The sequence below is a fragment of the Pristiophorus japonicus genome, chromosome 18, assembly GCF_044704955.1.
Source record: "Pristiophorus japonicus isolate sPriJap1 chromosome 18, sPriJap1.hap1, whole genome shotgun sequence".
NCBI lineage: Eukaryota > Metazoa > Chordata > Chondrichthyes > Pristiophoridae > Pristiophorus > Pristiophorus japonicus.
The window spans coordinates 24,492,892-24,614,787 of NC_091994.1; the positions used below are offsets into that span (position 1 = coordinate 24,492,892).

At 45.2% G+C, this 121,896-nt stretch overlaps 2 protein-coding genes, 1 long non-coding RNA gene and 1 pseudogene across 5 annotated transcripts; 1 reads left to right on the forward strand and 3 right to left on the reverse strand.

The window, feature by feature from the left end:
* Nucleotides 1–38,525: 38,525 nt before the first annotated feature.
* LOC139229519 (U2 spliceosomal RNA) lies at nucleotides 38,526–38,660 on the reverse strand (annotated as a pseudogene).
* Nucleotides 38,661–52,113: 13,453 nt separating this feature from the next.
* On the reverse strand, nucleotides 52,114–87,274 carry cactin. Its single transcript, XM_070859789.1, has 11 exons — nucleotides 86,602–87,274; nucleotides 73,077–73,172; nucleotides 69,899–70,044; nucleotides 68,743–68,905; nucleotides 65,648–65,762; nucleotides 61,868–62,060; nucleotides 61,169–61,291; nucleotides 60,506–60,565; nucleotides 59,646–59,768; nucleotides 58,553–58,830; nucleotides 52,114–54,359 (listed from the first exon to the last, which is right to left on the reverse strand). The coding sequence occupies exons 1-11, from the start codon at nucleotides 87,241–87,243 to the stop codon at nucleotides 53,869–53,871; spliced, it is 2,430 nt and encodes an 809-aa protein (XP_070715890.1). The 5' UTR covers nucleotides 87,244–87,274; the 3' UTR covers nucleotides 52,114–53,868.
* Nucleotides 87,275–88,732: 1,458 nt separating this feature from the next.
* LOC139228613 (uncharacterized) lies at nucleotides 88,733–98,816 on the forward strand. Of its 3 annotated transcripts, XR_011587591.1 has the most exons (4): nucleotides 88,733–89,246; nucleotides 90,908–91,045; nucleotides 96,435–96,663; nucleotides 98,171–98,816. It is a non-coding gene; the product is annotated as an uncharacterized lncRNA (long non-coding RNA). The 3 variants fall into 3 exon arrangements; XR_011587590.1 differs by having other exon boundaries at nucleotides 88,747–89,246; nucleotides 96,435–98,816; XR_011587592.1 differs by lacking the exon at nucleotides 96,435–96,663 and having other exon boundaries at nucleotides 88,747–89,246.
* On the reverse strand, nucleotides 95,049–112,158 carry LOC139228612 (uncharacterized). Its single transcript, XM_070859791.1, has 4 exons — nucleotides 111,849–112,158; nucleotides 100,798–100,999; nucleotides 98,703–98,769; nucleotides 95,049–96,635 (listed from the first exon to the last, which is right to left on the reverse strand). The coding sequence occupies exons 1-4, from the start codon at nucleotides 112,079–112,081 to the stop codon at nucleotides 96,265–96,267; spliced, it is 873 nt and encodes a 290-aa protein (XP_070715892.1). The 5' UTR covers nucleotides 112,082–112,158; the 3' UTR covers nucleotides 95,049–96,264.
* Nucleotides 112,159–121,896: the final 9,738 nt, after the last annotated feature.

Consider the following 121,896-nt stretch of genomic DNA (forward strand, 5'->3'; position numbering starts at 1 on the left):
TACCACCCAGAGTGGTAACATGTGCACTGCTCCATCGTAGGAGACCTTTACGGTAGCACTGCCGATTACAGGAATCAGTTCTTTCGCTTAAGTTCTTAGTTTTGTGCGAATTGGAGTTAAGACTGACCTTGAGGCCTTGTTACACATAACTTTTCGAAAGTCTTTTTGCCCATGATGAACTGGCTCGCGCCCGTGTCCAGCTCCATTGACACTGGGAGTCCATTTAGTTCAACCTTCAGCATTATCGGGGTACAATTCGTGGTGAATGTGTGCACCCCATGTGCCTCTACCTCTTCTATCACAGGTTCTGTTTCGTCGTGATCCTCCGTGGATCTGTCCTCCTCTGCAACGTGGTGGTTTGCAGGTTTAGCAGGCCTAGCAGCTCGCCTGCACACTCGTTGGAGATGTCCCATTGTTCCACAGCCCTTGCAAATGTATCCTTTGAGTCGGCATGAATGGAAACGATGATCACCCCCACAGCACCAACAAGGTGTTAATGGCCTTGCATTCATCACCCTTGATGGTGGACTCTGAGACATCTGTGGACGTGTAGCTGCAGGTATGTGTGAGCTGCCCTGTCCGTCACGATTTGAAAACAACATCACTTTGTTCACAGTACTTGTAGCAGCACTTGTGTGCTGAGAGATTTGCTTAGTACTGTCACTGGTGGCAATGAACGCCTGGGCTATTGCTATGGCCTTACTCAAGGTTGGGGTCTCTACAATCAAAAGTTTGCGAAGTATGGTTTTATGGCCAATGCCAAGTATGAAAAAGTCTCTGAGCATGTGCTCCAAATGTCCTTCAAATTCGCAATGTCCAGTAAGGCCTCTTACCTCGGCGACATAACTCGCCACTTCCTGGCCTTCAGATCTTTTGTAGGTGTAGAACTGGTACCTCGCCATCAGAACGCTTTCCTTCGGGTTCAAATGCTCTCGGACCAGTGTGCACAAATCGTCGTACGATTTCTCCGTGGGTTTCGCTGGAGTGAGCAGATTCTTCATGAGGCCATATGTTGGTGCCCCACAGATGGTGAGGAGGATCACTCTATGTTTGGCAGTGCTCTCTTTCCCATTTAGCTCGTTGACCACGAATTATTGGCCGAGTCACTGCACAAAAGTTTCCCAATCATCTCCCTCCGAGAATTTCTCCAGGATGCCCACTGCTCTCTGCATCTTTAGGTTCGCTATCTGTCTCTCATCGCCAGTTGTAATGTATGGAGAAAGAGTCAGATTGAACACTGTGAGCTCAAAGTAATGTGTGACCTTAGTCTTTTATTGTAGGTCTCCAGAGTGCCTCTCCAACCTGTGAAGCACTCTTAAATACCTGTGCTCCCAAAGGATTATGAGATCCCTTGGGACTCCGGGAAATGAGCCCTCTGGTGGCTGTACAGAGTATATGCAAGTCCAGATACATAACATTAAATATCTCAGTACATTAGGCAGGAGTTAACAAATCCTTAATGTGAAAGTACAGATTCTTAAATTTGTTACACAACACCAAGATAGCTCTTGACAAAGAAAATGTAGTTGTGTTTAGCTTAATGAATACAATGCTTCGTGTAGATAATGCAATTTATTAAAAATATGTTTTCATATCTTTCTAAGTCATGTAAAAATGTTTTTAATAATGTATATAATCCATGACTGCTAATGGGGAAACTCCTTTACCGGGAATAAAATAGATCAAGTTCTGTAACATATCAAGATCATTAGGGTGTAAAATTAAACTTGATCGCGTAACCACAGTTGCAGTATTACTGTTCCTAGGTTTTTTTTAGAACATAAGAACATAAGAAATAGGAGCAGGAGAAGGACATTTGGCTTCTCGCTCCTGCTCCGCCATTCAATAAGATCATGGCTGATCTGATCATGGACTCAGCTCCACTTCCTTGCCCGCTCCTCATAACCCTTTATTCCCTTATCGCTCAAAAATCTGTCTATCTCCGCCTTAAATATATTCAATGACCCAGCCTCCACAGCTCTCTGGGGCAGAGAATTCCACAGATTTACAACTCTCTGAGAGAAGAAATTTCTTCTCATCTCAGTGTTAAATGGGTGGCCCCTTATTCTAAGACTATGTCCCCTAGTTTTAGTTTCCCCTATGAAATATCCTCTCTGCATTCACCTTGTCGAGCCCCCTCATTATCTTTTCAGTTTCAATAAGATCACCTCTCATTCTTCTGAACTCCAATGTGTATAGGCCCAACCTACTCAACCTATCCTCATAAGTCAACCCCCTCATCTCTGGAATCGTTCTTCAGTCAATTTCTACAGCACATGGAAAGTTGAGAAGAATTTAAACATCGGACTTCAGGGCCTCTTCTGTCCATGCTTCTGCCTCCTACCAGGTTTCACTGGCCGGTTTGGTGTAGTGCGGTCGTCCCAATTTCTGAAGTTAAAATCGCGGTGTGACGCCAATGACATTATCAATTTTTTGCGTGTTAAGTAGGGCCCTGCCTTTCTGGTGCAGACTACCCTCTCGGGCAAATGTTCTCCCAAGTTAAAATGGCGTCGGGCGAGAACGCTTCAGCAATGCAACTCAAACCCCCTCCCTCCCAAGCCACCATTTTAACGACTTGCCCACCCCATTCGCGCCAGACGGGCTGGGTTAAAATCGTGATTTGAGTATCGTGTTGTGTTACTAGCCATACCTGTTAATGGGCAGTGGGATGAGACAGATACACATCGTCATGTTTATTTTAGATGCTCCTTTTGATTGCTGAGCCCAAAAATATACAAATTTTGAGCAACTGAGACAGACAGATTTGAATGACATTACTGCGGGTTGTCCAGCGTCATTATGCTCTGAAAATGGCTGAAATGTTTAAAACTGTGTCAGTTGTGGCCTCAGTGAGTAGCACACTCGCCTCTGAGTCAGAAGGTTGTGGGTTCAAGTCACACTCCAGCAACTTGCCACAGTACTGAAACGGGCTCTCATCAAAGTCACAAATTACATCCTTTGTGAGTGTGACAAAGATAAACTATCCCTCCTCATCCTTCTGGACCTGTCTGCAGGCTTTGACACAGTTGACCACTCCATCCTCCTCCAACGCCTCTCCACCATCGTCCAGCTGGGTGGGCCTGCACTCGCCTGGTTCCATTCTTATCTAATCGTAGCCAAAAAATCTCCTGCAATGGCTTCTCTTCCCACTCCCGCATAGTTATCTCTGGTGTCCCCCAAGGATCTGTCCTTGTCCCTCCTCTTATTTCTCATCTATATGCTGCTCCTTGGTGATATCATCCAAAAACACGGAGTCAGTTTCCACATGTACGCTGACGACACTCAGCTCTACCTCTCCACCACTTCTCTCAACCCCTGCTTGCTATTTCAATTGTCAGATTGCTTGTCCAACATCCAGTTCTGAATGAGCAGAAATTTTCTCCAATTAAATATTGGGAAGACCAAAGCCATTATCTTTGGTCCCCGCCACAACCACTGACTTCACCCCTCACCCTAGCATCAATCTGAGGGTGAACAAGACTGTTCGCAATCTAGGTGTCATATTTGACCCTGAAATGAGTTTCCAGCCACATAGTCGCGGCATAACTAAAACCGCCTTTTTCCACCTCCGTAACATTGCCCGCCTCCACCCCTGCCTCAGCTCTTCTGCTGCTGAAACCCTCATTCATGCCTTTGTTACCTCTCGACTTGACTACTCCAACTCACTCCTGGCCGGCCTCCCACATTCTACACTACGTAAACTTGAGGTCATCCAAAACTCAGCAGTCCATGTACTAACTCGCACCAAGTCACGATCACCCATCACCCCTGTGCTTTCTGATCTACATTGGCTCCCGGTTAAACAATGCCTCAATTTCAAAATTCTCATCCTTGTTTACAAATCACTCCATGGCCTTGCCCCTCCCTATCTCTGTAATCTTTTTCAGCCTCACAACCCACAAGATGTCTGCGCTCATCAAATTCTGGCCTCTTGAACATCCCTCATTATAACTGCTCAACCATCAGTGGCAGTGCCTTCAGTTTGTTGTTTAGGCCCTGAGCTCTGGAACTCCCTCCCTAAACCTCTCTGCCTCTCTACCTCTTTTTCCTTCTATAAGACGTTCCTTAAAACCTACCTCTTTAAACAAGCTTTTGGTCATCTGCCTTAATTTCTTCTTTTGTGGCTCGGTGTCAAATTTATCTGATTTGTCTTGTAACACTGTTGTGAAGCGCCTTGGTACATTTTACTACATTAAAGGCACTATATAAATACAAGTTATTATTATTATCAAGCTAGGCTGATATTCCAGTGCAGTGCTGAGGGAGTGCTGCACTGTTGGAGGTTCTGTTTTTCGGATGAGATGTTAAACCGAGGCCCCGTCTGCTCTCTCAGGTGACGTAAAAGATCCCATGGCACTATTTCAAAGAAGAGCAGTGGAGTTATCGTCAGTGTCCTGGTTAATATTTATCCCTCAATCAACATAACAAAAACAAATTATCTGGTCATTATCACATTGCTGTTTGTGGGAGCTTGCTGTGCACAAATTGGCTGCTGCGTTTTCAACATTACAATAGTAACTACACTCCACATGTACTTCATTGGCTGAAAGCACTTTGAGATGTCCGGTGGTTGTTCTTTAAGTCAATAAAAATTATCTACATTTTAATGCTGAATGGATAACCGTGTAAGCAATGTATAATCATAGCAACATTCATTTTCTGTCAGCATATTGTAAATACATACAAAATGCATTTTGAATATGTCTAGGTTATATTTTATACCATGAGGAAAATATTATTTTATTGTACAATCGGTCAGTTGGGTTCAGTCACGTGGAGCATATCATCTCTCGCTGACTAAGTGTCTGCTGCAGGAAGATGATTAGCAGCAGGGACTTACTGTACTGTGCCTTTGTAGTTTGTAAATATAATGATTGACAGCAGCACTGAGATAGAGAGGGTGAAGCTTTGTCACAAGAGCATCCCATTTCCCAAAAGTTTTGATAACTTCAGTGTTACAAAAGGTCATTCCACAGGCACTTGATCCTCAAATAGACATAGTTCACATTTAAATGCTAATGAGTTTAAGAAAATGTCACAATATGTTTTGTTAAACTATAACCTTAAAAGCCCGGTGGGTTGGGGGCGTGTGGGTAGTTAAATCTGAATCCCAACCTGAACGCGCCTCCAAGCCACCCACTTCCGGTTGTAACGGAGGCGGGACGAGGGGGGACGGAGGGCGGGCAGCCAATCCGCTGCCAGGAGGTGGGTTGTACATTTAAATATTATAATGAGTCTGGAAGCCTCTGCTTTAACCTTCATTTTGTATTTAACTTTAGCTGGCCGGGTTTTGTAGCCTCATGAAAACCGCTAGCTAATCCAAGGCGAGGACTGCTGGATCCAATAATAATAATAACTTTTATTTATGAAAAGTGCCTTTTCACTTACCTCCTGGATCGGCGGCCCCCACCACAAGGCCTCTGACTCCCACCTCCTGGCCTCCGATCTCCCCACAAGGCTTCCCCCCCGCCAGGTCTCCGATCACCTTCCCCCCCTTCCCCCAACCCATGCCTCCAAAATGGAGGGAGTTAAACATGAATGCCTTGGGTACGCTCATTTGCATACTCATTAGAGTAGGCATTGGTGGGGCCCACCGCCATCTTTCCCAGGACAGTCCCGAGAAGAGGTGGTAACGAGGGAGGAAAGAAGGAAAATCTACTGGGGACCGAGGCCCCGCCTCTCCCATTGCCATTTGCATGTGGCGGGCGGGGAAGGAGCAGGCGGTGACAATCCCAGTGAGGACTGGGAAATGGAAATGCTGGTTGAGGAGGTGAGGCTCTGGTAGCCTCGTCCCCCAATTTTCCTGCCGTTTTCACCACAATCCTTACTAATTTTGAGCAGGATTGTGGAGAAAAATCCCCCATCCACCCAGGCCCTAAAGAGTTAATGTAAGGATTAGTGATGTGTTGCTCAGTCTGTACCAAACTATGTAACACTGTGATGTAACGTTCTGACTCATTACACAGTATTTGGAAGCAAGCCCAAAATATTTCCAGCAAGTGTGGAAAGAATCTTGGTGAAATAAAAATGTCCACACAGGAATTGGCACAGAAGAACGTCACAGGAACCAGGTCAGAGAAATGTTCCAGAGTCAGGAAAGAGGGATGATTCCTTTTGATTACTGTTCTGAGCAACAGTCGATAACTATGAAAAATAATCAAGTACTGATGACTACTGATTACTTTGCAAACGTGATCGGGGCCCAGGAGAGGCGAGGGCCCAGGGGCAGCACGGGCCCAGCCCACACTGCGATATGTGTGCGCTCTAGGTCCGTGCAGCAGAGCTGGTCTCCAGTCGTCTTGGTTAATCCTCGCCACTGGACCAAGACCTAGCTCTGTCAAGCCCGTGTGGTAGCTGGTGTGCAACGGCCACCACACGTTAAAAAAATCCATGCACAGGCATCTTCCACCCTTCAACGTGTAGTTCTGAATCTGGAATATTGGGTCCTTCATTGAAATACCTGTGAACTCATTACTTTTTGGCGTGGAAGCAAGTCATCCTCGATACGAGGGACCACCTATGATGATGATGACTTTATAAAGCGAATCTATTTTTTTTAACTTACCCCCATTTGAACATGTCTCAGACAACCTTGGGAAAAGGCTTCATCTGCAGCTGTTTCGTTGGCCATGTATGCATGAATTTTAATGATCGGCTTCATTGTCTACCTAATATAGATGTGTGAACTGTGGGAACTCGGGAAAATAGATCAAATCAAAGGCTCATTAGGCCGATCTGATATTCCTCTTTCTTCCATTTTAATAGAGGCATTAATCCGTTTCAAATAAATGAGTCAGTGCCTTTGTTAAAATATCATACCAACATATTGGGCTCAAATTTCCCCAAAGCCGTTTTTTGGCGTACTTGAAGAGTTACGCTCGTTTTTTTGGGGCCCAACTACACGAAAAAAAAATCATCCAGGTTTCCCCGTTTGAGTTGTTGATCTTGGCGCCGCCTAGCCTGTCCTTTAGCTTTGGGGGTGGAGCCTAAGATCTGCACCAAAAATATTGTGTTGCCAGGGTAACAAGGGACACACTGCAGGCTGAGGCTGGAAAGTGAAACATACAACACATTCTGACCAACTCACAGCAACCTGCACAAGCACCTTACACATTGCAGCAACGTACCAGCATTAAATTATTAAAGAGCTTATGCCAAAAGTCTATCTCCCTCTCCACCCCCACTCCCCTCTCCCGATGCGGGTGCCGGTACCAGCTACTAGCCCTGGCCAAAGGACCTCCCGGTACCCGCTCCTAAAACTGCCCGAAAGGCTTCCCTCCCCTCTCAGTGCCGGGTTGCTGCTCCTAACCCTGGCCGAGTGGTCTCCCCCCACCCTCTCCTATTCTCTCTCACCTCTCTGCTGCTGCTGTCTGGGCTGTGGAACTGCATCTGCTGTGCTGATTTCCTTACCTGTGCCGATTTTCTTATCTGCCCAGAAGGTTTTTCCACAGTGGTCACATACACCGTCCTAAGAAAAATTGGAGTAAATCGGAGCTGGCCAAACTTCCTCAAATGGCCAGCATTGGTGTGGGTGGCAGGTTACACCCCCAATGAGGTAAAAAAAACCTAACCTAAAATATCGTAACTAACTGAGTTACACTGGCGCACAATCTTTGGAAAACGTGGATATTTTAATTTAGGTAACAAAAGCGACGCGCGCCAAAAAAACGCCGCAACTAACTGGGGAAAATTGACCCATTAAGCCTTCATTGAATGATATCGCGACAGTAATTTATAGAGTTTTAAAAAAGTATTATGAGGGAAACATCTTCAAATGAACTATAGCAACTGGAGCCAATGCGAGATCGGGACATAAATTCAAATTAACCCAATCTTTAAATTTTTTTTTGATTCGTTCCTGGGATATGGGGGTCACTGGCAAGGCCAGCTTTTATTGCCCATCCCTAATTGCCCTTGAGAAGATGGTAGCGGACCACCTTCTTGAACCGATGCAGTCCGTGTGGTGAAGGTATCCTATGGTGCTGTTGGGGGGCGGGGGGGGGGGTGGTGGAGTGCCCAGATTTTGACCCAGCAACGATGAAAGAACGGCTGTTTATTTCCAAATCAGGATGGTGTGTAACTTGGAGGAGAATGTGGAGGTGATGGTGTTCCCATGCACCTGCTGCCCTTGTCTGTCTAGGTGGTACAGGTAGCAGGTTTGGGAGGTGCTGCCGATAAAGCCTTGGCGAGTTGCTGCAGTGCATCTTGTAGATGGTGCACACTGCAGCCACGGTGCGCCAGTGGTGGAGGGAGTGAATGTTTAAGATGTTGGATGGGGTGTCAATCAAGTGGCTGCTTTGTCCTGGATGGTGTTGAGCTTCTTGAGTGTCGCTGGAAACATAGAAACATAGAAAACAGGTGCAGGAGTAGGCCATTTGGCCCTTCGAGCCTGCACCGCCATTCAATAAGATCATGGCTGATCATTCCTTCAGTACCCTGTTCCTGCTTTCTCTCTATACCCCTTGATCCCTTTAGCCGTAAGGGCCATATCTAACTCCCTCTTGAATATATCCAATGAGCTGGCATCAACAACTCTCTGTGGCAGGGAATTCCATAGGTTAACAATTCTCTGAGTGAAGAAGTTTCTTCTTATCGTAGTCCTAAATGGCCTACCCCTTATCCTAAGACTATGTCCCCTGGTTCTGGACTTCCCCAACATCGGGAACATTCTTCCTGCATCTAATCTGTCCAGTCCCATCTCATCCTTCTAAACTCCAGTGAATAAAGGCCTAGTTTATCCAGTCTCTCCTCATATGACAGTCCAGCCATCCCTGGAATCAGTCTGGTGAACCTTCGCTGCACTCCCTCAATAGGAGACCAAAACTGTACACAAAATCCCAGGTGAGGCCTCACTAAGGCCCTGTACGACTGCAGTAAGACCTCCCTGCTCCTATACTCAAATCCCCTCGCTATGAAGGCCAACATACCATTTTCCTTCTTCACCGCCTGCTGTACCTGCATGCCCACTTTCAGTGACTGATGAACCATGACACCCAGGTCTCGTTGCACCTCCTCTTTTCCTAATCCAGATAATATTCTGCCTTCGTGTTTTTGCCCCCAAAGTGGATAACTTCACATTTATCCACATTATACTGCATCTGCCATGCATTTGCCCACTCACCTAACCTGTCCAAGTCACCCTGCAGCCTCTTAGCATCCTCGTCACAGCTCACACCGCCACCCAGTTTAGTGTCATCTGCAAACTTGGAGATATTACACTCAATTTATTCACCTAAATTGTTAATGTATATTGTAAAGAGCTGGGGTCCCAGCACTGAACCCTGCAACACTCCACTAGTCACTGCGTGCCATTCTGAAAAGGATCCATTTATCCCGACTCTCTGCTTCCTGTCTGCCAACCAGTTCTCTATCCACGTCAGTACATTACCCCCAATACCATGCACTTTGATTTTGCACACCAATCTCTTGTACGGGACCTTGTCAAAAGCCTTTTGAAAGTCCAAATACACCACAACCACTGGTTCTCCCTTGTCCACTCTGCTAGTTACATCCTCAAAAAATTCCAGAAGATTTGTCAAGCATGATTTCCCTTTCATAAATCCATGGAGCTACTCTCATCCAGGCAAGTGGAGAGTATTCCATCACACTTCTTAACTTGTGCCTTGTAGATGGTGGAAAAGCTTTGGGGAGTCAGGAGATGAGACACTCGCCACGGAATACCCAGCCTCTGAGCTGCTCTTGTAGCCACAGTATTTATGTGGCTGGTCCAGTTAATTTTCTAGTCAATGGTGACCCCCAGGATGTTGACGGTGGGGGATTCGGCGATGGTAGTGCTGTTGAATGTCAAGGGTCGGTGGTTAGACTCTCGCTTGTTGGAGATAGTCATTGCCTGGCATTTGTGTGGCATGAATGTGACTTGCCACTTATCAGCCTAAGCCTGAATGTTGTCAAGATCTTGCTGCATGCGGGCATGGACTGCTCCATTATCTGAGGAGTTGTGAATGGAACTGAACACTGTGCAATCATCAGCGAACATCCCCACTTCTGACCTCATGATGGAGGGAAGGTCATTGATGAAGCAGCTGAAGATAGTTGGGCCTAGGACACTGCCCTGAGGAACTCCTGCAGCATTGTCCTGGGGCTGAGATGATTGGCCTCCAAAAACCAAAACCGTCTTAAATTAGTGAACAGAGAACTTTCACCTGAACATGTTAACCAATTTGATAAAAACACTGCAGCATCATTTCTATCCCATCATGGTTTACGTATATCAAACTATCTTTAAACATTTATTTGACTGAAATTAATTAACATATCGGGGTAGATTTTCCTCTGCAACATCAGAGCTTGGCAGGGTGGAAGCACTTACTGTAAATACAGGCACAGGTTATCCATTCTTAAAGCCCAGCTGCTGAAGAGAAAAATAAGCAGGCAAACTCTTAAGCCCGGTATTGGAATATAACATGCATGTATGACTTCTTCAATATTGCTCTCAAACTGCCTGATCTCTATCCGGGTTGCTTCTTGCTCTGATTTCCCATTCCTTGCTCAGATAAAGTGATCAGCTAATAATCTGTCCGAGCTTGAGAAACCTTGTTGGAAAATTTTGAACGTTAAGCTTTGTCCAACAGTAAGTGCTATTACTTCAATTCACTGTATCACTAGGTAATCCTAACCTTCAAAGTGGGATTGTAAGCTGTAGGCGGTATAGTGACTAAATATGGAATGATGTGGTACTGAGCAACAGGAACTGAATTCAATCTTTGGTCCGTGCTGAGATCATTTGAGGTGCAATGAATTCTACAATTGGCCTCAGTACCCATGGGCTATGAAGGGTAAAATTAGTCATGATCCTCATACCTGATCGTTATCCAGTGATTCTTCCTAGAAATCTGATTGCGCAGTGACCGTTTCTCTGAAGGTTTCAATACCACATGCGGTGAATGTGCACTCAATCTGGAAATGTGCCACACCCCATATTGGTTTGAGACTCCACCTGAAACAAGTGTTTGGTCTATTGCCTATGCAAATGCTGGGTCTAACGCCTGTTTAAGGATCCTATACCAAATTAGGACTCGCTTACATGAAGCAGGTGGGAAAGCAGTTGGCATTGCAGGCCACCACATTGGTGGCAAAGGAAAATCACAAACGGGTTTTGGATTGGTGTGAAATGTACGTTAGGCCTCTCTGCCCCTCCACTGTTAACACAGAATCTACCACAAAATGGGAAGCAAACTGAAGGGAATTTTAGGCCAGTGTGTCCTCCAGCCAGATCAATATTGTGTTTCACTCTTCAAGCACTTCAGAACAGCCCTTGTCTGTAAACATCACACACATCCGTCCCCACATCAGCCCATCTGTTGCTGAAACCCTTTGTCACCTCCAAACTCTATTAACCCAATGATCTCCTGACCTCCATCTGTCATAAACTTCAATCACTGCCTCATCTGATTTTGTATTTCCAGGACAGTCCAAGAGGCGGGAGTTCGTGGTTGGTGAGGCCTATAAAAGGCCCAGCGGCAGCGAGAGGCGGCGGCAGTCCGCGAGGCGGGAGTTCGTGGTTGGTGAGGCCTATAAAAGGCCCAGCAGCAACGAGAGGCGGCGGCAGTCCGCGAGGCGGGAGTTCGTGGTTGGTGAGGCCTATAAAAGGCCCAGCGGCAGCGAGAGGCGGCGGCAGTCCGCGAGGCGGGAGTTCGTGGTTGGTGAGGGCTATAAAGGCCCAGGTGCGTGAGAAGGCGGCAGCAGTCCGAGAGGCGGGAGTTCATGGTTGGTGAGGCCTATAAAAGGCCCAGCGGCAGCGAGAGGCGGCGGCAGTCCGCGAGGCGGGAGTTCGTGGTTGGTGAGGCCTATAAAAGGCCCAGCGGCAGCGAGAGGCGGCGGCAGTCCGCGAGGCGGGAGTTCGTGGTTGGTGAGGCCTATAAAAGGCCCAGCGGCAGCGAGAGGCGGTGGCAGTCCGCGAGGCGGGAGTTCGTGGTTGATGAGGGCTATAAAGGCCCAGCGGCAGCGAAAGGCGGCGGCAGTCCGCGAGGCGGGAGTTCGTGGTTGGTGAGGCCTATAAAAGGCCCAGCGGCAGCGAGAGGCGGCGGCAGTCCGAGAGGCGGGAGTTCATGGTTGGTGAGGCCTATAAAAGGCCCAGCGGCAGCGAGAGGCAGCGGCAGTCCGAGAGGCGGGAGTTCGTGGTTGGTGAGGCCTATAAAGGCCCAGGTGCGTGGAGAGGCGTGGCTTGTACCACTGCAGCGGCGAGAGAAGGCAAAAAAGAAGTAGAAAGAAATAGAAAGGTGACATCACAGCCAAGGGGGTAAGTGATTGGCTGGTGATTGGTGAGTAGCTTTTCTTTTTTCTTTTTTATATCAGTAAGTAACCTGTTAACATTGTTGTTGTCAATTTAAGGGTATCTAAGGGTTAAGTCATGGCAGGAGAGCTCGGTCACGTGATATGCTCCTCCTGTACCATGTGGGAACTCGTGTGCGGGAAGTGTATCCGCCTCCAGCTCCTGACGGACCGTGTTGCGGAATTGGAGCTGAGGGTGGAATCACTCTGGAGCATCGACGATGCTGAGAATGACGTGAGTAGCACATGTAGTGAGTTGGTCTTTCCGCAGGTGAAGGGTCCACAGCCAGCTAGGGAATGGAAGACCAGCAGGAAGAGCAGTGCAAGGAAGGTAGTGCAGGGGTCCCCTGCGGTCATCCCCCTGCAAAACAGATACACTGCTTTGAGTACTGTTGAGGGGGATGACTCATCAGGGGAGGGCAGCAGCAGCCAAGTTCATGGCACCGTGGCTGGCTCTGTTGCACAGGAGGGCAGGAAAAAGAGTGGGAGAGCGATAGTGATAGGGGATTCAATTGTAAGGGGTATAGATAGGCGTTTCTGCGGCCGCAACCAAGACTCCAGGATGGTATGTTGCCTCCCTGGTGCAAGGGTCAAGGATGTCTCGGAGCGGGTGCAGGACATTCTAAAAAGGGAGGGAGAACAGCCAGTTGTCGTGGTGCACATTGGTACCAACGACATAGGTAAAAAAAAGGGATGAGGTCCTACGAGACAAATTTAAGGAGCTAGGAGCTTAATTAAAAAGTAGGACCTCAAAAGTAGTAATCTCGGGATTGCTACCAGTGCCACGTGCTAGTCAGAGTAGGAATCGCAGGATAGCGCAGATGAATACATGGCTTGAGCAGTGGTGCAGCAGGGAGGGATTCAAATTCCTGGGGCATTGGAACAGGTTCTGGGGGAGGTGGGACGAGTACAAACCGGACAGTCTGCACCTGGGCAGGACCGGAACCAATGTCCTAGGGGGAGTGTTTGCTAGTGCTGTTGGTGAGGAGTTAAACTAATATGGCAGGGGGATGGGAACCAATGCAGGGAGACAGAGGGAAACAAAAAGGAGACAAAAGCAAAAGACAGAAAGGAGATGAGTAAAAGTGGAGGGCAGAGAAACCCAAGGCAAAAAACAAAAAGGGCCACTGAATATAAAGGGGCTGCAGGAGGGGTCAAAACTAAAAATCATGGTTTAAAAACTAGGATTAAAACACTCTACCTAAATGCACGCAGCATTCGAAATAAAGTAAATGAGTTGACGGCACAAATCATTACAAATGGGTATGATTTGGTGGCCATTACAGAAACATGGTTGCAGGGTGGCCAAAACTGGGAATTAAACATACAAGGGTATCTGACAATTCGGAAAGATAGACAAGAAGGGAAAGGATGTGGAGTAGCTCTGTTAATAAAGGATGATATCAGGGTAGTTGTGAGAGACGATATTAGCTCTAATGAACAAAATGTTAAATCATTGTGGGTGGAGATTAGAGATAGTAAGGGAAAAAAGTCACTGGTGGGCGTAGTTTATAGGCCCCCAAATAATAACTTCACGGTGGGGCGGGCAATAATCAAGGGAATTATGGAGGCATGTGAAAAAGTAACGGCAGTAGTCATGGGTGATTTTAACCTACATATCGATTGGTCAACTCAAATAGCACGGGGTAGCCTGGAGGAGGAATTCATAGAATGCATACGGGATTGTTTCTTAGAACAGTATGTTACAGAACCTACAAGGGAGCAAGCTATCTTAGATCTGGTCCTGTGTAATGAGACAGGAAAAATAAACGGAAAAATAAACGACCTCCTAGTAAAAGATCCTCTCGGAATGAGTGATCACAGTATGGTTGAATTTGTAATACAGATTGAGGGTGAGGAAGTTGTGTCAAAAACGAGCGTACTATGCTTAAACAAAGGGGACTACAGTGGGATGAGGGCAGAGTTGGCTAAAGTAGACTGGAAATACAGACTAAATGGTGGCACAATTGAGGAACAGTGGAGGACTTTTAAGGAGCTCTTTCATAGTGCGCAACAAAAATATATTCCAGTGAAAAAGAAGGGCGGTAAGAGAAGGGATAACCAGCCGTGGATAACCAAGGAAATAAAGGAGAGTATCAAATCAAAGACCAATGTGTATAAGGTGGCCAAGGTTAGTGGGAAACTAGAGGATTGGGAAAATTTTAAACAACAGCAAAGAATGACTAAAAAAGCAATGAAGAAAGAAAAGATAGATTTCGAAGGTAAACTTGCGCAAAACATAAAAACAGATAGTAAAAGCTTTTACTGATATATAAAACGGAAAAGAGTGACTAAAGTAAATGTTGGTCCCTTAGAAGATGAGAAGGGGGATTTAATAATGGGAAATGTGGAAATGGCTGAGACCTTAAACAATTATTTTGCTTCGGTCTTCACAGTGGGAGACACAAAAACCATGCCAAAAATTGCTGGTCACGGGAATGTGGGAAGGGAGGACCTTGAGACTATCACTAGGGGGGTAGTGCTGGACAGGCTAATGGGACTCAAGGTAGACAAGTCCCCTGGTCCTGATGAAATGCATCCCAGGGTATTAAAAGAGATGGCGGAAGTTATAGCAGATGCATTCGTTATAATCTACCAAAGTTCTCTACCAACCAGCCGATTGGAAAGCAGCTAATGTAAAGCCTCTGTTTAAAAAAGGGGGCAGACAAAAGGCAGGTAACTATAGGCCGGTTAGTTTAACATCTGTAGTGGGGAAAATGCTTGAAACTATCATTAAGGAAGAAATAGCGGGACATCTAGATAGGAATAGTGCAATCAAGCAGACGCAGCATGAAGGGGAAATCATGTTTAACTAATTTACTAGAATTCTTTGAGGATATAACGAGCATGGTGGATAGAGGTGTACCGATGGATGTGGTGTATTTAGATTTCCAAAAGGCATTCGATAAGGTGCCACACAAAAGGTTACTGCAGAAGATAGAGGTACGCGGAGTCAGAGGAAATGTATTAGCATGGATAGAGAATTGGCTGGCGAACAGAAAGTAGAGAGTCAGGATAAATGGGTCCTTTTCGGGTTGGAAATCGGTGGTTAGTGGTGTGCCACAGGGATCGGTGTTGGGCCCACAACTGTTTACAATATACATAGATGACCTGGAAGAGGGGACAGAGTGTAGTGTAACAAAATTTGCAGATGACACAAAAATTAGTGGGAAAGCAGGTTGTGTAGAGGACACAGAGAGGCTGCAAAGAGATTTGGATAGGTTAAGCGAATGGGCAAAGGTTTGGCAGATGGAATACAATGTCGGAAAGTGTGAGGTCATCCACCTTGGAAAAAAAAACAGTAAAAGGGAATATTATTTGAATGGGGAGAAATTACAACATGCTGAGATGCAGAGGGACCTGGGGGTCCTTGTGCATGAATCCCAAAAAGTTAGTTTGCAGGTGCAGCAGGTAATCAGGAAGGTGAATGGAATGTTGGGCTTCATTGCGAGAGGGATGGAGTACAAAAGCAGCGAGGACCTGTTGCAACTCTATAGGGTATTGGTAAGGCAGCATCTGGAGTACTGCATGCAGTTTTGGTCACCTTACTGCAGGAAGGATACACTGGCTTTGGAGGGGGTACAGAGACGATTCGCTAGGCTGATTCCGGAGATGAGGGGGTTACCTTATGATGATAGATTGAGTAGACTGGGTCTTTACTCGTTGGAGTTCAGAAGGATGAGGGGTGATCTTATAGAAACATTTAAAATCATAAAAGGGATAGACAAGATAGAGGCAGAGAGGTTGTTTCCACTGGTCGGGGAGACTAGAAGTAGGGGGCACAGCCTCAAAATACGGGGGAGCCAATTTAAAACCGAGTTGAGAAGGAATTTCCTCTCCCAGAGGGTTGTGAATCTGTGGAATTCTCTGCCCAAGGAAGCAGTTGAGGCTAGCTCATTGAATGTATTCAAGTCACAGATAGATAGATTTTTAACCAATAAGGGAATTAAGGGTTACAGGGAGAGGGCGGGTAAGTGGAGCTGAGTCCACGGCCAGATCAGACATGATCTTATTGAATGGCGGAGCAGGCCCGAGGGGCTAGATGGCCTACTCCTGTTCCTAATTCTTATGTTCTTATGTTCTTATGATACAAACCAAGCTCTCTGAGCACACTTTCGATGTGCCTGTAGCCTATCAAATTACAGGGAGGGAGTCCCATTGCAACATCTGCTATTGTCTGTCCCCTGAGTTTAGAACTGAGATGAGGAGAAATTTCTTCACTCAAAGGGTTGTGAATCTTTGGAATTCTCTACACTAGAGGGCTGTGGATGCTCAGTCGTTGAGTATATTCAAGGCAGAGATCAATAGATTTTTGGAGATGAAGGGAATCAAGGGATATGGGGATAGTACAGGTAAGTGGAATTGAGGTAGATGATCAGCCATGATCTTATTGAATGGTGGAGCAGGCTCGAGGAGCCGCATGGCCTTCTCCTGCCCCTATTTCTTTTTCTTGTGAGTTGCCACCTTTGTGTATCCAAGTCATTAGTCCAAATCCAGCTCAATCCCATCTTTGCCATTCTCACAAAATCAGGGTTAACTCTCTACTGTAGTCCAGAAAGTTGGTTTAACTCAGTTGCTTCTTGTTACTAAGTAAGAAGATTATGGATTCAAGACTAATTCAGAATTTGAAGCATTAGATCTAGTAATAGGGAGTGTTGTATTGATAGAGATGCTGTCCTCCAGATGATACACGAAACCAAGGATCTGTCTGCCAGTTTAGGTAGATGTTAAGAATCCCATGGCACTTTTTTAAGATGAGCTGGACATTCTCCCAGCGTCCTGGCTAAGATTTTTACCTCAACCAACACTACTGCTGTTTGTGTGCCCCTACTGTGTACAAAATGGCTGCTAAAATTGTTGCATAACAATAGTAATTTCTTATTGGGAACATTTGTGAGAGATGCTGTAAGGTGCTGGATAAATGCAAATTTGTTCCTTCTTTCAAGAAACAGAGGCTGGCCAGGGTTTGACCTCCCAGAAGGGTCAGCTGCAATCATACATACACATAACTTAATACGTGAATTTAAGGCTTTAGTCATCTTGATTGATAATTCCTCTGAAAATACTTCTACATGTTTTGAATGCTCCCTTGAAATGATTACAAATGAGTGAATTATTGAGCTACATTATTCAGCCTCCGTCTCACACCATATTCAATGCGACTGATTGAATAAATATTTTTGGAATATAATCTGGCACATTTTTTAAATATAAATAGTTACATGTTTCAAAACACCAACTACTGTACTTAAGTAGATTAGTCAAAAACATATTTCGATTGTTAGCAAATTGGACCCAGGTATGAGTATTCTTCTATTCACTTCTTAGGCATTACATTTCTGCTTTCCATCTACATGATGTAGGGTGTTTGTTTATCACTGCAATTTGATTCTTAGACCGCGGAACTTATAGGGGAAAGGACAACACGTGGCACAAAATTTAGGCTTAACCCAGTGTCAGTTTTATGACGCAAAAAAAACCCGACTAAATCTACAGGTCTAGACTTCTGAGAGAAATCAATTGAAAACATACAATCACCCTTCCTGGCTGTAGCTATTCATGGTCATTGGTTCCATGATCAGTTGGTTCTTCTTCTAGCTGATCTCTGCAGTGCTATTCCTTTCATGTACATTCCGTACTATATGTCCTTCCGTCCGTTCGTCTGTTCATTCTTTTGACCTGTGTCCATCTGTATACGTGTCGTTCTACTTCTTCTGTGTGCTTCTTTTTCCGTCTGTTCCTGTCCTTCTGCTGAGCTGCTTCTAGCTCGCATATTTACATCCAAGTTTTGACTGATCTCCCGCCACTGCGGTTTTGATAATGTGTTTGCATCGATACATTGTTCTGTGGGCCCCTTGGTTGATTGACTGCAGTAATGAGCTTGTCTGTTTTCCCATTTGCACACTGAGTCTGCAAAGCTCAAGTTGATTTCTCATCTTAACACCTCGTCCCAAAAAATGTGCACCTGGTGTGGTTCTTTTGTTGTCCGGTCTTTTTACAGACTTGGTGTCTCCAGTGCTTGTTTTTACCCACCCTGGTCAATCAAGTTCAAGGCCTCATGTAACAACTCCATTGTTGTTATGCATGAAGTCAGTTTTGGTTCCTGACCACAGAATGTCCTTAATTGTCCAGCTTAATTCCAAAAGCTTCTATTTAATTCCAAAAGCTTGGATTAATCAATTTTTAGTTCATAGTCTTCTTCTGTGCTTTTCTGAAGATTAGTAACCTTTCAATGAGTCATTTTTGCAATCATTCTTGCACCGTGTCTTTCAACTTAATAGTCTGGACTTTTTTCCCCTCAGTACCAGCCAAAGTTTATATAACAGCAAGCTCCAGAATATGCAATTATACAATAACATACAATTAAAAGTTAAAACTATTTTGCACAAACATTTAGGTCCAGAATTTTTCGAATGAAGTGCCTGTCATAGATTTAATAAAGCTTTCTGTCACTGTGAACATTTATCGTTCAGTGTTTGCATTCTGTTGTCTTTATAATGCAAATGTTACGTGGTCATAGCTTTGTCATTGAACCACGATAGCTAGATATTTATGAGGCTCTTGCCTGATTCTGGTAAGTTCACGCCTACTGCAGTCCCGTTACTGCTCCATTTTTAAGTTCATGGGGCGGAAGGGACATGACAATCACCTTAAGTGTTTGGCACTACAACTTCTCTCCACATTGCCTCGAATTCTTGGTGTAGAAGTTTCCTCCTCCCAAACAGCCAGTCCCTCCTCACTTTTCTAGCAAAATGTAGACTTCAGACCCCATGAAGTTTGCTTTCTCTGCCATGGCTGCTGCTTCCAGTTGTGTTCCTTCCTCCAGCATTATCAAGTAAACAGAAACAGGTTTTATAACTTGTTGCTCATTGGGTCTCCACCACTGCCATACTGATTGTCTGTCCCCCTTCCCCATTCAGGGTGCATTAATAACTTAGCCAGTGGCTCAGTGGGTAGCACCCTTACCTCTGATTGAGAAGTTCATGGGTTCAAGACCCACTCCAGAGATTTGGGCACAAACATCTTGGCTGACACTCCAGTGCAGTGCTGAGGGAGTTCTGCTCTATTGGAGGTGCCATCTTTCAGATGAGATGTTAAACCTAGGCCCTGTCTGCCCTCTCAGGTGGCCATAAAATATCCCATGGCCCTATTTTGAAGAAGAGCAGGGGTGTTACCCCGGTGTCCTGGCTAATATTTATTCCTCAATCAACATCATTAAAAACAGATTATCTGGTTATTATTACATTGCTGTTTATGGGAGCTTGTTGAGTGCAATTTAGCTGCCACATTTCCTACATTACAACAGTGACTACACTCCAAATTTACTTCATTGGCTGTAAAGCACTTTGGGACGTCTGGTGTTCATGAAAGGTGCTATATAAATGCAAATCTTTCTTTAACTCCATCTCCCCATGTGTTTTTCGCCCTCTACCCCCAGTGTAACTCTAGCGTTGCAAGCTGAATTTACACAGGTTCACGCCATCAAATATTCTAATGAACTGACCATAATTTCCAACAGATTGAGCACCGCAGCAATTTAATGGGAAGAAGTCCAATCCCACTGTATTTCTGGCAGCACTATAGCAACCCTGGAATTTCTTGATTATGTATTTTTGACTGTAATACTGATTGTTTCCTTGGAAGTATTAAGTCCTAGCATATCATACATTCAATGGCACTGCATGAAAGAAAGCAAGCTAGGATGATCCTTGGAACCATTGCCTGCTTGAATGCATCTGTTAAGGCGCCACGAATAAATATCTGTAAATCTTGGCACCAACCTGACAATAACCATGTGGGGCTGTCTTCACAAGAATTGGACAACATAGAGTTAGATGTAGAACTGTGTCATTTAGAACAAGGATACCTGTAACCAACATGCACCATAGAGCTGGCACAATGCTATACAGTGACAGCGTTGGCCAGCTGATCCTCAAACCTGTCTCCACTTCCTTCCAGGCATGGTGCAATGCTGACCTATGGGAATGGTGCCTTGGTGTGACAAACAGGACCACTCTCTTGAAACTGGCTCAAGCAGGACAAACTCTACTTCAGCAGCGATCAAACAAGGGTTAGTCCTTGGTTGCTCCATCATTCTCAATGCAAGAACCACCTCTGTTTCACAGGTCAGGTGGATGTAAAGGCCACTTTGGGCGCATCCCTGGTACCTGCCTTCTCATGCCTGCTGGAAACTCCAGTGCCCCTCCATGCTGGGTTGGGCGGGGGTGAGTGTTGCCTAGGCATACCTCCCCTTGACCCCGGCCGTGGACCTATCGACCCCCTGAGCAAGAGGCCAATCTGTGAAAAAGTGTTTTCAAAACTTTACTTGTTTGGGTGCACAGAGCACCAGCATCATCCAATCATTTCTTAAATGATTCTAGGATTTTTGCCTCCAGTGCTCTATCCTGGTATCCCCTACCTAACAGCACGGTGGGAGTATTTTCACCACATGGGCTGCAGCAGTTCAAGAAAGTGGCTCACTCAAGGGCAATTAGGGATGGGCAATAAATGCTGGCCTTTCCAGCAAAGCCCACGTCCTGTGCATGAGTTTAAAAAAAGCCCATTTCATGTGTTAATCACCCTTTGTGAATTTTCAGGATGTAGGGTGTTTGTTATTTTCACTCCATTCTGATTCTTAGACCTTGGAACTTATAATGGGAAGGGACAACACGTGACACAAAATTTTAAGTTCAGTTTTATTATGCAACAAAAATCCGACTATAAACTACAGGGTTAGATTGCTGAGAGAAATTTGACTTTAGACATACAATCACCAGCCCTGGCTTGTAGCTCTTCTTCTGCCTGTTCTCTACAGTGCCTGTCCCTTTCGTGTCCTTCTGTCTCTTCCTCCTGCATCTGTTTAGCTGTGTTCTCTCCTCCTTGTTTTCTTTGCTTGTATATATCCAGGGTTTGAATAAGTTTTCCCATTGTGACGAGATTCGATTTAACGATCTATTGAACTGTTTGGTGATGAGGTTGAATTTGTATACAAAAGATACTGCCATATGCTGAAATGCTGTTCGCCCCAAAATTTGCACCTTGTGAGGGGGTCCTTTGTTGTTACAGACTCGACGTCTTCAAAGGCTCCTTCCCCACCCTGGTGTAGGGGGTGGTGGGTCTGTCAGTTTGCCTTCCTGACCAGAGCGGTTGTGAGTCACTCCCACTCCCTGGTTCTCGAGCTTGGATTTATTAATCAGGGTGTGATAAAGTGCAGCAGACAATTGTTTTGTACAAAGAAGTTATGGGTTTTATTCAAGAAAGCAAATAACACAAATACACTCCAATAAAACTGTTAAATCTTACAAAAAGGTTCTAAACAATGGAGAATACTTTATGACAGATAATAAACACAACAGAAATACTTCCCACCTCCCACTTACTCTCTAATTAGGTCAAACTCTAAGGCTCCAGGGATTCATGCTCACCAGATTCTTTCCTTTGACAGCTAGAGCTGTTTCGCGGTTTCGGGGTTCTTTGGTTATAGCCGGTTTGCCTTGCCGTACCCCAGACTTGGTAGAAGACCTCTGCTGCGTATTGAAGCCAGTTGGGGCGAGTTCTTTTTTCCGATGTCACAATGTTTCTTCCTACGTTTTCTCGCTGTGTGCTCTCGATCTTGATCTTGTTGTTCCGAAGTAATGGTCAGAAAAAGTTTTCCTGTGATGGTCAGAAACAGTTCTTCCTGTGATGGTCAGAATAGAGGCAGTTCTCTTGGTACGATAGGCCCTCAATTACACTCTAAGAGGCTGCTTAATCTTCGTGCCAAATCTAACATTTCTTTTGTTTGAGTTTTGCTGCCCAATTGATTTTAAGTGGTCTTCTTTGTATAAGTTTTGGCGGGCTAGCTAACTGAAACTTGATTAAATGTTTTAATCTGGCGTTGATAGACCTTGGGATTGCATGACCCCTTATTTATGAGCTGATGAACTCTTGTCCATTGTGGTAGCACTGCTTTGGCTTTGGGAAGTCTGGGCTGAGCCAGATATTTCTATGCATGTTGAAAAAAGTGTTGGAATATGTATGTGATATTTGGGTCCTGTGGGTGGTGTGGATAATGTTTCTTCCATGGTCGATTGTTTAAATGCTAATGTTTTCTGGGAGTCTGACTATGGTTAAACAGCTCCCCCAGACAAACTGATCAACTACAATATCCAAATTCTAAAGGTAAAGGTTGATCCCGCCCCTCTGTCTCTGCAGCTATTCCCACAGGCCCAAACATGCCTTTTAAAATCCCAAAACTCGTTAAAACTCGTAGATTTCTTCCATATGCATTTTAGCATCCCAAACTTTCTGTTTAATAGGCCCAAATCGAATTTCCTTTTCAGTGAGGGGGTTTCCACGAATTTTGGAATCTTACAGTCCCCCATTTGACACTCTCCACCACAGAGTGTCATCCTAAGTGAACAAAATTCTTGGAACCCGAGAGCTAAAACCTTCCCCTGACATTTACCTAGCTAAACCCAAACGTATATTCCCCTTTGAAATGTATTGCTATTTACAGGTAAATTCAGTCATTCCAATTACATTACAGCATAGAGGGGGTCCAACGCCCCTCCATTACTCCAGTTTCACAATACACAGTAAAACACACACAGTACAAACTTTTTACAACACTTGACCTCTGCGCTATTACAGCAGGTGGAATCTAAACCGGACATCACCAGGTGACTGTGATTTTTCTGCAGTGTTCTATCATATTTTGTGTTTCCCTCCCTGATACAACCCTTAAGTTCAGCTAGGGCTCGTCCAGCACCCTCTGGTGCCGGGATCGACGACTTCTGCCCCTCATCTTAAATAAAAAATAATCACGAGCTGGCAGATAACGAGAACGTGGGAAGCTATTCTGATCCAGGGAGGGACCTCTATATTTCTGACAATATCCCACCAGGGTGGAACGGTGATATCCGAAATTTCGCCCCCTATCTCAACTGTTTCTTGTTCTAGAGTATAGAAATGTTTCTGTGATACTTCTACAGCTTTCAGTAGGATGGTAAGATGTTCGGGTAGAGGAGGGATTTCATATCCAAAATGTGCAACGTAATCTTGTAAATTTGTGAAATTGTTATTTACAGTAAGGTGAATAGTGGAGGGTTCAGGAATGGGAACAATCCATTCCTGGGCCAATTGAACTTCCGCCTCGGGTTTAAAACAAAAACTGTTTTCACTCACCGGACACCAAATGTGTTGCCCATGTTGGTAGTGGGGCGCACTTGTGCTGACACAATATGTCTCACCTCCTATATATGCTACCTGTGCCATTACCTCCATGGTACAGTTGATAGGCTACGTGCCAGCAGCTTTAAACCCGCATTGTGGTCTGGAGTAGGCATTCAAGTGCTGCGGGCACAGTATTACGTGTGCGCCCCGGCTCCGGAACCCGGAGAGGTCCCGGAGCGTGCTCCCACTTTATGACATAGCGTGGGACCGCTGTGAAATGAACATGTGCACCTCCTTGAATGATCCCAGTATTCTCCACCCTGTACAGCGGCGCGGGTCGGGCTGTCCCACCCATAACTGGCATCCTTACAACTATCCCCATGATGGTCTGGCTGGACCGCCCACAATCTACTGGGACAGGGTAAGCTTCATAAACTAGATGGAGCTGACACGGGCTTAGCGAATTACTAAACGGGTGGAGGGCTGCGAGGTGCGTGTTGCTGATCTAGGAGGGGACTAAACGTTGCTTTAAATCCTCCAGGTTGCTGCGGCTCTCGCCCATACAGCACACACACCTCATTCCTCGCAGCCTGATCCGAGGCATTCCTATCCTCCCGTATATGTGCATTTACTATTTTTGCGTGTCTTTCCAGCTCAGCAATTGTATATGTAGGCACCTTTAGTAATGACTCCACGAGGCAGGGTATGGTACTTAAACTGTGCAGACCTGCAGTCCTTTATTAGCAGCTCCTGAGTGCCAACAACAAGCTGTGAGTTCCCTTTTCTACTGAGTTACCTGCCGTGTGCAGGCAACCCCTGGGTCTCCAGCAACAGCACCCTCTGGTGTACCGGTAAGGTGTGTACAGTACAAGGGTACATTCAATGTGGCATAACAGTGTTACAGACATCACACAATGAACAGGCATGCCTAAACAGCAATAATCTCCTTTAAATGGACCGTCATAGCCTGGTCCTCATGTAGCTCTGAGCCTACCACTGTGTTCTCTTCCCTTAGGATCTTCCATAGTTGTGTTTTTAGACCATTTATTTGCATTTGCATTTCCATATCATCCATGCTATTTATCACAGAGGATCGATCCTGTATTATATGCAGTGAAAATGTCGTTCCAGGTTCCCCTCCTTTGTCTCCCTGTGCCCATAGTGTTCCCAGCGTATAGTGTGTATAAATCTGCTTTATCAACGTTGTCAAAATCTAATTCGTAAAATTTCCTGAACATTTCTGAGTAGGGTCTGGTATAACTGCTCTGTCTCCTTCGGGCACCATGCAGGTAAATGTACTTCTGTAACGTTTAAGATGTTAAGTTACTGCATAATACCCTGGTATAATACCTTTTCGGTCGGTACTAACACTAACCCATTCCCTGGTCCCTTGGTGGTGGTAGGACACCTCTCTATCACTGTCCGTACTGTCGGGGTCATGGGCAGGGGCTTTCTGGTGTGTGCTGCAAGTTCGGTGGCGTTGACTGGGATTGGGGGATGTGGTATCACACATGCTTCCAAGCTCTGATCCCAGCCCATCCCCTCCCCATCATCCTGCCACTGCCTGGCAAACACAATGGATATGCCTGTGGGACAGACCCTCTCTGACCCCCACATGTATATATAGATCCCCTGTTCAGACTCCCACCACTTATCCCAGCACTCAATCCTCCCTGGGGCCCCGTGATGGTCCGGTAAGAATCGTTACTGAGTCGTTTCCAGTCAGCTACCTGGTTCCCCGTGTCCCTGCTCAGCTTCCTGAGCCACCACCACCTATCCAGGGGAATCTGCCAAGCCCACTCGTTTCCCCTTAGTGACACTGACCCGTGCTGCAACAACCTACACCCTGGGGCATGGGATGGAGGCCTCCCCGGAGGTAAACCCGGCCTGGCTGGAGTACCGGGTAGAATTGGACCCCAGCCATCCTGGCCAACTCCCCTCATGGAAGTAGGTGGCGACCTCCTCCACGCCTGGTGTACCACCTCCAGCAGTAACGGTAGGTGCTCTTCCTCCTGAGCACCCAAAGATACGAGATTCATCGATGTCACCTCTGTGACCCGTACTCGCCCCCATTAGGGCGAGCAGGAGCAAGGCCCCTCTCATCATGCGGTTCCTTCCCTGTAGGGACACAAAATAGATAGCCTTGCCCTTGAGAAAAACAGTTCTCTGGCTTGGCAAAGGTGATCCAGTTCTACAATCCAACTTAAACTTTAAAATTTAAAAAAAAATTCCAACTAAAACACTAAAACTTAAACAAAAAAAGAATCCTGAAAAGCTATGTACACCGCCACCCGTCCCCGGATGGCCAAGCTAGATCCTGCTTGCCCCATGCTTTTTCCGGTCTTTAGGCCGCTTGTACATTTGAGTGTACGGTGGCTTGTGCCTTAGAACTCGGAGATAGCTGGGGCCTTTCCCGAGTCCCAGATAATGGGCGGGATAGCTCCTCCTGTACTACAGTTCACCACCCCTTGCAGTAGCTACTGAGTCTATGTCCTGCCCTGTGGGTTCCCCGCAGCCTGAGGCCGCAGGCTGGGGACCCTTGTTGTTCTCTTGGGCCAGCGCTACCTCTCCTGTGACTCCCTCACCGTTGAAGGCTGCAGGCTGGAGATCTCTATCCCTAGAATGATCCTTGGCATTCTTTTACGGGCTGCAACCCTCCCGGGGGTGAACCACTGAAACTGGGGTGCTGGTGACCATGGTCTCTTTGGCCGTGGTGTACGGGGAGTCCTTCTTAGGGCTCCGGCTACTGGGGGTGCGTCTGAGTCCCAAACAATTGGGGGGATAGCCACTCCAGTAATACAATTCACCGCCCCCATCTGTATGGTCTGTGAGTCTGAAATGTTCCCTGTGGGCCTTCCACAGTCGGAAGTTGCTGGCTGAGGATCCCTGTCCTGAGGATGGTTCACTGCCCCCAATGGTAGCGGGATGGAGAACGACCCAGCCTGTTCATTCCCTGTGAAACCCATTGGATTGTACGGGACCCCGTTAGATAGAGGTGAGGTGGCTGGGTTATCTGCGTATACAATGGTGCTTGAAGCTCCAGTATCTAGCAGGTAGGTCCCTGTCACCTTCTCCACCTCCATCTTAACGCACGGTCTCTTGTGTGCATCATATTCTAGGGGACACAGGCGGCGCCGGTTCTAGTCATGGGTCGGGATTTGGCGGGGCGGATGGGGTTTCCCTCCCAATGGCCGTAGCTACCTTCTCTGGGCCGCCCAACAAGGACTGAAGCGCGGCCACGAACTCCTCGAAGGAAGCGGGAGAGTTCTGCGTTCCGGGTCCAGGTCCGGCCTTTTGGGCAGGTGCTGGGGGTTCCTTAGCTACGTTATCCTTCCAAGGTTTCCTACAATCCTTTCTCCAATGCCCACTTTTCCCGCACCCAAAGCAGTCACGCTTGGTGTCGGAAGAGATACCCCCTTCCTGGTGTCATTCCCTCTTTGCTTGGTGGGGCCTTAACTCATGTACCCTCCCCTTGGGTGGGTTCTCCTCTGTCCCTTGGCCACTCTTAAAAGCCAGGGTCAGTTGCCTGATCACTGACTCCTCGGTGGCGTTGGGATCCCTAGGATCGAACCACAGCTCGGCTTTGGCCGTCACCCATGGCAAACTGTTTGCCACCAGGCTCCGGAACCAGTGGGCCCTCTCATCCCGGGTCAAGTGATCCCGGTTGAGGGTCCCACTGCAGGCACTCTCATAGACGGGCCACAGCCTGTCTGTGAATGCCTGCGGGGTCTCTCCTGCAAGCTAGTGTCCTCTCCACTCGGGAAAACGGGCTTCCATCGTTGAGACCCATAGCCTCCAGGATTTCTTCCTGGATGGCCACAGATGTACTTTGCCCCCTCTTGGTGTTTGTGGAGAGAGACTGGTACAATCTGCTGTCGATGGAAAACAGAAGCATTTTGGTCATTTCGACGTCATCGCAACCGTTTATCCCCCTTGCCTGTTCCACCTCCATGAAGTGGACCGAGGGGTCCCCTTTGTGAGTGAGCTTACCCAGGTGGTTTACCGTAGCCCTAAGCTGTTGGGTGCCGTGGGGAACCACGAAGTGACTTTCAAGGGGCCCCTGGCTCCCACCACCGTTGGGCGGGCCAAACTTTTGCTGCTGGATCGGGCACATCGGACCTGGTCCCGGCCCTTCTTGCATTGGCTCGCCCACCTCTCCCTGCTGTCAAACCGAGCTAAAAACCGGCACCACAGGTGGTGGTGGTCCGCAATCCCTTCCCGCCTCACAAATCGTTCGCCCCTCCTGCTGCCGAACCGGGTCCAACCCCGGGGCCACAGCTGGTGGTCGAAAGCCCCTCCCCGCTCGCCCCTCCTGCTGCCGAACCGAGTCCAACCCTGGCACCACAGGTAGTGGTCGAAAGTCTCTCCCCGCTCGCCCCTCCTGCTGGCCAACCGGGTCGTTCCCCGGGACCACAGGTGGCGACCGAACGGTTTCCCCCTGCTCTTCCAGGTCCACCCGGGCCGCACCCGGGCTTATGAGGCATACCATGCCTTTAGCCTTGAACAGAGCAAGGTTCAGACTATTTATTTGTTGCTGGACGGGCCTTGGCTCCCGACTCAAACCCCCTAGTGCTTGCTACTTTGTAAGCTGCCTGGACGTCTCTCAAGCTGTCCTCCTGCTCTTTAATTATGCTGGTGAGGCGGACGTTTTCTTCCCGCAACACCAGTTCTTGACCCTTCGCTTCGGTGACCTGGCACTGAAGGTAACCCTGGCGGTTTCTATGTGTTTCCACTAACCGTAGTTTCCCTTGCTTTAGCTTGCCTAACTCCTCAAATAATCTCTCCCCCATGATAGCTCTGGCACTCGAGTGTTCCTCGGACTCCCTGAGGTCTGCCTCCAGTGACTCGATTTTCTTGTCCAATTGCTGGACCTGTCGCTGTAGGCAGACTAACCATATTGCTTTCTCCACAGAGCGCTTATGGTCCTTACTCTCATTGGCTGATCGTCCACAGGACGCTCAGCGCGCAATAGGTTCTGTACCCATTTCTTTGTTATATTGACCTTCTTAAATATGTAAGAGGAAATCCTCGCTTCCATTTTGCTTCTTTCCTCAAAAACAGTGTCGACTGCATCACATCCTTTTGACCAAGTTCCTACCTGGCTCGCCATTCTGTAGGGGGTGGTGGGTCTTTCAGCTTGCCTTCCTGACCAGAGCGGTTGTGAGTCACTCCCACTCCCTGGTTCTCGAGCTTGGACAAAATTACATTACATGTGTCACTATACAGTACACGGAATGGGTGACGGTACATTTACATTTTTTTCTTTTCAACGTGCATTACAAAACAGATCTTACATTGTACATGGCACTACATAGGTGTTTGCAGATCATGGTGCTCCATGTACACGAAAAAGAAGTTGCACGTACAGCCCGAGGGGAGTTTTGTACTGATTCCTGCCCCCGGGTTTACCGTGGCAGAAGGGCTTTAAACTGTGGCCCTTCCCCACCGTGCCTTTGCGACGACTGCACCAATTTTAAGTGCGTCCCTCAGCATGTAATCCTGGATCTTGGATTGCGCCAGTCTGCAACACGCAGACGTGGACATCTCCTTGCTCTGGAAGACCAGCAAATTTCGGCAAGACCAAAGAGCGTCTTTGACCGAGTTGATGGCCCTCCAGCAGCAGGTGATGTTTGTCTCGGTGTGTGTCCCTGGGAACAGCCCGTAGAGCACAGAGTCCTGTGTTACGGAGCTGCTTGGGATGAACCTCGACAGCAACCACTGCATCTCTTTCCAAACCTGCCTTGCGAAGGCGCAATCCTGAAGGAGGTGGGTGACAGTCTCATTCGCCCCGCAGCCAACTCGGGGGCACCGTGCCGTGTTGCTGAGACGTCGGCTGTGCATGAAGGCTCTGACAAGTAAGGCCCTCCTCACCGCCAACCAAGCTACATCTTGGTGCTTGTGTGAAAGCTCTGGCGATGAGACATTCTGCCAAACGAGTTCGACAGTCCGCTCAGGGAACCACCCGACAGGGTCCACCCTCTCCTTCTTTTGTAGGCATCCAGGACATTACGTGCTGACCACTGTTTTATGGCCTTGTGGTTAAAGGGGTTTTTTGTGAAAAACTTTTCCACGAAGGACAGGTGGACAGGCATGGTCCAGCTGGTGGGGGCGTTTCGCGGCAGCATGGCCAGGCCCATCCTTCGCAACGCCGGGGACAGGTAGAACCTCAGCACGTAGTGACATTTGGTGTTTGTGTACCGAGGGTCTGTGCACAGCTTGATGCAGCCGCACACAAAGGTGGCCATCAGGTTGAGGGCCACGTTCGGAACATCCTTTCCACCACTGTCCAGAAATTTGTGCATTGTGTCTCTGCGGACACGGTCCATTTTGGACCTCCAGACAAAGTGGAAGACGGCCCGGGTGACTGCCACGGCACAGGAGCGAGGGATGGGCCAGACCTGTGCCATGTGCACCAACCCCGAGAGCACCTGATGACCAGATTCTTTCCTGCCATGGAGAGATTTTTCTTCACTTTGGCGATACGCTCTCCCAGTTTTTGGCGCACGCCCCGTCCGCTCCGAACCATATTCCCAACACCGTCAGGTAATCTGGCTTCACGGTGAAGGGAATAAAGGATCGGTCGGCCCAGTTGCCGAAGAACATGGCCTCGCTTTTGCTGCGATTGACCTTCGCTCCCGAGGCCAGTTCAAACTGGTCGCAGATTGTGAGCAAGCTGCGGACCGACAGCGGATCCGAGCAAAAGATGGCCATGTCGTCCACGTATAGGGAGGTCTTGACCTGAGCGCCTCTGCTGCTGGGATTGTCACCCCTCTAATGCTCGCATCCTTCCTGATGGACTCGGCAAAGGGCTCAATACAACACACAAACAAGAGAGACAAGAGAGGACAGCCTTGCCTGACTTCAAATCTGATCGGAAAGCTTTCGGTTTCCCACCCGTTGATTAGAACTGCGCTGCTGATGTCTGTGTAGAGCAGTTGGATCCAATTGCGGATACCCTCCCCAAACCCCATTTTGGAGAGCACGTCTATCAGGTACGTGTGCGATATCCTGTCAAAGGCCTTCTCCTGGTCGAAGCTGATTAAACAGGTGTCCACACCCCTGTCCCGCACGTAGGCGATCGTATCCCTGAGTAGCGCGAGGCTATCAGAGATCTTCCTGCCGGGGACATAGAAACATAGAAACATAGAAAATAGGTGCAGGAGCAGGCCATTCAGCCCTTCTAGCCTGCACCGCCATTCAATGAGTTCATGGCTGAACATGAAACCTCAGTACCCCCTTCCTGCTTTCTCGCCATACCCCTTGATCCCCCGAGTAGTAAGGACTTCATCTAACTCCCTTTTGAATATATTTAGTGAATTGGCCCCAACCACTTTCTGTGGCAGAGAATTCCACAGGTTCACCACTCTCTCCTCATCTCGGTCCTAAATGGCTTACCCCTTATCCTTAGACTGTGACCCCTGGTTCTGGACTTCCCCAACATTGGGAACATTCTTCCTCCATCTAACCTGTCTAAACCCGTCAGGATTTTAAACATTTCTATGAGGTCCCCTCTCATTCTTCTGAACTCCAGTGAATACAAGCCCAGTTGATCCAGTCTTTCTTGATAAGTCAGTCCCACCATCCCGGGAATCAGTCTGGTGAATCTTTGCTGCACTCCCTCAATAGCAAGAATGTCCTTCCTCAAGTTAGGAGACCAAAATTGTACACAATACTCCAGGTGTGGCCTCACCAAGGCCCTGTACAACTGTAGCAACACCTCCCTGCCCCTGTACTCAAATCCCCTCGCTATGAAGGCCAACATGCCATTTGCTTTCTTAACCGCCTGCTGTACCTGCATGCCAACCTTCAATGACTGATGTACTATGACACCCAGGTCTCGTTGCACCTTCCCTTTTCCTAATCTGTCACCTTTCAGATAATAGTCTGTCTCTCTGTTTTTACCACCAAAGTGGAAAACCTCACATTTATCCACATTATACTTCATCTGCCATGCATTTGCCCACTCACCTAACCTATCCAAGTCACTCTGCAGCCTCATAGCATCCTCCTCGCAGCTCACACTGCCACCCAACTTAGTGTCATTCGCAAATTTGGAGATACTACATTTAATCCCCTCGTCTAAATCATTAATGTACAATGTAAACAGCTGGGGCCCCAGCACAGAATCTTACGGTACCCCACTAGTCACTGCCTGCCATTCTGAAAAGTACCCATTTACTCCTACTCTTTGCTTCCTGTCTGACAACCAGTTCTCAATCCACGTCAGCACACTACCCCCAATCCCATGTGCTTTAACTTTGCACATTAATCTCTTGTGTGGGACTTTGTCGAAAGCCTTCTGAAAGTCCAAATATACCACATCAACTGGTTCTCCTTTGTCCACTTTACTGGAAACATCCTCAAAAAATTCCAGAAGATTTGTCAAACATGATTTCCCCTTCACAAATCCATGCTGACTTGGACCTATCATGTCACTATTTTCCAAATGCGCTGCTATGACATCCTTAATAATTGATTCCATCACTTTACCCACTACTGAGGTCAGGCTGACTGGTCTATAATTCCCTGTTTTCTCTCTCCCTCCTTTTTTAAAAAGTGGGGTTACATTGGCTACCCTCCACTCGATAGGAACTGATCCAGAGTCAATGGAATGTTGGAAAATGACTGTCAATGCATCCGCTATTTCCAAGGCCACCTCCTTAAGTACTCTGGGATGCAGTCCATCAGGCCCTGGGGATTTATCGGCCTTCAATCCCATCAATTTCCCCAACACAATTTCCCGACTAATAAAGATTTCCCTCAGTTCCTCCTTCCTACTAGACCCTCTGACCCCTTTTATATCCAGAAGGTTGTTTGTGTCCTCCTTAGTGAATACTGAACCAAAGTACTTGTTCAATTGGTCTGCCATTTCTTTGTTTCCCGTTATGACTTCCCCTGATTCTGACTGCAGGGGACCTACGTTTGTCTTTACTAACCTTTTTCTCTTTACATACCTATAGAAACTTTTGCAATCCGCCTTAATGTTCCCTGCAAGCTTCTTCTCGTACTCCATTTTCCCTGCCCTAATCAAACCCTTTGTCCTCCTCTGCTGAGTTCTAAATTTCTCCCAGTCCCCAGGTTCGCTGCTATTTCTGGCCAATTTGTATGCCACTTCCTTGGCTTTAATACTATCCCTGATTTCCTTAGATAGCCACGGTTGAGCCACCTTCCCTTTTTTATTTTTACGCCAGACAGGGATGTACAATTGTTGTAATTCATCCATGCGGTCTCTAAATGTCTGCCATTGCCCATCCACAGTCAACCCCTTAAGTATCATTCACCAATCTATCCTAGCCAATTCACGCCTCATACCTTCAAAGTTACCCTTCTTTAAGTTGTGGACCATGGTCTCTGAATTAACTGTATCATTCTCCATCCTAATGCAGAATTCCACCATATTATGGTCACTCTTCCCCAAGGGGCCTCGCACAATGAGATTGCTAATTAGTCCTCTCTCATTACACAACACCCAGTCTAAGATGGCCTCCCCCCTAGTTGGTTCCTCGACATATTGGTCGAGAAAACCATCCCTTATGCACTCCAGGAAATCCTCCTCCACCGTATTGCTTCCAGTTTGGCTAGCCCAATCTATGTGCATATTAAAGTCACCCATTATAACTGCTGCACCTTTATTGCATGCACCCCTAATTTCCTGTTTGATGCCCTCCCCAACATCACTACTACTGTTTGGAGGTCTGTACACAACTCCCACTAACGTTTTTTGCCCTTTGGTGTTCTGCAGCTCTACCCATATAGATTCCACATCATCCAAGCTAATGTCTTTCCTAACTATTGCATTAATCTCCTCTTTAACCAGCAAAGCTACCCCACCTCCTTTTCCTTTTATTCTATCCTTCCTGAATGTTGAATACCCCTGGATGTTGAGTTCCCAGCCCTGATCATCCTGGAGCCACGTCTCCGTAATCCCAATCACATCATATTTGTTAACATCTATTTGCACAGTTAATTCATCCACCTTATTGCGGATACTCCTTGCATTAAGACACAAAGCCTTCAGGCTTGTTTTTTTAACACACTTTGTCCTTTTAGAATTCTGCCGCACAGTGGCCCTTCCTGTTCCCCGCCCCGGGCCTCTCCGCCCCCCACCATCCCCCCATCTCCCCTCCGTCTCCTGCCTCTGCCTCCCTTTTGTCTCCCTCTGTCTCCCTGCATTGGTTCCCATCCCCCTGCCATATTAGTTTAACTCCTCACCAACAGCACTAGCAAACACTCCCCCTAGGACATTGGTTCCGGTCCCGCCCAGGTGCAGACTGTCCGGTTTGTACTGGTCCCACCTCCCCCAGAACCGGTTCCAATGCCCCAGGAATTTGAATCCCTCCCTGCTGCACCACTGCTCAAGCCACGTATTCATCTGCGCTATCCTGCGATTCCTACTCTGACTAGCACGTGGCACTGGTAGCAATCCCGAGATTACTACTTTTGAGGTCCTACTTTTTAATTTAGCTCCTAGCTCCTTAAATTCGTTTCGTAGGACCTCATCCCTTTTTTTTACCTATGTTGTTGGTACCAATGTGCACCACTACAACTGGCTGTTCTCCCTCCCATTTCAGAATGTCCTGCACCCGCTCCGAGACATCCTTGACCCTTGCACCAGGGAGGCAACATACCATCCTGGAGTCTCGGTTGCGGCCGCAGAAACGCCTATCTATTCCCATCACAATTGAATCCCCTATCACTATCGCGCTCCCACTCTTTTTCCTGCCCTCCTGTGCAGCAGCGCCAGCCATGGTGCCATGAACTTGTCTGCTGCTGCCCTCCCCTGATGAGTCATCCCCCCCAACAGTACTCAAAACGGTGTATCTGTTTTGCAGGGGGATGACCACAGGGGACCCCTGCACTACCTTCCTTGCACTGCTCTTCCTGCTGGTCTTCCATTCCCTATCTGGCTGTGGACCCTTCTCCTGCGGTAAGACCAACTCGCTACACGTGATACTCACGTCATTCTCAGCATCGTGGATGCTCCAGAGTGAATCCACCCTCAGCTCCAATTCCGTAACGCGTACCGTCAGGAGCTCGAGGCGGACACACTTCTCACACACGTAGTCGTCAGGGACACCGGAAGTGTCCCTGAGTTCCCACATGGCACAGGAGGAGCATATCACGTGACCGATCTCTCCTGCCATGCCTTAACCCTTAGATACCCTTAAATTGGTAATAACAATGTTACAGTTCACTTACTGATATAAAAAACAAAAAGAAAAGCTACTCACCAATCACCAGCCAATCACTTACCCCATTGGCTGTGACGTCACCTTTTGATTCCTTTCTACTTCTATGTTGCTTTCTCTCCCGCTGTAGCTGCACCGGTATGCCTTTTATAGGCCGCTCCGACACTGCTCCCACCTCTCGCCAACTGCCGCTGACTCTCAAGCTCCCGCTGGGCCTTTATAGGCCGCTCCGACACTGCTCCCGCCTCTCGCCAACTGCCGCTGACTCTCGAGCTCCCGCTGGGCCTTTATAGGCCGCTCCGACGCTGCTCCCACCTCTCGCCAACTGCCGCTGACCCTCGAGCTCCCGCTGGGCCTTTATAGGCCGCTCCGACGCTGCTCCCACCTCTCGCCAACTGCCGCTGACCCTCGAGCTCCCGCTGGGCCTTTATAGGCAGATAGCGCAGGTCTGGTCCGGGTGGATCATGAGCTCAAGAGCAGACTTGACCCTGTTGGCGATGACCTTTGACAGGATCTTGTAGTCCACATTGAGCAGCGAAATGGGCCGCCAGTTTTTGATTTCCTCCCTCTCCCCCTTCTGCTTGTAGATGAGGGTGATGATGCCTTTCCTCATTGATTCTGACATACTGCCAGCCAGAAGCATACCTCCGTACACTTCCAGCAGGTCTGGGCCCATCCAGTCCCACAGAGCCGAATACAACTCAACCGGTAAGCCGTCGCTTCTGGGAGTTTTACTCGTCGCAAGGGACCGGATGGCCTTTGTCATCTCATCCAGAGTTAATGGGTGGTCCAGACTCTCCCGCTCACTGTCGTTTAGGACCTCCGTGATAGACGACAGCAAAGCCTGGGAGGCCGCGCGGTCTGTGGGCTTGATGTCATACAGCCCGGCATAGAAGGATTTGCTGATCCTCAACATGTCAGGCTGCGAAAACGTCACAGAACCGTCTTCTTCCTTTAGGCTGGTGATCACAGAGCTCCCCCTGTGTACCTTTTGGAAGAAGAAGCGCGAACACGTCTCATCCTGCTCGACGGAGCAGACTCTGGAACGGAAAATGATTTTGGAGGACTCTGAGGCAAAGAGCGAGGCTTGCTGGCCCTTCACCTCTTCGAGTTCCTCCGCGACATCGACCCCCATCGACTGCAACAGGAGCAGGTTTTGCATGCTCTTCTGGAGTTGGAACAATTCCCTCTGTCTCCCTCTCGCCTCCTGAACACCTTTGAGGATGAAGAACCTCTTGATGTTTGTCTTGATTGTTTCCCACCAGTGCATGGGGGAATCGCAGAGGGGTTTTACGGTTCTCCAACCTTTGTAATCCCTCTTGAGTTCCTCCACGTTTTCCGGAGTCAACAGTTTCACGTTCAGCTTCCATATCCCTCTGCCAACTTTCTGGTTTTCCTGTGGGCGACAGTCGGCCAGTAGGAGGCAGTGGTCAGAGAAGAACACCGGCGTGACGTCGGTGGATCTGACCTTGAGCATGTGGGACACAAACAGGAAGTCTATTCTGGAACGGACGGACCCGTCTGGTCTCGACCAGGTGTATCTGCGCGGTGCTCCGTCTGCAGGGTTGCTGAAGACGTCGCACAGCTTGGCGTCCTTTACCGCGTCCATCAGCAGTTTGGACGTGGCGCCCAGTTTGCTGTCGGCTCTGCTGGATTGTCCAGCCGCATCGATGGTGCAGTTGAAGTCACCGCCCAGAATGACCGGTCTGGGCGTTGCCAGCAGCAGTGGGAGCTGCTGGAAGAGGGCCAGCCGCTCACTTCTGAGAGGCGAGGCATATACGTTGATTAGCCTTAGAGGGGAATTTTTGTACATTACATCTGCTACGAGGAGGCGGCCGCCCACCACCTCCTTAACTTCGGTGATGGTGAAGTGGCCTCCCCGCAGCAGAATGCCCAGGCCGGAAGACCGGCTGTCGTTGCCTCCTGACCATATGGATGGTCCATGGTCCCACCATCGTGACCACTGCCGGTAACTGCTGGAGTGCGGCAGACCGCACTCCTGCAAGAACAGCAGGTCCGCTTTGACCTTGGCGAGGTACCCCAAGGTGGAAACACATCGCGTAGTGGATTTTATGCTACGCACGTTAATAGTAGCAATTTTTAAATCCATTTTAACGTTACTGTTTACAGTTACAAACATTACACTTCAAGTAAATCGTCCTTTAAGTCTGAGGCCTGCCCAGTGGCCGGTTCCGGAATACATAGGTGATTACAATAAACGTCTACTGCACCTGGGCTGGCGGGCTTGTCATCCTCTGCTGTGGGAGTGTTTCGACCAAGGGACTGCTCTAGTGCTGCGATAAAGTCCGATATGTCCTCTCCACTGTCCTCGCCTGGTGTTGGTGGTTCCATCTTTTCATAAGTCACAGCGTTCTCGAGCTGGTGTGCTTCGATCGTTGTGTCGCTCCCAGTATTCCGGAGGTGGGGTGTGCTGGGCACTTCGCTGCTCCCGTTATCCCGGAGCTGGTCTGCGTTGGTCGCTGGTTCGCTCTCGGTGTTCCGGAGCTCGTGTGTGCTGGGTGCTTCGCTGCTCGCGGGTTCCTGGAGCAGGGCTGTGTTGGTCGCTTCACTGCTCCCGGTCGCCTGTGGCTGTGGGTTGGCGTGTTGCCTCTTGCTTTGGTGTTGGTGGTGAGAGGCTTTATCTTGCCTTTCCTCATCAGACGAGCTGCCGCCGCTGCTGTCTGTCGAGGTTTGTAGCCGCCTCTTCCCTGTCGTTTCCGCAGGGGCCCTTGCTCGCCTGTTGTCCTTATGCTTGCGGGCCTTTTTCTTGACGGTCTCCCATCCCGCTTCATCGTCTGTTGTCTCCTTGTTGCTGGACTCGGTGCGCTGGGGGAGAGCTTCGCTGCTGGCTGCTGGTGTCTCGCAGCTCGCCGTGGCAGGCTTCTCTTCCTCGCCGACTTGTTCCGAGTTCACGGGGGCGTTGGTTGGGTGGAGGGTGTGGCTCTCCTCTGGAGCATTGTGTTCCTCAGCTTCCTCCTCCTCTGGTGCAATGTTCTTTGCTGACTGCGCATAGCTGAAGTTGCGTTTGGGGCAGTTTTTGTAAAGATGCCCAGCCAGACCACAGAGGTTGCAGCACTTGGTCTCCTTGCAGTCCTTTGTCTGGTGGCCTTTGTTCTTGCAGTTTCGGCAGATGAGAGTTTTGCAGCTTGCCGCCACATGGCCTGCCTTCCCGCAGGTGCGGCACACGTTGGGTTGGCCAGCGTACACCATGTAGCCCCGACTTCCTCCGATGGCAAAGCTGGAGGGGGGGTGCAGGATGGTTCCGCTGGCGTCCACCTTCACGGTGACCTGGATCTGGCGCTTGCTGGTCCAAATCCCGTGCAAGTCTTTCACATCGCTGCTGTTTCCTGCCCCATCGACATACCTGGCAAGGAAAGTCAGCACATCGATGACCGGGATGTGGGGGTTGTACATCTGCACTGTGATAGTGCGTCTTCTCTGCGACGGGAGGGTGAAGAGTGGTTTCCAAGTTAGCACTGAGCGCAGCGGTTCACTCGCCTCCTTCAAACCCTTGAGGAACTTCAGGCAGAGGGCGACGGTTCTGAAGGTCCCATCGAAGTAACCTCTCTTTTGGAGGTCCTGCAAGGCGAAGATGTCAGTGACTTTCATGCCACATGTTCCCAGCAGGATTTTCTTCACGAACAGGTCCCGGTTGATGGTTGTCTGTCCATCCACTTTCTTTACCGTCACTCGGATGGTGTTTCGGACACCCTGGTTCGCCGCTCGGTTGGCCGCCATCCGGGTTGCAGATTCCTCCTTTCGATGTGTATTTTGGCCAAAGCCCTCAATCTGTCGTTGCGCCAGTCCGGCGCTTGAGGGGCCCGCCTCCTGACAGGCCTGCGGGCCCGCCGAATGGTCGGTCGACATGCAGATTTTCCTCTTCTCTCCAATTGGCGCTTGGCTCAAGCCAAAGGCCAGAGCCAGCAAAACTGGAAAAAACTAATTTCTGCAAATCAGTCAATTTGCATATGAATGCCCAATCAACAAATACTACACTCGATCTTAGCCAAAAGGCCAAGATGCGAGAAAACAATGCAAGAAAAGAGGCAGGGTCAGAAACAGTTCTTCCTGTGATGGTCAGAATAGAGGTAGTTCTCTTGGTACGATAGGCCCTCAATTATACTCTGAGAGGCTGCTTAATCTTCGTGCCAAATCTAACATTCTTTTGTTTGAGTTTTGCTGCCCAATTGATTTTAAGTGGTCGTCTTTGCATAAGTTTTGGTGGGCCAGCTAACTGAAACTTGATTAAATGTTTTAATCTGGCGTTGATAGACCTTGGGATTGTGTTACCCCTTATTTGTGAGCAGTGGTAGCACTGCTTTGACTTCGGGAAGTCTGGGCTGAGCCAGATATTTCTATGCATGTTGAAAAAAGTGTTGGAATATGTATGTGATATTTAGGTCCTGTGGGTGGTGTGGATAATGTTTCTTCCATGGTCGATTGTTTAAATGCTAATGTTTTCTGGGAGCCTGACTATGGTTAAACAGCTCCCCCAGACAAACTGATTAGCTACAATATCCAAATTCTAAAGGTAAAGGTTGATCCCGCCCCTCTGTCTCTGCAGCTATCCCCACAGGCCCAAACATGCCTTTTAAAATCCCAACCTTGGTTAAAACTTGTAGATTTCTTCCATATGCATTTTAGGATCCTAAACTTTCTGTGTAATAGGCTCAAATCGAATTTCCTTTTCAGTGAGTCCAAACACTGGGGGGTTTCCACGAATTTTGGAATCTTACACTGGTTAAATCGAGTTCAGTGCTTCATGTAACATTCCATTGTTGTTATGCATGAAGTTATGCATGAAGTCAGGTTTTTTTTCCTGTTCACAGGGTGTTCTTAATTGTGTGGTTTAATTCTACAGCTTATATCAGTTTTATTAGTTCATAGTCTGCGTTTTTTTCCTGAAGATTAGTAACCTTACAATATCCCTACTTTTAATGTCTCTTATAATAAACTTAAGAGACATTATTCTGGGTGGTGTCTTTTTTTCCACGAGTGTTTCTGGGTGATTGCAGCCTTTAGTCAAATCTCCCCATTACATTTCTTTTTACACACAAAACCCACTGTTTTTACAACACAACAGTGTTTCTTACAACAAAACCATATTTGGCCTTGTTCTGACTTTGATTTATACTGTTTTTACAAACACTTTGGCCTGGGTTTACTTTAATAAACTTTCCAGATTCCCTTTCCTCGACCTTTTCTTTAATTTACAGGACAGGACAAGTAGATACAACACTATTATCAACTGTACAATTACTAATGAGTGTGATACGATTCGAACCCGGCAGTGGGGTGGGGGGGATTTCCCAGATCCCATCGTGGAGGGGCCATCATTTCCTCGATTTCTCCTCTTACTTTATCATTCTCCTGGTGTAACGTGTAATAATGTTTGTGGGACAGCTCGATGTTTTTTAATAGTTCAGTCAGATGTTCGGGTAACGGCGGGATATCGTATCCAAAATGCGATATGTATTCCTGGAGGTTCGGTAAAGTATCGTTGACTGTGATACTTAGGAATTATCCTTTTTTGTGCTACTTGTGTCCCTACCTGGGGTTTGAAACAAAAGGTAGAATCCCTCAGTGGACACCAAGTGTCCTGGTGTATTCTATACCGACTTTCGCTGGTGGTGACACAGTATGTCCCGTTTCCCTTATACGCAACCTGTGGCAGAACATGGTCATGAGCCGTCACTTCCATGATACAGCTTATAGGCTGCCCATCCTCATACTTGAACCCACATACCGGCCGGTTGAAAGGATTCAGATGATAGGGGCACAATATCACATATGTAACCCCCTCTCTGGCACCCCTCCAGACTACCACCGGTTATACAGTCTCCCAATTTTATCAAATACTGCAGGATTTTATGATGTTTCACATGTATTCTGTTCTTAATAACCCCAATGTTTTCCACCCGGCATACCAGTATGGGACGTTGTGACTGATCTAACACTGGTATTCAAAGCACTATCTCCATTATGGATTGTTTACTTTGACCACAGTTGACCAGGACTAGATACGCTTCGGAGGCTGACCATAGCTGGCACGAATTCAGGAGGTTGTTATAGACACTCAATGCTTTTAGATGCTTGTTGCTGACCCACAACGGTACATGGCCTTGTTTTAAATCCTCTAAATTGCTGCGTCCTTCATTTCACATCCAAGCTCCGTACATGACACACACGTCATTCTGAGCAGCTTGATCTGACGGATTTCTACCCTCCTTGATTAACGCATGTTTTTCCATCTCAGCTACCATCTCTTTCAAATGAATTGTCATTGCCTGGTCCTCCTGTAATTCATTATCCTCTATGTCGCTATCCTCCTCCAGTATTTTCTTTAACTGGTCCCTTAAGGTATTCACTTGGACTTGCAACTGCGTGTTGTCCACACTATTTACCAGTAATGTTCCAGTATTAAATGCTGTAGCTACATCACTCATTAGCCCCCTTTTCCGTCTCAGTTTGTACGCTTCCCCCTGACTCGTCCCCGTAATTCTTTTGATAGAATTGTTTGAACATTTCCTTTAACAATTTTTCATATAACTTTTCCGTTTCTGGCGGGCACCACCGGGGTAATTGTAACTCTGTTAAATTTAGAATAACCGACACTACTTCATAATATACAGAATGATACATTTTCCCTGTTGGGATTAACACCAGCCCCTTCTTAGGCCCGAGTTTTAGGACAGAGCATGGAATTTCTTGGTTTGGAATCTCCAGCATTTTAGGAAGAGGTTTTAATTTGCTCGCGATCAGCTCGGTTGCATTGACTGTTTTTGGAGGATCTGGGACCACACAGACATTGGGACTCAAACCCACACAGACAAACAATGTACGTGGGGCCTCAAACCCACACAGACGCTGGTTCTCAAACCCATGCAGACAAGACATTGAGCCTTGAACCCACATAGACGCTGGGCCTCGAACCCACACAGACGTTGGGCCTCGAACCCATGCAAACAAGACATACAAGACATGACATAGATCCCTTTTTTCTCCTTCCACCACTTTTCCCAACACAATCTCGCTCCTATTAAGACAAAAAATGAAAGAAGCTTCTTTTGCTCTGTGGGATCTTCCCCTCACAGGTCCTTCTTCAGTTATTCACATATTTTTCATCTTTAAATCAATTTAACTAAGTCAAATTTTAATTTCACAAAACCCTATGTCCAGCCTTTGCAATCTAAATTACTGGAGTTCACACAGCACTGTCCCATCCAGGTTCAAGTTCAGCTACACCTTGAGGTCATTTCCATATTAAAAGACATCTCTCGGTAATTGTCTGCTTAAAAGAAAAGAAAAAGAACATCCATTGTGGCTTTTCTGTCAGCCCAATGGGTTAATTCATCAAGCTGATTGTCCCTTACTGTTACTGAGGGAAAACATCCACCCAAATACAACTTAAAATATAACTTCAAAATTTTATAAATGCTTGGAATAATTATTCGACTCTTGACAAGATGTTGCTTTCTGAAGTCTTGAAGAGTGTTACTTTTTTTTGCATTTTAAAAGTTCGACAAACACGCATACTAATGCGTGGTACCGCGCATACCAATAGCTTACACATTATAATGATTCTCTCTTTTATGCAAAATAGCAGCACACACCCTTTTCTCCATTGGTCCACAGATGCTGGAATTGGTCGGAATTTTTTATTTTATTTTAAAATATCAAATATATGTGATTGCCTCATGTCCGGAACTAGAGGTTTTTCACACAATTTAAACCAACTAAAAATTCACCATGGCCATAGTAAAAATCTGGTTTTCACAGGTTAATTAACCTCAATAATTCCAAATTAATTCAAACCAACTTCAAAGTAACCAGTGGCAGTTGAAAAAAACTATCCAGACACACAGACAAAGACAAGTTAAAAACCATTCATAGGCTTTTAACTTTACCATTCACACTGAAGCATCACACACAATTTCTTGCATAACTATGTTTTATTTTCTTAGATTCATAAAAATGCATTTCTATTTTTTCCTTCTCTTAAACAACCGGTTTACTGCTGTAAACACAATGCTTCCGTGCCATGCTTTGTTCTTCCTTTCGGATCCCGCAGAGTCCTTCTGCTCGCCTTTTTTTTAACCTTTTATTCTCCTCCTCCCGACCTACCCCAACTTCCCCCGGTGTCATAAGACAAGCCATTCCCCTGGCCTGGATAACGCTAGGGTCACCTTACAGATATATGTAGTTACCTTAACCTCCATGGACTTTCTACGACTGCTCTACTGCGTTCTGCTGCGATGAGTCCATTTCCAGTGCCTCTGGCTGAGAAATTCTCCTTGACCACCTCGCAGTGACCTGCGGTTCGTGTTACTCAGGCTTCTCTCTTGGCTACCCTAGTCAACCAGGATTACTCCAGCTTATCCAAGACTGCTTCCATCCCCTGCTGGCTGCCCTAGCTGCCTCCGAGAAGATAACTTTTCAATTACCTTAGCTGACCTTAGACTTAACCAAGCCTCCCTTGGGGTTCTTGCCCTGGTTTTGTGTCCGTGATCCTATTCACAATGCCGAGGCCCCTTCGTGGTCGCCATTCTGTAGGGTGTTTGTTTTTTTCACTCTGTGAAAACCTCGGAACCTTGGAACTTATAGTGGAAAACCTTAGGCCTTGGAACTTATAGTGGGAAAAGGACAACACGTGACACAAAATTTTAGGTTCAGTTTTATTATGCAACAAAAATCCGACTATAAACTACATACTGCTGAGAGAAATTTGACTTTAGACATACAATCACCAGCCCTGGCTTGTAGCTCTTCTTCTGCCTGTTCTCTGCAGTGCCTGTCCCTTTCGTGTCCTTCTGTCTCTTCCTCCTGCATCTGTTAGCTGCGTTCTCTCCTCCTTGTTTTCTTTGCTTGTATATATCCAGGGTTTGAATAAGTTTTCCCACTGTGACGAGATTCGATTTAACAATCCATTGAACTGTTTTGGTGATGAATTTGTTGAATTTGTATACAAAAGATACTTCCATATGCTGAAATGCTGTTAGCCCCAAAATTTGCACCTTGTGAGGGGGTCCTTTGTTGTTACAGACTTGACGTCTTCAAAGGCTCCTTCCCCACCCTGGTTAAATCGAGTTTGGGGCTTCATGTAACATTCCATTGTTGTTACGCATGAAGTTATGAATGAAGTCAGGTTTTTTTTTCCTGTTCACAGGGTGTTCTTAATTGTCCAGTTTGATTCCACAGCTTGTATCAATTTTATTAGTTCATGGTCTGTGTTTTTTTTCTGAAGATTAGTAACCTTACAAGGATCAACTATGAAAACTATGATACCTGTATAGCATAGATGTATTTAAAGGGAAGCTCGATAAGCACACGAGGGAGAAAGGAATAGAAGGATATGGTGATAAGTTGAGATGAAGTAACGTGGGAGAAGGCTCACGTGGATCATAAACACTGGCATGGAGCTGTCTGGCTGAATGGCCTGTTTCTGTGCTGTAAATTCTATGTAATGAATCTCCTGTGGAACTGCCCCAGGAAAATCAGAACAAAGCAAATTTCCTTTAAGAGTGTATCTAGGTATGGGGAGCAGCAGCATCTGGAGCTTATGAAGCTCCAGCTAGTGGTTAAAGTATGTAGACATGAGTGTGACAGGTAGCTTTATATCGGCACAGCACTGCCTCCAGGTCATCTAACTCCACCGTGCGGCCTTGGACAATGTGGACCACTTTCCATACCTCGGGAGCCTACTATCAGCAAGGGCAGACACCGCCTCCAGTGCACCAGCACAGCCTTCAGTTGCCTAAGGAAGAGAGTGTTCGAGGATCAAGCCCTCAAATCTGGCACCAAGCTTTTATGGTGTACAGGGCCGTAGTGAGTGTATGGCTCAGAGATGTCGACCATATACAGCAGTCACCTCAAATCACTGGAGAAATACCACTAATGATGTCTCTGCAAGATGCTGCAAATCCCCTGGGAAGATAGGTGCACCAACAATAGTGTTCGCGATCAGGCCAACATCCCCAGCATCGAAGCACTGACCACTCTCGACCAGCTCTGTTGGGCAGGCCACGTTGTCCGCATGCCCAACACAAGACTCCCAAAGCAAGCGCTCTACTCGGAACTCCTACATGGCAAGCGAGCCCCAGGTGGCAGAGGAAACATTTCAAGAACACCCTCAAAGCCTCCTTGATAAAGTGCAACATCCTCACCGACACCTAGGAATCCCTGGCCAAAGACCGCCCAAAGTGAAGGAAGAGCATCCGGGAGGGCACTGAGCACCTCGAGTCTCCTTGCCGAGAGCATGCAGTAAACAAGCGCAGGCAGTGGAAGGAGCATGCGGTAAACCAGACTCTCCACCCACCCTTTCCTTCAATGACTGTCTGTCCCACCTGTGACAGAGACTGTAATTCCCGTATTGGACTGTACAGTCACCTGAGGACTCACTTTTAGAGTGGAAGCAATTTTGAGGGACTGCCTATGAAAGATATATTGACATGCGTGTGTGACAAGTAGCTTTATATGGGAAAACTGCATTAAGATGCCACCAGGATGCATGATGGAATGGTATTGCGCAAATAAAGGGTGCACGACATACATAGCAAATTTGATATGTTGTAGATTTAATTTAAAAATGTGCAGGATGGAAGGTATTTGGCCAGTTGTTCTGCATTGAGCAACTTAGAAACAGATGTGATAGATCCATGTTGACTTATCTTCTCTACTCACGCAATGCAGTGTTTAAGGCCTGGCTAAGAACCAACACAACTTGCCAAAGAGAGCTGCAGAGTCTGAAATATCATCAAAATGACATTTGAAGTTATTGCCTGTTACTGGGTATCTAATTCTCAATTGCTATCAAGCCTGTTTATTATTTGAATGGGTAATGTTACCTTATCCATATCAATTGGTAATCCATTTGTCTTTTAGATGTACAATTTGATAACTTTAAGGAGGTTTCTTATAGAAGTTCCTGCTCTTTAAACTGTCCCAGTTTCTTTCCGAGGAGAAAATATCCTAAAGGCACTTATCAAACCATTACATACAGGTCATTTTCAACTAAACTTATAGCCATTGGCATTTAGGTGTCTTAAGTCTTGGAAGGTTACTGGGTGATGTTTATCAGAAAAGGACAAATGTGAAATAATGTTCATTGAGGTAGTGATCTGGAAACAAATCATTTGAGATGACTTTTAAACAATCAACTGCTGAAGTTTATTGAATGATTGCACACTAAAATGTTCCAATGGCTATATATTCCTGGCAGTGGCATTTCAGAGACAGAAACTAGTCTTTAGGCCACACAGTAAAGTTAAATCTGCAAAAGGCTTGGGTCCCGAACATTCAGTGAAATAAATTAAAAAGAAAATAAACTCAAGAATCGAATGCTAAAGGAAATTATAATTTTGTAATGAAATGATTGTGTGAAGCCTTGTACACGCCAAGCAAATTATAAAAACTTTTACAAATTAATGTTTTGGACAAGACTCATACATGTGTGAGCGTGTGTGTCATGCATGCATGTGTGTGCCAGCAATGTTATTTTGTTTCTGCCTCTTAATTTCAGGTAGAATTCAATTTAATATTGCCATACATCATCATCATTATAGGTAGTTCCTCGGAATCGAGGAAGACTTGCTTCCACTCCTGAAGTGAGTTCTTTGATGGCTGAACAGTCCAATATGAGAGCCACAGAGTCAGTCAAGGTGGGACAGATAGTCGTTGAGGGACTGGTTTGCCACACGCTCTTTCCGCTGTCTGCGCTTGATTGCTGCATGCTCTCGGCGTTGAGACGCGAGGTGCTCAGCACCCTCTCGGATGCACTACCTCCACTTAGGGCGGTCTTTGGCCAGGGACTCCCAGGTGTCAGTGGGGATATTGCAGTTCATCAGGGAGGCTTTGAGGGTGTCCTTGTAGCGTTTCGGCTGCCCACCTTTGGCTTGTTTGCAGTGAAGGAGCTCCCAGTAAAGCAGTTGCTTTGGGAGTCTCGTGTCTGGCATGCGGACTATGTGGCCTGCCCAGCGGAGCTGACCGAGTGTGGTCAGTGCTTCAATGCTGGGGATGTTAGCCTGAATGAGGACGTTGATATTGGTGTGCCTGTCCTCCCAGGGGATTTGTAGGATCTTGCGGAGACATCATTGGTGATATTTCTCCGGCAACTTGAGGTGTCTACTGTACATGGTCCATGTCTCTGAGCCATACAGGAGGGCAGGTATTACTACAGCCCTGTAGACCATGAGCTTGGTGGCAGTTTTAAGGGCCTGGTCTGCAAACACTCTTTTCCTCAGGTGGCCAAAGGCTGCACTGGTGCACTTGAGGCGGTGTTGGATCTCATTGTCAATGCCTGTTCTTGTTGATAGGAGGCTCCCGAGATATGGGAAGTGATCCATGGTGTCCAGGGCCGCGCCGTGGATCTTGATGACTGGGGGGGGCAGTGCTGTGCGGTGAGGACAGGATGGTGGAGGACCTTTGTCTTACGGATGTTTAGCATACGGCCCATGCTTTCGTACGCCACAGTAAATACGTCGACTATGTCCTGGAGTGCAGCCTCTGTATGTGCATAGACGCAGGCGTCGTCCGCGTGCTGTAGCTCGACGACAGAGGTTGGAGTGGTCTTCGATCTGGCCTGGAGACGGCACAGGTTGAACAGGTTCCCACTGATTCTGTAGTTTAGTTCCATTCCAGTGGGGAGCTTGTTGACAGTGAGGTGGAGCATGGTGGCAAGAAAGATTGAGAAGAGGGTTGGGGCGATGACGCAGTCCTGTTTGACCCCGGTCCGGACGTGGATTGGGTCTGTGATGGATCCGTTGGTAAGGATCATGGCCTGCATGTTGTCGTGGAGGAGGCGGAGAATGGTGACGAACTTTTGGGGGCATCTGAAATGGAGGAGGATGCTCCATAGACCCTTGTAGTTGACATTTTCAAAGGCCTTTGTAAGGTCGAAGAAGGACATGTATAAGAGCTGGCACTGTTCCCTGCATTTTTCCTGTAGCTGTCGCACTGCAAAAATCATGTCCGTTGTGTCCCATAGGGGACGAAATCCGCACTGTGACTCCGGGAGGAGCTCCTCGGCCACGAGAAGACAGTTGAGGAGGACTCTAGCGACGACTTTCCCAGTGGCTGATAGCAGGGAGATTCCTCTATAGTTGCCGCAGTCATTCTTGTCTCCTTTTTTAAAGATGGTCACAATTACTGCATCTCTGAGATCCCCCGGCATGCTCTCCTCCCTCAAGATGAGAGAGATGAGGTCGTATATTCGCACCAGCAGTGCCTCTCCACCATACAATGCCTCAGCAGGGATTCCATCCGCACCGGTAGCCTTATTGTTTTTAAACTGTCTTATGGCTTTTTCTACCTCGTGCAGTGTTGGGGTCTCACTGAGGTGGTGGTGGGTAGCATGCTGTGGGATGGAGTTGAGAACACTCGAGTCAAAGGCAGAGTCTCGATTGAGGAGATCTTCGAAGTGCTCCTTCCAGCGGGCCCTGGCTGCCTCGGTGTCCTTGATGAGTGTTTCCCCGTTCTTGGCCAGCAGTGAGGTGGGGCCTCGAGTGTTTGGCCCATAGGTGGCCTTGACTGCGATGAAGAATCCTCACACATCATGGTTGTCGGCCAGCTGCTGTCTCTCCTGTGCTTTCTTCATCTACCACCTGTTCTTTAGATCCCGGGTTTTTTGTTGGACCTCAGCCTTGAGCCATCTGTAATGCTGCTTTGCTGCTCTCGCATTGGGTTGTTGTTTAAGGCTCAGAAATGCCCTGCGCTTGCGATCTATTAGCTCTTGGATCTCCTGATCATTCTCATCAAACCAGTCCTGGTGTTTCATGGTTGAGTAACCGAGTGTCTCTTTGCAGGCACTGGTTATGGAGACCTGGAGGACAGACCAACCGCTGTGGGCATACTGCGTCTCGGGGTCGTCAAGGCACGCCAGGTTAGCTGTGAGGCACTGGCTGTATAGGGCTCTCTTAGCTGGGTCCTTAAGTGCTCCGGCATTGACTTTTTTGCAGCACTGCTTCTGCTGACCCTCCGCTTTGGGCTATGTTGATATTGATGATGGATCGGATTAGGCAGTGGTGCGTCCAGCAGTCATCGGCTCCTGTCATGGCGCGGGTGATGCGCACATCCTTGCGATCCCTGGCTTGGACGATGACATAGTCGAGCAGGTGCCAGTGTTTGGAGTGAGGGTGTTGCCACGATGCCTTGTATTTGTCCCTCTGGCGGAACAAGGTGTTGGTGATGACAAATTCATGCTCTAGACATTTTGTCAAGAGTAGTGTCCAACTGGAGTTGGCTTTCCCTACCCCCTCTCTGTCAATCACGACCCCCCAGAGGTCTGTGTCCTTGCCAACCCTGGTGTTGAAGTCACTGAGGAGGATCAGTTTGTCGCCCGCGGGGATGCAGGTCAGGGATTTTGCGAGGTTGGTGTAAAAACTCTCTTTGGCCTCATCAGTTGCATCAAGTGTCGGGGCGTACCCGCTGATGACTGTGGCGCATTGATTCCGGGATAGGGAGAGTCGAAGAGCCATGAGGCGTTCGTTAGCCCCGCAGGGGGAGTCTTTGAGGCAGTCAACCAGCTCGTTTTTGATGGCGAAGCCGACTCCGTGAAGGTGGCGTCGTTCTTCTGGTTTCCCTTTACAGAAGAAGGTGTAACCTCCACCTTGTTTCTTGAGCTGGCCTTCTCCTGCCCGCCGGGTCTCGCTTAGGGCGGCGATGTCAGTATCAAAGCATCTAAGTTCCCGGGCAACTATGGCGGTGCAGCATTCCGGCCTGTCACTGTTGGGGTTGTCCATGAGGATCCTGACGTTCCAGGTCCCGAACATCATGTTAACGGAGTGGAAGATGCCTGTGCGTGAGTTCTTTTAAAGTGGGGTGGTTGTTGCACACCGGCTACCACACGGGCTTTGCTGAGCGAGGTCTTGATCCAATGGCAAGCGGGTCCAGAACGACTGGAGGCCAGGCACTGCTATATGGGCCTAGTTGCCTACAGCGAGATGTTGGCTGCAGGCTCGGCGCTGGGTAGCACCCTTGGTGATAGGTGATCCAGCCCTGGTTGGGGACAGGCATTGCGAGGGTCAATGGCCCACCAGCTTCGCAGTTAATTAGGACAGAGTCAGTAGTACAATGCCGGTCAAGAAAATGCACTTACACTGAATATTTATGAAGAACCATCTAAAATCCGGCAGATGTGACTAATGAAAACCTGGTGGGTAAATTGGAATTTGTTAAGGGGTATTGAGTCCCACCAGGCCCTGCATAACCGTTGACCTTGCCGTGGACCATTTTGCACTGCCAAGTCAGTGATTTTGCTTTTCATGATCATTCAGTCATCATCATAGGCAGTCCCTCGAAATTGAGGAAGATTTGCTTCCACTCTGAAAGTGAGTTCTCAGGTGACTGTACAGTCCAATACGAGAATTACAGTGTCTGTCACAGGTGGGACAGACAGCCGTTGAAGGAAAGGCTGGGTGGAGCGTCTGGTTTGCTGCATGCTGCCTGCACTTTCTGCATGCTCTTGACGACGAGACTAGAGGCGCTCAGCTCAGCACCCTCCCGGATGCTCTTCCTCCACTTAGGGCGGTCTTGGGCCCGGGACTCCTAGGTGTCGGTGGGGATGTTGCACTTTATCAAGGAGGCTTTGAGGGTGTCCTTGAAACATTTCCTCTGCCTACCTAGGGATCGCCTGCCGTGTAGGAGTTCCCAATAGTGCGCTTGGTTTGGGAGTCTTGTGTCGGGCATGCGGATAATGTGGCCCACCCAATGGAGCTGGTCGAGTGTGGTCAGTGCTTCGATGCTGGGGATGTTGGCCTGATCGAGAACACTGACTTTGGTGCATCTATCCTACCAGGGGATTTGCAGGATCTTGCGGAGACATCGTTGGTGGTATTTCTCCAGCGATTTGAGGTGTCTACTGTATATGGTCAACGTCTCTGAGCCATACAGGAGGGTGGGTATCACTACAGCCCTGTAAACCATAAGCTTGGTGCCAGATTTGAGGGCCTGATCTTCGAACACTCTCTTCCTCAGGTGACTGAAGGCTGCATTGGCGCACTGAAAGCAGTGTTGGACCTTGTCGTCGATGTCTGCCTTTGCTGATAATAGTAGACTTCACATGGTATTTTTTTTTTAAAGTACAAATAGATCTAATTCATATTCTCTAGGGTCAGTGTGCTATTGCTCATTGATTTTCCTTTTGAAGTAATGAATAACGCACAAATCCTTTTAACTGGTGCCACATTCTTCAAATTGCTGTCTTTGAAATTAAGAGCAAACACTGAAGGACTAATTAAGCCTGTTGACCCTAGTGGAAAAATAGTATAAACAGATTGTCAAAGGAAACAAGGTCCAGCCCCTGCAGCACATCCTTAACTGACTGCCAGAACTGCCAGTTGTTCCCACAAGCCACTGCCCACCTTACCCTGCAAAAAAAATAATTTCTCTCTCTCAAAAGGGGGGGGGGGGGGGGGGAAACATTTAAATTAAAATATGAGTCAAAGCTACAGTATCGCCACACAGCACTGTGGACCAGTAGTGCCCTAACAAGAAGTGGTATTATAAAGTACCCAGTCACATTGTGAAGTTCAGAATCACTTGCCCCCTTCATGGTTAATAATCCTAAATTATTCACCTCAGTACCCCTTTCCTGCTTTCTCTCCATCCCCCTTAATCCCTTTAGCCGTAAGGGCCATATATATCCCTCTTGAATATTGGTACTGGTAATGTTGCTGTGAATAGGTCCATAAATCCACGATCCCACTCCACTAAGTGCAGTAGAGCAGGAACTGTGATCCACTGGTATAGAGATCCTGATCCTACCAGTTTCCAGGGTCAGGACGTTTACATAAAACAGGCAGGGCACTGTGCCCATGATGGGTGCATTTTCAGCACCCGCTATAGAGGGGTGCAAAATGTCTATTTGAAAGCCAAGTGTGACTGCCGTCAGTGGGCTTGATTTGCGGTCAAGAGAAGCAAACGGAATCGGCCCCCTTTATCGTAATGTCGCTATTGTGGGACATTCCCAAAATTCTCCTGTATTTTGCTGGCGTGCAGTATGTTGGGTGTTCTGAAAGCGGGAATAACCGGTCCACAGACGGCCTGACCAGCGGTTCTTAAAGAGACCGCTGCAGGCTGCCACCAAAACAGTAAGGCAAGTGCTCCTCCTGGCTCCACATTAAAACTGTGGGCTTCTGCAGCAACCCTGCACCCCACTCCCTCCCGTACTTATTTTTTGGTCGTTTCCTTAAAACTTTCCTTCTTTGTCTTAGCTATTTCCATCATCAAAAAAAACTTTTTTTTTTCTTCCTCCTTACTTCCCACAGTATATTTTCAGTTCTTGCTGAATCAATCATTGATGTATCACTGCCAAGAAAAGCTGCCCCCACCAAACCTCCACTGTCCAATTTCCGATTATCAGCACTGGGCCAGGTATAAGCATGGCTGATTAACTCGGACTCTAATGGCAGAGCTCCCCAAAGCATCTCACAAGCTTCGCCCAGTGGTCCCTTCAGCAACACAAAAGGACTCACCCCAAACATCATAAAGTCAAAATCTTTATTCATGTAAACTGTATAAAATGATGAAAAGGTGACTTTAACATGCTTTCTGCAACATTCACAATTAATTGTAATTTTTTTGCCTGGATCACATACTATTCTAGGTACTGCTGCTCCCCAACAAAAGGAAGAATACTGCAACTCGTATGATGCATCTCACACAAAACATCTTCACAGAAACAAAAGATCCCCGGTCCTTTTCACCTAGTTCGCATGTTGCACAGGCTATCCTGGGGTGGATCGTGTAGTTTTACAGGAATAGGGTAAAAACTCCCATAATTCAATGCACGCTAGGAATTAGTTCCAGGACTATGGTCAATTTCCAACTGAAGCCCGAGCCAGAAGAGCAGATCGAAATTATTTTGCAGATTGTTTAACATTTAGTAATTAAATTTGATATGCAATTTTACTTCTTTCAGAGTTGTGCCCTTTTTTAATGCGTTTATTATAAATGTTATTGCTTGCTGTATGTTCACAGCCGGATGAAGAAAAATGACAGACAAAAATTGCCTGAAGTAATCTGTGCAACTTGGTCAATTTTGTGATGCTTGTTGTTCAGCGAATGGCAGCTTTTGGGGAAACAAAAATCTATTTATGTGTGCTCAATTGTTGCTCGTTTAATTTTCCTGCTTTTTGGTCCAAAATCAAAATGAGTTCAATTGCAATAGCATATTTGGTAATTTAATAGGGGGATAATTTCAACCTATCACTAATTTTACCCTGTTGTTGTGAGCTCTCGATGTGTGACTTTTTAAGTGTGACACAATAGACGGCACTAGACGCAAAACTTAAATGATACAGGCAAGCTCTTAAATATTTTTTTACTGCAGGGCATCTCCATACAGGGATACGTTAGCAGTAAATTTGAAAACACAAACATGTGGGATCAAGCCCCACTCTAAGACTGACTGATATAATCTGGAAGTACTGAGTTGTTGGACGTGCCATCTTTCAGATGAGATGTTAAACCAGTGTGCCTGCTTAGGTGGATGTAAAGGATCCCACGGCATTATTAAAAGAAAAGCAGGAGTTCCCCTAGTGTCCTGCTTACATTTATTCCTCAATCAACACCAAAAAAAAAAACACATTTCTGCTAATTATCTCATAGTTGTTTGTGGGATCTTGTGTGCAAACTGATCATCGGGTTTGCCTATATAACAGTTACTGAATTGGGACATCTTGAGGTTATGAAAGGTACTGCAGAATTTAAATTTCTTTCTTTACTAATAATTCGACTCAGAAAATAAGATATTTAGGGTTTGTGTGGCAGCCTACGTGTCAGAATCCCAGTCTATTGTTCCACACAGTAAAAAAAAACTATAAGCTTGTGGCAGTTATATCCTCACAGGATAAGTAACTAAAATATTTCCTCAACATAAGGAAAGCCAGTGGGCAAGATCAGAAAATGCTAAGTACCACCAAAAGAGAAAGGATCAATAAAACAAATATCACCCCCAAAACACACAAAAGTAGATATTTTAGGAGTTTTAGTTCTTCCAGCTGGGCAGGAATACAAGCCTTTAATAAACTTGTGTTCCTATAACCACAGAAACTGCACTCGGGAATAGTAACAGTATAGGGGAGGATTAAAATGAGCTCACATCATTGTGGAAAAAGTGCTTTACAGTTCTGCATGGGAACATCCTTTTAAACTATCATACAACATGACTGGTTGACATTTGCATGAAGGATGCAACTGGAACATGATAACCAGTCATGAACATTTACTCTTGGTGTTTCTATCTTCTGTAACGATACCTTTTGAAATGGAACCACAGTTGAAATATTCCATTGGCAAACTGACACCTGAAACCATGCCGGTGAGAGTACTCCCACTCACGGTTCACAATTTTAAAAGCAATATCTTCATACGGAGGACCTGCGTGGAAGCGGAGAATTGCAAAGTCTTTGTTGTCCACACATGGCTCAAGGAAATATTGTGGGGTTGCCCTCTTGTCAATAAGGTCAGGATAAAATATGTTGAATTTGTAACCCTGGACAATCTTAGGAGGAGGATTGTCAAAATCATAATGGGTTTGGTTGTACTTGTTCCACTCAAAGCCTGTATGGACACGATTGAAGAACCGTGGCTTCCTAGGACGGTATTTGTCAGCCCAGAGGTACACTTTGCCAGTTAAGGGCATCTCCACGCTGAACTGAGCTTCGTCAGTGCCCATCCCCTCCTTGGCTTTGCGTACAAATGCATCTTCAGCACTCTCACTGGCATCACCTACGTAAAACAAATAAAACACTGAAAACACACGATAATTCAATCCAACGGAGAATACATTTGCTACTCAACGGAATTATAGGTCATAATTATAGCTAAAATTAGTAATTTAATTTGTAGATCCTGAATATATAATATTCTTATATATAGTTATGAAAAAAAGACTTGCATTTATATAGCGCCTTTCATGACCACCAGACGTCTCAAAGCGCTTTACAACCGCTGAAGTACTTTCTGGAATGTAGTCGCTGTTGTAATGTGGGAAACGCGGCAGCCAATTTGCACACAGCAAGCTCCCACAAACAGCAATATGATAATGACCAGATAATCTGTTTTTGTTATGTTGATTGAGGGCTAAATGTTGGCCAGGACACCAACATGTAGCACATTAAAATACTGTAACTGGATGCTTGGGAATGTCTTAGTCAGATCATTATTGTGCTTTTCCTCTTGCTTCCCAGACTTTGAGGGATACAGTTGGCATACAGAAATGAGAACCTGCTAGCTATCATAGAATCGTAGAAATTTACAGCACGGAAGGAGGCCATTTCGGCCCATCGTGTCAGCGCCGGTCGACCAAGAGCTATCCAGCCTAATCCCACTTTCCAGCTCTTGGTCCGTAGCCCTGTAGGTTACAGCACTTCAAGTGCACATCTATGTATTTTTTAAATGTGGTGAGGCTTTCTGCCTCTACCACCCTTTCAGACAGTGAGTTCCAGAACCCCACCACCCTCTGGATGATGAAATTTCCCTTCATATCTCCTCTAAACCTTCCCCCCCCAATTACTTTAAATCTATGCCCCCTGGTTGTTGACCCCTCTGCCAAGGGAAACAGGGCCTTCCTAGCCACTCTAACCAGGCCCCTCATAATTTTATACACCTCAATAAGGTCTTCCTTCAGCCTCCTCTGTTCCAAAGAAAACAGACCCAGTATCTTTCCTTATAGCCAAAATTCTCCAGTCCAGGCAACATTCTTGTAAATCTCCTCTGCACTTTTTCCAGTGCAATCACATCTTTCCTGTAATGTGGTGATCAGAACTGCACACAGTACTCCAGCTGCAGCCCAACCAATGTTTTATACAGTTCAAGCATAAAGTCCTTGCTCTTGTATTCCATGCCATGACTAATAAAGGTAAGTATTCCATATGCCTTCTTAACCACCTTATCTACCTGGCCTGATACCTTCAGGGGTCTGTGGACCTGCACTCCAAGATCCCTTTGTTCTCTACACTTTTCAGTGTTGTACCATTTTTAATGTGTATTCCCTTGCCTTGTTAGACCTCCCCAAATGCATTACCTCACACTTATCCGGATTAAATTCTATTGCCACTGTTCTGCCCACCTGACCAGTACATTGATATCTTCCTGCAGTCCGCAGCTTTCTTCTTCATTATCAACCACACAGCCTATTTTAGTGTCATCTGCAAACTTCTTAATCATACGCCCAACATTCAAGTCCAAGTCATTAATATATACCACAAAAAGCAAGGGACCCAGCACTGAGCCCTGCAGAACCCCACTAGATACAGCCTTCCAGTCACAAAAACACCCATCAACCATTACCCTTTGCTTCCTGCCTCTGAGACAATTTTAGATCCAACTTGCCACTTTGCCCTGGATCCCACGGGCTTTTACTTTCATGACCAGTCTGCCACGTGGGACCTTATCAAAAGCTTTGCTAAAATCCATATACACTACGCCATATGCACTGCCCTCATCGACCCTCCTGGTTACCTCCTCGAAAAATTCATTCAAGTTAGTCAGACATGACCTTCCCATAACAAATCCGTGCTGACTGTCCTTGATTAATCCATGTCTTTCCAAATGAGGATTTATCCTGTCTCTCAGGAATTTTTCCAATAATTTTCCCACCACTGAGGTTAGGCTGACTGGCCTGTAATTACTCGGTCTAGCCCTTTCCCCCTTTTTAAACAAAGGTACAACCCCGGTGAGAGTACTCCCACTCAGCAGTCCTCCAGTCCTCTGGCACCACACCTGTAGCCAGAGAGGACTGGAAAATGATGGTCAGAGCCTCTGCTATTTCCTCCTTTGCTTTTCTTAACAACCTGGGATACATTTCATCCGGGCCTGGGGATTTATCCACTTTCAAAGCTACTAAGCCCCTTAATACTTCCTCTCTCACTATGTTTATCTCGTCCAGTATTTCACACTCCTCCTCCCTAATTGCAAAGTCTGCATTGCCCCTCTCTTTTGTGAAAACAGATGCAAAGTATTCATTAAGAATCATACCCACATCTTCTGCCTCCACACACAGATTTCCTTTATGGTCTCCAATAGGCCCCATTCTTTCTCTAGTTATCCTCTTGCTCTTAATGTATTTATAAAACATGTTTCGGTTTTCCCTGATCTTAGTTGCCATATTATTTCATGCTCTCTTTGCTTTCCTGATATCTTTTTTAATTGTACCCCTGTACTCCTCTAGAGTTTCTGCAGCATTGAGTTCTCGATATCTGTAATAAGCTTCCCTTTTTATCTTTATCTTACTCTATATGTCCCTTGACATCTAGGAGGCTCTAGATTTGATAGCCGCACCCTTTTTCTTTAAGTGAACATACTTGTTCTGTACCCTCAGGATCTCCTCCTTGAACGCCTTCCACTTATCTGACACTAATTTACCATCAAGTAACTGTTTCCAGTCCACCTTGGCCAATCCCATCTCAGCTCAGCAAAATTTGCTTACTCCAATTGAGAGGTTCACCTTTGTCCTTTTCCATAACTACCCTAAATCTTACTAAATTATGATCACTAGCACCAAAATGCTCTCCCACTGATACTCTTTCCACCTGTCCCGCTTCATTTTCCAAAACCAAGCCCAGAACCGCCCCCTTCCTTATTTGGCTTGTTACATATTGGCTAAAGAAGTTCTCCTGAATGCATTTTTGGAATTCCGCACCCTCTATACCATATACACTACTTTTTTCCCAGTTAATATTAGGGTAGTTGAAATCTCCCACTATTACAGCTCTATAGTTTTTGCACTTTGCAGCAATTTGCCCTCATATTTGTTCTTCTATCCCCTTCTGACTGTTTGGGGGTTTATAGTATACTCCCAGTAGTGTGATTGCCTCTTTTTTGTTCTTCAATTCAACCCATATGGCTTCGTTTGATGACACCTCTGACATAATCATCCCTTCTCACAGCTGTAATTGTTTCTTTAATTAATACTGCGACCCACCCTCCTTTTTTTTACACCCTCTCTATCCCGTCTGAAAACCCTGTAACCAGGAAAGTTGAGCTGCCATACCTGCCCTTCCTTTCAGCCATATCTCAGTAATAGCTCAGTAATGTCTATCTGTGCTCTCAGCTCGTCTGCCTTATTCCCTATACTCCTTGCATTGAAGTATATACCATTTAGTGGTGTCAAATTCCTTGTTGTCTATTTTCCAGCCTTTGTGTCCTGTCTCCCAAAAAAGTTAGAGAGAAATAAATGATTGCACGAACAAAGTTTAAATAAAATACTGGTAAGCAGAATGGGTTGGGAGGATGTACTTCCTAATGGGATCGTGCTGTAGGATGAGGCGTTAAACCGAGGCCTCGTCTGCCCTCTCAAGTGGATGTAAAAGATCCCATGGCATTATTTCGATGAAGAGCAGGGGAGTTATCCCCAGTGTCCTGGCCTATATTTATTCCTCAATCAATATAACAAAAAAAAAGATTGTCTGGTCATTATCACATTGCTGTTTGTGCGAGCTTGCTTGTGCACAAATGGCTGTCGCATTTCCTATATTACAACAGTGACTACACTTCAAAAAGTTCTTCATTGGCTGTAAAACGCTTTGAGACATCCAGTGGTCATGAAAGGCGCTATATAAATCCAAGTCTTTCTTTAGGTGGTGCAAGTTGCAGACGATGATCTGCAAATGCGGAGACTGCTAGAGTGGAAGGTGAAAACAAGGGTGACCCTGTTGTTATTGCGAGAGCAGAGGCACAGGAAATGGAATGGACGTCAGAGGGACTTGTCATCCATAGCTAAGGGAAACCTTGGCCAAGGAAAATTACATTGCATCTGGTGCTGAAAGATTAAATAAATAAAATAAAAATTGAATTGCTGTTTGCAATGTTGACAGTTAATAAAAATTATAAAACAATGGCTGTGGTGGGAGGCAACAGTTTATATTTGTTTATAACTTTCAGAATTTGAAAGATCACTTTGTCAACACATCTTCTCTTACCTGTCACTTGCAACTGCTGCCTCGCCATCATTAATTTTTGCAGGTCTTCTTCAGCATCTACTATGTGGGTGTCCATAGGCAGTTCATGAGGGCTGAGTAACTTTGGACTATATTTGCCAGCATCGTAATCATCCAAGCTCTGTTGGATGAGATCCTCCTCAGTGAGCACGGCCTCCCCTTCAGCTTCAGCCTCAGGCTCTGCATTCTCCTCTTCTGCATTTGGTTCTGGAGCTCCTGAGGCAGAAGTGCCTGGTACTTCCTTGTCTTCACCTTTTGACCTGCGTGATACGAATAAAATCAGCACCTCACTCTAATACTGCTGACGAGTAGGCCTCAGTGCCATAAAGTTGGAAACACTTTCAAAATTATTATTGAACACGAGAGCACCAGAAATGATTTGTTTAATTAGGGAATAAGAATTTTATCCACATCTTTTCCAAAGCAGGCTGAAACAGGTTTGATCCTTGTTGTGGTTATATTCCTTTCAATCATTGTTACAGTTGTTGGTACAACAGTTTGCTATTCTGTGGTGTGGAAGACTATCTCAAGGAGATGCTCTCAACACAGAAGTAGCTGCGTTTCTGTGCTAATATTAATTATAAAATGCCAGCTGCCTTGAACCTTCCAGAAGGTTGATTGGAGAACGATCGTACACATTTTCGCAGATCAAAGAACACAAATTCCAACATCAATAAGAATGTTTATAGTCTAGCGATAACCTGGGAGTTCTAATCTTGTCTTTATGCAGGGGGCAAGGCAGAGGCCAGAGGGAGGGGGTGAGGGCAGAGGGAGGGTGGGTGTGAAGCTAAGTGAGAAAGAAATTATTGAGCAGTAGAGAACAAGTGAAGGAAAAAAAATGTAAACGGGAGAAAGAAGGGAAATTACAAGGAGAGAGATCTGGTCTGTGGCCAATGCCATGGGATTGACTGGGATGTAAATATTTACTGTCTGAAGTAGTTTTTAAATAATTCTTGTACTGCAAGACGTGAAATTCAATTGGTGCCTACTTCAGTGGGACATAAAATGGGCTAAATTAACATTTCTGGGCCTCCGGAGTAGCCACAGGCAGCATAACAAAGTGCAAGATACATACTTGTCCTTGGGAAACTGTGGCTCTTTTTTTCGAATTGCAAACAAGGGCTCACTTTCAACTCCCTGCTCTTGCTTCTGCTTGTAGCGTTTCTGACACAATTCCTTTTGGCCCATTTCATCAATTCTGAAAAAAAACATGAAATAAAAAGATTTAGATCAATTGAAACTGCGCAGAAAAAAAGATTTGAATGATAGCTACAATGAATGACCGTAATTGAGTCTGGCCCTCCATCACAATTCATGCACGATCCATTAACCACTTGCTATTACTTGTTGTAGATAGATGCTGCAACGATGGAGAGGCTAATATTTTCTCCACCTAGCACAAGTGAGATTCAATACTAACACTCCCAGTACACAGAGCTTTCCAACACTGCATCTCCATTCCAGTCTCAGAAAAGAACTTACGACAATAAGTTAATGGCCTTATATATCCCCACAAGATGAGCAAAACTTATTTACTCTGTATTTGAAGAGTCCTCCATCCAGTGTTTAGTTATTACTTGGGTCATAAAGACTCTACAGTAGTGCATGATCCTACTGTACCGAAATAACATTCTATTTGGAATTAATGCTGAAGCAATTCAGCTGAAACCAGCATCAGACATAGCTCTGTTATTGCTTGACATTTCAGTTATTTTATGCTTTCGTCATTGTATTCAATTGGTCACAGCGATTTTCAAACTTCTATGACATAGCTCTCTGAAATTCATGGTGGCCAGTCCAATAAAGAGACTGCCAAAGCATTAACTTACAGAAGGTATCATACAACAGCATGTCATTTTACATCCATAAAGGAAAGATTTAAAAAATTCTCATCTCTATCTGGAGTATTCCTTTAACGTCATCAAATATCCTTACCTGAGTGGAGAGTTCTCTGCACTAGAACTGTCAGGTGTTGCCAGGTTGCTGTGATCTTTACTGAAAAATTACACAAGTAAATGTGAGTAAGAGACAATTTAGAAAAACAAATATCTTCTGCAAGTAAGCCTAGTGAAATCACTCACTTGAAGATGGCCAATACATAACACATAGTTTATGAAACATGCTTTGAACAGAACAATTTCTGCAATAATAAATAAATGGTCTTGACCAACATGAAAGAGAATGTTACAAGGCAGTAATACATTAGGTGGTTCAGATAACATTACAAACGACAACAATGCCTCATCAGTTCATCAACATGTGAAGCCCAAGACGTTTTACACTTTAACCTGTTTGCGGGGAGCTGTATTATTTACTCAGCTACGTTTTGTGGTCAGTACCATGCACAGTTGACTGCAATGAATGACAAGGAAATAGTATTTACATGCATCACTGATATTTAATAACAGATCTGCAAGCTGACTAATATGTAGCAATGCTAACATTTACAGTGTGACAGCTTCTAAAGAATGCTTCTAATTTAAGACGTAAAATGAGATTAGTGCATGATTCAAAATGATAGAAAATAGGGGCAGTCAACAGCTTTAGCACTCTATTAACCAAATGTAGGACCGAACCTCAAACTGCAAAGATACATACTTGTCCTTGGGAGACTGTGATTCTTTCTTTAGAATGGGAAACAAGGGCTCGCTTTCCACTCCCTGTTCCTGCTTCAGTTTGTAAAGTTTCTGCCGCAACACATCCTGGTGCCTTTCACGGAGTCTGAGGGAAACACCACAAATATAAAATATTAATTCATCCAAATAACATGGAAAAAAGAACAAAAATCGATGACTTCTTCATGTCTGACTGGTTAAATGCACAATTTAGTGCACGTTGAGTGAAAACAAAGTAATTGGGGACAGGGCGGATAAAAGTGATTGAAGCCCGTTTGCTCGTGTGGAGGCTAAATGCCGACAGAGACTGATTGGGCCAGATACTCTGTTGTAACTTCTATGTTTGATGCCCAATGATTGACTGTCTGTCCAAGTTCACATGTGAAGAGTGACGACTTGGGCAACATTCTGGAAACAAAGATCACTCCTGGAATTTAGCCTGAATCCACATCTTGTAGCTCCATTGCCTACATGTTCTTTCTATTCATGTGGCTACAGGCTCCTATGATGGGTCATCCAATATTTTGGCAAATAGCACCCAATGACATCAATACTCCAAGCTTCCTGCACATGCACCTCCATTACAACCATAGTAAAGCACATCTGAAGGAACCAATAGGAAGCTTTAAGACCCAGAATGAATTCCTTTTCATCACCCTCTGCCTCTTGTCCTCAGTCCTACCTGGCTCTGGCCATATATGCCTTGAGCTGTTGCAATAAAGATTCCCAGTAGCCAATGTCCAGATTTGAACCACCAGTTTTTATCTTTGCCTCGATGTTTTGGTACAGCGCCTGAAGTTGGTTGTAGGTTTTCCCTTTAAATACCGACTGGACATCAGTGCTCACTGAAGTGTTGATTCCCTCTCGTCTCTCTCCTTAACAAGAATTTAAAAAAAGACCGCTATGAAATAGAAATAGTCACTCTTCGCTTTTAACAAAATTGCACATGGCCAATACCAGAGCAAAGAATATGTCTGCACATTGCTATAAACTAGTGCTTACTCAATGTGGAACTGCTATTATCTGTCAGAGTTTTCACATCACGAGGCCTTGCATGACTTGTCAAAACTAATGCTTATTATCTGTACTATATTTGTTTGCAATCCCGTGCCGAAGGTGTTTCAGTACCATAGGTGCAGGACCAAAATTTGAAGACTCAATTATCAGTTAATTTCCAATATCCACCTGTCCATTGAGGTAGAGAGAGATTCCATTATATAAAATGAAGATGGTTTTCACATGACATCGCATCTTGCAAGGCACGTTTACAGTGAGAAAGATGTGATGTGATCAGCGACAGTAAACATCAAAGAAATGTTTTAAGCACTGAAACCATAATATGCAGATACTTTGCAATTCATAAAACGATTATATCTGCTGCTCATCACCCTATTACCAGTTAAAATTGTGTCCGATTAACAGAAAACCACAAACATAATTAAGTACTATGTGTGAACTGTGGTGTTGCTCACAGACAGAAACATAAACTGCCCACTCCTTCTCATAACTGTATCCCTGCTTTTATCCAGTTCTTTAACTGCTTCTCTTCAATTTTTAATGTATGTCTCCTCTCACAATTTATCTCATTAACATATCTATCTTATCTCAAGGTCTATTTTACAATCTTTCTCCCTTTTTCTCAGTCTCTCCTTCCATGTGTCCTCTCCATATGCCTCTTGTATTCCTTTATAAGCTTCATTTTGTAGATTTTACCTTTTTTTTAAAAAAAGGCCAAGGAATGACCCAAGATGGCAGCCAATATGCAGCAGGTCAGAGGTGGGCACTGTAACCACGTAGGAGGCAAGCAGGGACAAATTGCCCTGGTCAATGCACATGATTGGTCAGTTTCCAAAAGTCTGTTCAGGTTTTAAACTCTTCGACTTGTCAGTTTTTGAAGCACAGAGCAGGGTACTCTGGGGCAAATGTCAGCTTCAGGTAGCTGTAGCTAAGACATCTTGGGGAGTTCAAGAAGTCCCTCAGCTGAGATGTGAATTTTGCATGGAGCGGGTGTTCAGGAGACCCAGGGCAGTCACTGCCATCCAGCACATGTGGAAGGGGGTTCTGTTAGACTATTATTGGAACTGGCTCAACCCTGCTGGGGCTGGGTCCAGGAGCTCAGGCCCTGCAGCCCTAGACTTGCAGTGCCCTGTACTACGTCTCCCCTGCCAATATTCTTGGGATGAACTGTACCACTTTCTGCACCTTTCACGGCCAGCACTTTGCAGTAGCAACAGACTTGTTAAGAGATTAAAATCAAGAGATAGTAAGAGAATTAATTTGTATTAAGTTCCATTTTTAGATGAACCTCTATAGTTGAGAACCTAAACCTGGAATTCTGCAAATAGTTAACAGTTCAATTTCTGTCCAGAGGTCGTGAGCAGCCTGCTCTGGGTCAGGTTACACATTGTTTACATTTAGAGGTTAAGTAATCTGTACTAATCATAATACATTCTATGCATTGCTAACCCAGTCTGTTAGTCTTGGAACCATGGACGTCAGAATAGAGAGATAAATGTTTAGGTAGCCTGGAACATCTCGATGCACACTGATACGGACTGGTACTGAAAGTGGGTAAAGGGTTATGGAAAGCAGATGCCTATGGATTAGTGCTGCTAGACAGGGCGAGAGTGCAACCATAAGTTTGAAAAAGGAACAGAAGGAGGAGGGAGATAAGTGAAGGTTGAGCTCAACAGACTGTGATGTGTGTTTCCTGTAAATATACTAATAAACATACCCAAGAACCGTGGCATATAGGCACAGGACTGCAGCCTTTATACTACAAAAATAAACATCCTAACCACCGTCTCTAAAATAACAAAACGGGTCTGGACTTTGCTCTCCAACCACAACAAAGCCTTTCACTGAGACGACATTGTATTGGAGGGTTATATTCGGTCTCTCTTTCTCCACTTGTTTGGTTCTCTCTGGTCCTCAGGCTATTTGTTCCTTCCAGTCTCTGTGGTTGTTTTATACAGGTTCTTTCTCTTGGTAGCCATGCTTTATCTGCACTGTAGTTCTTGGCTGCTAAACATGTTTTTTTGCCATGAATCTAAATGGGAAGCACTAATGTAAAGACCAAATAAACAGACAAGAGAATGGACCTAATCTTTAGAGACAGACAAGAACTGGAACTGCAGCTCTGCTCTGGTCAATTTGCTGCAGGAATCTCCACACATTTAACTCCAACTTGAGAAACATCAAAATGAAACAGAAGCCTTGGGCATTAAACAGGTGCTCTTGGTCACCGAGTGTCCTTTCTGCCTGTGGCTTCTCATACTATGCTATGCTGTCCAATCTTCCTTCCCGTCAATTAGTGTCCAGGTCACAGCAGCCTCACTCTAGGTTTTTATTTGAACAGCTTGGCTTGATTACTTCGGCTTTTCCTTTCTTAAGTTCCAAAGATTCAGGAGTTGGGGCACCATTTCTCAGGGCACTAGAGTGCAAAAGAGATATAGAGGGCCAAGTCATAAAACAGAGAGCAAATGTGCCAAGGACTTCAGATAGGAGATAAGATATAGATTACGCAGGGAGACAGATTGGGCTGGGAGCTAGTTATGTGGAGAGACACAGGTTGGACAGAGCAAAGTGGCAGAGGCTGAGGGGCCAGGAGTTCATACACACTGAGAGTCCACAACACGAGTATGTAAATCCAGACTGGGGAATGGACAGATTCTTAAATATAAAATGTGCTTAGTATGAAGGGGGAAATAATTAATAGAAAAACATTTATAAAGCAACAATGAATGGGCAAGGAATATAAAATTAACTACTTGGGAGCTGCTCGACAGGAATTGGGTTTTGCAGATGGACAAATAAGATCACAGAAACCAAGGCTTTAGCTAACAGACTGGATTACACAGAAGCGACAGGCTTATATATTTTTTTTTAAAACATATCCAGATTTTCATTTTTGGTAGAAGAAAAACATACTGTATTTTGCTTCTATTGCAACGAATGTTTAACAGCAATCCTATGCAGGATGATACAACTTGGTCTGTGGACAACTCTTAAATTGTTCAGTAAACATGTTACAGGCTGATTTGCTCTAGGTTTCAACTGGCTGAAAAGTCAGCCTTTGAAGCTGGATGTCAATCAATTGGAGATAGTTTTCAACCAATTGAGGCCATTTTTTTCATTTGGATCCCAAAATGAGTGGTGGGCCTTGCAGTGCAGAGACAATCAGGCAAATAAAAGTTACTTTTGAGGGAAAACATTGAATTAGAATAAGGTTTATGAGATAGATATTAATAGTAAAGTTATAATAATTAGAGAGAATGAGAAGAGAGAGAAAAGATTTAAGATTAAAAAAAAACAACAATCTTTTCTGGGTGGCTTTTTTTTTAATCATACAAGGGTTTTAGCATCACAAGTGCTGGCAGCACAAAGGGTCAATAAAGAAATTCTGCTTAAACAAGTTCGGAGTTGTCCCTCCTCAGAATATACTCTGCTACTTTCCTATTACCTGGCCCTTTTCCTGAAGCTTCCAGTTTTTTCAGGTTACTTATTTCGTCCTCAGTAATGGTAGTCATATCTCTCCAAAAGTCAGCGTTCTTCCCCTGCTCCAACTCCATGTAAACCTTAAGGGGAAAAAAAAGTTGGTCAGTCCCACAAGGATCTTCAACTTACTCCTGGTTAGGCCATACATAATGTTAATGTTACTATTTCTATATCATACAATATTCTAATTCCTGGAGCTTTTTCCTTTGAGATTTGTTGGCACAAAATGTTCAAAACATTCTTAACACATAACGATAGTCTAATTAGTACTTCCACAGCAAACAAACCACAAAGGGATACAGCCTTCACTAAAACCATTTATGTTACCACTTTACTCAATGAATCTGCCCATTAATTTCCTCACCAATTTTCTCATCGCGCCTATAAGTATTGGCTCTTTGTTGGGAGTATGGTTCCACTCATTCCTATAGAGTCTGCTTCCACCAGTCTTTCAGGTAACAATCGTTTGTGGGAAAAAAATGGCTCCCCATTACCCCTTTAGATTTTTTGCCAATTATTTTAAACCTGTGCCCTCTGGTTACTGACCCACTTGTCAGAGGAAAGTTTCTCCAGATTTGTTCTATCAAAACCCCTCTTAATTCTATTACCACTTCTCTTGACACCTCCAGGGTCTCTAAATTGTCAGACTGCTTGTTCAACATCCAGTTCTGGATGAGCAGAAATATTCTCCAATTGACTGTTGGGAAGACCGAAGCCATTGTTTTCAGTCCCCGCCACAAATTCCATTCCCTAGCCACTGACTCCATCCCTCTCCCCAACTTGTCGAAGGCTGAACCAGACTTTGCAATCTTGATGTCATATTTGACCCTGAAATGAGTTTTCGACCACATAATTAAGACCGCCTATTTCCACCTCTGTAACATCATCCGTCTCCGCCCTTGCCTCAGCTCATCCTGGCTGGCCTCTCACATTCTACCCTACGTAAACTAGAGGTGATCCAAAACTTGGCTCCCCATGCCCTAACTCGCACCAAGTCCTGCTCACCCATCATCCCTGTGCTCGCTGACCTACAATGCCTTCCGGTTAAACAACGCCTCGATTTCAAAATGCTCATCTTGATTTACAAATCCCTCCATGGCCTCGCCCCTCCCTATCTCTGTAATCTCCTCCAGCCCCACAATCCCCATCCCCAAGATGTCTGCGCTCCTCTAATTCTGCCTTGTTGAGCATCCCTGATAATAATCGCTCAACCATTGGTGGCCGTGCCTTCTGTTGCCTTGGCCTCCAGCTCTGGAGCTCCCTGGCTAAACCTCTCCACTTTTCTTTCCTCTTTTACGACGCTCCTTAAAACCTACCTCTTTGACCAAGGTTTTCCTATGCTAATTTCTACTTATGCGGCTCGTTGTCAAATTTTTATCGCATAATACTCCCGTGAAGTGCCTTGGGACGTTTCACTACGCTATATAAATATAAGTTGTTGTTGTATTCTTTATTCGTTGCTGCTCGGACCCTCCTAGTTTTCTACGCACCTCGTCTCTCCTGATGAGTCCTGATGTTCTTTCCCTTGCCAAATTAGTTTAAACCCTCCCCCAGAGCACCAGTTAATCCCCCCTCAAGGACACTGGTCCCAGGCCTGGTCAGGTCCTAGGAATCTGAAGCCCTCCCTCCTGCACTACTTCTTCAGCCGGCACTATCTTCCTGTTTCTGTACTCGCGTGGCACCGGGTATAGTTCAGATTACAAACTTTGAAGTTCTGTTCTTTAATTTTTTTTCCTAGTTCCTGTTACTTTCCTACTGAAGTCATTGGTTCCAACATGGACCACGACTTCTGGCTGTTCCGTTTCCCCTTGCAGAATGTCCGGCACCCGTTCGGTGATACCCTTTACCCTGGCACCAGGGAGGCAACACATTCAGGATTCATGTCTGCAGTTGCAGAAACATCTATCTATCCCCCTGACGATCGAATTTCTACACTTTCTTGTAATCCCCAGTTCAGCCACGTCTCCCATGGTGCCATGGATTTGCTTCCAACTGTACTCCCCCATTTTAAATTTAAAACACTTTAAAAATGTCTTCCTCTCTTCCCATGTTTTGGTTCCATCTCAGGCTGACAGCACGATAAGAAAATTAAATTTCAAACGAATTTCAAAGTATCCAACCTGCTCAAGGTACAATCCATCACAGGTGGGGGTGGGGGAAAAGAGATCCGCATCCTTTTTTGTATAAAGCCATTGTACCTCAAGATGTCTTTCTTATACTTGCAAACTTTCAGCTATTACTTCCTCACTCCCTTCTAAAATTCTCTCCCCAAACCACTGCGTCTTACGACCTCCCTCCAAATCTTCAAGAGCCTCCTAAAAAAAAATCTGAGTTAGCCTTCGATTCATTTTCCCACAAATTTCCTCCCATCTTTTCCCCAGTTTATAAACTGCTTTGAACAGTTTACACGAGTTCTGTAGAAATTCAAATGGTTCGTGCAACAGTGACATCTAGTGGCAGTACCTCAGAATTGCATTAACTTCTCATTTTAAAATGTCGGAGGATCAATTAAATCATGGAGAAAAAATCTGAAATTTACAAGAATACCCTTGCAGTCAAATCTCTGCTGCTTGAGGGGCAAGACAATTAAATATTTTCATCTCAAGCACTTGTCAGTTCTGCAGTTCATCGGGTCCAAGGCTGAATCAGCAAAATAAAAGCAATCTCTCAACTTCTAGACTGCTGGTGGGACTGTCATTATGATTGCTTCAGTTAGATCGAGCTGTGAGAAACTTTGTGTTTGCTTATGGTGCTCATGGAAAAGCATGTCAGTGCTGGGACACTTTCCAGTACCAAAATCAGGCATTCCCAGCACAGAAATTGCATGAAACAGACAAAGTTTTAAAAAAAATGTCACTTTCAGAATGTGAGTCACTGGCAAGGCCAGCATTTATTGCCCATTGCTAGTTACCCCGAGAAGGTGGTGGCAAGCCTTCTGCAGTTTGATACAACTGAGCTAACTAAGGGAGAAACTTGATGAATGTGAATCTCCCATAACAAAATCTCAAGACGTTACCAATGAAGAGAGCACAATACTGTACGTCAAGTGGCATTTCATACTCTGATATCCTCAAGCAGATCTTCCAGGTCTGACGCAGTCAGCCCATTCAGAAATGTGTACGGTTCATGCATTTCTACAGCGAGATCATCGTCCTCGGCACTGATGTACTTAGCAAGAAGGTCAATGGGCTTGGCCCGGCCACCCAGGATTCGGATCTTCGATCTAAAGCAAACAAAAGAATGAATAGAAAGCTATCTTCTCACGAACATACACGTCAACATAATGTACGCTCTTACTCAAAGTTTTTTCTCTCGTATAGTAAAATTGGATAGGTTATAGCTATCAGATTGTGACGCGCACATTAAATGTAGCAGCAAAGCACATATCACACAAACAGACTTCTACTTTCCTAGCCTCAGAATAAGCCACTCATGCTCCTCATAACTGAACTGAAGTAACACTTGCATCATACACAGCATAAACGCTCAAAATGAAGTTTGAATTCCAGTTGAACATTGTTATTAATACCCTTGGTGACCGGCAAACAAATAAATCCCTTCCGAGTTCAAGCTATGCTTTATTGCCTTTATGCACACATGTTTTCCAGCAGAAATCACGTAGCAGCTATTGGGAGCATGACCTCAGCGCATTTTCCCCTTTTCCTCCTCCCAAGGACAATCCCCATGTCCCACCACTTCTCTGAGGTCAGTTCACTTAACAAGGAGTGAACAAGGAGTGGTCTGCATGGCTCAGCTGTGAATTAAACAGCATAATTATTAACTGAGCATCAGAATGAATTATTAAAATAACCGAGCTAGACAGACACTTATTGGCAAATGTTTAGCATTTTTCACCAAAACAACATTCATACATCTTCTTGAATGATTCAGCATCAAAGCAGAGTATAATATTTTGAAAACCTTGCAACTAGCATACAATCTGCAATTTACTTCCTCTAACACTTTGTTGATAGCACCCCATTGTAATAAAACAGTATATCCTCCAACTCACCGTGGGCAATGCCACCAAAAATCTGTTAGTAATAAAGTATAAATTGCAGCTTATGCTTCCCTTCCAGAAATGCAGGATATAGTATTGAGTACTGAACAGATGTGACAGTCTAATCGAGCTGGAACTGCATTCTTTTCAACCAGAGAATATGGAAACGTTTGTCTCCTTGTCCACTGCCAAGAAACATTATCTATTCCGGTTTACCTCAATTTAGCTTGCTGCAAATGGAAATAATCTTCCTGTTCTGCCCAGGTCTTGAAGTGCTCTGCTTCCTTCTCCCGCTGCAGCATCTCCAGCTCCTGTTCCCGCAGGCCCTTTTCCCGCTCCCGTTCCAGACGCAGCTGTTTCACCTACAGCAGCATGAGTAAAAACTTTATTTAAACAAAAGTGAACAGTAAAAAGTGCACAAGGCAACTTCTACTGCTGTACAACCATACATGGGCAAGTAAAATTACTGATCCCAATTATAAAAGACTTGCATTTATATAGCATCTTTCACGACCACCGGACGACCCAAAGCGCTTTACAGCCAATTAAGTACATTTGGAGTGTAGTCACTGTTGTAATGTGGCAAATGCGGCAGCTCCCGCAAACAGCAACGTGATAATGACCAGATAATCTGTTTTCTTATGTTGATTGAGGGATAAATATGCAGCGTGGAGGCCCCGACCTGCGAGGGAACATCAGCGGCAGGTCGGGGTCATAAAAGGAGCGGCGGCCATGGGCAGCATGGAGGCAGGCCACTTTAAGGTCCAGCGCGAGCTGGTGCAGGAGGGCGACGGCTGTGAAGAGTGACGTCAGCAAGATCCAGGTCGGTGATTGGAGCGGAGGCAGATACAGCAGGAGAGGTGAGATCGGGGCGAAGGAGCAGCGAGAGACTGTAGATGGACATGATCGGGGCCCAGGGGAGGCGCGAGTTCGGGGCCAGGGGGCAGCACGGGCCAGTCCACACTGCGATACGTGTGCACACTAGGTCCATGCAGCAGAGTTGGTCTCCAATCGTCTTGGGTAATCCTTGCCACTGGACCAAGACCTAGCTCTGTCAAGCCCGTGTGGTGGCTGGTGTGCAACGTTAAAAAAATTCACGCACAGGCATCTTCCATCCTTCAGGATGTAGTTCGGGTTCTTCATTGAAACACCTGTGAACACATCTTTCTTTTGGCGTGGAAGCAAGTCATCCTCGTTTCGAGGGACCGCCTATGATGAAGAAATATTGGCCAGGACACCGGGGAGAACTCCCCTGCTCTTCTTCGAAATAGTGCTATAGGATATTTTACGTCCACTTGAGAGAGCAGACAGGGCCTCAGTTTAACGTCTCATCCGAAAGACAGCACCTCCGACAGTAGTGCGCTCCCTCAGCACTGCACTAGAGTGTCAGCCTAGATTTATGTGCTCAAGTCTCTGGAGTGGGACTTGAACACACAACTTTCTGACTCAAGAGGAGAGTGTGCTACCTACTGAGCCACAGCTGTAAGAATAAAAGTGTTTATTAATGATTAAAATTGATTATGTGTATGTATAAATGTTAAAAGTATAGATTAACGGAAAGGTCTGTTTGTGTTGAGATAAAATGGAAGCCCCCAGAGCTGCCGCATGGGTTTTGTGTATTGGAAAGCCATTTAAACTAATCAGAGATGGCTGAGCCAGACCAGGCAGCCACATGTGTGAGGAGAGCCAATAAGGAGCTGCCCTGGAGCCAAGATCCAATCGGGAGGCTTTCTGAGGACAATGGTCTTGAGGAATATAAAAAACGCAAGTCAGTAACTTTTCCCCCTTCTCTTCTCTCTCTTGGACACACGACACGAGTCATCCCTGAAGACCAGCTAAAACAGCAAGTCGTGTGTCCAAACCAGCCAGCAAAAGGGACGTAATGTATATCACTCGTTATTATAACCTCATTGTAGCTGTTATAACATAATTGATAACTGTTGATAATGTGCATGTCTTTTTAAGATAACTGATCACTGCTGCTAATGTGCATGTATGTTTTTAATAAACTCTTCTAATTGTTTGGAAAGAATCGTCTCACAAGCTCAGAGATTCAGAGATCTTACACGGCTGACATTAATTAGGGTCCATAAATGGCCTCAGCTCTTAATCTAAGGACATTTCTTGATTTTTTTTGTTATTCATTCATAGGAAGGTGGTTTGCTAATTTTGGATTTCATTAGGAAAAGTGTAAACATGCTCCATGCATCGTCTATTCTCGTGTTTCCATTTACTCATCTTTCATTGGAGCTTTTCTTCAAAGTTAATACCAGTTTGTCAGCAAGTTTAATTTTGTTGAGTCAGCAGTTTATATATTAAATCAATACTTTGTCAACAAGTCTGAAATCTATAAAGTATTTACTGACAAAACTCAGATTTATCAATAAACCTAACTTTTTTCTGACATTGGGTCTACATATGAAATCAGAAAGGTGATAATTAAATTATTCGATTGCCCCTCATGTTCACTACAAGGTCTACTGCAAACAAATCTCTCACTAGTTCAGTCATCAGTTTCCAAGATTTACCAACTATGCAAACACAAACAACTTTACTTTTATCAAGAAGCTCATGTCTAGATCATCAACTAAATTGAGAAAAGTGACCACAAATTTTGATTTAGACTGTGATTAAACAAGCCTTGGGCATTGCCTTAATCCATTAGGATCAAATAAAAGAAAATATAACCCCAAAAAATGCCAACAAATGTGTTGACTTTAAATCAATCAATTCTTAATTCCCTGGAAATACCTACAATCAGAACAGTAACTTAAGTAGTAAACTAACCAGAGATTTTAGCTATTTAAAAATACATGTAGAATTGAGTTTCTGGCCACCAATGGCAACAGACAATTGCACTTCACTGCATACCTGAAGTATGTGGGCCCTGTACTCCTGGTGGGAAACTATTCATTTCACCAAATTGCTCACAGTTAATGTGCTCACAGACCCCATTAGCAACCACTCATAAGCTGCACAACTTCTAAGCTCAATATTTACTCTGACATGAATAAAATGTTATGGCAAAGGGGTTAATCTCCAATAGGTATTAAAGTGCAGAACCAAACTTTGGAGCTGTCATTTAACAGAAACCATGACTAGTTTGAGGTGAGTCAGTTTCCAGCAAGTGAAGGAGTTCACTTCACAGATAACAGAACTAAATCAAGCTTGTGTTTAAAAAAAACACCATGGATTATATATTGAATTAATTACCCTCCTTTCAATAAAAAATTTTACTTTCTACCTCTCTTGGACATCCATTAGTTAGTTCCAGCTAACTTAGGCCATTATGGGAAGATGGCTCGGAAATGCATTTAAATCAGATTTACAGCCACTTTGTGAGGGACAGTAGAAATGGAAAGTTTGTGGAAATCTAAGAGTTATTAGCCCATACTTTTTGCAATTCCATGCGATTGTCCTCTTGAATTCGCTTGTTTCTGTCCTTTAAATCCTTTTCAGCAAGGTGGCTAATTCCTTTCTTTTCCAGGGCCTGCCATGCAAGAAATAAAAAAAATTCCTTTTTATAAAACAGTAACATTACCGGAGTACAACCTGTACTCATAATACATAGGAAAAACTGTAAAATCATACCACTGTCTTCAGCCAACAGAGGAAACATTATTTTCAATCAAAGCTCCTTTGAATCTGTCGCAGCGCAATCGTTATTTGTCAGGAAATTGTGTTAGGGGAATTGATGGGATTGAAGGCTGATAAATCCCCAGGGCCTGATAGGCTGCATCCCAGAGTACTTAAGGAAGTGGCCCTAGAAATAGTGGATGCATTGGTCATCATTTTCCAACATTCTACTGACTCTGGATCAGTTCCTATGGATTGGAGGCGAGCTAGTGTAACCCCACTTTTTAAAAAAAGGGAGAGAGAAAACAGGAAATTATAGACCGGTTAGCCTGACATCGGTGGTGGGGAAAATGTTGGAATCAATTATTAAAGATGAAATAGCAGCGCATTTGGAAAGCAGTGACAGGATTGGTCCAGGTCAGCATGGATTTATGAAAGGAAAATCATGCTTGACAAATCTTCTAGAATTTTTTGAGGGTGTCACTTGTAGAGTGGACAATGGAGAACCCGTGGATGTGGTGTATTTGGACTTTCAAAAGGCTTTTGACAAGGTCCCACACAAGAGATTGGTGTGCAAAATTAAAGCACATGGTATTGGGGGTAATGTATTGATGTGGATAGAAAACTGGTTGGCAGACAGGAAGCAGAGAGTCGGAATAAATGGGTCCTTTTCAGAATGGCAGGCAGTGACCAGTGGGGTGCAGTACTGGGACCGCAGCTATTTACAATATACGTATGATTTAGATGAAGGAATTGAATGTAATATCTCCAAGTTTGCAGATGACACTAAGCTGGGTAGCAGTGTGAACTGTGAGGAGGATGCTAAGAGGCTGCAGGGTGACTTGGACAGGTTAGGTGAGTGGGCAAATGCATAGCAGATGCAGTATAATGTGGATAAATGTGAGATTATCCACTTTGGTGGCAAAAACATGAAGGCAGAATATTATCTGAATGGTGGCAGATTAGGAAAAAGGGAGGTGCAACGAGACCTGGATGTCATTGAAAGTTGACATGCAGATACAGCAGGTGGTGAAGACGGCAAATGGCATGTTGGCCTTCACAGCTAGAGGATTTGAGTATAGGAGCAGGGAGGTCTTACTGCAGTTGTACAGAGCCTTGGTGAGGCCACACCTAGAATAGTGTGTTCAGTTTTGGTCTCCTAGTCTGAGGAAGGACGTTCTTGCTATTGAGGGAGTACAGCGAAGGTTCACCAGACTGATTCCCGGGATGGCAGGACTGACATATGAGGAGAGACTGGATCAACTGGGCTTGTATCCACTGAAGTTTAGAAGAATGAGAGAGGATCTCATAGAAACATATAAAATTCTGACGGGATTGGACAGGTTAGATGCAGGAAGAATGTTCCCGTTGTTGGGGAAGTCCAGAACCAGGGGTCACAGTCTAAGGATAAGGGGTAAGCCATTTAGGACCGAGATGAGGAGAAACTTCTTCACTCAGAGAGTGGTTAACCTGTAGAATTCTCTACCGCAGAAAGTTGTTGAGGCCAGTTCGTTAGATATATTCAAAAGGGAGTTAGATATGGCCCTTATGGCCAAAGGAATTAAGGGGTATGGAGAGAAAGCAGGAAAGGGGTACTGAGGTTGAATGATCAGCCATGATCTTATTGAATGGCGGTGCAGGCTCGAAGGGCCAAATGGCCTGCTCCTGCACCTAATTTCTATGTTTCTATGTATCACAAAGATTTTTTTTTTTAAAGTGGATTTCCTGTGACAACTTGCACTTATTTAGTGCCTTTAATGTAATAAAATGTCCCAAGGCGCTTCACAGAAGCATAAATCAGACAAAATTTGACACGGAGTCACATATAAAGATATATTAGGACAGTGGCTAAAAGCATGGTCAAAGAAGTAGGTTTTAAGGAATGACTTAGGAGAGGAAAAAGCGGTAGAGAGGGACAGAGGTTTAGGGAAGGAATTTCAGAGTTTAGGGCCGAGGCAGCTGAAGGCATGGCCCCCAGTGGTGGAGTGAAGAAAATCAAGGAAGCGCACGAGGCCAGAATTCGAGGAGCGCAGATATCTCGGGGTGTAGGGTTGAAGAAGGTTACAGCGTTAGGGAGGAGTAATGTCATTGAGGCATCTGAACATAAGGATGAGAACTTTACTATAAATAAGAGAACCAAAAAGATCCATCAGCCATTGAATCACTAACAATCATTTCAGTGCAAGTGATACCTTTGACAATGCAGAGGTGCCACTGACTACTGCATTGTCAGAGGTACGATTAAACCAACGACCCTCCTGCCTGTTCAGGTGGGTATAAGCGATCCCATGGCACTATTTGAAGAAATAAAGGCGAATTGTCCTGTCTAATATTTATCCCTCAACCAGCAACACCAAAACATATTAACTGATCATTTTTATCATGCTGTTTAAGAACATAAGAACATAAGAATTAGGAACAGGAGTAGGCCATCTAGCCCCTCGAGCCTGCTCCGCCATTCAATAAGATCATGGCTGATCTGGCAGTGGACTCAGCTCCACTTACCCGCCCTCTCCCCGTAACCCTTAATTCCCTTATTGCTTACAAATCTATCTATCTTTGACTTGAAAACATTCAATGACCTAGCCTCAACTGCTTCCTTGGGCAGAGAATTCCACAGATTCACAACCCTCTGGGAGAAGAAATTCTTTCTCAACTCGGTTTTAAATTGGCTCCTCCGTATTTTGAGGCTGTGCCCCCTAGTTCTAGTCTCCCCCACCAATGGAAACAACCTCTCTGCCTCTATCTTGTCTATCCCTTTCATGATTTTAAATGTTTCTATAAGATCACCTCTCATCCTTCTGAACTCCAAGGAGTAAAGACCCAGTCTACTCAATCTATCATCATAAGGTAACCCCCTCATTTCTCGAATCAGCTTAGTGAATCGTCTCTGTACCCCATGTTGGCCTTCATAGCGAGGGGATTTGAATACAGGGGCAGGGAGGTGTTGCTACAGTTGTACAGGGCCTTGGTGAGGCCACACCTGGAGTATTGTGTACAGTTTTGGTCTCCTAACTTGAGGAAGGACATTCTTGCTATTGAGGGAGTGCAGCGAAGATTCACCAGACTGATTCCCGGGATGGTGGGACTGACCCATCAAGAAAGACTGGATCAACTGGGCTTGTATTCACTGGAGTTCAGAAGAATGAGAGGGGACCTCATAGAAACGTTTAAAATTCTGACGGGTTTAGACAGGTTAGATGGAGGAAGAATGTTCCCAATGTTGTGGAAGTCCAGAACGAGGGGTCACAGTCTAAGGATAAGGGGTAAGCCATTTAGGACCGAGATGAAGAGAAATTTCTTCACCCAGAGAGTGGTGAACCTGTGGAATTCTCTACCACAGAAAGTAGTTGAGGCCAATTCACTAAATATATTCAAAAGGGAGTTAGATGAAGTCCTCACTACTCGGGGGATCAAGGTGTATGGCGAGAAAGCAGGAAGGGGGTACTGAAGTTTCATGTTCAGCCATGAACTCATTGAATGGCAGAGCAGGCTAGTAGGGCTGAATGGCCTGCTCCTGCACCTATTTTCTATGTTTCCAAAGCTAGTATATCCTTCCTTAAGTAAGGTGACCAAAACTGCACGCAGTACTCCAGGTGCGGCCTGACCAATACCTTATACAGTTGCAGCAACACCTCCCTGCTTTTGTACTCCATTCCTTTCGCAATGAAGGCCAACATTCCATTTGCCTTCCTGATTACCTGCTGCACCTGCAAACTAACCTTTTGGGATTCATGCACAAGGATGCCAAGATACAGAAGAAGCTGGTGGACTTCTTCTGGAACAACAGGAAGCACTGGGTCTCTGCCGCGGTCTTGAGTCTCCCGCTTGAGGAGAACGGTCAGTCGTTGGTGTGCGTCAGCGCCCAGCTCGCGACTTTCCGTCTTCAGATCCTGCAGAGATACCTTTACGTCGAGCCCCCTCCTAGGTGGTGCGCTCTGGCGAGGTATTTCTTCCGCCAGCAGCTCGACCTCAATTATGACACGCAGCTCCTGTTTGTGAACTTGGGGGGTGCCAGGACCGCCCTCCGGGAGCTGCCTGTCTTTTACAGGGAACTCATCAGGGTCTGGAACAAAGTCTCCACCAAGCGCAGCTCTCCGCCGGCTGGAGTGGCGGCCGTCCTGCAGGAACCGCTGCTCGGGAATCCGTACCTCCACGGCCGAGGTTTTATGTGGCGGTCGGAAGAGAGGGCTGTGGCTGGTGAGGTGACCAGGGTCAGGGACCTGCTCGATGGCGGAGGAGCGGGCTGGATGGCGCCAGACACGCTGGCGCGGCGCCTAAATTCTGCCAACGTCCGCCGCGCGGCCGATGCCATCGAGTCGCTAAAAACAGCTCTGGGCCCTGACTCCGTTAGGTGTATCGAGGAGGCTCAAGCACGTGGGGAGATCCCGTCCGAACTGACCCCCGTCCGGACAGAATTCCTCATCGGCGCCAAACCCCGGAACCTCCCTCGGGGGCCGGCGCCTCACAACTTGAGCCGCCTCGGGGAAATCCCCTCCGTGCCTTTCAGTTCCGCGCGGAGGGGTTTCCTGTACGGGCTGCTCCTGCACACCCTCAACTTTGCCATCCTCGCCGGCCGTCCGGACACGCCATGGCGTACCATCTTGCCGTCCGGAGGAGGCGGGGGTCCCCGATGGAGGGCACTCTACGCAGGGGTCCTCCCACTATTCATCGGGGACTTGGCCTGGAGGGTGGTGCACGGAGCAGTGCCGTGCAACAAATTTTTAAGCCGGTTCACGGACTCCCAGGCCGCCTGCAATTTCTGCGGTCTGGAGGAGTCCGTGTTCCATGTTTTTATTGAATGCACAAGGTTGCAGCCCCTGTTCCACTATTTGAAGGGGCTGCTCCTGAAATTCTGGCTGCACTTCAGTCCCACTCTCCTGATCTTTGGGCACCCTGTGCGGAGGGGAGCGGGTAGGTCCGAAGGCCTCCTCGTAGGACTGCTCCTGGGCACGGCCAAGGGTGCCATCAGCCGGTCCAGGCAGCGGGCGGTCGAGGGGGTCGTTCAACCTGACTGCCTGCCTCTCTTCCGCTCTTACATCCGATCCAGGGTGTCCTTGGAGATGGAGCACGCGGTGTCCACCGGTACGCTCGCGGCCTTCCGCGAGAGGTGGGCACCGGAGGGACTGGAGTGCATCATCACGCCCGGCAACCAAATTTTAATTTGATTTTACGTTTTAAAGTTAATTTGTTTTAATTGCCGGTGCTTTTAGTGTCCCCCTCTCCTTTTATAGGGGGCACTGGAAAAAGGAAAAATTTGATTTTAGTGCCCCAAAAAAAAAAACACAAAAAAATAAATAAAAAAGGGGCCTTGTAAATGTCTTGTGTGTGTCATCCAGGTCGGGTGGCACGGATACATGTTTTATGTTTTTGCAGGTGAACTCCAAAAAGAGTTTCATGCACAAGGATGCCAAGATACAGAAGAAGCTGGTGGACTTCTTCTGGAACAACAGGAAGCACTGGGTCTCTGCCGCGGTCTTGAGTCTCCCGCTTGAGGAGAACGGTCAGTCGTTGGTGTGCGTCAGCGCCCAGCTCGCGACTTTCCGTCTTCAGATCCTGCAGAGATACCTTTACGTCGAGCCCCCTCCTAGGTGGTGCGCTCTGGCGAGGTATTTCTTCCGCCAGCAGCTCGACCTCAATTATGACACGCAGCTCCTGTTTGTGAACTTGGGGGGTGCCAGGACCGCCCTCCGGGAGCTGCCTGTCTTTTACAGGGAACTCATCAGGGTCTGGAACAAAGTCTCCACCAAGCGCAGCTCTCCGCCGGCTGGAGTGGCGGCCGTCCTGCAGGAACCGCTGCTCGGGAATCCGTACCTCCACGGCCGAGGTTTTATGTGGCGGTCGGAAGAGAGGGCTGTGGCTGGTGAGGTGACCAGGGTCAGGGACCTGCTCGATGGCGGAGGAGCGGGCTGGATGGCGCCAGACACGCTGGCGCGGCGCCTAAATTCTGCCAACGTCCGCCACGCGGCCGATGCCATCGAGTCGCTAAAAGCAGCTCTGGGCCCTGACTCCGTTAGGTGCATCGAGGAGGCTCAAGCACGTGGGGAGATCCCGTCCGAACTGACCCCCGTCCGGACGGAATTCCTCATCGGCGCCAAACCCCGGAACCTCCCTCGGGGGCCGGCGCCTCACAACTTGAGCCGCCTCGGGGAAATCCCCTCCGTGCCTTTCAGTTCCACGCGGAGGGGTTTCCTGTACGGGCTGCTCCTGCACACCCTCAACTTTGCCATCCTCGCCGGCCGTCCGGACACGCCATGGCGTACCATCTTGCCGTCCGGAGGAGGCGGGGGTCCCCGATGGAGGGCACTCTACGCAGGGGTCCTCCCACTATTCATCGGGGACTTGGCCTGGAGGGTGGTGCACGGAGCAGTGCCGTGCAACAAATTTTTAAGCCGGTTCACGGACTCCCAGGCCGCCTGCAATTTCTGCGGTCTGGAGGAGTCCGTGTTCCATGTTTTTATTGAATGCACAAGGTTGCAGCCCCTGTTCCACTATTTGAAGGGGCTGCTCCTGAAATTCTGGCTGCACTTCAGTCCCACTCTCCTGATCTTTGGGCACCCTGTGCGGAGGGGAGCGGGTAGGTCCGAAGGCCTCCTCGTAGGACTGCTCCTGGGCACGGCCAAGGGTGCCATCAGCCGGTCCAGGCAGCGGGCGGTCGAGGGGGTCGTTCAACCTGACTGCCTGCCTCTCTTCCGCTCTTACATCCGATCCAGGGTGTCCTTGGAGATGGAGCACGCGGTGTCCACCGGTACGCTCGCGGCCTTCCGCGAGAGGTGGGCACCGGAGGGACTGGAGTGCATCATCACGCCCGGCAACCAAATTTTAATTTGATTTTACGTTTTAAAGTTAATTTGTTTTAATTGCCGGTGCTTTTAGTGTCCCCCTTCCCTTTTATAGGGGGCACTGGGAAAATTGTGATTTTAGTGCCCAAAAAAAAAAAGAAAGAAAAACACAAAAAAAAACAAAAAAAAGGGGGGGAAAAAAAGGGCCTTGTAAATGTCTGGAGTGTCACCCAGGTTGGGTGGCACCGTTTAATGTTTTATGTTTTGCAGGTGAACTCCAAAAAGAGTTTCATGCACAAGGACGCCAAGATACAGAAGAAGCTGGTGGACTTCTTCTGGAACAACAGGAAGCACTGGGTCTCTGCCGCGGTCTTGAGTCTCCCGCTTGAGTTGGACGGTCAGTCGTTGGTGTGCGTCAGCGCCCAGCTCGCGACTTTCCGTCTTCAGACCCTGCAGAGATACCTTTACGTCGAGCCCCCTCCTAGGTGGTGCGCTCTGGCGACGTATTTCTTCCGCCAGCAGCGCGACCTCAATTACGACACGCAGCTCCTGTTTGTGAACTTGGGGGGTGTCAGGACCACCCTCCGGGAGCTGCCTGTCTTTTACAAGGAACTCATCAGGGTCTGGAACAAAGTCTCCACCAAGCGCAGCTCTCCGTCGGCTGGAGTGGCGGCCGTCCTGCAGGAGCCGCTGCTCGGGAATCCGTACCTCCACGACCGAGGTTTTATGTGGCGGTCGGAAGAGAGGGCTGTGGCTGGTGAGGTGACCAGGGTCAGGGACCTGCTCGATGGCGGAGGAGCGGGCTGGATGGCGCCAGGCACGCTGGCGCGGCGCCTAAATTCAGCAGACGTCCGCCGCGCGGCCGAAGCCATCGAGTCGCTAAAAACAGCTTTGGGCCCTGACTCTGTTAGGTGCATCGAGGAGGCTCAAGCACGTGGGGAGATCCTGTCCGAACTGACCCCCGTCCGGACGGAATTCCTCATTGGCGCCAAACTCCGGAACCTCCCTTGGGGGCCGGCGCCTCACAACTTGAGCCGCCTCGGGGAAATCCCCATCGTGCCTTTCAGTTCCGCGCGGAGGGGTTTCCTGTACGGGCTGCTCCTGCACACTCTCAACTTTGCCATCCTCGCCGGCCGTCCGGACACGCCATGGCGTACCATCTTGCCGTCCGGAGGAAGCGGGGGTCCCCGATGGAGGGCACTCTATGCGGGAGTCCTCCCACTATTCATCGGGGACTTGGCCTGGAGGGTGGTGCACGGAGCAGTGCCATGCAACAAATTTTTAAGCCGGTTCACGGACTCCCAGGCCGCCTGCAATTTCTGCGGTCTGGAGGAGTCCGTGTTCCATGTTTTTATTGAGTGCACAAGGTTGCAGCCCCTGTTCCATATTTGAAGGGGCTGCTCCTGAAATTCTGGCTGCACTTCAGTCCCACTCTCCTGATCTTTGGGCACCCTGTGCGGAGGGGAGCGGGTAGGTCCGAAGGCCTCCTCGTAGGACTGCTCCTGGGCACGGCCAAGGGTGCCATCAGCCGGTCCAGGCAGCGGGCGGTCGAGGGGGTCGTTCAACCTGACTGCCTGCCTCTCTTCCGCTCTTACATCCGGTCCAGGGTGTCCTTGGAGATGGAGCACGCGGTGTCCACCGGTACGCTCGCGGCCTTCCGCGAGAGGTGGGCACCGGAGGGACTGGAGTGCATCATCACGCCCGGCAACCAAATTTTAATTTGATTTTACGTTTTAAAGTTTAATTTGTTTTAATTGCCGGTGCTTTTAGTGTCCCCCTCCCCTTTTATAGGGGGCACTGGAGGAAAAAAAATTTGATTTTAGTGCCCAAAAAAAAAAGAAAGAAAAAAACCACAAAAAAGGAAAAAAAAATGGGCCTTGTAAATATCTGGTGTGTCATCCAGGTCGGGTGGCACCGATTAATGTTTATGTTTTACAGGTAAACTCCAAAAGAGTTTCATGCACAAGGATCCCTAAAAGAGTTTCATGCACAAGGACCCCCAGGTCCCTCTGCACCACAGCATGTTGTAATTTCTCCCCATTCAAATAATATTCCCTTTTTCTGTTTTTTTTCCCAAGGTGGATGACCTCACACTTTCCGACATTGTATTCCATCTGCCAAACCTTAGGCCATTCGCTTAACCTATCCAAATCTCCTTGCAGCCTCTCTGAGTCCTCTACACAACCCGCTTTCCCACTAATCTTAGTGTCATCTGCAAATTTTGTTGCACTACACTCTGTCCCCTCTTCCAGGTCATCTATGTATACTGTAAACAGTTGTGGTCCCAGTACCGATCCCTGTGGCACACCATTAATCACTGATTTCTAACCGGAAAAGGACCCATTTATCCTGACTCTCTGCTTTCTGTTCGCCAGCCAATTCTCTAACCATGCTAATACATTTCCTCTGACTCCGCGTACCTTTATCTTCTGCAGTAACCTTTTGTGTGGCACCTTATCGAATGCCTTTTGGAAATCTAAATACACCACATCTATCGGTACACCTCTATCCACCATGCTCGTTATATCCTCAAAGAATTCCAGTAAGTTAGTTAAACATGATTTCCCTTTCATGAATCCATGGCTGTGTCTGCTTGATTGCACTATTCCTATCCAGATGTCCCGCTATTTCTTCCTGAATGATAGTTTCAAGCATTTTCCCCACTACAGATGTTAAACTAACTATAGTTACCTGCTTTTTGCCTGCCCCCTTTTTTAAACAGAGGCGTTACATTAGCTGCTCTCCAACCCGCTGGTACCTCCCCAGAGTCCAGAGAATTTTGGTAGATTATAACAAATGCATCTGCTATAACTTCCGCCATCTCTTTTAATACCCTGGGATGCATTTCATCAGGACCAGGGGACTTGTCTACCTTCAGTCCCATTCGTCTGTCCAGCACTACCCCCCTAGTGATAGTGATCATCTCAAGGTCCTCCCTTCCCACGTTCCTATGACCAGCAATTTTTGGCATGGTTTTTGTGTCTTTCACTGTGAAGACGGAAGCAAAATAATTGTTTAAGGTCTCAGCCATTTCCACATTTCCCATTATTAAATCCCCCTTTTCATCTTCTAAGGGTCCAACATTTACTTTAGTCACTCTTTTCCGTTTTATATATCTGTAAAAGCTTTTACTATCTGTTTTTATGTTTTGCGCAAGTTTACCTTCGTAATCTATCTTCCCTTTCTTTATTGCTTTTTTAGTCATTCTTTGCTGTTGCTTAAAATTTTCCCAATCCTCTAGTTTCCCACTAACCTTGGCCACCTTATACGCATTGGTCTTTGATTTGATACTTTCCTTTATTTCCTTGGTTATCCACGGCTGGTTATCTCTTCTCTTGCCGCCCTTCTTTTTCACTGGAATATATTTTTGTTGCGCATTATGAAAGAGCTCCTTAAAAGTCCTCCACTGTTCCTCAATTGTGCCAACGTTTCGTCCTTGTTTCCAGTCTACTTTAGCCAACTCTGCCCTCATCCCACTGTAGTCCCCTTTGTTTAAGCATAGTACGCTCGTTTCTGACACAACTTCCTCATCCTCAATCTGTATTACAAATTCAACCATATTGTGATCACTCATTCCGAGAGGATCTTTTACGAGGAGATTGTTTATTTTTCCTGTCTCGTTACACAGGACCAGATCCAAAATGGCTTGCTCCCTTGTAGGCTCTGTTACATACTGTTCTAAGAAACAATCCCGTATGCATTCTATGAATTCCTCCTCCAGGCTACCCCCTGCGATTTGATTTGACCAATCGATATGTCGGTTAAAATCCCCCATAACTACTGCCGTTCCTTTTTCACATGCCTCCATTATTCCCTTGATTATTGCCCGCCCCACCATGAAGTTATTATTTGGGGGCCTATAAACTACGCCGACCAGTGACTTTTTCCCCTTACTATCTCTAATCTCCACCCACAATGATTCAACATTTTGTTCATTGGAGCCAATATCATCCCTCACAACTGCCCTGATATCATCCTTTATTAACAGAGTTACCCCACCTCCTTTCCCTTCTTGCCTATCTTTCTGAATCGTCAGATACCCCTGTATGTTTAATTCCCAGTCTTGGCCACCTTGCAACCATGTTTCTGTAATGGCCACCAAATCATACCCATTTGTAATGATTTGTGCCGTCAACTCATTTACTTTATTTCTAATGCTGCGTGCATTTAGGTAGAGTGTTTTCATCCTAGTTTTTAAACCATGATTTTTAGTTTTGACCCCTCCTGCAGCCCTTTTATATTCAGTGGCCCTTTTTGTTTCTTGCCTTTGGTTTCTCTGCCCTCCACTTTTACTCATCTCTTTTCTGTCTTTTGTTTTTGTCTCCTTTTTGTTTCCCTCTGTCTCCCTGTATTGGTTCCCATCCCCCTGCCATATTAGTTTAACTCCTCACCAACAGCACTAGCAAACACTCCCCCTAGGACATTGGTTCCGTTCCTGCCCAAGTGCAGACCGTCCGGTTTGTACTGGTCCCACCTCCCCCAGAACCTGTTCCAATGCCCCACGAATTTGAATCCCTCCCTGCTGCACCACTGCTCAAGCCACGTATTCATCTGTGCTATCCTGCGATTCCTACTCTGACTAGCACATGGCACTGGTAGCAATCCCGAGATTACTACTTTTGAGGTCCTACTTTTTAATTTAACTCCTAGCTCCTTAAATTCGTCTCGTAGGACCTTATCCCTTTTTTTACCCATGTCGTTGGTACCAATGTGCACCACGACAACTGGCTGTTCTCCCTCCCTTTTCAGAATGTCCTGCACTCGCTCGGAGACATCTTTGACCCTTGCACCAGGGAGGCAACATACCATCCTGGAGTCTCGATCGCGGCCGCAGAAACGCCTATCTATTCCCCTTATGATTGAATCCCCTATCACTATCGCTCTCCCACTCTTTTTTATGCCCTCCTGTACAACAGAGCCAGCCACGGTGCCATGAACTTGGCTGCTGTTGCTCTCCCCTAATGAGTCATCTCCCTCAACAGCACTCAAAACAGTGTATCTGTTTTGCAGGGGGATGACCAGATGGGACCCCTACACTACCTTCTTTGTACTACTCTTCCTGCTGGTCTTCCATTCCCTAGCTGGCTGTGGATCCTTCTCATGCGGTAAGACCAACTCACTACACGTGCCACTTATGTCATTCTCAGCATCGTGGATGCTCCAGAGTGAATCCACCCTCAGCTCCAATTCCGCAATGCGGTCCATCAGGAGATGGAGGCGGATACACTTCTTACACACGTAGTCGTCAGGGACACCGGAAGCGTCCCCGAGTTCCCACATGGCACAGGAGGAGCATATCACGTGACCGAGCTCTCCTGCCATGCCTTAACCCTTAGATACCCTTCAATTGGTAATAACAATGTTACAGTTTACTTACTGATATAAAAAGAAAAAGAAAAGCTACTCGCCAATCACTTACCCCATTGGCTGTGACGTCACCGTTTGATTCCTTTCTACTTCTTTTTTGTTTGCGGGATATTGCTGTGAATACTACCTACTAAATTATCAATACAGAACACATCGATTTGTACGAGAAAGCATAGCAAGTACAGGTTATTGTCTGTACAAAAATGCAATCTCGATGGTTGACAGAGTGGCCAGTGCAGAATTTGGAAAAAATAAAGGTCTATGGTAAAAGCCAACCTGAAATGGAGGTTCCACATAACTATTTTCAAAACCACTTTCCCAACAATCATTATCATATGTCTTTCAGATAAGACTGTAAACAGAGGTCCCATCTGCATGCTTAGGTGGAAGTAAAAGATCCCATGGCACTTTTCGAAGAAGTGTTGAGGATTTCTTGGTGTCCTGGCCAATATTTATCTCTCAATCATCAACACAACAGATTATCTGGTCATTATCAGTTTCTGGTCATTATCTGCTGTTTTGTGGGAGCTTGCTGTACACAATTTGGCTGCCACGTTTCCTACATTACAACAGTGGCAACACTTCAAAGGTACTTAATTGGCTGTAAAGCAGTTCAAAGTGTCCAGAGATCGTGAAAGGCGATATATAAATGCAAGCTCCCACAAATAACAATGTGATAATGACCAGATAATGGCCCGAAAATTGCGGCCTCTCCGGGTGCGTACGACGTGCACGCACACCCGAAGAGGCCTCGCAAATGCCGGTTCTTGACACGGAATGCGGATGTGCCAAGAACCGGCTTGTGCAATCTGTCAAAATGTCTTTTGATTGAGCGCACGCATCCCCAGGAGAAGGACACCTCCCCTTTTAAGTTTTGCCCCGCCATGGATGATCGGTCCGGTTTGCGACCTGCGAGGCTGGCGCGGGCATCGCCCACTGCGGCCTCATGGGCCAATTTCCGCCACTGGGCGAAAAAGGGTAGCCACGCACGGCGATGTTGTCATCACAGCCGGTGTGGCGGCCCGGGGCACTACCAGAGGAGCAAGGCGCTAATGCAGTCGCGCCCGCGGGAATCGCACAACAGGGGAATTTTGGCCCCAGAAAGTCTTGCATTTATATAGCGCCTTTCACGCCCACCCAAAGTTTAGAAATACATTCAAGCAGCAAAGGGGTTCTGCAACATTTCACGGTCACCTTTTGCCAGATGAAGGTCCCCAGCAGGTTGTTGTCCCCAAAGGGATTGTCTGCGTTCGTGTAGCCCATGTACTCCTCGCTCCAGCCCATCTTCTCCCTCTTCTTCCTCTCTTTGGCCTCTTTCCTCGCCAGGCGGCGGGCCCGCTTCTCCTCGGGGGTCTCGATGGCCTTGGCCAGCTCCCGCTGCTTCTTCTTCTCCGCTTTGTCCTTCAGCTTCTCCTGGAGGCTCAGCAGGCGGCTGACGCTGCCCGGGCTGCCGGAGCGGGCGGGGGACGGCGACGATGAGGAGTAAGAGGACGACGAGGAACAGGAGGGCGGCGAGCGGCCGGGCCTGGCGGGGGAGCGGGACGGGCTCCTGGAGCGGCCGGGGGACGAGCGCCTGGAGGGTGGCGAGCGGCGGGAGCGGGGGCTGGGCCTACGGTGGCCTTTCGCCGGCGGCGGCGGCGGCGGCTGCTTTTCCCGCCGGGCCGGGCTGCGGTCCCGGCCGCCGCTGCTGCTCCTCCTCCTCCGCCTGCTCCATCTCCCGTCTCGGGAGCCAGACCTGGAGCGGCTGTGGCGCCGCCGCTTGTGCCTCCTCTGCTCCTCCTTGTGCTCCCGGGACCGGGACCGAGAGCGCGGCCTCGGCCTCGGCCTTGCGCTCATCTTCCCCCAGCCCACAGCAGCCGGGCTTCACTCACCCCGCTGCGCATCACAGCTCGCCCACCCCCGCCTGATCCGTTCAATCACCCGGACCATTGTCACCACACACCAAACATCTTTTCCCTAATTTACAAATTAAAAATATTCATTCAAAAGCCACGAACTGAAAAAAAAAATATTGTAAATTTCCACACACACAAATCACAGAAAACGTCAGTCAGTGGGTAGCACTCGCGCCTCAAAGAGTCAAAAGGTTGTGGGTTTCAGTCCCACTCCAGAGACACGAGCACATAAATTTAGGCTGACGCGGGCAGTGCCGAGGGAGCGCTGCACTGTCGGAGGCGCAGTGCCGAGGGAGCGCTGCACTATCGGAGGCGCAGTGCCGAGGGAGCGCTGCACTGTCGGAGGCGCAGTGCCGAGGGAGTGCTGCACTGTCGGAGGAGACGTTAAACCGAGGCTCCGTCTGCTCTCTCGGGTGGACATAAAAGATCCCATGGCACTATTTCTTGCGCTCCCAGCCCCGGAACCGCGGCCTCGAAGAGCAGAGGGAGTTATTCCCGATGTCCTGGTCAACATTTCTTCTTCTTAGGCAGCCCCTCGGATTCGAGGATGACTTCCACACTAAAAATGAGTTCTCGGGTGTCTGAAGAGTCCAATGCGGGACCTACAGTCTCTGTCACAGGTGGGACAGACAGTGGTTGAAGGAACGGCTGGGTGGGGAGCCGTGCGCTCCTTCCGTTGTCTACTCTTGGCTTCAGCTTGCTCTCGGCGATGAGACTCGAGGTGTCCAGCGCCGTCTCGGATGCTTTTCCTCCACTTTGAGCGGTCTTGGGCCAGGAATTCCCAGGTGTCAGTGGAGATGTTGCACTTTTTCAAGGAGACTTTGAGGGTGTCCTTGAATATTTATCCCTCAATATTTATATTTATAACTCAATCAACATCACTAAAAAAGATTATCTGGACAATATCACATTGCTGTATGTGGGAGCTTGCTGGGTGCAAATTGGCTGCCGCGTTCCCTACATTACAGCAGTGACTACAACCCAAAAAGTACTTCATTGGCTGTGAAGCGCTTTGAGACGTCTGGTGGTCGTGAAAGGCGCTATATAAATGCCAGTCTTTTTCAAAAGCAAAATACTGCAGATGCTGGAAATTTGAACTATAAACAGAAAATGCTGCAAATACTCAGCAGGTCAGGTAGCATGTGTGGCGAGGGAAACAGAGTTCACGTTTCGGGTCGATGACTTTTCCCCAGAACTGGGCAAAAGTTAGAGATACAACAGGTTTTAAGCAAGTCCGTTACATCTCTTAACTTTTGCTTAAAATCTGTTGTACCGGAAACTTTTGTCCAATTTTGATCAAAGGTCACAGACCTGAAACGTTAACTCTGTTTCTCCCTCCCCACCGATGCTGAGTGGTTTCCAGCATCTTTCTGGGGTTTTTTTTAAATCACACAAGAAATGTTCCCTATTCTGTTTTGTGCAGTGTTGATCCTGATCAGGCGGTTTGTGGGGCACCGATACATGAGGTCCTTTCCTGGTGTGGGTCTCGCAGAGAGTGCGACAGCAGTGGAGAGGGTGAGAGCGAAACACAGACCATGCTGGAAATAGCCGGACACCGGGACACAGGACCCGAGTGAACGTGAGGGAGATGTCGGGCCCAGGGTTCCAGCGCACACTTGTCCTGATTTCCGCCTTAAAGCTCTCCGAGTTTCGGCGGGAGCGCTGTCCAGAAATGGAGGGCCCTCCGCGGGCAGTGGGCGACTCCTGATCGGGGGCTGCTCCTTCTCAAAAGTGCAATAGAAAAGGCCAAAAGTTTCAAATCTTATCGTCTTTAGTGAACGCGCCCGCCCGCGGATTTAAGTACGTTGCTAGCGTCTAGATCTGAAAATCTACGAGATGTTCATCAACGTTTACAGAGGCGCAGTCTTCAAAATGTCTCCTGAACAAAAATCTTTCAGTCCAAATAAATCATTGCAGGTCTGAATCCTCCCCTCATTTGATACGGTAGTACCTCTTTTTTTGTAATAAGCATTTTTTTCAAAAAAGTAAAATAATCTGACATTGTTGGCAGAAGCATTTAAGGTTTTATTTCAATTAAAATCAATCTACCACATAAAAATATGGCCAAATCTTTATTTGATACATCCAGTGTTTCAGTGTACTAATGTTTAACCAATAAGGGAATTAAGGGTTACGGGGAGCGGGCGGGTAAGTGGAGCTGAGTCCACGGCCAGATCAGCCATGATCTTATTGAATGGCGGAGCAGGCTCGAGGGGCTAGATGGCCTACTCCAGTTCCTAATTCTTATGTTCTTATGATGGATCCCTGACCCTGTGTCTCTCGCATATTCTCCAAAGTATTGGGTGGTTTCTATTATCAAATCCTGTTCATGAGTATACATGTGCCCCCCTTGACCCTTTTGGCAGGGGGAATCTATATAGCTACAGTGGGATGCCTTTCAGAATCATTTGGCCACTTCCTTAATTTAAGCTATATTGTGTTAATAATAATACAGCATGGAACCCAATATATAGTACAATTAATTAATTCTGTATGGAGAGCATACTGGGAGGCATACTTGGCTAGCCACTCAGTTAAAAGCAGTGTTTGGAAAAATAAGTCCAATGTGAAGAGCAGACACTTTGAATTATTTAAGCGTTTTATTTAAATAAAGAGTATCTGTTAATGTTCACTCAGGTCAGAGACAACTTCATATTTAATCTGTGTGTTGGGCCATCTTTTTGATTATAAGGTTCCTGAAGTCAAATCTTTGAAAGAGATGTGCAGATGATGATGGTAAGAATTGTGCCTGAACAGCTGTACAGTAAAGGAAGACCAAGTGACAGGAAAGAAAGAAAGAATGACTTGCATTTATATAGCACCCTTCACGACCACCGGATGTCTCAAAGTGCCACTTAAGTACTTTTGGAGTGTAGTCACCTTTGTAATGTGGGAAACGCAGCAGCCAAATTACACACAGCAAGCTCCCACAAACAGCGATGTGATAATGACCAGATAAAATGTTTTTGTTATGTTGATTGAGGGACAAATATTGGCCAGGACATTGGGGATAACTCCCCTGCTCTTCTTCAAAATAGTGTCATGGGATCTTTTACATACACCTGAGAGAGCAGATGGGGTCTCGGTTTAATGTCTCATCCGAAAGATGACACCTCCGACAATGCAGCACTCCCTCAGTACTGCCCTGGAGTGTCAGCCTAGATTTATGTGCTCAACACATTCTACAAATACTGTGACGTGTTTAGAGCCACATTGTGAGTTACTCGAATGGTAGAATATTACCGAGTGTGTTTTCTCAACATATGAACATGTATACACAAATGAGGGATAGAACAAGTCCCAGTGGTCCATCTAGCCTATCCTATATAGTTGTGATGCATCACAATTCAGACATTTCCCCATCCACTTGGAGCCATGTAATCTGTGAAAGGCGAAAAACCAGATAGAAACACAAAACCATAGAATCATACAGTGCAGAAGGAAGCCATTCGGCTATCATGTCTGCGGGATGTTTGAAAGAGCTATCCAATTAGTCCCACTCCCCCCTGCTCTTTCCTCATAACAACTGCAAATTTCTCATTTTGAAGTGTATATCCAATTACCTTTTGAAAGTTGTTACTGAATCTGCTTCCAAACATTTTTAGGCAGTGCATTCCAGATCGTAACAACAATTAGAAAAGAACACTTGGAGAATTTCTCTCTGACCCTTTTCGGCAATCAAAACTAGTCATGAGGATCACGTAGATTGGGCCTACATTCTCTGGAGTTTAGAAGAATGAAAGGTGAGCTCATTGACACATAAGATTATGAGGGGGGGTGACAGGACCGGTGCTGAGAAGTTGTTTCCCCCTGGTTGGAGAATTTAGAACTAGGGGCATAGTCTCAGGATAAGGGGTCGGCCATTTAAGACTGAGATGAGGAATTTCTTCACTCAAAGGGTTATGAATCTTTGGAATTCTCTGTCCCAAAGGGCTGTGGATACTAACTCGTTGAGTATATTCAAGGCTGACATGGATAGATTTTTGGACTCCAGGGGAATCAAGGGATATGGAGATCAAGCGGGAAAGTGGAGTAGAGGTTGAGATCAGCCATAATCTTATTGAATGGCGGAGCAGGCTCGACGGGCCTATGGCCTACTCCTCTAATTTTTATGTTCTTATGGACCCTGCTTTATATTATATGGTACCTACCTCTTACACAAAGTAATCTCTGCTGCAGCCAGAGACAGATCCAGCTCTTCAAGGAATGCAGTGAATCAGCAATCATTGCACATGCTGGAAGCCTGTTCCACAGGTCCACTATTCTCTGGGAAAAGAAGAACCGCAGAACATTCAGCCTAGTTCTTCCCTTACATAACTTATACGTGTGATCCCTGATCCTCCAAACCTATCCAATTGAAATAATTGGTCCACATAAACACAATCTAGTTCCTTCATTAGTTTATAATCCTCGATCAATTCTGCCCTGAATCTATGCTGTTCTAGAGTATACAGACCCAGCAGTTTGAGTCGTTCTGGGTAACTAAGGTGTTTCAAACTAAGTATTAAACTTGTGGCCTTCCTCGGCACCTTTTTCAGAGTTTCAATATCTCCCTCTATGTGAGGAGATCAACATTAGACACAATATTCTAAAAGGCCTAATGAGGCCTTGTATAAGGACAAAATGGTACTCTTTGTTCTAGTGAACTGTCCAGTGAATACAACTTTGAACCCAGTTTGTTTTAGCTATAGTTTCACCATATTGGCCATGAAACTTTAGAGAGTGATGCACTAAAATACCCAGATTTCTTTTACCATTGGCTTTATTTCTCTTCCCTGAAGGGTGTAAGTATATTCAGCTTTTGATCATCCCACGTACATAATACTACAGCTTTCTAAACTAAACATAATTTGCCAAACACGGACCCATTCTTCCAACACATCTAGATTGGCCTGCAATAGCTGAGCATCCTCTACAGGCTTAATACTCATACATATTGTGGTATTATCCTCAAAGTTGTAGATTATTGCTCCAACACTTATGTCTAAATCATTAATGAAAATAGCAAATGCCCTAACACTGATTCCTACAAGACAACGCTGGTAACTGGTCTCCAAGCAGAACCAAATCCATCGACTACTAACTATGGGCATTCAGCCAGTTCTCAATCCACCACAGCAGATAATTCCACAATTTCTATCTTGTAGAGAAGCCTTTTGTGAGTTATCTTACCGGGTACCTGGGCTTTCTGAAAGACCAGGTGGACAATTTCTACAGGGATACCCTCATCCACTAACCTGGTGAGACATGACCTATTCCGGAAGCCATGTTGGGTGTCCTTGATAAGGCCTTCTCTATCTGTAGTTATACCGGGCACCCTAATGATTCCTTCGAGCATCTTACCTATTATTGAAGTCAAACGAATGGCCCTATAGTTATGCAGTTCTGCCTTATAACCTTTTTTAAAAATTGGAACTATGTTAGCATTCTTCCAGTCTAGGGGAACAGTCACTGAATCCAATGAGCTATTAAAGATACAGGTAAGGGGCTCGCATATCACCTGTCCCATTTCCTTAAGAATCCTTGAGTAGATATCATCTGGGCTGCAGCCCAATCTATTTTATCTAAAATAGTAACCTGATCTATCTTAACATTAACAATTGTATTGTTAACAGCACCACTTAATGGTGCCACTTCAGAATCATCTTCAGGAGTAAAAACTGTTGCAGAGTAACCATTTAGTATCTCTGCCATACTCTGCGAGTCCTTTCTAACCTATCCTTGAGCATCTTTTAATGGCATAATACAGTCCTCTGACTCTTGACGTAGCTGAAAAAGCTTTTCTCATTACTACCACAGTTGTCCACTATCATCTTTTCCAAAAATCTTAAATAGCTGCCTTAATTTTCTTTAATTATTCACAGTACTTATCTTTGTTTTGATGGGTATTATAAACTCATTTTTAAAAGTATTTTTGTTTGCGGCTTATTTGCTTTTGTACATGAACTTATACGACACTTTATGGCAGAAGGTCAGAGATTTATAGCTAACGCCCATTTCATATCGCTCGTGGTAATGTCCAATTTTAAAAATGAAGACTAGGTGCTTTGAGAATGGGCGAGAAGCCGGCGATCTGAAAACCCATTTTTACTGCCCACGCCGGAAATAACACCCATTTTTGGGCGATACGCACAAAAGTGTAAAATCTATCCCATAGACTTGATGCATACTTCGGGCACCTTTATCCTAAGCTACAGTCTTCATTTTTTTGATGTACAACAGTTTTAATAATCCTATCTAAATATTTGTTATTCTTAAAAGAATGCCCTAGGTCTATATTATATTCAAAAAATAAATTTGTGGAGAAAATGTAATTAATGAAAATGATTCCTTTTGTCAATAAAACTGGACAGATGGGTCATCATATGAAATGATTGTAATCATTATATGTAGTTGTCGTCTTTCTAGTGCTGAATACTGAATGTAATTAATTGATTCTAAACACGTGGATTTGGATTTTATGAATGCTGTTTCCCAGTTTCTGTCTGGCAGATCATAATTAGCATTGTTACTATAGCAACCAAACAGAAATTACAATGCTAAATTAAAAGTGTTAGAATGAGTGTACTTGACTAACAGCTTGAATTTAAACTTCTCTTCCAATTAAGACATTTCATAATGCTGTGTATTTACATATAATATATAAACAAAAGATTTTTTTTATCCGGGGAGGGGAGAATAACCTGGAGTTCTGCAACTGCTCTAAAGAATGTGAGAGGGAATATTTTAAAGACGCAACAATACTACCACCATTTTGTCGATAATAAAGCAATTTGGGTGAGCATAGATGTGAAAGTGGCAACATAACTTGAGAGGTCCAGATGCAAGCCAAGCAAGGCGAGAACTCCACCAGGATGCCCGCTTACAGTAGTTTGACTTCACATCGGGTGCAATATAACACCAGTCCTGTGTGAAGTTGCATTTTGAAGATGGTCCTCATTGGGCCTTCTGAACACTTTATTCACTAGCATCTCAATATCAGAACTAAATAATCTCGCCCAGGCATTCCTGCCCACTCTATTAACATTCAAAATGAGCTGTTCGGAATGCGGAGCAGTGCAGCTGCACCCAAGCAGACATACACAGCTATTTTCTCAGTGGCCTTTGTGTAGCCCACATTCAGCAGGATCATTTTAGGTTTTGTCATTGTTCTTTTCACTTCACAGATGCCAGTCTAAGGCCAGTAGCTGCACTATAGCTATAGAATTGTTTACTTTGAACACATAATTACTTCACTTAATAGATATCTCAAATTATATCCTATATTCCTGCAAGGGCAAACTATAGTACATATACAAAGAATTTTAAGATGTAAAGAAAATTGAACCAACACTATACTGTTATTCTTCAATGAAAGATCAAATCACAATAATTACTGCTATTGAAGAACTACATGAACTTAAAGGTACAATCTCTCTTACAACCCATTTCCATTCACCTATTTAAAAGTAAGATGGATAATCCACATCCAAGGCATTGTTTGGAAGGGGTACACGGTTATGTCAGAGCAAATGGGAATAATCTATACCAAACAGCACATTTTCTTATTATTCAACTGCCGTTCATGTTAAAATCACCAAGAAACTATGTGAAGTTGTTCTGGATCTGGATAATTTGTGGAATTCAGACTTCACATAGAATAATCGAGCTGATAATGTGTCAGAACTGATTCAAAGTTACATTTTAAAATGAATTGTTTCAGGAAAATGGCAAAGTTAAGACTTAAAAGAGAACCTTCAGATGCACTTTCAGACAAGTATTTAATGAACTTTGTTTTACTTTAAGGCAGCAATATGCACTACAGCTCCACTTGACAGTTTCTTTGCACATAATAATCACATACAATTATTCTATAAGATATTGCATAAAACTACAGCAGAAGAAAATCGTTCTACATTCAATTTTGTAAAACCATTATGAATTTGGAGAATTATATACTTTGTCAATTAGTATTGGTATTATGTGATAATTTATACATAGTTTGTGATGAAATGCAAGTGAGACAAACTATATATCCTCTGACACATACAAGGTATATTTTGAACAACTTTAAATTGGATTTTGCTAAGTCATTGATAGTACATTCATGATATATGGTTGAGCAGGGTTATCATTGACCAATACAAGATCTGTTTTTTAACCCAATTATCCTAATATCAAATAATCAGAATGATCTCGTTATGATTTCAGATTGTCCTGACAGAAACTGCGACTAAAGGTCTGGGTCCTTAACAGCCTTTGATTAAAGGGAATCTGAATGAGCTATTAATGAATATTGTTCTAGGGGGACAGTTACAATTATTTTTTTTACAAGATGATACAAAGTATAATTATTCAATTGGACTAAAGTCTACCTTCAGAAAAAAAGACAATGGATTTAATAACTAACTTGGTACATATGATCATTTGAAAATATGGACCCTGGTGTTTTAACTTAATTTAAAAAGGAACAAATAACCAAAGAATAACTGCACTAATTACATTGGCTCAATTTCAAAAGGTGATATATATTGATTCTCTTCCCGCAAACATTTTTGGGATGAGTTGAAAGAAATCTCATGGATTTGTTTCTGGCTGTGCAAGAGATTACGTCTTACAAAAGGTAGGTACTGCAGGGAATTTAATGGCCAGAGTGATCTCTCAGACTAGTTTAGATGGGTCGGAGATGAATTTCACAGATTTTCTTTGGGTTTTTTAATCTGATTTTTTTTGCCTCTCCCAGGAGATCCCATGGTTTGGGTTGGGGTGGACTGCATATGTTGTGATACACAAGATATCGCCATTGTGTGGGACAGGCTTGATGGACCAGATGGTCTTTGCCTGTCGGTCATTTGTCCGTACATTTGTAAATGAGAGCAGATTATTTTTCTTCCCTTGTTTTTAATTACATTCAATCTTGCATGCCAGCCTTGCACAGATTGTACCGCCTCCAATTTGTTTTGTATAACTTTTTGCGGATCCATTACAAGTGCCACACTTTCTTCATGTATGCCTCTTTAAAACCGTAGTCACTGACATAGTACCCCACATCTGGATGGCTCTTCAGGCTACAAGCAATCGAGGTTGTTTTAAAATATTCCAGAAACTGGTGTGTTATGTTCCGAATGTTAATAATTGTGTCCTCTAATGCAGGCAACACCCTACTGACATACTGCATCCAATCTGGAAGATCTATTTTCCACCATTCCTGGTCAGGATCAGGCAGAATTGTTGCATTTGATTCCAGCACATGGACAGAGTTCTTGTATAGTTCCTCAGAGAGCTCCATAACATCTTTGCAGAACATTTCCAAACAGACCAGTGATTCTGGAAATACGCAGAATAAGGACTGTTCTAAAGAAAAAAAAGAAAGGATTTTTTGGTATATATCTAAAATATATTTAAATTGTGGAGTGGGTTCGAGATTCCATTTCAAAATGCTTTGAAAACTCCTACATCAGGCTCTAGTATATGACAAAATCCATTATAAAAATGGCAACATTTAACTGTAGGTATCTCTTACACCTGGAAGTGGTGCTATGAGCGGGCTTTTCAATGTTAAATGTCTATATTGGCTGCTAAAACAATAGCTGTCAAAAAGTGTGTTGAGAGTTAGTACTGCAGGCTCTGGCCACCGATTGTTGATGGGGAGTTACCAAAATATATTTGATAGCCAGCAGCCATTGGGAGTAGGAGTAGGCCATACAGCCCCTCGCGCTTGCTCCGCCATTCAATATCATGGCTGAACTTCTACCTCAACTCCACCTTCCCGCGGTATCCCCATATCCCATGACTGCCCTTAGCGCCCAAAAATCAATCAGTCTCAATCTTGAATATACTCATTGATTGAGCATTCACAGCCCTCTGGGGTAGAGAATTCCAAAGATTCACAACCCTCTGAATGAAGAAATTCCTCCTCATCTTAGTCCCAAGCGGCCGGCCCCAAATCCTGAGAATCCTAGTTCTAGATTCTCCAGCTATAGATAAGTATAGAAGGTAATAAATTATGTTCCAGACCAAATATAATTTTTATTTGTAAAATTTATTGCCTTACAGCTCTCCCAACTTTCCTTCCACCCCACCCTGCCAGCTAACTTTTCTTTGCGCCCCATTATTGTGTTGCATCAAACACAGACTTTGTCCTGATTCAACCAACGTTTGTTCAGCCTTCCCGATATACCTCGCCTCCAACATTTCCACACACTCCCCACCCCCCTAACTAGGTTGTCTAAACTTCCAACCGCCGGGTAATGTGCTCTCCTGCCCCACCTGCTGGACAGATAACACTAGACTTGCACAATACCTAGATGAGCCTCACATCAACAAAATTGCCCACTCCTGAGCATCACTTTTCTGAAATTCTCTTACCTTCAGTTGGCTGGTAGCAACATTTGTACACCCTCCCAACTGAGCAACATGGTAGCTCCCTACACTCACGCCTCATGAACAGCATTCTGGCTCTTACCCCCACCTCCAAATGAGTGGCATTAACTGTCTCATTCCTACTTCACCGAGTCTTCAGCTTCCCCCTACCGCCTACTGAGCAGCATATAATTATTAGGTTTTCGCTACTGATTACTATCTTGGCCCCTCACAGTAGTTTGCATTCCTTTCTCCCCCTCCCTGATTCTACCTCCCCAACCTCCTCTCTCTTCCTCATTCCACCACCATCCACTTCCCCCTCCTCTCTACCCTACTCTCTCCAACTCCGTGCTTTGGTCCCTCTCTTCCAACCCACAACTCCCCCAACCCACAACTCCCCCAACCCACAACTCCCCCGTCCTCCTCCTCTCTCCATTGACTCCTGCAGCAAAGTTCACATGTGACCTGATGAGTCTAGGCTTCTCACAAATTGAATAACCTGATCACTGTTTGGCTCACACATACAGAATGGATACTTTGGTGAGGTATCTGAAGGTTGCTGGTGTCCTGAGACTTCTATTACATCATGACTCAGAACCTTCCACGAGTCAGCTCATTCAGAAGAGAAGAGAACTGAACAAAGGAGAACTGCCACCAGTCAGGAAAATGGTGCAGCAACCAAGAATTTGAACTCGACCAGAAAAAAAACATGGTCAGTGCAGTCTGAAATCATGTACCACTGATTGGACGTGGCCTGTGGGGGTGGTCGTCTGGCTGCCTGCCTCTCTTCCGCGCTAGGGAGGCCCGGGAGAAAGAGCATGCAGTGTCCGTCATTATGCTTGAGGCGTTCCACAACTGGTGGGCACCACGGGGACTGGAGTGTTTGGTGGATATGGTTAATAATATTGTTGCTTAAGTTTTTTATTAGTTGTGCCCCTCTAAACAGGGGATACTTATGCATTTTTTATTTGATGACATTGGGGCAACCTATTGCCTCTTTATCGTTTATTTAAAGAAAAGGCACACCACTATAAAGGAAAATAAAACAAATGAACATACCAGCATTGGATTTGGAAATGCAGCTCCCAACAGTCCGGCTTTCTTTGTTATGCATATGTATCAATTCCTGTTGTAAATAAAGAAGGAAAGATGCAAATTGTTTGTTCCATTCATGTTTTTATGCTTTGACAGATTGCTGAAAATAAAACTCTCAGTTTTAGTAGTTTGCAGTACAAAGTATTCTCTCTGCTGAGCGCCAGTTTACTAGATGCAACGGAACCTCCTTGTGATGTAATCGGATGTGATCCAGGCTCAGTGTGAGCAGTTAAAAGGAGAAAATGATCCATTTTCTGCAGACTGCTGATACATTAGCCTCGATTTTAACCTCCCTGATGAGAAAGGGGCTCATGAGGGGTTAAAATCGTGGCAGTATGATGCTATTTTTACCGGCACAATTCATACAATGTCTCAGGCCCTAATTGTGTAATATCAAGAGCCTAATTGAAAGGCAAAGGTTAGGTTATGAAGATGTCATTCAGACCCTAAGGTCATTTTAACTCATTTTCAGTGAGGTCAGTGCCTGGTACCCACCTTGCCAGCAACTACAAAAAACAAAATTAAAAAGGCTTCTACAGGCCCCACTAGGATTGTAACGCTTCCCACAAGGAAACCCAGGGCCTCCCCTGCCCCAAGCTTCCCTCCCACCATGATTTATTCCAGACACTCTTCCCCGCCCTACCCAGACATACCATTACTGGGAACTGTTCCAGCAGGCCCTGGCTTGCTTGCCTGCTCCCACTCATTGACACTGGCTTTGATAAGAATTGGGCCTAATTTATTTAAATAAGGAAATAAGGCCAGATACTTAAAATGGCCCAGGCCTCACCACAGCCGCGCTTGATGCTCGTCCCAAGTTACATTTGGGCTATTGAAACTGAATAATGTCTTACTGTGGCAAGTTCACAATCTCAGCCAGGCTATCAAGCAAAAGATTGAAGTGAAGGATGAACGATTTCCCATGGTTAGTGAGAGAAAATAGACAGGAATCAACATTGTGCAGTTCTGGTACACCTCCTAATGGCTTGTTATAGAGTGGTATTGGTAGAAGAATGGAAGCAGGCTGGCTGCCTAGGAACGGGATGTGGCAGGAGTTGGCTGCACAAAACGGCAGCAACACAAGCAAACTGGAGAGTGAGTTACTTAACATATGGCCTTGACTCCTGATAAAGAGAGGATCCGAGCGATTCTAAATATACATGCAATAGAGGGAGTGAGGTCAGAGGTCTCCCAAGCTTGTGGGTAGTATCATCCTTTGTTTAATATTTTTTATTTCCTTAATCACAGTCATCCTTCACATGCAAGTAGGACCGCAGCATAGTATAATGGATGCACGCAGTCTTTCAAGGGTGTTACAGCCAACATTCTGAACTTGTTCTGCTCCTATAAGTTCCCAATAGGAGAAAGTGCAGAGCTCAATGTCCAGACTCAACATACATTCCTACAGTGGACAACTTAAACACAGATACAACCACTTCCTTGGTGGGGGGGGGGGGGGGCAGTTACTAAGTTACAGGTTGGAGCACTTGGTGAACAGCATGGGTCAGAAGGAGCAAATACTGGTGTAATTTGAGGAGCCATGATCTATTGGAGAGACAATTTGAGGGCTCCAGTCGCTCCTAAGTACTTGGATTTGGAACTGAATGGGCCTGTCAATAAATGCAACTTGGTAGCTCAGCTCAGCATCAATGGTCCATGCAGTCATTTGAGAATGTAATAAACATTTTGCACAGTATCTTTGAAGGAGTTCACAAACCACATCTGTGTGGTGATGGATGACCAGCTGACCAAGCTACAGATAACCATGGAGACAGTGGCTACTACAGGGTTCTTTGCAGTGGAGGCATCTTTTCTGAGAAGCTAAGTTCAACCATAGCTTTGCTAATGCAGGCTATGGTTGAGATCTTGAACTCTAAGCCACAGCGATTTGTCTTCTCTGCATTCACCATGTGGGGAACCAGCTATTTATCAATCCTTGGATGTTGTGCTGGCTCCAGCTGTCAGACACGATGAGTAGAATTGGAAGTCTTTTATAGAAGGGAATATCTTTATATTGTAAAAAAAATTACAAATAGTTTTGACAGCGATAGTTTCTTACCTCAGTGGTGACTGCAGCATGCCGAAGATTTCTTTTCTGTAAATATATAAATTCTGAGATGAACTTCACATGTTGCTGCTCAATAGAATTCAGTTCAATAACAGGAACACCTTTTCGCTGGAGCTCATACACTTTTCCACTCCAGTTCCGTCGAAGGGTGGTGATGCTGTTGGTTGCTTCTGCGGACTCTGTACCATTCCATCTACAATACAGGGACAGAAAACGGTTTCCACTTTCAGGAAAGTTGACAGTTGTATGATTTGAACATTTAAACCCTCTTTCGTTGATGTGATGGTAACTGCTGTTTCAGCCGCACAGTAAATCCTTGTTTACAACATGAATAATTTTCGAATGAAAACAAACTTTTCAGTCAATATGCTCACTGGACCACGAGTCAAAAAAAGCCTACAGTGGTATCATAAAAACATATGAAAATGATGGACAGGAAAAGACACACTGGTCCATCTAGCCTGTTCTATAACATTTAACAGCAAAGGGCCGTTCTTAAACCATTCTTCTCTCTCCACAGATGCTGTCCGACCTACTATGCACTTCCAGCAATTTTTATTTTATTTTGTTTCAGATTTCCAGAGAGTGGGCTGCAAGAGGCAGAAAGATTTCCATGTGGCTCGGAGGAGCACTCCTGCCTCCAATGGTTTCTTTAAGGACCACTGGTTAGGCCTCTCAGCACTTGCAGAAATGAGACTGGCATGCACTGTGCAAGTTTCATACAATTCTGCTGGAAAGTTGCAAGTCGAGAACTCTGATTTGTGTCTCTAAACAGACCCCCTAATGTTTTGGGCAGGAATGTTGGGTGCCGGTTTAAAGGCCTGTCTGAAAGTTGATTCAGGTGGACAAATGATCCCCACTAGACTTTCAACTGTCAGTCATCTGTTTTTCAGTTGAGAAACCAGCGCCTGGCATTTGAAAGTCTCCTCCATAATTTAGACTGACACTTCAGTGCAGAATTGAGGGAAAGCTGCCTTGCTGGAGTTGCCCATCTTTCAGATGAAACTTAGACCAATTAATGTAGACATGGGGATGGAAAGAATCCCATGGCACACGTCGAGGAAGAACAGGGCAGTTATCCTGGCTTTCTGACCAGCATTTATCCCTCAACCAACACTACCAAAACAGGTTAACTGGTCAGCTATATCATTGCTGTTTGTGAGACTTTGTTGTGCACAAAATAGCTGCCACATTTGTCTACATAACTGTAATGTATATAATGACTCGAAAGACTTGTTACTATAAGCTCACTCAGGTGCAAACCTGGTTCAACTTTATTCGCGCCCAAAAGTGCGCACGTGACATGGTACTCGCTCTTAAATACCAGGGCCCGTGCACACGCACGTACAGCTCAATGACCTCCGACAGTGGCGTCCCCTGGTGTCTGGTGACCCCAAGCATCACTACATAACAATAACAACAGTAACTCAACTCAAAATTAATTATTTGGCTGTGAAGAGCTTTGGGATGTGGTTGAGGACACAAAAGATGTTATATAAATGTAGGTTATTTCTTTCTAAAACCAAAGCCATGATTTTAGTTACCTCGGCGGGTCCGTGGCGGGCGATGTCGGTAGCGGGTCCCCATCCCACTGCTGGCTCCAGCCCGCTGTATAAAATGAATTTCCCTTTATAGGGCTTGTAAAGCCCACCCACTGCATTAACCATTACAATTAAAGGAAGCAGGTGTGCTGACATCATTTCATGATGCGTCATCAGCCGGTTTGCTTAAAGTGACCATGGCCACATTTATCTTGACATTTGTGCTGTCAGTGTTCTACAGCATTGAGGTGCTGCACTGACAATGACGGCACAGATACATAGGGCTGCAACCAGGCTCTCCCATCACTCCCTCCAAATGATTATGGAGGGAGTCTCAGCATGTAGGGAGGTCCTCTTCCCTTCCAATGGATGGAAGAGACCTCCCCAGGCGACCTAAACAGCTTCGTTGCACATTGCAGAGAAGGGCACAAGCAGGGATATGGTCAGGAGGACCTGGGTGCAGTAGCACAAACCTTTCAAATGATTTCAGTAGATCATGAAACGTTAGTACAAAGCCACACTCAACCTCATCCTGCTGTGCCTTTCATCACATCCCCATTACTCTGCATTCCCGCCCCTACTCCTGCACATCCTTACTCACACCAACTGACCTTGCACCTCCACCCATCCCTCTCTTTCTCTATCTACATGATTACATCCCCATCTCATTAGCCACACCTCACACTCACCCTCATCCTAGTCCAATCATACCAACTAATAACACACAAGCATAGCCACTTGGGTGTTTTATCCAATGTTCATGTAACATTTCTGTCAATGTGCTGTCAAACATTGAAACCATTATTTTCAACACTTTCCGGTTTTGGATAGATTTGTTTGCACTTTTGGAAGTGGCTTAGTGAGTTGCAGTGAATGGTAAGACATAACGGTATTCCCCGCAATGGTGAATGTGAAAGGAATGGCTTGGCCATTGTAGGGATGCTTTATGTTGTTGGTGCCAACCTGGCAGATCATGTGGCAGCCAGGGTGTACAGCATCAAGTGATGTAAATGTGGCCATGGTGAGATAGTCTCTGGCCTCCCGGGCAGCAATGTGGTCAGGTGCTGATGCCCTGTGTCCTGTGCAGCATCAGGTGATTGCGGAGAAGGTTGGTGGTGTTGTTGGTGCTGGTGGTGCTGCTGATATTGGTGTGGGGCTGATCGTGGTGGGATTCTGAGGACCAAGGTGAAACAGTATAAATGTTAGCAATGCTGATGGAATAGATGGCAGGTGAAGATGAGATGACAAAAGCAAGCTGTCAATGGTGAGAGAGGTTATTCCAATGTGGTGACATGGGATAGGGAGTTTGCTCCAAACACTTGCAGCCTGCATAAAGCTCAATCTGTGTTCCAAATGCAATAAGCAACAGTTTCTGAGCTTGGAAAGTGAACAGGTGTGAGGTGGGAACTTTTATAGCACATTACAAGCTGTCAAGTAATCAGCTCATTCAATGGCCATTCAACTCCCACCTCAGCTTAACAGACATGATCCCTGAGCAGCTTAGACCCCTTGGGCGAGCAGTTAAAGAGAAAAGGAAAGGTTACATGTATTATTAATGATCTGTCAATAATCCGCTTAATTGGGTCCCCTGCTGCTGTGTGTCGGGTCTGCTGAGCACTGACAGACCCGACATTGAGAAAGGCGTGTGGCAGCGAGTTGAGAGCAGGGTCCCGACCCGTTATCAAAAAAAACACTTTCCCACCCGACCCACCACTGATCCTGCCTGCTGAAACCCCCAGAAAATTCTGGCCAAAGAAAGAAAGCCTTGAATCCATAATTATACTCTAACTTCAGAAGTGAATACACAGAGGTCTATCTGAGAACAGTGTGAGCATATTTTGTGAAAACAGTACTTGTTTACCTTTTCATCAAATTATTTTAAAATGCACTATTAATGTACTATGTGGTGAATCAAATAAAACTTATTTCCCTACCTAGTGAGGCTTGGAGACCTTGATTAAATTCTGCCATTCTTAATACCATTAATATTTGTGTGGTGCCAACCTTTGCATGCTACATTATCTTCCAATGTATTGCATTTTACAACTAGAATTGGTTTTATCTTAGCTTTGTTCTCTCAAGATTACTTATTATATTGGACATTGGACAATGTAATTCTCCTGCTTCATCCAAAGGCATTATAACCATACCTTACAATGATACCATTCCAATTCTTGTTTAGCGATATAATGAAATACAGCCTATAATCATTCTGGGTTGAATATTGCTCTAACAAACTATAACAGACTATAAATAAAGATGTGACTGCACAAGTTGCTTAAGAGATCTGTGCAAAGATTGAAAATGCGATTGGAAGGTAACTCTGGTGAATTAAAACAATTTAATTCCATTTTAGTGTATTGAATGATTTGTATTGTATTGAACTATGATGCAGATCAGAAGTGGAAAAATTAGCCATAACAGTACACTGAGCTAATAACAAATAGGATCGAGTCAGATGGGCGGAGATGACTATTCAAGCTCATATTACAAAACATGAATTGTATCTAGGCCATTACTTTGGGGACACTGAATCAGCTTGAATAGATAAGAAAGGTGACCGTCTATTCTAAGTGGTTGGGTAAAGTGATGGGGAAACAGCTCATCAGCAAGGAAAGAGATTGGGATGTTATTGTCAGGTCTAATAAATGGCAAGAAATTCAGCGTGAATTGTTAAAATCATGAATCCTTTGGATAAATACATTGTAGTCAACGGTAAAGTGGCTGCGGAGAAAAAAATGTTGACTAGAGATAAAGAAGTTGAAAAACTTAAATCATAGGATTCATTATATTCCTAAACAAGAATCGGAATGACTTTGTGTAAGGTAAGATTGTAATGCTTTCAGATGAAGCTGAAGAATGCCATTTTCTGATGTACAATGTAAATAAGTAGTCTCGAGAGAAAAGATAAAAAGCTAAGATGAAGCTAATTCTAGTTTGAAGTTGCAGTACCATGGAAAGTAGTCTAGTCACGAAGGTTTCCTCCACATAGATATTAATATGGAAGTCATTAATAATACAAAGAATGGCAGAATTAATTCCATGGTTTAGATGCTTCGCTAGGCTGAAAAAAAATTATATCTGATTTGCTGCTTAGTATTCACTTCTTATTTTAGTACATTTCTAAAAATCACTTGTTTTACCATTTTGTCAAAATACTCCCACACTCCCTACTCTAACCCTAATGCAATGTTTTCGTGTTTATTCACAGAGTTAACTTGAAAATCATTCAATTGTATGACTTTTGCCATTTTCAGTAAGTAATGTCAGTTCTAAGGAAAAAGTATTTAATAACCAAAATACTATCTTCCTGGAAGTATACCTTATTTTAATAATTAATGTTTCATTTGTTCAACATATGGATTTATAAAATTATTTACAGAGCGATAAGCCTCCTTAATGTCAATTTATATTTCTCAAAGATTAATTTTAATGGATGAAAGGTCATGTGATTTCCTGAGCAGCATTCCCTGTGAAAACCGGCCCTGACTGGGAGTGCCCGATTGGGGAATCAGCCCTGAAATTTGTAATCTGGGGCGCATTTTATATTGAAGTGTATTCAGAGAATGCTGGATATATTTAAGAATGTCATTGGCCGGGAAATTGCGGTTGGAGGCTAGCCGTCCGTGTACACCTCCGAACCATAAGAAAACTTACTCGCTGTCTCCGTATCTTCGGACTCTTGCGGTCCTGGGCCTGCGTAAAGGCCCACACATCCCGGGGCGCATGCGGTTCGCAAGCATCCCTGGGATCATGTGGGCCAGGTCAACCAATCACAAAGGGGGATTCCTATGATGCTTGTGGGGATTCCATTTACGTACGGAATTCCCATAAGCATAATGGAAATCATCCTAATAAATAACATTTCACAACACTGAAATAAAAATAATTCATCACAGCTTCAAAATTAATTAAAATAACATTTAGTTGAACATTTAAAATAAAACATTACATTTTATGAAAAATACATTAAACATTTTTAACCGGGACAAAATTGACCTAAGCTAACTTTAAATGCAAGTGAATGTTTAAATCATTTTAAACAATTAATTTTAACATTTACTTAAAACCTTACGTTGGTAAAAGAAGGCCAGGCATAAGGGTTTGGTGGGTATTTACTGGGCAGTAGTTGGGCAAATAGCCCAATTCTGCGCCAGCGAAAGTGGATTTACAGCGATGGATACGATCTATCACGGCGAACCATCCCATGCGGAAACACGGAATTTGCGGGGCACTTATGACAGTGTATGTGTATGCCATCATAGGCCCCATAAAATCTGGGCCATTATACTGCACTGCCATCTGACACCAGTAGGTGAGATAATATTGCAGACGGTGAGTTGCACGCTGCATGTGCAGAGCTTCAATACTTTGAAGGCTGTTTTTTTAATGTTTCCATTTTTTCATTACTTTAAAAATACATGGCAGTAAGTTTATAAAGTGCCCAGGAAGTCTGTCAGGTTGTGGTAGCACTTTAAGACCTAGCTTTACACAGCACTGGTGTTATACTGCGTATGGTGTCAAGCATAAGTGGTGTGAGGGAGGCTCTCTGAGCGGGACTCAGCTCTCTCCGTTTTGGTACATTATAGAGTCAGATTGGATTTTCCTTCCAGAGTAATACTGCATTATTGCATCATTTCACAGCTGAAGGTGGTTTGCATTGGGCAGACCAAAGTCATTGTTATTGCTCCCCATTGTAAATTCCCTTGTCAGTGACTCCATTCCCCTCTGAACCAGACCATGCATAGCCCTGTCATTATGTTGGGCTGAGAACTGAATGTCAAACCCCACATCCTGTCCATCACTAAGACCACTTATTTCCACCTTTGCAGCACCTCTCATTTCCACTTCTAGTTCAGTCCCTCTGTCACTTACATCCTATCCACAGCGTGGCCACTTCTAGACTGACAATTTCAATACCCTCCTTACCAGTTTATCATCTTTCACCCTCAATAAATTCCAACTTGTCCAAAATTCTACCACAGATATCCTGTGCCAGATGAAGCCACACTCGTCATTTCACCTCTCCCTTTTTTTCTTGAACCTATATTGGTTCCCTATCCCCCAATGCATAAAATTTGAAATCCTCATCCTTGTGTTCAAATCCCTCCACAACCATTCCATCCTATTCCTGCAACTTCCTCCAGCTTTATATCCCCTTTTGCATCTTAAGGTCCTGTGACTATGGCCTTTTGTCCATTTCCCTTTCCCTCTGCCCTACCATTAGCGGCCATTCCTTCAACTCAGTAGGCCCCTCTCTGGTACTCCCTCTATAAACCCATAACCTCTCTGCTTCTCTTCCCACCTTTCTTAAAAACTCATCTTTTTGACAAAGCTGTCAGTCACCTTACCTAATTTATCACTTTATGGCTTAACATCCATTCCGCCATCTGTTTGTGAAAAGCCTTGTTACATTTTACTTTTATTTTAAAAGAGTCATACAAATGCAAACTGTTGTCGGTGGACCAACAAAGTTTCCCACCATCACTGCCAGTTAAATGCGACAGTGCCTGGAAATATGGTTCCCAGCATCTTGGCAGATGTGGCCAGTCAGGCTTTGATGGCTGATGATTGCCATTCACTACCATGATATACTGTGATTGTGGTAATTCTGAAGGACCATCCATTTGTTTTCCATAAAAAATGTCTGCATTTTACCTTATCGGTTTAATAGCTTGTGCTTCACTAGGCCTTCACATGTACACATGCCATCGGGCAAAAGAACCAGAGGCGACATGAGGAAAATTTTTCTTACAAGCAAGTTGTTGTGATCTGGAATGCATTGCCTGAAAGGCTGATGGAAGCAGATTCAATAGTAGCATTCAAAAGAGAATTAGATATATACGTGAAGGGGAAAAAAATTACAGGGCTATGAGGAAAGAGATGGGGAGTTGTATTAATTGGATAGCTAAAGAGCCAGCACAGGCACGAAGGGCCAAATGACCCCCTTTTATGCTGTACCATTCTATCATTAGGAATTGCAGACTAAGCAAGCAAGATCCTAAATGGATCAACAAAGTAATCCAAAATAGAGTGAGCAAGAAAAATGGATTTCACAAAGCCTACAGGAGAAAGATGAGGGGGAAGCACCTTTGGAAGTGTGGTAAAAAGGAGGAAAAGTGGAATCTGGAAATAAACATAACTGCAGATAGTAAATATAACAGCAAAATGTTCTCCCAGTGACATAACAGTCAGGGGAGAGCTAAGAAAATTTAGAGATGTCCAACCTGTAATCCTAAGGGGTGGATACACTCAAAACCACTCAGTGGGCTGTATATGATTCCGTGGCACTCTCCACAATGGACCGAAATTTTGCTGGAGTGGGGCATCTCGCAACGTACCCAGTTAGTTAGACTTTTTCCTTCATTCTTCAGTGCAAAAATGTTTTGCCTTGTAAGTTGCTGGAAGTGTGAACTGATAACGGCACGGCAAGGGCCACAGGGCATCTGGAACCGTGATGAACGACGGGACCAACAGTGTATCGTCGTAACCAATTAAGGATTGAAAAATAAACAGAGGAAGGACTGAGAAGGAGAGTGAATTCAATGTCAAATCAGGTACAGAAAGAGAGAGGGAAAGAAAGTTTGGATTAAGAGAGAGGAAAAAAGAGACAGAAAGGAAAGGTAAGAAAAAAATAACTTAAAATTTGATATTTAAAATCTCCAACAATAATTCACTACCTGAAGGAATGAGACTCCACAGTTTAAATTACTTATTTTCTGGGTCAGAAAGGTTGATTGGCAGTCATTAACAATTATCACATTTTTAAAAGGGTACTTATGCTGTTAATTATGAGACAACTTTCTGTGGTGAGTTTAATAGACAATAAATGTGCAAATGCAGCAACTTCATGAAACTCATGAGTAGGTTAAAGTTGAGATGCTGTTTTCACAAAGCTAATGGCAGAGTGCCGCAAATTGGCCAGCAGCTTGTGGCGATTTGGAATCCATGGGGTATCTTTTCATCACCACAAGTTGCTGACTCGGTTGCACATTAATAACACATGCGTTATTCACGTGCCATTATTTTATTCAGCAAATTCCGGCCCAATAATGCAAACTCAATGACTTAAAAATATTGAGACCCCATAGACAAAAAGGTGAGATCATACAAAGACCTAATCCACCTTTCTTCTTCAATCTTTTCCTCCTCTTCTCTACTCATCTGCCCTCTCCTTTACTCCCATCCTGCTCTCTCCGGAAGCTGGTTATTTTGCTCTCCTCATCTCATTCTTTATCGTTCTAACTCACTCTTTCCTGGTCTAGATTCAAAATGGTGAAAAGCAAAATTAATACTATATCCAGAATTGTTTTCTTCATGTAAACAATAATTAAAGGGTAGTGCAAGCAAAAGATCTGGAGTCATTTATGCGACAGTCAATGCTGTACTGGTGGGGCCTGTAGATTTTTCATATGGATGAGCAAAGAATGGCCTTTCTTATTCATGTTTATCTTGTGACTTTATCTCATCTTAGGAGAGAATGCTCTGCATGAATTTTCCTTCACACCCCAAAAGTCATTGAGTGAAATCCCAAAATAATTTACAACCTTCTTAATCAACCCCTGCTGGTTGATTTCCATAGATGATAGTTCCTACATGGGAAGTTGGAGTATGGCCCATGGAGTATGTGATACGTGCAGTATTTGTACTTACATTTGTCTAGATTTTAATCAGACATTTATCCAGCTCTTTTTTAAAAATGCATTAGTAAAGACATCATTAACTGTTTCTGCTAAAATTTAATTAGCAACTAATCTGGAGCAACACTTTCTATCAGTCTTTAATCTCACTTGAATTCTGTAATAAAAATAGAAAAGAAAGGTTAATATTTCAGGTATATAGCCTGTTTCAGAACAGTCCTGAAGAGGGGTTTACATCTGAAATATTAACTGGTCTTTCCTCTTTATAGATGCTGGCTGACTTGCTGTTTGTTTCCAACATGTTCCGTACTTACTTCAGATTCCCAGCATTTGCAATTTTTTCTTTCTTTTTATTTGTTAATTCTGAACCATTCACAACCTGAGTTCACAAAGCAGCCCATCCCCACCTACAGCAGGACCTGGGCAACATCCAGGCTTGGACTGACAAGTGGCAGGGAACATTTGCATCACAGAAGGGCCAGGCAATGGCTATCTCTATGACTATGTTTGATCCCCACTATTAATGATCCTTCCATATTACATGGAGCTGAAATGTGCAATTAGAAGATTTGATAATGACTAGTCCAAATAGAGCAAGAACAAGAGCAACTATTACAAAAACGCGTTTTCTTTAAAGCGCAGCGCATATCTGTAACTAAGTACGACAGGACGCTAGAAATCAAGGTTATGGTCAAAAATATCTCTCACGTGTATAGCTCACAAGATGCGGGTATGAGTCAAATACATCACACCAACACAATTAGCACAGAAAAGCTACAATATATTAATCATCTGAACCTGTGAACAGCACTCTGATATTCTGTGATATCTAGGTCTACCACAAAAATAGAAGCTCGGTGTCCCTGCCCTGGTCTATATCCATATCTCCAGGTTAATTGAGGTGCTGTTTGGACTGAGAACATTTTCATCTCAACTACACCTCGCAGAACAGACAATATGAAAGGACGTGCAACTCCAAGCACGTCGAATAACAATCGCCAGATTTGTATTCAAGACTATAAAGCAATGGGCAATATAAGTAATAATTCTACTTCGCCTTGCCCTCGAATCGATGCAAATGTGAAAATGGCAAAGGTCAGGCAATTACTTAGATTAGGCTGTTACAGGGCATTGGCGCTGCATTTATGATGAAATATTAAATGCTGCGGATCCAAGCACTGGTTAGTTAGTGATAACTAGGTCACCTCTCGCCGACAGATTTATTGACCCCGTTTAATAATCGCACACCCAGTCTGACCACCTTGACTTTCTGTGCTCAGACAAGCATTCTCCAATCAGCACGCTTTTAGACATTGAATACATTTACAATCAGAAGGTTTCATAACTTTTTAGAGAGGTGATAACCCTCAAGCCCATCAAATATTTTGGATGAGTCATTCACATTACGACCACAGCTGTCTTAATGGTTTGGAGATATCACCTGCAGTCCCCCCTGATATTCTTGCAGTTTTAGGTAAACCAGTCTCCTGGGACCGCAGATATTGTATTAAAGAGCGGAATCACTTTTGAGAAACACCCAAAAATGGAGCTTCAGAAACTTTTCGGCACACTGCTGTTAATGCATTTGTTGATTGAATATCCTGGACTGTACTGTTAATCACACATCTGCCGGTGTATAAAGTAACCACTCCACATATAGAAACATTAATCTTACTATTTCCAAATGTCAAACCCCTCAGAGGCTCTCACTCAATTGTGCCTGTAGGTTTTGATTTATTTCTAACCTGGATTAAGAATACACCCGCAATGCATTTTTTTTTTAGAGTTGCGCCACTGTGCAACAAATTTCTTCTCTGAAAAAACACATTAAAACCACCGAAACGAACAGCTAAAGCTCTACCTTCGGTACAGATTGACGATATCATTCAGAGCATCGGCCCACTTCCAGCGGTAATACAGCAGCAGGATATTAGAAGGTCTGCTGATCCATTGCTTGGAAGCATTTCCGATTGACTTGAGCAAAATTCCAGCATCTCTTCGAGCTGCATTTAACAACGCTTCGTGACTTTTGATTAAATCCACCGACCACAGCGACCGGTATCGGTTATTGGAAATATCACACTGGTGTAACATTCCTAGCCGGAGTCATTTGGTGGAAATGGGGAGAGCGTGCCTTTGCTGTCATGCTACTTGCCTATTGCAGATAGCCATCACATCGTTGTTTCAACAAATTTCCCTGACGTCACAGTGATGGACTTGCTGTGAAATGATTTCAAACTCAACCCCCGCCAAGTTATAAATATAGAAACGGTACCATAGCAACAGCAGCTAGCTGCATGCCCCACAAATGTAGGGCAGGTGTCAGGAAACTAATTCACAACCAGATTGCAATGGTTTACAAGTCCTTCCTTACCCTTGTGTCAGCTGTGGCTCTGTGGGTAGCTCTGGGTCAGAAGATTGTGGGTTCAAGTCCCACTCCCGGGATCATCTCATTGTGTGAACACAAAAAAACACATTTAAAATTGGTACCTGGATGACTGATGAAGGATGAGATTTTTTTTTAGATAGTGCAAGGTTCATTGTGAGTTTAAATCCCCTCTCCTCAAATATTGTTGACCTGGAAAGACTGTTTTAGTTAGCCTGCGAGATTAAATTTAATGCAGAAAAGTGCAGCGATACATTTTGGTAAGAAGAACAAGGAGAGGCAATATAAACGAAAGGGTGTAATTCTAAAGTGGCATGAACAGAGATACCTGGGGATATATGTGAACAAATCATTGAAAGTGACAGGGCAGGTTGAGAAAGTGGTTAAAAATGCACAAGGGATCCTGGACTTCATAAATAGAGGCATAGAGTACAAAAGCAAGAAAGTTATGATGAATGCCTCAACTGGAGTATTGTGTCCAATTCTGGGCACCGCACTTTAGGAAGGATGTGAAGGCCTTAGAGAGGGTGCAGAAAAGATTTACAAGAATGGATCCAAGGCTGAAGGACATCCACCACGTGGATAGACAGGAGAAGTTGGGGTTGTTCTCCTTCGAGCAGAGAAGATTGAGAGGAGATTTGATAGAGGTGTTCAAAATCATGAAGGGTCTAGAAGAGTAGATAGAGAGAAACTGTTCCCATTGGCAGATGGATTGAGAACCAGAGGGCACAGATTTAAGGTGATTGGCAGAAAAACCAAAGGCGACACAAGGAAAAACTTTTTTACACACCAAGTGGTTAGTAGCTGAAATTCACTGCCTGACAGGATGGTGGAGGCAGATTCAATTGTGGCTTTCAAAAGGGAATTGGATAAGTATCTGAAGGAATTTTTTTTTCAGGGCTATAGGGGGAGTGAGACTTGCTGAAGTGCTCTTGCCGAGAGCTGGCACGGGCTCGATGTGCCGAACAGTCTCCTTTTGCACTGTAACCCTTCGATGATTTTATGATATTGCTTAGATCAAGCCTGTGCTGTTCCACCCTGACAGCACTACCTCTGCAATGTTTTACATCTGCTTTGGGATGAACAACATGGTCCTCCTGCAATGGGGAACAAACTGTGTCCATGAACTTGTCCAGGTCAATATTATCTCAAGTGAGCAGCAGTCATTGCATGCCCCGCCTTGCTCTTTTATGATTGAAATTAGTCAGTGAGAAATTTTAAAGTTTCCTCGGTAAGTAGCAACTGCGGCGCATACTGAAATGAAGATTCATTGGCAAATAACAAAAATGCACTACTGTTTAAATAGGAAAGGGGTGTGTCATTTAATCAACTTTATATATAAGGAAAACCCATTTATGTAGATTTTTTAATGTCAGCTTTTATTTCTGTCATGATGATTATTTGATACTGCATTCCATTGCTTTGGTAACATTGGTGTGCTTCTCTGTGGTGCATTTGAGACTAAACATCTGGTTGTTGTATCTGAGTCTATAAGGTTATTTACCATAACTAAGAATGTATCATTTGATGATAGCTTTGGTGAGTGATAAACATCTTTAAAAACATTTATGAACGACTGTTAGTCGATCGACAGTGATTTCCTTCAATTCAGTAACTGTTCCAGAGCAGTAAGTTTAGAGTTTACATAAGATTACATAGGATATACAGCACAGAAACAAGCCATTCGGACCAACCAGTCCATACTCCACTCGAGCCTCCTCCCGTCTTTCTTCATCTAAATCTATCTGCATAACCCTCTATTCCCTTCTCCCTCATATGCTTGTCTAGACTCCCCTTAAATGCATCTATACTATTCACCTCAACCATTCCCTATCGTAGCCAGTTCCGCATTCTCACCACTCTTTTGGTAAAGAAGTTTCTTCTGAATTCTCTATTAGATTTCTTGTTGACTATCTTATATTGATGGCCTCTAGTTGTGCTCTTCCACACAAGTGGAAACATTCTTTTTGTATCCACTCTATCAAAACCTTTCATAATTTTAAAGACCTCTATTAGTTAGCATGCAGGTACAGCAGGTAATTATTAATAAGTGACCTCCCTATTCTTCCAACCAAAGTGTAATATCTCATATTTATCTGTGTTGAACTTCATTTGCCAATTATATACCCATTCTGCAAGTTTATTAATGACCTCTTGTAATTTATTGCAGTCTTCCTCAGTATTGACTCTCCCACCCCTTCAATTTGGTGTCATCCGCAAATTTAGAAATTGTGTTTTTGATTCCAATGTCTAAATCGTTAATATAAATTGTGAACAACAGTGGTCCCAGCACTGATCTTTGTGGAACACCACTGCCTATATTCTGCCACTGTGAATAGCTACCTTTTACCCCTTCTCTCTGTTTTCTGTCTTGAAGCCAGCGAACTATCCATTCTGCTGCATGTCCCCTGACTCCACATTCTCTGACCTTGTTCATCAGTCTATTATAGGATATCAAAGGCCTTTTGAAAGTCTAAATAAATTACATTTACTGCATTACCATTGTCTACTTTCTCTGTTATCTCTTCAAAACATTTAATGAGGTTGGTCAAGCAAGACTTTTCTTTTTGAAATCCATGCTGATTATTCGTTATTATATTTTTGGTTTCTAGATGTTCTTCTATTTTCTCCTTTAATAGGGATTCGATTATTTTTTCTATCACCAATGTTAAGCTGACTGGTCTATAATTCCCTGGACATGTTCTATCCACCTTCTTAAATCTAAGTATTACGTTAGTTATCCGCCAGTCCTCTGACACTATGCTCTTTTCTAACAAATGATTAAATATGTGTAGTAATGCCTCTGCTATCTATTACCTAGATTCTTTTACAATGTGTGGATGCAATCCATCTGGATCAGGGTTTTTATCCTCTTTGCGTTTGATTCGTTTATTTAATATATCCCCTCTTTTTATTTTAAATATACTTTTCTAATTACTAATCTCATCATGCAATGTCATGTCCACCTGTTCTACCTCCCTGGTAAATACTGCAGCAAAATAATTATTTAACATTTTTGCCATCTCTCTATTGTTATCTGTGGTGTTATCCTGTCTATCCCTTAATGGCCCTATTTCCATCCCAACCTTCCCTTTTTTATTGATGTGCCTGTAAAATATTTTACTATTTTGTTTTATGTTCCTTGATAATTTAATTTCAGAGTTCCTCTTTGCCTTCCTAATTGTTTTTTGACTTCCCTCCTAATCTTTTCGTATTCTCCCTTATCATGCACTCCCCTGCTATCTATATACTTAAGGTATGCCTCTTTCCTTACCTCAATTGTTCCCTTATGGCTTTATTCATCCATGGCAACTCATTAATGTTTAGTTTGTTCGTTCCTTTTAGCAGAATATATTGTGCCTGTACTCTGTTGAACACTGTTTTAAATGTTTGCCATTGCTGTTCTACATAATTTTTTGCCAATATTGTTGCCCATTTTATTTTCGCATGTTCTATTTTCAGTCCCTCAAAATCAGCTTTTCTCCAATCTATTACCCTGGTTTTCATCATACTTATGTCCTTCTCAATTATCATCTTAAAGCATATTATATTGTGGTCATTATTGTCTAGATGTTAGATGTTTCTTTAGATGTTCCCCTACTTTTACTTATTTTATCTGCTCTGGTTCATTCCCCATTACTAGATCCAATAGCGAATCCTCCCTTGTTGGGCTTTTTACATATTGGGTTGCAAACATTGTAGGAACTCTATTCCCTTATCCCCTTTACCTACCTCTTCTGTCCAATTAATATCAGGGTAGTTGAAATCCCCCATGATTATTATTCTATGGGCCTGAAATTGGTGGACTTACCGTCCGCTGCCACCGACTTGGCGGTCTCCATGGTTTCTGAGCGGTCTCCCCTCCGAGCGAATTTAGTGGAATCTGTCATGTATGTAACCATCATGCAACGGTAACCTTCATGTAACTGTAACCTTCATGCAACTCCTGTACACTGTACAAAAATTCCGGTCACTGTTTCAACCCAGTGTCGGAACGTTCAAGGGCACCAAAGTAGTGATACGCATCACTCCGGACGCCAGACCAGTGCACCACAAAGCCAGAATGGTGCCGTATGTGATGCATGAGAAAATTGAAAGTGAATTGGACAGACTGCTCAGAGAGGGCATAATTTCGGCCGTTGAATTCAGCGACTGGGCAAGTCCCATCGTTCCTGTCCTTAAAGCAGATGGCTCAGTCAGGATTTGTGGCGGCTACAAAGCCACCATCAACCAAGTGTCGCTCCAGAAAGCGGAGGACCTTTTTGCCACGCTGGCAGGTGGCAAGCTGTTCACTAAGTTGGACCTCACTTCGGCCTACTGGAACTGGCTGAAGAATCCAAGCTTCTGACCACCATCATGACGCACAAGGGATTATTTATCTACAACAGGTGTCTGTTTGGCTTTCGTTCGGTGGCAGCTATCTTTCAGAGAAACATGGAAACCTTGCTCAAATCCATTCCTGGAACAATCGTATTCCAAGACGACATCCTTATAAAGGGTCGAGACACCGAGGAACACCTCCACAACCTGGAGGAGGAGCTACGCTGACTGGATCGGGTAGGCTTGCGGCCGAAAAAGGCCAAGTGTGTGTTTTTGGCCCCAGAAGTCGAGTTTGTGGGCAGTAGGTTTGCCGCAGACGGGTTCCGGTCCACTGAATCAAAAACGGAGGCGGTCCACCGGGTGCCCAGGCCTGGCAACACGTCAGAGTTGCGATCATTCCTGGGACTTTTGAACTATTTCGGGAACTTTCTGCTGAACTTAAGCACATTGTTGGAGCCGTTACACATGCTCCTGCGTAAAGGTTGTGAATTGCTTTGGGGGGACTGTCAAGAATGGGCTTTCAATAAGGCGAGGAACCTGCTGTGTTCTAACAAACTGTTGACTTTGTATGACCCCTGTAAAAAAACTGGTTTTAACGTGCGATGCATCATCCTACAGGGTTAGGTGTATGTTGCAGCAGGGTAATGATGACGGCCGACTCCAACCGGTGGCTTATGCCTCCAGGTCACTCTCCCAGGCAGAGCGTGGATATGGCATGGTCGAAAAGGAAGCACCCGTTTGTGTTTACGGTGTGAAAAAGATGCACCAGTACCTTTTCGGTAGACGGTTCGAGCTAGAAACGGACCACATCGTTGTCGATGCATACTCGAAATGGATCGAGTGCATCATATTAAATTCGTGCATGACATCCATCACCGTGGAGAGTCTGCGTACGGTTTTCATGACCCACGGCTTGCCGGACATCCCGGTCAGCGACAATGGCCCGTGTTTCACCAGCCATGAATTCCAGGAGTTTATGTCGGGCAATGGTATCAAACACGTCCGGACAGCGCCGTTCAAGCCGGCTTCCAATGGCCAGGCGGAACGTGCGGTCCAAGTCATAAAACAGGGCATGCTACGCATCCAAGGACTCTCCCTTCAGTATCACCTATCGCGCCTCCTGCTGGCCTACAGGTCCCGCCCACACTCGCTCACGGGAGTCCTGCCAGCGGAACTCCTCATGAAACGCACACTTAAGACGCGGCTGTCCCTCATTCACCCAGCCTTGGCAGACATTGTTGAGCGCAAGCGCCAGTCCCAAACCGAGTTCCATGATCGAAAGTCAAGGGGGAGGTGTATAGAAATGGATGACCCGGTGTTTGTTCTTAACCATGTTTTGGGACCCAAATGGCTTGAGGGCACAGTAATTGGCAAAGAAGGGAATGGGGTCATAGTGGTCAGACTAAACAATGGGTAGATTATGCCGCAAACACTTGGACCAAGTAAAGAAAAGGTTCAGCATAGACACGGAGGAACCTGAAGAAGAGCATGAAATGTCACCCACACCACTGCCAGTGAACAAGCAACAAGGACAGTCTACAGCATGCACAGTCCCTGTGGCCAGCCCGGACAGACTGGAATCATCTCAGGTGACAGAGACGCATGCCAATGCTCAGCCACCAGAGCTCCAACTGCGGTGCTCCACGAGAGAGCGTCGACCACCTGAAAGACTTAACCTTTGACACAAAAAGACGTAAGGGAGGAGGTGATGTCATGTATGTAACCATCATGCAATGGTAACCTTCATGTAACTATAACCGTAATGCAACTCCTGTACACTGTACTTATATCCTAGAAATGCACACCCTGACCACAGGGGGTGAACTTGTGGGAGACACTCTTCACCTGGGTTTCCAGGTATAAAAGGGGTGGTCCCACCCAGGGTCAGATTCCGTGGTCCTAGGAATAAAGGTTAAGGTCACGTAGTGACTGTGTCTGCAGTACATGCCTCGTGTGATTTTGTAGTAAGGTGCAGGGATGCCACAGAATCCTCCCGCCAGCGGGGAGAGAAGACCACTGGGTACCATCTGCTGACGTCCGCCGGTGTGCAACACCCACAAGAGTCCTCCTGCCTGCTGTGTCCCCAGTTTCGTCCGGGCGGGGGAAGGACCGTCATGTGGAGGCAGGTCTGACCTCAACGGTAAGTATGAAGACCTGCAAAAAAAAGTTAGTCCACTTCTTTTCTTTATTTTTTTTGAAGGGATTTAGGTAGATGGGGGTCCACTGAAGGATTTCTAGTGTTTTTTTTAATGTTTTGAACATTTTTATTTTATCAGTTTCCCTTCTCTGGGCCTGACTCAATCCTCGGCGGTACTTTACCCGAGGATCGCATTTGCCGCCGAGAATGGGAGCTCCTGCCCGCTGCCGCCCAGAATCAGCGCGTAAGTCCCATTTTTGCCGCCGGGTGGTCTTTCCCAGATATTTTCATGAAACCTCCGCCCAAATACCATCAGGATCTCAGTGGTCCTTTGGATGGTACTTGGGCGGAACTTAACTTTCACCAATTTTGGGCCCTATGTTTGTTACTCAGTTTGTGGCTGTTCTGTTAAGTTAGAATGGATTTTGTTTGTTTTGATTTTAAGTTCTAATTAACCGTCATTCACCCGCTTTTCAGTGGCTCATTGCTGCAACTCACAAGGTGAATGCTGGTCCCTTCAACCAGGTTTACAGTAATTATGACCAGAGTTGTGTTTACCAAACAGACTGATAATACTTTCATGTCTCAAATGTAATTATTTGTCGATCTTCCTATAGAATTTTTTTAACTTAATTTTACTTTTTGTTTTGAGCTAATTGCACATTTATGTGCAGGCACATATGTTACATCTCTTCCTGCTGGAAACTCCCATTTTATGCGTGATTACCATACTTGATATTGTGTGTGTATATGTATGTTTGTGTGTGTTTGTATATATGTGTGCACATATGTGTGTGATTGTCAGCAGGACATTCTTCCATAAAGCTGGTTGGGACATTTATATAATTAGAAATGTTAGTTTACATCAATTAATTTTAAAAGAATATATCTACTAAATGAACCTTTCTATTTACTATGTATTAGTGTGCCAATTAATGGTTCAATATATATATCAAGCACCAACAGAAATGGCTTTTAAACAAAAGGCTAATAGTCTGAAGCGTTCTCGTAGAAAAGACTAATTAGCAACCAAATTCCTCAATCTGTGAAAAAGAATTGAATCCAGGCCAACAACATACAACATAGATCCGGTGGAACCAAAGGGCATTTTTAGAAGTCTAATCTTAATGCAAATGTGAAGCAGAAAACTATTAGAACATTAAATGGTGCTCTGAATCTCGCAGCTTATTGCAACCAATTAAGAAGCTCATTAAGACTTGAGGCAGTAAGATGATCAGTTATAATTCTCAGAACACGAAGGGGAATTGTTTCCTGAATATTTAAAGTTTTGCACGACATGTTTTACATCACCTGTGAACTAGATCAGGTTCATTGTTAGAAGGTAGATAGCAACAAATGAGGTGTTTGCCTTGGCTCAGTGGTGGCACTCTCGCCTCTGAGTTAGAAAGGTCACGGGTTCAAATCCCACTCTTGAACTGAGCACATAATCTAGGTGAACACTTGACTGCAATAGTGAGGGAGTGTTGCACTCTCAGAGGTGCCATGTTTCAGATGAAGTATTGAACTGAGGCGCTGCCTGCTCGCTCAGGTGGATGTTAAAAGATGCCATTGCACTATTTGAAGAGTAAGAGAGTTCTTCTGCTGTCCTAGTCAATATTTATCCCTCAACCAACACCATTAAAACAGATTGGCCTGGAACTGTTTGGTGCACTTATGATGTAAGAGTGGATTGGCGCTACATTTTCCAAGGTCATTCGCACGTAATTGATTTATGCCGGTTTTACACTGAAACATCATTAATTGCAAAATTCCTTGAGATATGCCTGCCGAAATGTCTTATGGATTCGTTATGGGAAGGTTGTGTCTGACTAAATTGATTGAATCCAGGAAATTCTGAGCCAAATATTTGGTCAATTTTCTCATTGTTTGTGAGAATTTTACATGGGCAGGTTAGCTGCCACATTTGCCTACCATCATCATAGGCAATCCCTCGAATCGAGGATGACTTGCTTCCATGTCAAAAGTTCACAGGTGTTTCAATGAAGGACCTAAAATTCCAGGTCCCGAACTAAATCTTGAAGGGTGGAAGATGCCTGTGCGTGGATTTTTTTAACGTGTAGTGGCTGTTGCATACCAGCCAACACTCAGGCTTGACAGAGCTAGGTCTTTGTCCAGTGGCAAGGATTAACCAAGACGACTGGAGACCAGCTCTACTGCATGGACCTAGTGCACATACATATCGCAGTGTGGGCTGGCCCGGGCTGCCCCTGGGCCCTCGCCTCTTCTGGGCCCCGAACTCGCGCCTCTCCTGGGCCCCGATCACGTCCCTCTACAATCTCTCGCTGCTCCTTTGCCCCAACCTCGCCGTTCCTGCTGTACCTGCCCACGCTCCAATCACCAACCTGAATCTTGGTGACGTCCCTTTTCACTGTCGTTGCTCTCCTGCTCCAGCACATGCTGCTCCCTGGAGTGGTATGCTGCCACACTGCTCCTTCCACTCCCCGGCCTGCTCCAATGGTGCTCGCAGGCCGGGGGCCACGCAGCCTACATTGCAATGGTGACTACATTTCAAAAAGTAAATTACTGTCTGTGAAGTGTTTTCGATGACCCCGAGAACGTGAAAGACATGATATAAATTTAAGTTATTTCTAACGCAGGGTACTTATTCATGCTGGTTTTAAAACGAGACAATTCACGCACACTACAACAAGCCTCCATTTCTATTCAGATAGTTAATGCCTACCCTAGGATTTGAGGATTTATTTTTCAAGCGTGTTTTTTAATTCTGTTTTTTTTGTTCATTTTCATCATTTCCTTCATATGCACAGTATAGAGGAAGTCAATTAGCCGTTCTGCTCGCCGTGGAGCTCTGCATAAATAAAACATCAAACGCAGAAAAAAGATGATAGATGAATAACAAATGGACCAGAATAAAGGGAGGAACAGAATAAAATGGGTTCAAAGTCATGTAGATTTAGAAAAAGTTTCAAAGTTAATTCTAGTTTAAAAGCCATGCCTGACAAACCTGATTGAATTTTTTGAAAAGGTGACTAAAGTAATGGACAGGGTTATTTTTATGGACTTCCAGAAGGCATTCGATAAAGA

Coding starts and splice junctions, on each gene's coding strand:
- cactin (XM_070859789.1), bottom strand. CDS start 87,243: ATGAGCGCAAGGCCGAGGCCGAGGCCGCGCTCTCGGTCCCGGTCCCGG. Junction 65,763..68,742: donor ATCTGCTTGAGGATATCAGA/GTATGAAATGCC, acceptor TTTCCCCTTAAG/GTTTACATGGAGTTGGAGCA. Junction 59,769..60,505: donor GCAGAGAACTCTCCACTCAG/GTAAGGATATTT, acceptor GTTTTTTTTCAG/AATTGATGAAATGGGCCAAA.
- LOC139228612 (XM_070859791.1), bottom strand. CDS start 112,081: ATGTTACACCAGTGTGATATTTCCAATAACCGATACCGGTCGCTGTGG. Junction 101,000..111,848: donor ATCGTCAATCTGTACCGAAG/GTAGAGCTTTAG, acceptor CCTGTATTGTAG/ATGGAATGGTACAGAGTCCG. Junction 98,770..100,797: donor ATGCTGCAGTCACCACTGAG/GTAAGAAACTAT, acceptor TATTTACAACAG/GAATTGATACATATGCATAA.